The sequence below is a fragment of the Eretmochelys imbricata genome, chromosome 1 (assembly GCF_965152235.1).
Source record: "Eretmochelys imbricata isolate rEreImb1 chromosome 1, rEreImb1.hap1, whole genome shotgun sequence".
Lineage (NCBI taxonomy): Eukaryota > Metazoa > Chordata > Testudines > Cheloniidae > Eretmochelys > Eretmochelys imbricata.
Window position 1 is genome coordinate 220,532,001 of NC_135572.1, and position 135,659 is coordinate 220,667,659.

General features: G+C 47.6%; 1 pseudogene; it reads left to right on the plus strand.

The window, feature by feature from the left end:
• Positions 1 to 33,180: 33,180 nt before the first annotated feature.
• Positions 33,181 to 90,460, plus strand: LOC144268918 (antigen WC1.1-like; annotated as a pseudogene).
• Positions 90,461 to 135,659: the final 45,199 nt, after the last annotated feature.

Here is a 135,659-nt window from a genome sequence, read left to right on the forward strand (position 1 = left end):
GTGCTCTGGAACTACCCTCCGGCCCTCAAGGGAAACTTGATCCAGGACATGCAAGTCCTACCCCACTTCCAAGTACAAATAGTTACATGCCATGGATGGGGCCAATCTGATTGCCTCCCAGTGGGCTCTGATCAATTCCGAGGCTCCTGATAACTTCATAGATGCTCAAGATGCTCAAGTGCTACAAATCCCTCTCTGTTTAAAGCTTACAGCTTTTCTTGTAGAAATGATATAGGGGTCCCTCCTGTCTTCAGGGCCAGTGTTACAGAAACAGTACTGCTAGGGACCATAATTCAGGGCCATTGGGAAGTGCTACAGTTCAATGTGATCTATTCTCCACACTTCTCCCTAATTCTCTGCATCACCTGACTGGAGCAGCATAAGCCTTGCATCTCCTGGTGAGAAAAGAGGATCAGCTTCCTCTCTGAATACTGCCAAAGGGTCTGACTGCATGCACCTAGCCCCAGCCTTCTGGTCTGGGTCTCCTGCAGCCCATTTGAAGTATCTGTGTGGGAACTCCAGTTCATGGTGGCTAGACTGAAGTGGTCACTCCCAAGCCTCAGTCCCCATATCCCTGAAAAGTATTGGGATTATGCAGACATTTTTAAAAGAAGAATACAGACATGCTGCCTCTGCGCTGGGACTATGACTGCCTCATAGTCCTGCAGCCCAAGGCAAATGTCCCTTATGGACAGATCGATGCGATGTCTGAGCCAGAATTAGCAGCCCTTCATGTGTACATCCAGGAGAACCTGGCCAATGGCTTCATCTGGTGCTCCACCTCCCCAGAAGGGGGGTGTCATAAATATAAAGGAAAGGGTAACCACCTTTCTGTATACAGAATGATAAAGTCCCTCCTGGCCAGAGGCAAAACTCTTTCACCTGTAAAGGGTTAAGAAGCTAAGATAACCTCGCTGGCACCTGACCAAAATGACCAATGAGGAGACAAGATACTTTCAAAGCTGGAGGTGTTTGGGGGGAGCAAAGGGTCTGTCTGTCTGTGTGATGCTTTTGCTGGGAACAGATCAGGAATGCTCTTCATAACTTCTCAGAACTTCTGTTAAGTTAGTAAGTAATCTAGCAAGAAATGCATTAGATATCCTTTTGTTAAATGCCTGGTAAAATAGGTTGTGCTGAATGGAATGCATATTCCTGTTTTTGTGTCTTTTTGTAACTTAAGGGTTTGCCTAGAGGGATTCTCTATGTTTTTAATCTGATTACCCTGTAAGGTAGTTACAATCCTGATTTTACAGAGGTGATTATTTCACTTTTTCTTCTATTAAAATTCTTCTTTTAAGAACCTGATTGCTTTTTCATTGTTCTTAAGATCCAAGGGTTTGGGTCTGTGTTCACCTATGCAAACAGGTGAGGATTTTTATCAAGCCTTTCCCAGGAAAGGTGGTGTAGGGCTTGGGGGGGGATATTTTGTGGGGGAAGATGTCTCCAAGTGGGCTCTTTCCCTGTTCTTTGTTTAACACGCTTGGTGGTGGCAGCACAGGCTTCAAGGATAAGGCAAAGTCTGTACCTTGAGGAAGTTTTTAACCTAAACTGGTAAGAATAAGCTTAGGGGGTCTTTCATGCAGGTCCCCACATCTGTACCCAAGAGTTCAGAGTGGGGAAGGAACCTTGACACGGGGCCAGTCCTTTGCTTTAAGAAAAAAGACCGAAAGTGACTTTGCATAGTCTATCAGGCCCTAAACTGGGTGACAGTCTGAAACCTGTATCTCCTGCCCTTAATCTCGGAGTGTGCAGTGTGCAGATAGTATGCAGCGTGCCTGAATTTTCACCAGACTGGACCTCTGTGGCACGTGTAAACTAGTTTGTATCAGGGCAGGAGACGAATGGAAGACTGCCTTTTGATCCCGTTATGGGCACTTTGAATATTTAGTAATGCCATTTGGGCTGACCAACACTCCTACGACCTTTCAATACTTCACGAATGACATATTTAGAGATGTCTTAGAGCAGTAGGTAGTCATCTATCTCAATGACAATGTTACGTTTTCACATAATCCTGAACAGCATTGTTACCATGTTCATTCCATCCTGGAAAGACTACAGAAGTATGGCCTCGGAGAAGGGGTCCAGATGGACCCCCAGAAGGTATTCATAGTAGAAGCCGATGCCTCTAATGTAGCCATTGGGGCCATAGTCTCTCAGAGCCATGGTGCACAGCAAGTATTGCATCCGTTTGTCTACTACTCCTGAAAACTCATCCCTGCTGAGTAGAATTAGGATCTATAAGGAACTACTCACAATTAAATTCGCCTTCAAAGAGTGACAAAATTATCTCAAGGGAGCCCAACACACAGTGCAAGTCTTTTCTGACTGTAAGAACCTTGAATATCTGCATAAGGCTCGAGCCTTGAACTAAAGACAGCTCAGGTGGGCATTATTTTTCTCCTGGTTTGATTTCATCATCATCTATCACCGGGAACCAAGAATGGGAAAGCCAATGCCTTATCCTGAAAGGGGGAGTGCTACCAAGAGGGTGAGGAGCCTAACAAAGAACCACCCTGTCTCTGAAAACCTCACAACTTCCTTAATGCCACAATATACTAAGACCTGCTTGATCTGATCTAATCTGCTTCGTGGGGAAGTCCATTATCGCAGGAGGTGACAGAACAGCCTGAGCAAATGAGAGACAGAACCAAAATGCAATGTTCCACACATGATGGGATCACTTACCTCGATGGGTGCATATTCATTCCACCAGGATGCCCTGGCTAGAAGTGCTCCATCTCTGCTCTGACCTTTCATTGGCAGGCCACTTTGGCTACCTTAAGACTTTCCACACAGCTTTCCATTTCTTCTGGTGGCCCCACATGTGAACTGAAATCTGTGATAACAGTGATTTTTGTGACCTGTGCGTGCACACCAACAGGCCGTGTACTGAACCCCTTAGTGCCCTAGTACCCTTGGAGACTCCACCTAGATCAGAGGTTACCACCCAGTCCATTGCGATCTCTGGATGCTAAAAGTCTGGTGGTGTGGCGGGGCTGCCGCTAAGGCGGGCTCCCTGCTTGCCCTGGCCCCACGCTGCTCCTGGGAGGGGCCAGCACACCCCTGCAGCCCCGGGAGAGAGGGGAGGCAGGGGTCTCCATGTGCTGCTCCTACTTGCAAGCACCACCTCCGCAGCTCCCATTGGCCAGGAACAGGAAACTGTGACCAATGGGAGCTGCAGGGGTGGTGCCTGCAGAGGGGCAGCGCATGGAGCCACGTGCCACCCCAGGGGCCGCAGAGACATATCGGCCCCTTCTGGGAATGGCGTGGGCCCTGGGCAGGCAGGGACCCCGCCTTAGTCCTGCTGTGCCACTGCTTGGAAGCAGCCCGAGGTAAGTGTTGCCCAGCAGGAGCCCACACCCCAACCCCCAGCCATAAGCCCCTTCCTGGACCAGCACCCCATACTCTGTCCTTCACCCTGAACCCCCTTCTACACAGCAAGCCCCAGCCCTGAGCCCCTTCCCAGACCCAGAACCCTATACCCCCTCCTTCACCCCATACCTCATCCTGCACACCAAGCCCCTGCCCCAGCCCTGACCACCCTCCCAGAGCCAACACCCTGTACCCCCTCCTGAACCCCAACACTCTGCCGCAGCCCGGAGCCCCCTCCTGCACGCAAACTCCATCCCAGAGCTTGCATCCCTCAAACCCTCCTGCACCCCAACCCCCTGTCCCAGGATCAGCCCAAAGCCCTCTCCCACACTCCAAACCCCGCGGCCCCAGCCCAGAACCCACACCCCCTCCCGAACCCCAACCCCCTGCCCCAGCCTGGAGAAAGTTAGCATGGGGGAGAGTGAGCGGCAGAGAGAGGGAGGTGGAGTGAGCGGCTTGGGGCTTTTGGGAAGGGGCAGGGCCTAGCAGAAGGGGCAGGGTGGATCCTGGGCTGTACTTAAATTCAAAAAGTGATCTTGTGCATAAAAAGGTTGGAGATCACTGACTAGACCTTGGACCTCCATCACCTTGGACTTTCACGGTGGAACTCCCTGACTCTCATAACCACATGGTGTTCTTGAGTGTGGTGTGCCATTTTGATCAGTTGGTCTACTTCATCCCCTGTAACAGCCTGCCCTCTGCTGACTCCAAATGGTTCATGTGATCCATCTTGATGGACTTCCAGAGTGTATCGCATTGGACTGAGGCCCATAGTTTGCCTCACACTTTTGGCATGAAGCATTCAGGCTAATGGATATTCTCGTTTTTAACTCCTCCATGTACTGTCCCCAGATAGATGGGCAGACAGAGCCGGTGAACTAAGTATTCGAGCAAAACCTATGGTGCTTTGTTAACTACCATCAATATAACCGGTTCTGCCTCCTTCCTTAAGCTTAGTTCTCATACAACAAGCTGAACACACCTCCATGGGCACAGTCAATTCTTTGCAAATTATGGGTTCCACCCTAGCTTCCACCCAGACTTGATAGCAGCCTCCCCGAACCCAGCAACTGCCGACTGGATGCAACAAATTCACCATATCCAGGAGGAGCTTAAGGACCATCTCCAAGATGTGAAAAGGGGTGATGTAAGAATTCATTGACTAGAACCCAGGTCTGCAGAGCCCGGGACAGCTGATGTTCCCACAGTAGCACTGGGAGGCCCTGTGAGCCACTGCCAGGGACCACTGTGGACAGTAGGTGCCGCAGGAAGTATTGCCCAAGGGATCCAGAATGACAGTACCCTGAGGTCCTCTTATTGGCCAAGTGCTTTATTTAACCCTGGAGAGAGCCCCAGGAAGTCCCTGACATGTGGAGCCCAGCCCAGCAGTGACCGCTAGGCCAGACCACCTACACCTCAGCCCCTAACACTGCTGTTGGGCTGGAGGAGCGATGAGGAGGGCGGGATGGGGAGCAGTGAGATGTGGCTACTTCCTGGGTGAAGTTGGGGGGCCCATTCCATCTCGCTTGCCTCTCTGGGGGCTGGTGCATGTGCACCTCTTGGGAGGTGGTTCCCCCCTGCCTGCGCAGGGCGTGTGTGCTTGGGTCACACCGGGTCTGGAGGAGTCTGTGGCCTGTGGGTGGTTTGGACGAGGGAGTTCCATGGGTAACACCACAGAAAGGGGAGCCAATGGGCTGTTTTTTCCTACTCGGGCTGCCCACCTGGGGCATGTCCGAAGCAGGGGGTTCTCGTGGGCTGGGAGCATTAAGGCATCCCGGCTGATGTGGGCTCCAGGGCCCCAGGCATCCATGAAGTTGCTGTTTCTGCTTGGAGGGAGGGAGGCGCCTGGGGGACATGGGTCTCTGAAGCACGGTGGAGAATGACAGAAACATTTTGGGAATCTCTGAGCTAGTGAGTGTCCAGGATCCATTTTCCAAGGACCTGGTTTGGGGATGGAACTGAGGAAGAGCCTGGAGAAGGAGCAGCACAAAGCCAGGGATTGGAGTCACAGCGTGGTAAGGATCAGATCTGCCCATCATATTTATTATTACTTTTGGGGAAAGTGTAGTGTAAGAGGGAGGGATTTCTGTGTTGTGACCAATACAATTGTTGCAATGGAGGATATTGCTGGCAGTAGGATGGGTTTAGCTTCGCCTGAGGGTGGAAGCCACAAAATTTCCCTGGCAACCGTTTCCTCCCCCGCCCCCTCCGCGCTGCTTGTCCTTCTTCTTCTGTACATTTGCGTCATGCTGTATGGGCTGGAGTGGGAGGGGGAAGAAGGGAGAAACTGCTCTGTTACCTCTGCATCCTAATTCAGCATCCTGGTAATGTTGGCCCTAATTTTCCCCCACTCAAGGCAGGTGATGCCTGCAAATATTTCATCCAGGAGAAATTCTGGATGGTCAGTCAAGTTCAGGCACAGCATAAAAACGCAAAAATGGCCCGACAGTGTCAGACCAAAGGTCCCTCTAGCCCAGTATCCTGTCTTCTGACAGTGGCCAGTGCCAGGTGCCCCAGAGGGAATGAACAGAACAGGTACTCATCAAATGATTCATTCCCTGTCCTCATTCCCAGCTTCTGGAAAACAGAGGCTAGGGACACCATCCTTGCCCGTTCTGGCTAATAGACATTGATGGACCTATCCTACATGCATTTATCTAGTTCTTTTTTGAGCCCTGTTATAGACTTGGCCTTCACAACATCCTCTGGCAAAGAGTTCCACAGGTGCATTGTGTGAAGAAATACTTCCTTTTGTTTGTTTTAAACCTGCTGCCTATTAGTTTCATTTGGTGACCCTAGTTCTTGTGTTATGAGAAGGAGTAAATAACACTTCCTTATTCACTTTGCCACACCAGTCATGATTTTATAGACCTTAATCATATCCCCCCTTAGTTGTCTTTTTTCCAAGGTGAAAAGTCCCAGTCAGATTCATCTGTCCTCATACAGAAGCTGTTCCATACTCCTAATCATTTTGTTGCCCTTTTCTGAACCTTTTCCAATTCCAATATATCTTTTTTGAGATGGGGCAACCACATCTGCACACAGTATTGAAGATGTGGGCCTACCATGGATTTATATCGAGGCAATATGATATTTTCTGTCTTATCTATCCCTTTATTAATGATTCCCAACATTCTGTTTGTTTTTTGCCTGCCGCTGCACATTGAGTGGATGTTTTCAGAGAACTATCCACGACTCCAAGATTTCTTTCTTGAGTGATAACAGCTAATTTAGAGCCCATCATTTTATATGTACGGTTGGGATTATGTTTTCCAATGTGCATTATTTTGCATTTATCAACATTGAATTTCATCTCCCATTTTCTTGCCCTGTCACCCAGTTGTGAGAGAGCCTTTTGTAGCTCTTCACAGTCTGCCTGGGACTTAACTATCTTGAGTAGTTTTGTATCACCTGCAAATTTTGCCACCTCACTGTTTACCCCTTTTTTCAGATCATTTATGAACATGTTGAAGAGGACTGGGCCCAGTACAGACCCCTGGGGGACACCACTATTTACCTCTCTCCATTCCGAAAGCTGACCCATTTATTCCTACCCTTTGTTTCCTATCTTTTAACCAATTACCAATCCATGAAAGGACCTTCCCTCTTATCCCATGACAGCTTATTTTGCTTAAGAGCCTTTGGTGAGGGACCTTGTCAAAGGCCTTCTGATAATCTAAGTACACTATATCCACTGGATCCCCCTTGTCCACATGCTTGTTGACCCACCTCAAATAATTCTAGTAGATTGGTGAGGCATGATTTCCCTTTACAAAAACCATGTTGACTCTTCCCCAACAAAGTATGTTCATCTCTGTGTCTGATAATTTTGTTCTTTACTATAGTTTCAACCAGTTTGCCCGGTATTGAAGTCAGGATTACTGGCCTGTAATTGCCGGGATCACCTCTGGAGCCCTTTTTAAAAAAATTGGCATCACATTAGCTATCCTCCAGTCATGTGGTACAGAAGCTGATTTAAATGATAGGTTACAAACTAGAGTTAGTAGTTCTGTATTTTCACATTTGAGTTCCTTCAGAATTTTTGGGTGAATACCATCTGGTCCTGGTGACTTATTACTCTTTAGTTTATCAATTTGTTCCTAAACCTCCTCTAATGACACCTCACTCTGGGACAATTCTTTAGATATGTCTGAGGTTGGGTGGTCCATGAACAACTGTATGAGCTAGAGTGTAGAGATGTACTCCATGCACCCAACCTGCATCGTCTCTACAGCCACGTGCAACTTGGGCAACACATTCTGTTGTGGGCAGGAGAGCAAGGGGCACCCATCTGGCACCAAGTTCCACCACCAGGGTGACTGCCTCAGTTTCAGATAATTGCACTGAGCTACACTACTTGTCTTTCACTGTCAGGCATCAACCAGCAGTTCGTTTCTCTCTGCATATTGGTCAGTAGTTATTTGTGGACAAGCTGTGCTCCATCTGCAATGGCTTTAGTCATATTTCTTTACTTTTCATTAGTTAGTTGTCTTAATAAGTCGGTTTGGTTGGAGAATACGAGGGTGTGGGGTTGTTTGCTAAAGAAGGAAGAGGCAGGAAGTTTTGTCTTAAGCTTTTCATAAAGTATTAAAATCTCATAATCATGATAAACGGTTACCTAAGTGAGAACAGTTGTTGTGATAGGTTTAGTATAACTGTATGAAACCTTACTGCATCACGTTCCCCCAGCACATGCCCCATCACTGCATTACAGGCTCCTATCCCGGGACCACATCTCCTCATCCCTGTCCACCCTGGATGTGGGCACACAAGGCATCCCTCATTTCCTTTGCTGGCCTGGATCCCACCCCCGTGATGATAGAGGCATTGTCTGGTTGCTAGCAGATGGGGCAGGTGAACCAACAGGAAGCTCCAAGCTCAGTCAAAGAGAAGCTGCTGGGAACCCAGAAAGCAAAAGAACTCAGCTAGCGCACAGCCCCTGGAAGGAGAGCTGTGAAACCCTGATCTAAAGGGGTGAAATTACAGGCTGGAGAGGATTTGAACCTTACAGCCCCAGAAGGCAGAATGTAGAAACTCTGACCCGAGGGGCTCAGAGACCCTAAGAGATTAGGACTATTGCTTTGAAGACCTCTTGCTGTGAGTGGATTAATTTTGGGAATCACAAAGGGAAACTGAAGGGCCACCCCAGACCACAAAGGGGTGTCCTGGGACAGCACCTGTCTCTAGTCCGAATTTGAGATGGGATCTACATTTTATATTTTGAAAATTTGCAGGATGGGAAAACTGTTCCCCACCCACCAGCTCTACTATTTAGATTTGCTTGTTTCCTGGGTCCCTGTAACAGGGTTGCTGCTTCTGAGCACCCATCATGGCTCGGGATGGTTCTGCAGGTGCCTCTGCCTCAGTTTCTCCTCATCAGGGTTTTCCGTCTCTCCCAAGAATTCACATTTCTCAGCCCTCTGGCCAGGTCACTCTCAGAGTTCAGCCCCATTCAGGATACTCCAAAGTTCAAAATAAACACCACCTTCGGTAATAGTCTCAAGTTCTTCTCACTCTCATGGGAGCACAGACTCTCTGGGCTTTTCCCCACTGGAAGTCCAAGTACAACACAAACAGAAACAGTCTCCTGCCCCCTCCTGGGCTTCACACTCTACTGAAACAAACATTTTCTTAGTCCTTACCACAGCCTGACTCCCAGGGCTTCTCCTGGAGCCTGGCCTCTTCTCTGCCTTGGCAGGTCACTTCCAGCATGACCTAGCAGGAGTCCTTTTCAGGGTCTCCTGCAGGAACCTTCTTGCTTTCTGCAGTTCCTGCAGCCATTTACCACTGTGATTCCCCCTTCCTGCCCATGCTGCTGGGCTAAATGAGGCCAGATTATGTCATGTGACCCTCTATCATTGTCCCCACCTGGAGAGTGTCACAGGTGGGTTGGGCCCATTTCCCCTTTAAGGGGCTAGTCACTCTGCGACAATCCCATTTTCTTGTCACCTGTGGTTTTCCTGGAGAAGAGGTGGGAAATATGACCTGCAGATTCATCCCTGGAACTTCACTGGTGATAGACATTTGTCTCCTGTCTACAATTCATAGACTCAGAGATTATAAGGCCAGAATGGACCATTGTGATCATCGAGCCTGACCAACCTAACACAGGCCACTGGAATTCCCTGAATGAACTCCTGTCTCAATAGTGCTTAACTTTTAGAAAAACATCCAATCATGGTTTAAAAATTACTTATGATGGAGAATTCACCACTGAACGTTTTAGGTTGTACCAATGGTTAATTGTCCACATTATTAAAAAATAGTGCCTTATTTTTAGCCTGAATTTATCTACCTTCAACTTCCAGCCATTGGATCTTGTTCTACCTTTGTCTGCAAGATTTAAGAGCCCCTTATCATAGAACCATAGAGAGACTTTAGAAGGTCATCTCGTCCAACCCCCTGCTCAAAGAAGAACCAACCCCAACTAAATCATCCCAGCCAGGCTTTATCAAGCCGGGCCTTACAAATCTCTAAGGATGGAGATTTCACCACCTCCTTAGGTAACCCATTCCAGTGCTTCACCACCCTCCTAGTGAACTAGTGTTTCCTAATATCCAACCTAGACCTCCTCCACTGCAACTTGAGACCACTGCTCCTTGTTCTGTCATCTGCCACCACTGAGAACAGCCGAGCTCCATCCTCTTTGGAACCCCCCTTCAGGTAGTTGAAGGCTTCTATCAACCCCCCCCCTCACTCTTCTCTTCTGCAGAGTAAACAAGCCCAGTTCCCTCAGCCTCTCCTCATAAGTCATGTGCCCCAGCCCCCTGATCATTTTCGTTGCCCTCCGCTGGACTCTCTCCAATTTGTCCACATCCTTTCTGTAGTGGGGATCCCAAAACTGGATGCAATACCTGAGATGTGGCCTCACCAGTGCCGAATAGAGGGGAATAATCACTTCCCTCGATCTGTTGGCAATGTAGGTTCTTTGATATTTCTTCTTAAATATTGGGCACCAGAATTAGACACAGTTTATCCAGTAGTGGTAAAATCAATACAAACGTCAGAAGTAATTTAACCTCCCTGCTCCTGCTCATTATTTCCCTCTTTATACATCTGAGCAATAATTCTTTTAGCCCAAGCATCACACTGGGAGGTCATGTTCAGCTGATTATCCACCATGAGCCCCACGTCTTTCTAGGGTTGCCAAATGTCTTATCACACAAACCCAAACACCCCTGCCCCTTCCCCAAGGCCATGCCCCTGCCGCACCCCTTCTCTAAGGCCCCACCCCTGCTCAATCCATTGCCCCTCCCTCTGTCACTCGCTTTCCCTCACCCTCGCTCACTTTCACCGGGCTAGGGAAGGCGGTTGGGGTATGGGAGGGATGCAGGCTTTGGGCTGGGGAGTGGGGCGGAGGAGTTTTGAGTGTGAGAGGGGGCTCTGGGCTGAGCCTGGAGCAGGAGGGAGTGAGGCATGTGGGTGCCAGGAGGGCGCTTGGATGCAGGAAGCGGCTAAGGTCTTGGACTGGGGTTTGGGGTAGAGGAGGAGGTGTGGGTCTGGGAGGGAATTTGGGTGAGGGAAGGAGCTCAGGGCTGGGGCAGGGGTTTGCGGTCCATGAGGGTGCAAAGGGTGCAGGCTCCGGTAGGGAGTTTGGGTGCAGGAGGGGGCTTAGGGCTGGGGCAAGGGGTTGGGGTGCAGGAGGTAGTGAGGGGTGCAGGCTCTAGCTGGGCGGCACTTACATCAGTTGGCTCCCGGAAACGGCTGGCATGTCTGGCTCCTAGGCTCAGGGATGGCCAGGTGGTTCTGCATGCTATCCCTGCCTGTAGGCGCTGCCCGCACAGCTCCCATTGACCACAGTTCCCAGCCAATGGGAGCTGTGGAGTTGGTGTCCCGGGCTGGGGCAGCGTGCAGAACCCCCTGGCCGTGACCCTGTCTACGAGACTGCCTGCTCCGCTGCATTGCCCGGCTTTTAGCCACCTAAAATCTCCTGGATTGGCTTCAGTAGCCTCCAGGAAATTGAGCCTGCTTCTGGGAGACTCCTGGCCAATCCAGAAGGGTTGGAAACCCTAAGTCTTTCTCAGGGTCACTGCTTCACAGGAAAGGTCCCCCATCCTATAAGCATGGTCTACATTCTTTGTTCCTAGATATATAACTTCACATTTAGCCATATTAAAACAATATTATATGCTTTATCAGTTTACCAAGTGATCCAGAGCATTTTGTATCAATTACCTGTCCTTTTCATTGTTTACTACTCCCCCAGTCTTTTGTCATCTTCAAACCTTATCAGAGATGACTTTATTTTTTTCAAGGTCTTTGATAAAAAAGGTTAAGTAACATAAGGCCAAGAACTGATCCTTGTGGGGCCCCACTGGAAACACACCCATTCAATGATAAATCCCAGGATACAGTTACATTTTGAGACCTGTGTTGACCTGTAACACTGACCTAATCTGAGTGTGCAGGATTCGATTATATATCACGTGTTAAGGCATATTCAAATGCTTGAAGATCGTAAAATAGAAGCTATTGGAGCTGTAATGCAAGACTTGCTAGTAGGTTGACATAAGAATCTGTGTAACAACTAAGGAGGGCTTAAAAATAAGCTGAGGCCTAGTGGGTCTCTTAGTAGTCATGACAGCCTATGTAGGAAAGGGGTTAGCATGACAGCGTAACCTAACATTATAAGATTTAACAATAGTTCACAATACGTAGCTTGGGATACACAGGGACACCACAGAAGCTGGAAGTAATGGATTTCTAGGGGATTTATGGGGATTTGTAACATGGAGAAACCACATTTATGTATTGCAACCACTGAAAAAAGAATGACACCAAAAGAGCTAATGCTAGCAACCAGAATCTAACTTATTGGCCCCGGAATGACAAATATGGACAATGGGCGGAGACCTAAATCAAAGATGTGTGGGGGATGTGAGGAAAATGGTATAAAAAGATGTTTGCAGATAAAGATATTATCTCACCGATCTCATCCCTTTTATAAACAGATGGTCAGACCAACCCTTACTTGAGACATCGGGATGACAGTATGGTGGAAACAGATTGTCACAGCCAACTTTGGGTGCTCTCCACTTACTGTTCTCTTCATCTTTATCTCTAATGGTCTCCATAAGATTTCAAGAATGTCAGCTGTGGGGGTGTTGTGTTTATATGTATTTGTTTTCATATAATTATGCTTGGATTTATTTGGATTTTAAATAAATTTAAATAAAATCTTCCTATTTCTATTTGTCTGATTCACCAATCTCACTTGATAATAATCTCAGGTAGCTCCCTGAGTAAGAAACCTGTTATTAGTGACCTGTGCAATGTGCACCTTAAACTTATCAATGGCTTCACTTTTTCAGGTAGCCAGTTTTTAATCCATAACCACGGTGATGCTATTTATCAACGAAACTTGTAATTTCACCAAAAAGAGATATCAAGTTAATTTGACAGGATCCATTTTCCATAAACCCACATTGATTCACATTAATTATATTACACTCATTTAATTGTGTCTTAAATGAGTTCCATATTAGAAGTTCTATTATTTTGCCGGGAATCGATGTAAGTCTCACAGGACTACAATTACTTAGGTCATACTGTTCAGCCTTTTTAAACATGGGCAAAACATTAGCTTTCTTCCAGTCTTGTGAAGCTTCAGAAGTGTTCCAAGAGTTCCTGAAAACCAATGTTTATGATTCAGGCAGCTTCTTGGCCACTTCTTCTAAAACTCTTCATTGAAAGTTATCCAGACCTGCTGATTCTAAAATGTGTAATGGTAGCTGCTGTTTAACATTCTCCTGAGTTGTTTCTTCATCATCATCCTTATCTTCATGTGATATGACAACATCATCTGACTTTGTCCCAAATATGGAATAAAAATATGTAGGGAACACTTCTGCTTTTTTTCTGCATTGCTACTGATAATTCTACCTTTTCCATCTAGTAAATAGACTGATACCATTTTTAATATTCTTTTTGTTGCTAGTATACTTTACAAATTGCTTCCAATTGTCCTTAATTCTGCTGGCTATAGATTTCTCCTTGTATGCCTTTGCTTCCCTTATCAATTTTCTACAGTTCCTGACTGCTCATATATACTCATTCTTATCATGTATATAATTTTAATAACAGCCTTCAATTCCCCTCTAAGGGTATGTATACACTTTGAAATTAGGTAGATTTTATAGAAGTCAGTTTTTAGACAGGTTGGTTTATTTTTAACAAGTGCAGCCTTCTTCTTCTTTCAACCTCCTGGTAATAAAGCAGGAGGTATATTAATTATTATTAATAATCAAATAGTTATTTCATGTATATTATTGTAGCACCCAAACGCCCATTCAGGTCACAGATATAGACAACTCCAAGATCCAGAAAGCTGTCAGACCCATCAGACCCACTGATGTTAAAACACTCAAGAACAGTTGCAGGATTAGATATGGGAGAAATAACAAACAAGCAAATTCACATGGTGATGATTGGTGAGTAGTATAAGGGCCCTACCCCCAATGAACTGTTAGCCCCGCCCCTTGACCCCTTAAATCCCAAACACCTGTCACAGGTAGTCCCGCCCCTGGGGGTATTATTCTGGGGTCAAGCTGGAAGTAAGGTGTGTCATGTGACCCCTCTAAGAACTCCTCCCACTGCCCTCTACCAATCAAGAGGGTTTTCAACAACTGGGGACCACCCCTGAGAGGAGATTTGACCAACCACAGGGAGTTCTAGGGTGGGGTGACCCATCTGGAAGTGGTTCATGTGACCCCTCTAAGAATTCCTCCCACTGCCCTCTATCAGTCAGGATGGGTTTCAGCTGCAGAGGACCCCCTGAGAGCAGATTTTACCAAAATAGGGGCAGGTTCTGGGGCAGGATGAACCACCGAGAAAAGGGTCGTGTGACCCCTCTAAGAACTCCTCCCACTACCCTCTGCCAATCAGAGTGCGTCACCACCACCCCATAAGTCCCAGCGCCTGGCAGAAGAGGCCATCCCTTATCAAGAATGCATGTTTTAGAAATCATGGAAATGGAATTTCTGAGAGGAAACATGGACTCCTTCACCACCCCCATGAGAACTTCAGACTTTGTTTTAGCCCCGAGCACTTTTGGATTTGCGTGGAGAAAGCGCTACATCAGCAACAGTTCTGATGAGGGCCCTTTGACTCAACTGTTGATGGATATGCCGGAACCCAACCCCAAAACCCGACCCCTAAACACAACGGCTCATGAGGAAGACCGACGAGCATGACGGTGTCTCATTGTCCACCCCTATGGTGGAAGGCGACCCTGGCTCAGGGGCGTCACTGGTGGACAAGGTGAATGGAAAAGATGTCACTCAGGTAAATGAACAATTAAGAAGTAATGTTAGAGGATTTGTGTGTACAATGAGGTTAGGAACCAGGGTTACGTAAATCTAAAACAAGCAGTGGGAACTTACACTGTTTCTTTTCTGAAAATCTCTTGACAGCTCGACTATGCCTTTCTAGAGGTCTTTGCGAACTTACACATTGGTAGCCCTGTGGGGGTAAATTTATCCTGTGTCAGCTGTTTTTGCTCCTGCCTGAGACAGGGACCTGGACAATCCCGAAAAAAAAACAAAATGGAGGAATGAACCAGCTCAGACTCCCTAACGGTAGAGGTCATGGCATCCATTTTTGCAGGCAGCTGTGAAAGGTCATGTTAAACCAAGCGATTAATAAAATTTATTTCAATGTGTCAAGGTGAATGTGTCCCCGCTCCACACTCGTGTTAGTAAAAGATGATACAAGTAACAGTCATGTCAACGCATACGGCTCTGTGAAAGAAAATATATTACACCCCCAAAGGAAGTTAGGAGCTTCAGTGGGGTGAACTCTCTTTTTCAAGTGGCCAAAAATCATATTAAAAGTTTAAATATAAGACAGGTAACAGCTTGGCTTTCAGACCAGGATGCTTACACCTACACACACTGGCTCGAATACGTTTTAAAAGAAACAAGACCTTTGTTTCAGATGTGGAAGTGCAGTAGCAGAGAGATTTGGCGGACATGCACCGGTTCTCCAAACACAACAGTGGTTTTAAGTACATCTTAACAGTGATAGACATTCTATCCAAATACGCCTGGGTCTTAGGCCTAAAAGACAAGACGAGTGGTGAGGTATCCAAGGCCTTTAAAGCTATTTTCAGTGAAGGTCGTGTGCCTCAAAAATTACAAACCTATCGGGGGAAAGAATTTTTCAACAAACATTTAAGCAGATTGATAAAACAGCATGGCATTCACCATTGTGTTACTAATAACTAAGTCAAAGCAGGGGTTGTGGAGCGATTTAACAGAACTTAAAAAATGAGGATGTGGAGTTATTTTCTGCCCATAACACCTTTTGCTACATTGACATGTTACCTGACTTTATGAAGAGTTACAACCACAGCTTTGACAGAACTGTGCGTACCAGACCCACTGATGTTAACCCTTCAAATTCTCTGAAGGTATGGAAAACATTTTATGGAGATGGTTTTAAAATCAAACTGGTTGTTTCCCCTTTTAGAAAAGGCGAGCATGTGAGACTGTCTAAAACCAAAGGAGCTTTTGAAAAAGGTTATGAACAGATGTTTACTGATGAGATATTCATAGTGGATGAAGCCTTAACCAGGGGCCAGAGACTTGTATCCTGATTAAAAGATTACAAGGGTGAGACAGTTACTGGATCTTTTACCCTGAAGAATTAGAAAAAGTAAACCCCAAACGAGACAGGATTTAAAGAATTGAAAATTTTCTCGCGGAGAAAGGAAAAGGGAGAAAAAAGCAGCTACTGGTGAAATGGTTGGGATGGCCTGGTAAGTTTAACAGCTGGGTGGAAGCGTCTCAACTCTTTGACATTTAGACACAAACAGAAAAGATTCCTCCTGCAAAGACAGAGAGAGAGAGAAGTGAGCGATGGTGGGTTTTACATCATTTTGCCCTGCAATGCCAGCTCTTCAGCTTTTCCCCAAAACACCAGCTCAAACTTTACAATACAGCTAATTAAGCCCTTTGATCTCCCGGGTGCCTGGGAGGTGTGGTTAGTGGAAATACAATACCCGCACAGCTGGAACACGGTCAATGAAGACACCCCTTTCAAAATCACCTTTGGAGATATGACGTGGAGTTTCATCCTGTGACGAGGTTATTACTCGTTCACACACAAATTACTGGATCATGTGAACAATACCGTTGCTTGTCACCCAGGATCACCTGAGGTAATCATGAACTATGACCCCGTGGGTAGAAAAGTTAGACTTAAATCCATCGATTTTACTGACCTGTTTTCTACTGGCGATAAACCTCATTACATCCCTGTCAGTAAACACCACAATGACACCATCACCATTGAAATAAAGACAGATCAGGAGAAACACGTCTCATTTTGCTTCGACAAGGTGACCATCAAGCTGCACCTGCATCCCCGGAGATTTCTAAAAAGCAAAACATTATTTTGGCAATCCTAAAAATTATGGTGACCCCACCAACTACAGAAACTTTTCCAGAGCTCAGGCTGGATACGCCCTACCTGGATATCATGGGGCCCCCATGATGTACAGGGCTGGCATGGGCTGAATATTCCATAACCTCTTTCGAAAAGCCTTACCGCCTTTGAGGAGGGGGCTAGAGATTATTAAACCCTATGTAAAAACCGCCACTCAAAACATAGCTAGAGACGTGGTTGGCCATGTCTCCCACGCTGTTCTGGAGAAGGTTGGAAATCCAGCTTCACAGGAGGGATCGGGGCTGATGTACATTAAAAGGGGGAAGAGAAAGAGAAATGTGTCATACCCACGACGCATAGATCCCCCAAAACCCTTTAAAAGAAGGGCTTCGATGCGCAGGGCCCGCCATAAGCGAAAGTCCAAGAGGAAGCCTGGTAAAGAGGAGACGCTCTCTGCCTGTTAAAAGAGAGATATTTTAATCAACATGGCTTTTGTTCTCTGCACGTCTGAAGAGTGCACCAAATCTGAACGAGACTTGTTTCAAATACCACTATGCAGACCAGCATTGAGAAAAGCATCTACATCCAGATGCAGCCTCTATAGGCTGTTACGGACAGTGGCGTAGGTAGGGGGGGAGCGGGGCAGTGGCCCCTCCCCCACTGAGCACAAGTGGCGCCTTGTGAATGTCTTGGCGCCTTTTCAATTTTCCCCAGTTGAGGATCCCTCTTACTCACCCGGCGGTGCTCCGGGTCTTCAGCGGCACCTCAGTGCCGCCGAAGACACCCGGAGCGAGTGAGGGCCTGCCTCCAGAGTGCTGCTGGGTGAGTAAAAGCGCTGCAGCGGGTGGCCCCTTTTTTTTGGATCGCTCCCCCTGTTCCCTCCACCTGGCTACACGGCTGGTTACGGAGTCTGCCCCATTGACTTTTTATAGCAGGGAATGGCATCGATTTAAACAACATGCTGCTGTACCTGTGTTGCAAGATTGTAGAAGGAGACAGAACTGGACTTGCCAGGGACGCTGAGGTGGGGCCTGGTGAATTACCCAGTGGCCTCTATTTTAGCCAGTTGGACGTTCCACTAGGAGACCGCCCAGTAAGCCAAAGCGACAACTGTCACCCTGTAACGATGTGGCCTCTGGCGGGACGCAACTGAGAGTATCAGTTCAGGACAAATTGCTTAGAGCAGGGCAGTTACTCTCAAGGTTCTCCCAATCCCAAAGGACCAAGCCCCAGACCCAGGTCAATATACAAGTCGGATCTGACCCACAAATCATGCTGTTGCCAATCCTTTAGAATCTAAAATCTAAAGGTTTATTCATAAAAAGAAAGAAATATAGATGAGAGCTAAAACTGGTTAAAGGAATCAATAACATACAGTAATGGCAAAGTTCTTGGTTCAGGCTTGTAGCAGTGATGGAATTGACTGCAGGCTCAAATCAAATCTCTGGAGAACATCCACAGCTGGGATGGGTCATTCAGTCCTTTGTTCAGAGCTTCAGTGTAGCAAAGTTCCTCCAGAGGTTAGAAGCAGGATTGAAGACAAGATGGAGGAGATGCAGCAGCCTTTTATAGTCTCTTGCCATTTGGCCTCTGCTTCCTTTGTTCCAAAAACAAGCTATCCAGCACATGGCATGGAAAAACCTTAGAGTTCTGTTCATAGGCATGTCCCTGCATGCCTTGCTGAGTCACAAGGTGTATCTGCCTTCTCTCACTGGGTCACTTGAATAGCTGATGGTCCTTAATGGGCCACCAAGCAGGCTAGGCAGTGCTGACTCCAGCTTTTCTGGGGTGTCACCCAGAAGCATAGCACAAATTTGAAATACAGACAGTCTAGAGCCAATACTTATAACTTTAAATACAAAAATGATACATGCATACAGATAGCATAATCATAACCAGCAAACCATAACCTTGTCATAGATACCTCATTTGACCCCCTTTATACAAGATTTGGTGCCACTACAGGACCTTGATTGCAACAACAATCTATACGGTCCCAGTTTGTGTCAATAACGTCACATACCCTTTCAGGGCCTTTATAGAATCGGTGCTCAATTACAGTTACGACACCCTCACCACACAATTTTCTGCCAGCCTGTTTTACAAAGACACTCCTGGACAAACAAAGAAAGGGAGTTGGATGGCGGGAATCTAGGATTTGTGAGGGGTGGAAAGCTGATGGCCAAGAGCAGGATGGTAGAGCTATTGGGTCATTTACACAGCGACCTGTTTTTTCAAGAAAACTTTTGTTGAACAGAGTGTATGTAAAAATTAAACTGACACGCAGCAAAGACTCCTTCTGTTTAATGGGTGATGTGGCCGAAGTCTTTAAACTGCCCATTTTATCAGCGTCCCTTTTTTATGTGAAGAAAGTACGAGTGGCCCCGGGCATCCGTCTGGGGCACACGGTGGCCCTGCTTACCACTAATGCTAAATACCCCATGGACCATGTGGGAATGAAAGTGTTTAGCATCCCCGTGGGCAGCAGGGTCAGTAACCAGGAGAATCTGTTTGGGGACAGTTACCCAAAATGCTTGTTCGAGGGTTTGTGGATAATGATGCCTTTAGCGGAAGTTACACTAAAAATCCCTTTCATTTTAAACGTTACGATATTAATTTGGGGGCTTTGTATGTGGATGGTGAACAGATACCAGCCAAGCCTCTGCAACCAGACTTCGAGGCCAGAGGCTGCATCAGACAATACATGAATCTGGTACAGACGGCTGGTAAACACATGAAAGATTGTTTTCTGTTAATCGACCGTGAGGAGTTTGCACAGGGTGACACCTTGTTTGCCTTTGACCTGTCTCCCGAACAGGAATGCGCCGATCACTATTCCCTGATTAAAAGCGGGAACCTGAGAGAAGAAATACGTTTTGGGATGGCTTTGACGGTCACCGTCAAGATGATCGTCTATGGGGTTTTTGATAATGTCATAAAGATAAATCAGAGGAGAAACGTTCTGTTTGAGTACAGGTGAATATGGACACCATGCAGCTCTCACGTGTCTTATCAATGGACCCTTACTCAAAAAAGAATTTCTTAGATGTGTTCCCTTGTGATTGGCTCCCTTGTGTCAAACTGTCTCAGAGACCCCTAGGTTTGGGGGTCAACACGCATCTGCACAACCAACAGGCTAACACTGGCTCACCTTGTATCTGGTGGAGCGCAACCACGGAGAGCTTTTGACTCATACAGGCATCCCCCAAACAGTGTGTTGTTTCCTAGAAGCAATATGAATTTTTTAAACAAAAATGCCACTGACATTGTGTTTCACAATAGACAATTGCAAGACCCCCGCTCCATCGCCTGTGGCTATCACTGGGTGTTTTTCTTTCATCTTTGTAGCAAGGGTTTATATTTTGACCAGATTTTAAAATTGTATTCTAACGACTTAGTGCAAAACAACCAGATGGTGATGAATTTTGTAAAAAATATAAAATGTAAATTCTCGGGCATGCCTAGCCTCACTCAAAACATGTTTCAACAAACCCAGACGTGTGTATCTTGCAAAGATTTTCATAGCTATGTTACCCAATAAAGCACCCCAGGTGAGGAGTTTAAAGACGATTGATGTTTGGTGGGTTTTTTTTTTATAAAGAATGACCAATTCAGAAAATTACACGTAGATTTTTTTTTTTTTAAAAAAGTATAGAAATGTTTTATTTAAAGCAAAACATTGCCAGTTTTAAATATTTTTTTTAGAACATGAAAAACGTTACACACTGAGCCATTTGGGTCTTTTCGCTAATTTTTGTTTTTTAGATCGCAAAAAATGGGTGACGGTTTCTCGATCCACCCCCGGTGTTGGCAGTCAAGGCCTTTGAGTGTTCCAAAAGATCTCTGTTGGCCATGTTGCCCATGACGGAAGATGACACATTCAGTTCTGCCATGGCATTCATAAACACATCCCATCCTCTAGGTACACGTCTGCTAGGAACAGAGTACATCTGGGTGATGGCCCTGACTAAAAGTCGAGCATGTTAGAACCATTAACCACAGAGCCTTTGTACACAAAAGCCCCTTTATTGTTATACGAAGAGATATTTTTATCCTGGCCCAGTTTATTTAGCAATACTAATGCATTTTTTCTTATTCACATTATCCAGAACCTCCTGAGCCACACAACTCTGAGGTCGTTGGTGTTTCTGGGGGTTTGGCAGTCACACTCTGTTCCTGTTCCGGTAGAAACAGACTTATTTTCCCTTTGTCCACATCACTCTGCTTCACATACGTTAGGTACCTTTGAAGCACGGCACTGTAAAGTTTAGCCTTATTGTATTTTGTATTCGGCTAAGTCAGTTCTTTGAAGAACAGACTTCATTTCAGCATCCAGGAAGTGAGTTCTGATATTTTCCTCCACAGGAAGGGGAGCTCTTAATTGCTCCAACTGGTGGCTGGGCACCAGGTAAATTTTTTCTGCATACTCCATTATCAATTAATCACATGCTCCGTTATCAGAGAGGTAGCAAAACTTAACAGAGGTCCAATAAACCGCCCACACTGCTTCACCAGATGCTTCTTTCTTTTAAGTGAAACCCTTTGCTTACACAGAGTTTTTATAAGCGCACTTGATCTTGTGTCAAAGGTACATTTCCTTTTAATGTACTGAGTGCTTTTTCTGAGATGGCCTCCACTAAATCGTCAGACGCCAAACACATTATAGCCCTCCTTTGCTGCAGGGACGATTTGCTAAGTAATTTTCAAAGGACCAGGTTTCTCTTCACGCAGCTAGACATGTTTTCGGTCAGCAACCCTGGCTGTTAAAAAGGGCCCTGCTTGTAATTCATCTCTTTTTATACCTGGCTGTTGTTCTTTTCAAAGTATAAATCGCAGGCCAGTCTGGAGGGAAAAGATCGGTTCTTAGGCTCTATGCTTCTGGTGTGGAAGCGTTTAAATCCACCACCAGGTAGCAATAAGGTCTTTTGGTAGCATCCTCAAAAGCTTCTAGACAGAACTGAGCTTTACCAGGGTACAATTGCCAAGCTAGCATTGCAATTTGTAATTCATCCCTGGGGTTTTTGAACAGAACCATGTACTTTGTGTTTAGGTTAATCGTACGACTCTTTTTTCCCTGACAAAATACGTTCCGGACTATATACATAATGCTCAGGTTCCTGTGATGCATGTACTTGGTAAAGACGTTCTTGATTTCATTGCTTTCTCACATCTGATGAAGTGAGCTGTAGCTCACGAAAGCTCATGCTCAAATAAATTCGTTAGTCTCTAAGGTGCCACAAGTACTCCTTTTCTTTTCACAAGCACAGTTCATCAGATCATCCATGATAATCATATTTACTTTATTGGTAGGAAACAAACGGTCATCCTCAAAAGCATCAGGTAGCCCCTCCACAAAATTGATAAAGGGATATTTACAGAGCAGTTCTTTATACAGAGGTTGCCAACAACTGTAACATCGCACAATAGTCTGGAGGGAGAAGAGCTACTGTGTTAGGCTTAAAAAACATAAACCTGTACATAGCCATGCAGACAGATGCCAGCATTATGTACTGGAAAAGATCTAGACACAGTTTTATCTCGGTAAATTTACCAGGGCCTCGCTCTACTATATTTCCCATCTCCATCATTTTCATAATCTCTTTTCTGTGAAGGATACAGGCCTGTCTCAAAATTTTGACCTCCTGCTGACAGTAATATGTGGGCTCTTTCTGCAAGTCAAATGTCTCATATCTGTAGTCCTGATAACAGTTGAGAAACTCTGCTTTCTCCCTTGGCATTATGCTTTCCACACCATAGTGCTCAACACTGGGCATAGGCCCCATGTAATTTTGATTTTCTAAAGTGCTAAGAAAATGTGGAAAATACCCTTTGCACCCTTCAAACCCCATCGCCTGCAGGAGCTTGCTAAGCTTCATGGGCAAGAAGTTTAAAGAGTCTATAAAACGAATGCCCAGGGCCTTAACTTCCACACACATTAGTTTACTACCCTGAGTGATCAGTCCTATGCATATCTTTTCCTTCAGTAACTGTCTAACGACGAAGTACTCATCGTAACCTTTGGTACTGTGCGCTAGGAATGTGTAGTCCTGGAACTCTTTGCCAATAAAGGTCTTCACAAAGATAGAAAGACACTCACAGCCCTTAAATTCCCAGTTTTTTTCCAGCTTTGGGACATAGCAAAAATGTAATTGGGCACATGCAACCCTGTCTCCTGTGTGCATTCAAAATCGTAAAAAATATACTTTTGGGCTCTCTAATGCGATCCATAAAACAGAGGTGGCTGTGTACATCACCAGTGATCAAACCCTGACACGGCTTACAGTGCCTCCCTTTACACCTGTGCCGCTTGTCCACCTGAGACTGACACTTATCACACAAAGTTTTAGGCCGGCATTCGACTGTTTTTTTCGATGCACAGTCGACGTGTCTGTCTAAACACTCCTTGGACCGACAATACAGTCGCCAGCTAGGACACATCAGCGGCACGCCCACGCTGTCCGAGCACATTACGCTCAAGCAGAGGCGGCAACGATACCTGCAAGAGTGGTTGTGACTGTACACCGTGTGGCAAAACTCACAATTTTTCTCACCCAACAACTTTTTCACATCCAGGACCCCATAGTAATGCTTATTGTACAACAGGATCAAAAAAGTCTTGGGATACACCGGGCCCCCCAGTTTAAAAAAGCCCCATCTCCCTTTCGCCGCATAAAGCACCACCTGTATGTTGACTCCTAAATGCTGTTCCACATTGCTATGTCACTGAGAAGAACCTTTTTTTGATCTGACTGTCCCAGTTTCTCATGCAACTTTCTCGCCCCCACTAACAATTCCGTGTCCGTAGGTTTACGGTCGGACATGACGGCCAAGAGCCCAACCGCAAAACACAGGTTGGTACCGGTGTAAGTCAGGTCTACTAAACATTGTCTCTTTTTATGGACGATTTGAGTACTGAGGATAGAATTTAAAACTCTACGACCGCCCACACCCCTGTTTTTACAACTGTCAGAACAAGACGCAACATCCCATCGACATGCAACTCTCTATTGCTCTGTAGCAGCTTTGAGGTCTGGTTGAAGAAATCCTCATTACCTCTTTAACTCTTTTAAAATTTTTACAGTGACCCTTGCCTGGAAATTTTTGGCAGCCATCTGCTTATCCCCCAAGCGCTGTCCCCCGTTTTGTTTACACCTTAGCTGAGACTTGAGAGTGCCCTTTTACCCAAGCCCCTTTCCACGAATAGTCAGGCCTGCTCAGAGCCACCCTTGGAAAAATTGAAGTATTTTTTCAAAAAGTCACCCACAAGAGCTTTTGGATTTTTGATGTAGTTTCCAGCCCTCCCTTCTTTTAGAACCCCCGAGGATACAGCGTCCACCAGTTTTCTGAATGAAGCATCAGATTTTTCCCAAATACTAGAAAATGGGGGAGCTGTGATGATCTTATGGTGTTGAGAGAATGGTTTGTCAGTCCTTGGTTTTTTATTCACAACCCCTAGAGCGTGTGCTCCATGTTTGTGAATGTGGGCGCTTTCGCTCACAGTTTTCTGAGGGCTTGGTGTGATGGTGACCACTGAGGAACTGGAGTTGTGTTTGCATGGTTGCAATACCTCAGCATCGCAGCTTTCAGTCCTTGTTTTTTTATTCACAACCCCTAGAGCACGTGCTGAAGGTTTGTGAATGTGGGTGTTTTCACTCTCAGTTTTCTCAGGGCTTGGTGTGGTGGTGACCACTTAGGAACTGGAGTTGTGTTTGCGTGGTTGGTTTTTACCCAAGTCTTTTGTTTTGTCCTTGGGTTTGATGTATATGAGGTTTGGACTGCCCTGATGCTTCATCTGCACTCTTGTGCTGTTTTGTGTTGGTAAAGGTCTCAAAGGAGATTCCTGGCTCTTTGGCGGTTCTGCTGGAGGTGCCCCTCTAGCTCTGACTACAGCATTGTCAGGAGAGCTGCACATGCCTGATTTGGGGGAAAAAACATTTCACAAAACTTAACTTTACCATCTTTCTCACCCACCCCTGTGTATTTACTTAAAATACACAACCTCATAAAACAACCAAACCAATAAGCAAACTACATTTACTGGGCTTCATCCATCCATCAGTCACTGATGCTGGTGAATTTTCCTTTTCAGCTGTCTCTTTGCTTTTTCTTTTGAGCTTGTTTACCCTCTGGTCTAAGGATCTCTCATGTTTTGACCGTACTGTGGAGCAGACAACATGATTATTATAAAACACATGAAACTGTCTTGTAAACTTAAAAAATAAAATACTCATTAGGGTGTTTTTCTATTTAAAAAGTCATAGCTTTAAAACAAAATAATCCATTTCTGGCTGTACAACAAACACAGGTTTTGAGTTTATTTCTACCACTTTAAATTCATCTCATTTTGCAGAATAAAAACCAAACTGCTTTAAAAAACAATTTTTAAAATCCATTTTAAAACACATTTTGCACAGAAACTCCTGTTAGTTTGAAACACACCATACCATCAGCTTGCAGCCATAAAACCCCAGCAGTTTAAATCCAACAGTTTGCAACAATATACTTTTCAATAAACCCACATGCATTTAAAAGCCAATTGCAGAAAATTACCTTCTACCACAGGATGAAGGGTTGCTGGCACATGGTTGTTCTGTTTTCCCCCATGTGTCTTTGGGCCTTTGGGTTAAAGAACAAGCACAAATTTTAGTTTGTATTATTCCCGAAATGCATCAACCCCCTACACAATCTGTGTAATACCTGAAGTTTTTTAATTTAACAGTATTAAGCACAACTTTTGTTAAAAATGGTTTTTGGCTTTTACCACCTTGGCCTGGTGGTGAAATCAGCTTAAAGTTACTAGTTCTGTGCTAAACAGATCACACTGCAATTAAGATAGGTACCATTATTTAGTAAGGACAGCATGACCAAAGAGTGACATAATATATGTAATCCTTCTGCCCATCTGATTTGGCAGCAACAAGGGCCAGGTTCAGTATCTAGGGGTTCTGTTTCAATATCACGATGCAAAACCGTCTCAAGCCCCCACCTAGGGACCTGGGATAATTACATACCACCCACCCGGTGCACCTCTCAGAGGCAATACTTCCCCTCTCACAAGCGCAGAGTCTGAATGTAGCAAAAGCCTTTTAATAAAGGAGGGAAACAATGTGGCATTATGTTGGGGAAACACCACAAACAGTATTCATAACACAAATCATGAGCAAAAGACCCACCCCCAAGTATGTTTGGCAGCGTCCTTTTCCCCTCAGGGTCTTAAGTCCAGCAACCCAAGTCACCCCACCCACAGTTTATGATCTTGATCAGTGCAACCTCTAGAGTTCAGAAGTTCATCTGCAGAGTTTACCTCCTAGCTTGGGTGGAAGTGGAGGGAGGTATGGGGGGCATCATACATACTCCACTGCTCGGGTCGATGGCCGAGTACCACACCTCTCCATAGAGTCCTGATGCAGTCTTCACCGCCAGCTGCACTTCTCTGCTGCTATCCTCTCTGCACGCCTCTCCACAGCCATCCTGCTGTCCACTCCACTCTGTGTGCCTCCACCAGCCATCCTGCTGTCCACTCCTCTCTGTCAGCCATCCTGTTATTTGCACCTCTTCACTAGACACCCTACTATCCACTAGCCACTCTCCAACTTGTCTTTAGGCTCCCCCCAACACAGCTCTCAGCAAGTTTAGTTAATAGTAGAAGAGCCTCAGTGCTGGTGCACCACTAGCCCAAGGTAAGTCTAAAGTTTAGACTTAAATATCACTGGTTTCAGCTCTACAGTATGTAACGAGACTCCTAATGAAGTCAAAAGGATCACAGTAAGACTTAGGACTCTCAAAAGGCACCCACCCTACTAATTACACCTATCAATGCCCAATATCTCTCAAGGCATGGGTTTTGGAACCCATGTCCCTTGCCTAGCAAGTACTGCTTAGTGGAGGGTGAGTCCCTCCATCATAAAATGCCAAGTACAGTTCTACTGTTCTTGATTCACATAACCAGGATAACAACCCTCTATTACTCCTGCCCCAATAACAAAGAGATTGGGGATCCCACAGCAGCCAAAGTGACCATTTGGGCAGGCAGTCCATCATGCTAGGCAGGGTGGGTATGCCCATAGAAACGAGATCAGCCCCTGAAGTCCTTTTCCACAGCTCACCACCAGACGTCAGGGTAGAGCTCATTCTGACCCTGCTTACATATAATATATATTTTCAGAGTAAAAAACAGGGAGCATACCTCCTCTTGCAGTCCAGGAGCAATTCAATTCAAGATAGTTTCTGTTGAAAGAGGACAGTCTAAAAAAACCTGAGGTTTTTATACCATCCTAACTCTTTGTTTCAAACAGACTTCAAAAGTGTGCAGTTAGCAGGTTGATTCAATCACAACTCTGAATTAATAGATACTTAAGGACTTTAGGCTCCCTGTCCCTAACATTCCCTTTTGTGATCTGGGGTAGGGTAATTAAGTTGTCTGTACAACTGGGCTGCTTTTGGCTATTTTTTTTTCTTTTAGTTAAAATACATTTTTCTGTTTCAATGAAAAAAACAGTAAAGCACCATATACAACAATCCTTAATGTTACTGTACCCCATTCCCAAGTGTGGGGTCCCTTACAGATATCAATGAATGTCTTCGGGCTTGTTTGTTTGTTTTTTAAACATGTTTCTTTCATGCTTAAAGTTTGGAGGTTGTTTCTGAAATAAAATGTGTGTACCACAATCATAGTAAGCACCCTACAAATACCCAGAGCTTTTAAATGTTTGATTGTCTTTAGTGCAAATGCTTGTTCTAACAGATGGTGGAGGTTTGTGAATGCTTGAAACATTTCAGTTTTGGGTTAGACCCTGTCAAGGTTCCTCCCCCACGCTCAACTCTAGGGTACAGATGTGGGGACCTGCATGAAAAACCTCCTAAGCTTATCTTTACCAGCTTAGGTCAAAACTTCCCCAAGGTACAAAATATTCCACCCTTTGTCCTTGGATTGGCCACTACCACCACCAAACTAATACTGGTTACTGGGGAAGAGCTGTTTGGACACGTCTTTCCGCCCAAAATACTTCCCAAAACCTTGCACCCCACTTCCTGGACAAGGTTCGGTAAAAAGCCTCACCAATTTGCCTAGGTGACCACAGACCCAAACCCTTGGATCTGAGAACAATGAAAAAGCATTCAGTTTTCTTACAAGAAGACTTTTAATAAAAATAGAAGTAAATAGAAATAAAGAAATCCCCCCTGTAAAATCAGGATGGTAGATACCTTACAGGGTAATTAGATTCAAAACATAGAGAACCCCTCTAGGCAAAACCTTAAGTTACAAAAAAGATACACAGACAGAAATAGTTATTCTATTCAGCACAGTTCTTTTCTCAGCCATTTAAAGAAATCATAATCTAACATGTACCTAGCTAGATTACTTACTAAAAGTTCTAAGACTCCATTCCTGGTCTATCCCCGGCAAAGAACAGAATATAGACAGACACACAGAGCCTTTGTTTCTCTCCCTCCTCCCAGCTTTTGAAAGTATCTTGTCTCCTCATTGGTCATTTTGGTCAGGTGCCAGCGAGGTTACTTTAGCTTCTTAACCCTTTACAGGTGAGAGGAGCTTTCCCCTGGCCAGGAGGGATTTCAAAGGGGTTTACCCTTCCCTTTATATTTATGACAGACCCTTGTTTATTTTTGTGACTGTATTATTTTAATGACTTTGAGTTGCTAGAAAGAGTGACCCATAGCGTTCAACTAACTCCTGGGTTATATTTAAACTGTCCAATAGCATTCAACCAACTCCTGGAGATATATTTAAACTGTCCAATAGCATCTGCAAACTCCTGAGGTTTTATTTCATTTCATATTAATCAGAGCTCCCCATCCTCACCCACCCACCTCCCTTACTGTGGGTGTACACCCATCAAATTTAATTACTGATCACTAATATGATTAACTCTGATGGCAACAAGGGTGGGTAATCTCAGTCACCCTGTCTATTCAGCAGGGGAGTGGTTAAAACCATTCAGTTCAACAGGGTGTGTCAGCTCTCTTGTACTCAAACACATGTCTGAACCATCTCTGTTTTTTTTAATTGTAAATGTTACCTGAAATTGAGCCAGCTGGTAAGCTTAGGGAGGACTAATGATCCACCAGAGTTTGGCAGAAAGCAGCACATTTATTATTCTGATAGCTAAACTCAAAAGAAGGGGGAGGGGGTCACACTCACATCCGCATACTCATGCTCACAGAACAGGCACGGCACTGGAAATGTCAGGATCCTTCAAGGTAAGTGTCCCACAGCACAGCGATGGATGGTGAGATGAAGGTAAGTCTTCCCGAGGCACGATGGAACGCAACACGGCAAACCACTGGCCAGGCGGTCTGGGTGAAGGGCCTTCACGGGAGGTACAAGCTTGTGAGTGCACTCCTGAGCACATGGCCCCTTCCCCTTTGAAGGACCTGCTCCTCATGGCCTGAGACTAGACATGACTTGGTTGCATCTGGTTGGTCACACTCCACCTCAGGCAGTGTCCATGCAGTGTCCCTGCATTGGGTGTGTGAGTGCTGCCTAATTAGAGTCCCAGACACCTTGTCTACCTGGGAGCTCTTCTGATCTTCCAGCTGTTCAACCAGCCCATTCATCCCACAAGCATTCCAGGAGGGACAGGGAGGGGGAAAGCCACTTCACAGGTATTCGAAGAGGGAGAGGAGACACAGTGGGGGAGGGGAATGTAACAGACCTTTTGAGCAAACAGGTTATACATAGCATAGCCATACAGAGCATACAGATCACTGCTGCTCCTACAACAGTAAACACACTTTTAGGGTGTCTCCCCCTCACAAGATTCTACAACGTACATTTCAGCTTTTTGCTGTAAATGGGTCTCTTTTACACAAAGACACAAGAGCTAGGTTCTCACAAACTATTTTTTTTATTTGAAAGACATACAGCTCCTTGAAAACAAACCAAGATGCTCCATTAAAACTATTAGCTCACTCAAGGGCCGCAGAGACCTTCTAACAGAAACACAGATAGTCACAAAGCCCTTTCCAATAGATTTTTTTATTTACAGCTACCAAGTTTTATATGGCATGTTTGTCCCCTCACCATTCTCTAACTTAATCCTTTTAGATTTCTTAAGCAGGGTTCTGTAACTTTTTGTGTGGACCAGATGATCAATATAACGCTATATAGATATATATAACACATCTTCCAGTTTGGTCATTTTCTTTAAAACACTTCAGGGTCTCCACTGAATTGCACAGCATTTATCAAGGTCACCCCTTGCACTAAATATTCTTGAGTTCAGCACAGACATTGCATAGCATCACCTATGGCAATAACAGTGTTTAAGAAGCTTTCCAAACACAGCTCAGCACACAAGCCCCGGAGCTTGCAGTTGATATCCACTGAAGTCCAGGCTACACAGTCATGGTGTCACTGGCCTCGTGCATCTATGACACAGCCCTCACAATCTTCGAAAATCTTTCCCTAAGACAGTGATTAAGGACAGCATAAACTGCAATGCGTACAAGAAAAGTATGACTTTTTTATGCTCACGACGTGGCACTGGCTCAGTTAGTTCCATGCCAAGCCTCCTCTTAAACTCCTCATAGCCGTCATCCTCCGAGTCCTCTTCAACAATTTGTGTCGGTATTGAACAAAAACAAGGCAGGCCCGGTTCGTCTTTGCTGTTTGATGCAATGCTGTCCAGGGCCTCCAGGGACTCGAGAAAGGCATCGTCTAGCTGTTGAGAGATTTTCAGAAAAGAAACAAATGTAAGTTCCCACTGCTTGTTTTTAGATTTACACAAGCCCAGTTCCTAACCCCATTACACACACACACTCCCACGCCCACACACACACACAAATCCTCTAATGTTACTTCTAAATTGTTCATTTACCTGAGCGACATCTTTTCTGTTCACCTTGTCCGCCGGTGACTCCCCCGAGCTGCGTTTGCCTTCCTCCTCCAGAGGGGTGGACGATGAGAGGCCAGCACACTTATCGGGGTGTCTCATGAGCAGCTGGGTTTCGGGGTCAGGTTCTGGCATATCCATCAATGGCTGGGCCAAAGGGCTCCCCTTGGCTGCTCCCTCCTCCTCCTCAGAACTCTCGCTGTTGTAGCACTTTCTCTGCTGATAGTCGAAGGCCCTCAGTGCTAAAACAAAGTCCAAAGTTTTCATGGGGCTGGTGAAGGAGTCCATGTTTCCTCTCAGCATTTCCACGATTTCTACAACATGTGTTCTTAGTAAGATGCCTCTTCTGCCCAGTGCTGGGACTTATGGGGTGGTGGTGCTGCACTCTGATTGGCAGAGGGTGGTGGGAGGAGTTCTTAGAGAGTCCACATGACCCTCTTCTGGGCAGTTCATTTTGCCCCCAAACCTGCCCTATTTTGATCAAATCTGTTCTCAGGGCAGTCTTCTGTGGACAAAACCCATCCCAACTGGTAAAGGGTGGCGGGGGGAGTTCTTAGAGGGGTCACACAAACCACTTCCAGATGGGTCACCCTGCCCCAGAGCTCCCCCGATAGGTCAAATATCCTCTCGAGGCTGGTTCCCAGCAGCTGAAACCCATCCTGATTGGTAGAGGGCGGTGGGAGAAGTTGTTAGAGGGATCATACGGCCCACTTCTGGATGGGTCAACCCTCCCTAGAACTCCCCCCGATTGGTCAAATCACCCCTTGGTGCAGTCCTACTAGGGCAAAACCCATCCTGATTGGTAGAGGGCAGTGGGAGGAGTTCTTAGAGGGGTCACATGAGACACCTGGCTTCTGTTCATGTGTCCAGGTTGATCCCGGATGTAATACCCCATGGGTGGGACTTTCGGTGACAGGTGTGCGGGGTTTAAGGGGTTAAGGGGCTGGACTAACGTTTGATTGACAGTAGGACCCTTGTACTACTTTGGTGCAATTTCCTGTTTTGTCATTACTGTTTGTTTAAATAGTTGGAGGGCAGAGTGAGGAGGAATGGCATGATTGGGGCAGGGAGTTTAGTAAAAATAAGGAGAGGGAAGGATGGGGAAAAGGCACAGCCACACCTCCTCATCTGCCAAGCTAGTCACTCACTGTCAAGTGTTTTTCTGGAATCAAAACAGAGCGGAGTCTCAAGGAGGGATTCGAAGGAGGATCAGGTGTTGCTTGCACAGATTTTCTGAGGGAGTTTTCTCCATACAGAAAGGGCAGCATGTGAGAAAATGCAAAGGTAAAGAGTTAAAGACGTTTCCCTTAATCCAAGTATTTGTAAGAGTTCTCTTGAGGAAGAGCAGGAGGTAGGTGTGGTGCCAGCCAGTCATTATTCTGTGCTATTCCCTTCCCTTGTGTCTGTTCCTTGAATTGTTTGTCCCATGAATCAAGTAAACTTGTTTCCAAGGAGCCCTCCTGCTGCTGATAGCACTGATGGCCATGGTGTGTGCAGGACCTCCTCCTACTGCAAGAGAGGGTCATGGCCTACTCAGGAAGCCCTATGCTCCGCCTCTACCACTAAGAATCATGGTCTGGACAGGAAATCCCAAGGCTGGGGTGAAAGTAACATAAAGCCCTTACTGGTACAGGGGCCTGACTCTGGGCCCCTGGAAAGGGCGGGGCCTTGGGCAGAAGGGGTGGGGCTGAGGGGTCAGCCTCCCCCAGCCAGCCCATCCGCGCTCCCTGGCCTGTGCTGCCTGGGGCTCCGTCGGTGATTTAAATTTTAAATTGCTGGCCCCGGGGCAGCTGCCCCTTTTGTGTCCCCCATTGGCAGCCTGGGTGGGGGGGCAATGATGTTAAAGCGCTGCCGTGGCAGCGCTTTAACATCATCTGCGTACAGGCCAATACCGGCAGCCAATTTTTACTGGTATGTTGTACCGGCCCACTTTCCCCCCTGCCCCAAGGCCTATTAGTGGAAGAACTGACAATATTTCAGATGCTGCTGAGTAATTCTTCTTCTATAAAGCTGATCTGAGCAACACAACCTGGTTCTAGTGAGTTGTCCTTGTCTGAAATTGGGCATGTCCTGTACTGGGAATTGGTCTTGTAATGATCACCTTTGGCACAAGAGATTTCTTTCCTAGTTTATAAAATAACCTGCCTCGAATGACTCCCAATTCATGTTTAATATGATATAGAATCTATCAGGGCGAGAAACAGCATGGCTACAGTTTGTGCAGAACTTTTCCTTCCGGCTCCGGAGATTGGGGGTTACCCGATGATCTGAGGCTGTGGTAAACCTGACATCAGGAGGGGGCTCATCACTCATATATGGTGATGTTTGTTGCTTTCGAGTTTTATAGGATGTTTTAGCTGCATAAAGTCACAGATAAAACCACTGATAATAACTAAAAAGGCAGATGGGTTTGCTATTGGTTCCTTCCCGCAGCTGATGCCAGTCTCTGAATCTATATATTTCCCTTCCACTGCTTTGTTGTCACTTGTCAGACACAGAGGAGCCCTGGCAGGTGCTTAGGTGCAGCCAGTGCAGTGTGAGGAGGGGACAGCAAGTCAGGCTGGCAATGAAGGGACATCTCTCCACTCCAGTGCTGTGGCTTCTTCTCCTCTCATTTCAGGACACAGCAGGTAAGTCTCCTCTGTGCTTCACCAGGGGAGCTGGGTTAACTGGAATGAGGGTGGTAACTTTTACAGTCCGCTTTTTACCATTGGTGCCCATCTAGGAGCTTGTGACTTTTCCTTTCAGGGTTGGATCTTGACACTGTTATCGAGGCTTTTGTTACCTTGAGATTGGACTATTCAAATGACCCTAATGTGGGGCTGCACCTTAAAACCATTCAGAGAACGAAGCTGATGAAAATGGCAGCAACTCACTGAGCAGGGCATCATGCTGGGAGCATGTTACAGCCGTGCTGCAGGATCTGCACTGGCTGCCCAGCTCTGGGTGGAGGTTAAGGTGTTGGTGATGATTTATAAAGTCCTTCATGGCCTGCGACCGGCCTCTCTGAGGGATCACCTCTCTCCATACGGACACAGCTATGGTTAGCAGGGACACCTGAGTTGGTTCCCCCTTTTTATAAAGGAGAGGGGTGGCTGGCAGGGTGTTCTCTGTGAGGCCTCCGGGACTCTGAAACTTGTTATCCTGTTTGGGCCATAATAGACCAAATTGGTTGACATTCTGGGCACACTGCAAAAGACACTCGTTTGGGGGTTGGGGGTGGGAAGGACCCAGGCTGTGCGTCACATAATGAGAAAGGGGTGGGAAGGAGTTTCTGTAGGTATCTGGCTAGCTGAGTTCCTGTTGAAATGGTCACTTCATGCTGCTGGGATTTGAGTGTGTTATCAATGTCGTCCAGGTGCCAACAGTCTCAGTCCAGAATCCAACAGCTCCAAGTGCCAAGTCCTGGCTCCTCACTGCCCCATTCACTCACTGAAGCCAGTAGAAGTTTTGCAATTTTGAAGTGAGCAGGATTTATCCAAATAAACCCAGAGCTGATTCCTCCCAGAGAAGGGGTGTGTGCATGTATTGGGGTGCAGTGTGCAATGCCCTGTTCCCATGGGGGTATCGGAAGCTCTGCCAGCAGGAAGATTTATCCTGCAGGAGCCCTGCCTCCCTCCCCCAGGGTTTCTGCTGGAGCAGAGAAGCTTTGAATCCTAGCTGGAGGTGAGAGAAGCCCGTCCAGCACAAGCTGCGTGGCAGAGGTGCTGTAGCAGGGCCTCTCACGGCCACATTGGTTTCATTCCCTCAAGGCCGCCCCTGCCCAGTTTCAGGGCTGCTCTCATTCCTCCAGCATAGAGGGGGCTGCAGGCTCCTTGCCATCCAGTGTCCCAGCTCCAGGAAGACTTAACTGCAATGGGGGAGGGGGGAGCAGATCATGAGGTACATCAGCATTTGCTGGTGCGTCTTAGGGAGTGAATCTGGCCCAAAGACTCCAAAACTGATCAGCAATAGGATTCAAATTGAATGTGGGACCCAGATATGATTCAAATAATGCAGTGATTGGAACCTGCTGGGCTGGTGTTAGCAGCACGAGAACGATCCATGTGTCTGGCAGGGCAGTGAACTGCTCAGCAGTAGCTGGTTCATGGGAACCCGATGTGCTGCTGCGCCAGCCTGAGAAACTGACCCTGACCTTGATAATCAGCAAGGTCAGTCTCAATTATTGTCTTCAAGAAAAACCTGCCCTGATGTATATTTCACAGACAGCTCAGTAACTGTGCGGTGAGTAGGGGGCTGGAACCCAGAAAATCCTGACAAAACCAACCCTCTAGCAGGTCACTTGAACTTATATTTCAGATTCCCAAGAAGTTCCTATATAATGTGCTGGGATTAGAGCCCATGACACAGCTGTACATGACTGGAAAGCATGGAATTCTGTGGTGACTTCTGCTGATCAGACTGACATTGCAGGGGATGGACAATTATTACCACGTGCGGGATAAATTACTGCATGATTGTGGGATGGTGTCATATAGTGATGCCAAGCACATGTTCAGCTCAATGCATTTTTGTTGGATTGCTGAGGAAATGTCTATCATCCCTTTGATATTTTTTATTTTCTATGGGAAATTTGAGTTTTCTTCACATGAACACAGACACAGTGATGTGTGTGGGGGGTGGAATACAGTATAGGGGATATCACCATGTAGCTTTCCCTTTCCCTCAGTGCCCGAATCCTCCTCCCTGAGCAGAGGCCAGGTCAGTCTTTGCCAGAAGATTGTGTTTCACAATCATTGACCTCTTTACATTGTGTGGGAAAACAAATTTGTAAAACGATGTGGGGTCCAGGCAAACAAATGAGAAAATATCAGGGGTGGGCCAAAGCGGCAGGTTTCACTCCCAGACCCAGATCTGAACTTCCCCAATGTTCAGAGTGCTCAGTGGGGTCATTATTCCAAGTTGGGTCACAGAAGTGGAGCCAGCATATGAGAGGTGCAGTATTTAAATGTGATTGTTATCCAGAAAGGTGCTGATGGCTGCCATTGAGGAGTCTTCGATCCTAAGATAATCACAGACCTCATGAAAGCCAATGGCAGGGCGAGAACTCTCTTTTAGGCTCAACAGACAGAGCAATCAAGATCCTTTACATAGTGAAAACAGATACAGACAGTGGGGGCTACTGCCAAAGGCACTGGGCACATGGGCAGGGCAGAGCTAAGCCAGGAGTTTCCATTGTTGCCAATGCAGGGGCTAGGATACTGGCGTCAGACTGTGTCTGTTGGGGGAGAAGCCAGTAGAAGGAGTTGTGACCGGGATCTTGGAAGCAGAAAGGAAACAAAGCCAGTTGGAGCTCACTGGAGGGGCAGGATGGGGGATTTCTGAGCAAGGAAACTGCCGGCTGTTCTTAGTTTCTACTGGGTGCAGGGAAACAGAACTGTGTGTGCACTTAGCTAGAGCAGTGTTACAGCCTTTCCCCCTTCGCCTGGGGGAAGTGCGGGCTTCTCTAAGTGTGGGCTTCTCAATCGCCACAGTTTGAGGCTTCTTATTCCTGAAAGTCTTAACTCGGTCAACGGTACTTTGCAGCTCAGCTATCCGTTCCGTCAGGACCTGCATTGGTTGGGCAAGTTCCTCTCTGGTGCTCACCATCAGTACACTGGCCGTTTGCAGTGGTGTTGTGCTGGCTGGCTCCGATGTTTGGGCTTCCCAAGACTCACTGGCAGCCTGCCTTTCTTCCTCCTCTCTGACCTCTTTTATCAGCTGGGAGTAACGGGGGATGTTCCCGTCGTTCTCTTAGCTGGAGATGAAGTAGAATCGGGTTCTGATACTGAGTTCCTCTTACAATTTGAGCCAGTCTGGTCTGATCCATCTGCTCAGCAGTCACTGCTCCCCTCAGGACAGCTCTCTGAAGCAGTCTCTCCAGTCTCTGTATGTAGGCTGAAGCCTTCTCGCCCTTTTGTTGTCGGGAATTAAAGAACTTACAGTAGCTGTCTTCAGGGCCCTCTACGCTCCCAAAGTTGTGTTCAAGGGCCTCTAGGCAGTCCTTCACACTGATCCCAGGGTCAATGAGCTTCAGGGTGAGAATCACATCTAATGCTGGGCTGCCAAGGCTCTCTATAAGGCATCTTCGCTTTTCTGCATCTGGTACGGCCCACTCTTGCAGCATTTCAGTGGTATGCTCTAACCAGGGTTCAAACTCCTCCTCCCCAGCAAATAATCTTAACTTATGACAAGAGTCTGACTCAGCATGGGACAGCACAACCTTTTCCAATGTTTGCCCCAGAGCTTTTGTCCAATCATCAGCCGAGGCTGCAGCCTCTGAGATAGAAGCTGCTGAGCCAGGGCCCAACAAACCTGACATAGTAGCCATTATACAAACAGTAATTTCCTCAAAATATAAGCACAAACAAAAAAATATAAATTGTTTCCCCATGTAGTGGATCACTCAACAGGTGCTTGCGAGGGGTACTGACCCAGGCGATCCCGGACGAGCCCCCCAAAATGTAACCCTTCTACCCGTCAGAGTTGGCAGCAACAAGGGCCGGGTTCAATCTCTAGGGGATCCATTCCAATAACACAATGCAAACCGGCTTGAGCCCCCACCCAGTGACCTGGGACAAATACATACCACCCCCGCTGGGCGCCTCCAGGAGGCAATACTTCCCCTCTCACAAGCACATAGTCTGAGTGTAGCAAAAGGCCTTTTAATAACAGAGAGAAACAATGTGGCATTATGTTGGGGAAACACCACCAACAGGATTGATAACACAACCCATGAGCAAAAAAAAAACCCACCCCAAGCAAATTGGGGCATGCCCTTTTCCCTTTGGTTCTTGAGTCCAGCAACCCCAAATGACCCAAAGTCCCAAAAGTCCAATGACCCAAAAGTCTCTGTCCGGGGTCAGGGCAGCCCCAGAGTTCGAAAGTTTATCTGCAGAGCTTTACCGCCCAACCTGGGTGGAGATGGGACAGGGGTAAGAAGCACCTTACATGACCTGAAGCTGACCACCCCATAGCTCCATAGCTTCGCTCCACTCCGCCAGCCGCCCCACGAACTCCTTTGCTCAGCTCCGCTCCACGGCCCATAAGCAGCTCCTGCCATCCACAAACCGCTCCACATCAAACTGCTTCACGAGCCTGTCCACAAGGCACTCCAGCCATCCCGCAAACTGCTCCACAATATACGTTCAGGCTCCCCCACTACTTAACGCAACACTCAGTGATTTCAGCTCTTAGGTGAATTCAGCATGTAGTAGGGGAGCCCCAGTGCTGGTGCACTGTTCACCCAAAGTGAGCTCAGCAGCCTATAACTAGACTTCTAATGAAATCAAAATTAGCTCTGATATTTCACAGTGGAGAGAGGAGAAAGTGCAATTAGCATGTAAGGCCCTCACCAAGGGGCCCATGCCACAAAGTATTAATACTTGACCCCAACCTCTCTCCATTCACAGAGTTTTGGAACCCATGACCCTTGCCTAGCGAGTGCTACTTAGTTGATGGTGAATCCCTCCATCATAACAAAAGGCCACATACAGTTCCAAGCACAGTTCCCATAATCAGGTTAATAACAATTTATTCTTCCTGCCCCAATAACAGAGACACTGGGGATCCCACAGCAGCCAAAGTGACCATTTGGGCAGCTATGGTCTCATTCTAGGCGGGGTGGGAGTGCCTATGCAAATGAGATCAGCCCCTGAAGTTCTTTTCCACAACTTGCCACACCTCACCACCAGATGTCAGGGCGGAGCTCATCCTGACACTGCTTACACACACAACTCTAGAGACAACTGGGGGCAGGAGGTGGAACTCTTTGCTACTGGGAGAAAAGCAGCTTGCAGGGAGTGGGGGCAGAGTCTGCTGCTCATCTGGGGAAGGAGCAGCCTGTACATGCAGGCCAGAGAGGCCACGTAGAAAGGGGAGAAGAGGAGGGGGAAGAGCCCAGGGGAGGAGGGTGGGAAGAGACCAGTGGAAGAGGGAAATGTGTGGGGCAGGTGGGAAGAGGAAGCTCTGGCAGGGAGCACAAGGCTGTAATTCCAAGCTCCACAGAACAAAAGTTGCGAGGTTAAAAAAAACATCCTGTCTCATTTTTCCATCCGTCTTTGGACGTTGGAACCCCCCCTCTAATCCTCTGCCAGTGTGGGGGCGAGAATCGCAGGCTGAAAAGTCACTCTTTAGTGCACCCGAACTGCATGACTCTCCCTGGCTGCTCAGCTGGAGACTGCGCTTACCCTCCCCTCACCCCTGAGACGGGGAACTGCCGTCCATTGCCCAGCACTGCCTTCGCTCTCCCCTCCTGGTTCAGTTCCTCTGACAGACGAAGGTCTGGCTGGGAAATAGCTTGACAGCCACTGAGCTAATTCATGCAGCGTAGTTCACACTCACACACAGAGCTTCTGTTACTTATCAGGGGTGAGTTACAGACAGAGATACCTCACTCTGATCTGACATTAATCCTTCACATAAATTATGTCACAGTATCACGACAGGTTTGGTTTAGCCTTTTGCAAACAGCAACACTTCCCTGACTTCCTCCACCCCACACTGCACCTGCAACTTCTCCACCTGAGACCGGGAAGCATTGCCCTCATTCTAGAGACCCCTACCCTCTCCTGCCCGTGTTTCCTTCGCTCTTGCCCCCTCCCACTCCTGATCCCATCCCCTGCCTACTCCAGACTCCATTCCCCTCCCCAATACTCCCTCCTGTCCCCCTTCCCCACAACCCCTCCCCTACCTCCTGTCCACTGGCTCCAGACTCCCCACTCCTCCATCCTCCCCAATCCTCCCTCATGTACCCCTGCTCCAGGCTCCCTCCCATCCTCTATTCCACACCCCTCCCCTCCTCACTCTCTTGCTGCCCTGCTTCAAACCCCCTCCCTCCTTCCCCCACAAGTTCGCCCTTCCCCACCCCTCCCTCCTCTTCCCCCCTTATAAGACTCCTTCTTCTCCCCAATGCCTCCTTTTGCCCCCTCTCTCCTCTCTCCCCCTTCCCCTCTCTCCCTCCTGCCCCTGATTCCTCATCCCCTCCTCACTTCTCACTCCTGTCCCCCACACAAGACCCCTTCCTCTCGCCATGCAGACTCCCTTCTCTAAACACCCTTCTCCTCCCCTCCCTCCTGCCCCCTGCTCAATAACCCCCTCCAGCCCCTTGCTCCCTGCTCCCCACTCCAGACCACCCTGTGCTCCATCCTGCCCCAATTTCAGATCCCTGTCCCCTCCCCTCCCTTCTGACTCTCTTTCCTGCCTCCCTGTTAACTCCCAATGCAGACACCCATCCCCTCCCCACTTCTCCCTCCTGCCCCTGCTTTCTAACCTCCTTCCTGCCCCCACTTCAGTCCCACCTCCTCGCTCCTGCCCCTTCCTACGCCCCTTTCCAGACCTTCCTACCCTTTCCTCCCCTTCCTCCAGAACACCCTCCCCACCACTCCCTCCGGCTATCTCATCGTCTTTACCCCATTCCCTTGCAACCCTTGAATCTGCCTCCTGTCCCCCCAGTGCCCTGCTCCCCTCACTCTCCCCATCCTCCTTTCACAGGGTCTCTGCTGCCCACCAGGGTCCCTGGGTCTTCTCCAGCCCCCTCAGCCACACAGAGACAGCCGTGTTCCCAGTGGGCTTTAAGTGAGAAGTGGCAGCCAGATTTACTCAGGGCGGCCTCACTCCCACACCCTGACAGACTGTAGGGAGATGGTGTCTGTGATGGTGCCCCCCATAAGTCTTTATGGAAATATACTTATGAATGTATATATGACATAATTAGAATGTGTTTTATGCTACATATGCCATGTAACATATCTCTGTAAAGGTTATGATCTACTGAATCTATTCATCCTATTTGTATGCATGTATCATTTTTGTATTCGAAGTTATGACTATTGGCTGCATACTTGTTTGATTCTGAGCAGGTTTTAGTGAAGCAGTTGGTCTATTCTCAGTAAGTGCCCAGTAAAGAAGCCCTTAAGCTAACAATGAACTTGGAAATGCCAATCCACATCTGGGCTTTCCCAGGAATGTGTCTTGGCTGGTAAGGAACTCAGTCATGCAGGGACATGTGACTTGCCCAGGTGACTCCAAAACTCCATTTTGTCTTCAGCTGGCTAAAGAGAGAGCCTCTCCACCCCCAAAGATACCTGAAAGAACCTGGAACAAAGGACAGTAACTACAGGGGGTGTAAATGATTGTTGGACCCAGACTAGAAGGAGAATAGTCTGTAAAAGAGAGTGTATGGAACTGGTGAGGTTTTCATCTGTATTCAGTTTTACTATGGTATTAGGCTTAGATTTGCATGTTTTATTTTATTTTGCTTGTTAATTCACTTTGTTTTGTCTGTTACTTCTTAGAACCACTTAAATGCTACTTTCTATATTTCATAAAATCACTTTTTACGTATTAATTAACCCAGAGTATGTATTAATACTTGGGGGGGGGGGGCAAACAGCTGTACATATCTCTCTTTCAGTGTTATAGAGGGCAAACAATTTATGAGTTTACCCTGTATTAGCTTTATACAGGGTAAAATGGATTTATTTAGGGTTTGGATCCCATTGGGAGTTGGGCATCTGAGTGTCAAGGACAGGCACGCTTCTGTAAGCTGCTCTTAGTTAAGCTTGCAGTTTGGGGCATGTGGTTCAGACCCTGGATCTGTGGTGGAGCAGACTGGAGTGTCTGGCTCAGCAAGACAGGGTGCTGGAGTCCCAAACTGGCAGGGAAAGCAGGGGCAGAAGTAGTCTGGGCACATCAGGTGGCAGCTCCCAGGGGGGGTTCTGTGATCCAACCCGTCACAGCAGCATCTTGCTGGCTTCAGCCCCAGTGACAGTGACAGGAGATGGCGCCATTTGGAATAAGGGAAACTCAGTGAGTTGGCACCTTTCAAAGTGTTATCATGGGATAGGTAAGAACACCCCAAATTGCCAGAGTGGGGATAAAATGGTGAGAGCTGCAGCAGTGACAGCCCCGAGTGGGAGGCCCTGAGACGTGGGAAGGTGGCGCCATGAGGCAGCTCTGGATGTGTCCCATTATCCTGGCTCTTGGCGTGGATTCCCTGCTGCCGGGCATGGACTCTGCTGTTATAATGCTGCGGAGGGGGCTCCCTGCTCTCTCTGACCCTTCTCTGTGTCTCTCTATTTGAAGGTGCTGATGAGCTGAGGCTGGAGGATGGAGGCAGCCCCTGTGCCGGGAGAGTGGAAGTTAAACACCAGGATCAATGGGGGACAGTGTGTGATGATGGCTGGGACATGAAAGATGCTGGGGTTGTGTGTAAGCAGCTGGGATGTGGAGCTGCTGTCAGTGCCCCTGGAAATGCACGTTTTGGACAAGGATCTGGAATAATTTGGTTGGGTAACGTTCCCTGTGATGGTACCGAGTCTGCTCTCTGGCACTGCAGGATCTGGAGATGGGATGTGACTTACTGCGATCATGGAGAGGATGCTGGAGTGACCTGTTCAGGTAAGAATAATCCTGCTTAGTCCTGAAAGGCAAATCCCCTGAGAAAAAAGGGCTTGAACTCAGAGAGCGTCATGTGCCTGTGACCCTAACGAGAAATGAACAAAAACCAGAGCAAGTCTTGTCATTGTTGTTATTACTGAACTGTAATTATTACTGTTCATGTCCCTGGTAACTGAGGATCCCCCTGTGTGACTGAAGCATTTTTGTTATGTCATTTCCAGTTGTTTTAATGCCACATCTTTCCTTTCCCTTTGAATGGCTCCCATTTTGCAGTTTGTTTTCTGAATATGAGTCAGTGACAGGGAGGGACCTGTGGCCAGTGGGTCAGGGCTCATTTGGGAGAGGTCTGTGACCCAGCCAGGAGCTTCCGGCTCTGCAGGGCTGAAGGTTTCTTTAGGATGCAGTTGTTCATGACGGCACTAGCCGTGCTGGGGCTGTCTGTCCCACAGGGGCCTGTGGCTGCCGTTGGCAGCTGCCATTTTGGAGGGAAAATATCTGGGAAACGTAGCCATCGTCAGGGAAAATTTTAAAGAAAATCATTGAATTAGCAAACTTGCCTGTTTCCCAATAATGTGTCTGTTTATCTATAGCCATTAACGTCTGTTTAAAGCTTTTATGTGATTTTCCATTGGGATTCCAAAGAGTCCAACAAGAGTTTGGTGCCCAACTGGCTTTTACTTTGAATAAGACAATTGATTCTAAGTGCCTACAGGCCAGATTTTTAAAGATATTTAGGTGTCTAAAGCTGCAGCTAGGTGCCCAGTGGGATTTTCAAATGTGCCTGGTGCCAAACTCCCAGGAGTTTTGGAAAATCCCACTAGGCACCTTTGTGCATTTCCAGGCAGCTGAATGCCCTTTGAAATCTGATCTTGAGTCATTTTTGAAAATGGCACATAAACCCCTAAGTCACTGAGGCACTTTTGAAAATGTTACCCTTAGACTCAAATCCAGACCCAGACGCCCAGCCAAAGGAGATGGGGAGATGCACAGAGGGTGGGGCATTTATGAAGATTCTGACCTCCGCTCCCCCAGAGGGTGATCAGGGAATGGGAGGATACTCCTGGCTTGACCGGAATTAGAGTTAGCTCAGAGCAGTCTCCAAACCCCCAGCCTGTTTTGTTACTTTTCATGTTTTGGACCAACCAGTACTAGAAAATTACAAAATCTCTGATACTCTCCAGGCCAGATCTACAGGGTATCATATTATGGAGACATTTGTTGTGACTTAATAGTTAACGTTACAACTACGGGCCCCTTAGAAGTTTTATTTTAAACTCTTTTTCTTAACATTTGTTTGGAATAATATCTTCCTCTGAATATAGCACATGGAAGAGAGGATATTTTCCTATAGTTCCAAAAGTTTTAGCAGCTCCCATGGTGATGGTAGCTAAGGGTTGTGTTTAATCTTGGCCCTTTCTTGGATTTTGAGTGTTTCAATGACAAACCTTGAAAATCTCTAAACATGGGGGGAGGGGCAGTAGCGGGGGTGAGAGGATTTTATGCACTTTCCTAGTCTTTAAAAATAAATAAAAAAGATCGGAGAAAAGAACTTAGCAAAAAGGCACTTCATTGCCAGGACTTTGAAACTCTGCAGACGTAAAAAACAGTGGTCTCTTGCAGATGTAAACCCCCTAACCTGGTCCTAACAACGGCTCAATGCCTGGTGCTGCCCACCCAGCAAGTGCCCAGCAGGGCGTCCCTTTCCTCTGTACCTCAGCAAGAGGAGGGAGCTGCACACGAACCAAGGGGTATCAGAGCAGACGTCCCGTCTGTGCACCTTTCTGTAAAACGGCCGCTGCATCTCCGCTGGAGCTGCACCTTTGCAGTGGGGATAAAGTGAGGGTTGTTCCCCATCCCCGAGCTGAAGGCTGGAGAGGAGGAGGAGTCTTTCCATGCCCCGCATAGTTATGTCCATTCCTGTCACTAAGCCCCATCTTCCCTGGGTAGAGGTGCAGGGCAAGGATATAGGGCCAAACCCAGGGTTCTTTACTCAGGCAATCAGCCAGTGACTGTAATGTGAGTTTGCTTTGTACAGATTTAGTAGAAACAGAATAAAGGACTCAGGACTGGGACCATTCAGAATTATTCCAGAAATAATAAGTCATCTGTCTAGAAACTAGCCCTGTGCACTGGATATCACTGAGAAAAAACCCATACGGGAGCTGTGACATTTCTGCACCAAGCGATTTTTGAGAGGTGCTGTCCTGGCAGAATACTAGAAAACTTTCCAGAAAGGGTCAAGTATCAGAGGGGTAGCCGCGTTAGTTTGTATCCACAAAAGCAATGAGGAGGCCGGTGGCACCTTAAATCTGTTAGTCTTTAAGGTGCTACCGGACTCCTTGTTGTTTTTCCAAAAAGTGACAGTGATCCTCGTATATGCAGTGTTGTTGTACCTGGGTTAGTCCCAGGATATTAGAGAGACAAAGTGGGTGAGGCAATATCTTTTATTGGACCCACTTCTGTTGGAGAGAGAGAAATGTTTGATCTGACAGAGAAAAGCTGTGTGTAAGCTGAGAAGCTTGTCTCTTTCACCAACAGGAGCGGGTCCAATAAAAGTTATTGCCTCAGCCACCTTGTCTCCCTCAACCCCTTCTCATCCAGCTTTCACTTCTCATTTCCAGTTGGATTAATACCAAAGTTTGACAAAACGTTCTCCTCTGGCAAGGTCCCTGCCTCAGTCAGTGCACAGGCTGGATGGTGCCCTGGGAATGAATCAAGGCGGAGTAGTGAAGGAGGCTGTTGTCTGGAGGCCCACAGCCTCACTGGTTGCAGCAGTGGGAAGGTGCATAGCCAATAAGGCAGGGGATTGCAGGAAGACGGAGACTTTCCATGAAGATTTGCTCCTGGCTGCTGTGGGCGAGAGTGACACCAGGCACCAGAACTGAGACAAGGGAATGTACCAGGATGTGCCCTTGCTCCTGTCTTCTTACCCTGCAGAAACGGCACAGACTCCACTAGTTGTGCATTGACCGTGCCATTGATTTTGAGTTAGCTCGACCAATAACGCTGTAGTCCACACGCAACGGTCTGTTTACAATATCCTCTGTGTTTGGCCCCCTCGTCAGGACCTGAGGAGAAGAGAGATCTCCCTTCCCTGAGGCCTTTCAGTGACTGGGCTCAGCTCGCCCTGTTCTCCCTCTCTCTCTTCTCTCTGGGGCATCCTTCCTGTGCCACTTTATTAGATCAAGGCTCATGGGCTACTTGGCTCTTTATCCCACCCAGCCCACCAGCCTTCTTCTCTACTTACTTTCTTTGGGGGACTAATTGGCATCTAAGTGGTCAGAGTGCAGGCTTATCTATTCACTCCCGGCCCCCTGTCCCAGGGAGACTGTCTTCCGCTATTGGGCCCAGGCTGTGCAGAGGGGAAGCCTCCTGAATTGAATGCAGAAGGGGCAAGAACCAGACTGGGGTTAGAGGGGGAGAGTAGATTGGCACAAGGAGCCTGTGGGGTGGCAGGGTCTGGGGGGATTCCAAGACTAGATACTGGTGTGGGGAGAGAAACTGGGACAGGGAGAGATGGGGACTGGCTGGGCAAGGAGACTAGGACAGGGAGGAGGGAAGGGGGAAGAGACTATTAGTGGCTAGGCAGGGTAAATAGAACAGGGAGTCGGGGATAGAAACTGTGACTTGATGAGCAAGGAGATTGGGAGCTGGGGGAGACTGGGACTGACTGGGTGAGGAGTCTGGGACTGGGAACCAGTGGGGAGGAACTGGGGGTGGGTGAGGAGAGACAGACCAGATGAGGACCCAGGGTGTTGGGGGAGTCTAAGACTAACTGGGCAACAAGACTGAATAAGCAGGCAGGGTGGGGTGGGGGACACTGAGAGCAGATCTACATGAACATTTAGTTTGTGGCAAGCTGGGGGGGTAAGTCTGTTGCATAATAAGTGTCCATGTGGTCCATGCTCGCAGGGAACTAACAGTTCCCTCATGTGCTTTGATCTACTCCCATTTTAAAGCTCAAAAGTCAGAGGTTGTGTTCCAACCCTCCTGATGACTCACGTGGGTGTCAACATGATTCCACATCTTGGAAGTCTGTTTTTTTCAGTTTGTTTTTTTTTTAAATCCAGGGAATTATGCACAAAACATTACATGTAAGCAACATTAAATTTGCAAATTTGAACCATAAAAAAATAAGGAAATGGCAGAATTAAAGTTGTCTTTGCCACTTTATTTTGGCCCATCTGTACATATGCATTAAGATACAGTCTTTCATTACACGAAAACTTGCTATTTGCTCCACAGGACCCCTGCCTCATGCAGTGAACAGAATAGACACTGCTCTGAATCAGGACTGTGGAGTGAAGGTTGCTGTTGTCTATAGGACCCCTGCCTCATTTGTTGCAGAAACTGTGTGCTGTGTGTGAGGCCGGGGATTGCAGAAAGAGAAAGCAGGATCTCTTGTTAAGGTGGGTGAATGCTGCCCTGGGGAACTGGATTCTACCCCTGCCTTTGCCACAGAGTTCCTAAGTGATACTTGGCAAGTTGCTGAAACCAAATATTTCACAGGTGGTCATTAATTGTGTGTTCCTCATTTTATGGGTGGCCCACTTGTAACCAGGGGGGTCTGGTTTGCAGAAGTGCTGAGCACTCACTGCTGTAAACTGAAGTCAGTGGGAGCCGTGCTGCACAAGCCTAAGTATTCTGAAAAATCAGGACCTAGGGGTCTCAACCCAAAATCAGTGGATGCTTTTGATAATTTTGTCCATAGTGTCTCTGGGCTTCAGCTCCCTATATGTAAAATGGAGAAAACAACACTTCCCTGCCTTCCAGTGATGTTGTTAAGAGACATTCTTTAATGTTTGTGAAGCACTCAGGTGGTATAGAAATAAGTACCATAGAAAAGCCCATGAGGAAATTAACAATTCTGTTGTGGGATTTCAGTTTAGATGGTGTGCAGTACATAAGGGCTGGGGACACTCATTGAAGCCATTCAGTGAGCACCATTTCTTCTGTGCACTGAACGAGGTGGGGGTCCTGTGGAAAAAATAGCATACAATCATGTAATTAAAGACAGTATCACAATGCAGAGTCACAAAATGGACTAAAAATGGTAAGTACAAGTCTGGCATTCTGAATGTTTGAATGCTTCTCTTTGCAAACTTTAACTTTCATTTTGATTCATAGCTGTATAGATTTTAGGACCAGAAGGGAGCTTTAGTGTGACCTCCTGGGTAACAAAGGCTATGGAATTTAACCCAGTCACTCCTGTGCTTAATCTAATAACTTGTGTTTGGCTAAAGCACATCTTCCAGAAAGGCATACAGTTTTTTTCTGAATACTTCAGGAGGTGGAGAATCTTCTGTTTCCCTTGGTAGTTTGTTCCAATGTTTCATCACTATCACTGTGAAAAATGTATGCCTTACCTCTAATAGGAATTTATCTGACTTTAACTTCCATCCATTGGTTCTTCTTATGCCTTTCTCCACTTCATTAAGAAGGCTTTTAGTATGCAGTGTTTTGTCCATGCAGAGGTATTTATACACTGCAATCAAGTCACTTCTAGGTCATCTTTTTGATAAGGTCAACAGATGGAGCTCCATAAATCTCTCACTGCAAGGCTCATTTTCAAGCCCCAGAATCATTATTGTGGCTTTGACCCAAATATGCCCAGAGCTGATTCCTCCCTCTGAGGGGATGTGGGTGAGGGGATATGGGTTAGGGTGCAGTGTGCAATGCCCTGTGCCCATGAGGGTACTGTAAGCTCTGCCAGCAGGAAGATTTATCCTGCAGGAGCCCTGCCTCCCTCCCTCTCCCAAGGTTTCTGCTGGAGCAGAGAAGCTTTGAAACCTAGCTGGAGTCTAGAGAAGCCCGACCAGCACAAGCTGCATGGCAGAGGTGCTGCATCAGGGCCTCTCACGGCCACATTGGTTTCATTCCCTCAGGGCTGCCCCTGCCCAGTTCCACGGCTGCTCTCATTCCTCCAGCACAGAGGGGGCTGCAGGCTCTTTCCCATGCTGCGTCCCAGCTCCAGGCAGACATAACACTAGTGTGAGGGGAAAGGGGGCATGGGGGGCTGATCATGGGTTACAGCAGCAAGTGCTGGTGCAACCCATGGAGTGAATCTGGACCAAAGTCTCCAAAACAGATTAAAAATCATGTTTAAAATTGAATGTGGGACCCAAATACGATTTAAATAATGCAGTGATTGGAACCTGTTGGGCTGGTGTTAGCAGCACGAGAACGATCCATGTGTCTGGCAGGGCAGTGAACTGCTCAGCAGTAGCTGGTTCATGGGAACCCGATGTGCTGCTGCGCCAGCCTGAGAAACTGACCCTGAGCTTGATAATCAGCAAGGTCAATCTAAATTATTGTCTTCGAGAAAAACCTGCCCTGATGGAATATGCTGAGGTGGTTTGTAAGCAGCTGGGATGTGGATTTGCTGTCAGTGCCCCTAGTAATGCTCATTCTGGAGAAGGATCTGGACAAACTTGGCTCATTCTGGTTGTTTGTGGTGGTGACCAGTCAGCTCTCTGGGACTGCAGAATATACTGGGGTATATTCCAGTGCTCTCATTCTCGTGATACTGAAGTGATCTGCTTAGGTAAGAACTTGGCCAACCTGCCCCCGTTGGAAACTCCCCATGAGGGAGAGGGGACTGAACCCATGTGAGACATTCCTGTTGACTCAGAGCTGTATTGTGCCCTGCACTGGGCAGAAGGGATGAGCAGGCTGTGCCATCCTCTGGGCCCCTAGCCGGGGGCAGCTGGGGCAGTTGTTGTGGGGTGGCCCCATTAGCAGGTGTGCGCTGATACGTGCCTGGGTACAGCAGCCCAGTGTCTCCCCGGGACAGCGGCAGCTGATGTGACCCTGCCTGTGGCTGCTGGAGCTGGGGCCGGGGGGCAGGGGGACGAGTGCTGTGGAGCTTTCCCCAGAGTTCCCTGAAGCAGCGGGGGAGGAGCCCTGAGCCTGCCTGTGGCAAGGGGGAGGGGCCAAAACAGCTGGGGTAGGTGCAGGGGGCAAAAACTGGCTACACTGCACCACACGGCTCCCTCCTTCCCCAAATCTCCCCGCAGGGTCAGGCAGGGAACTCCCACATGGTGCGTAGCTCTTTGCTCCACAGTCTGCCTGGCAGCCTTTCCACGCAGGGTGGACTAGATTTACCCCCCAGCACAGTGTCATGGAGACTGCACCTGGATCCCTCTGCACTCTGCATCTGGAAAATAAACGTGCATACGTAATCTGGCTGCATCAAAACTAGTGCAAGAAATATGCCTGTGTTTGCACAGAGTGACTAATGCACTGAGAGAAACAGCCCCTGACGCAGGTAAGACTTAGTGTAGGAACATGGATCACTACAGCTGGCTGAACAGGAATAAAGCCTCTTTGTTCTGATTAGCTCAGTCTGCACCTCTCGGCTAGTCCCTGATGACCACCATTAGTGAGTTCACACCTGAGTGCTGGGGTCAGTGGTTTACGTCTCCCCCTCCCACCTTACTATCACTTACTACTCACTCACTCACTTACTATCCTCATTGACAGGATCTCCAGAAACGGTGGGGAATGTTCACCCCTGCCCTGTGCCCTCTCGGCCCCGGCTGTGTCAGCACAAAGGGGCCACATTCACCAGAAGCCCCCTCCCTTTCCCTCAGAAATATCCGTGGTACAGTGGGAACCTCCTCAACAGGCCCTTAAGTGGAGTAACCCCCAGCACACGGAAGTACACTGGCTCCCCTCTCAGTCCTGTGCCAGGTTCAGCACTTCTGCAAGGATCTACTGGGGCCAAGGTTCCCTCTCTGGGCTTGATTCTGAGAGTCCCATGTAAGGGGAGCCCTGTAGTCAAATGTCTTGGCTGATTCTGTTGTAACTGACTGAGCTGCACTGTCCTTATTTTCCAAACTTTTTGTCCCTGAAATACACAAGTGCAGAGAGGAGCTCGTTTGCATAATGGGAGGAGCCAAAAGCAGTAACCTGGCAGCCACACCCCCATTCCCTGCTGGGCCTGTTCTTGTCTCTGCTGCAGCAACTCTGGGCTTGTAAACCCTGAATTTGTGGGCCTATTGCTGCTGCTCGGGAGATTTGGAGAGTATCCAGAGGGTACAAAGGAACTTGACTGGCTATTTGGGAATTAGGCACAAGCAATTTCCAAGGCAAATGCTGAATAAACACAAAGTGGAAACCTATCTGTCTGAGAAACTTTCACTCCATCCATCCCACTCCAGTGCACCTCCTTTCAGGGATGTAACTCATCATGATCCCAAAACAAATGATGAGCCACATAAATTGTGTCCCCTCATGTTAAGTATTGAATATTATTTACCTCAGAAATAAAGAATTGTTGCCCTGAGGTTACAAAGACATTTACAGGTTTCAGAGTAGGAGCCGTGTTAGTCTGTATTCGCAAAAAGAAAAGGAGTACTTGTGGCACCTTAGAGACTAACAAATTTATTTGAGCATAAGCTTTCGTTTTTTGTTAGTCTCTAAGGTGCCACAAGTACTCCTTTTCCTTTTGAAAGACATTTATGACATTTCCTCAGCACTTTGTTTCATGTGTGAATGATCAGTTTGTGTCCTTTGTTTTCAGTCTTTTTCACACATTGGCACTTTGATGGGTTCGGTCACAGAGACCCCCTATGACTATCACCTGATGTGCTGAATTTACCTCTGAGCCCGTTTTCCCTGCCAGTTGGGGACTCCAGAACCCTGCCTTGTTGAGCCAGACACGCTAGCCTGCTGCAACACAGACCCAGGTCTGCTCCATGCCCCCAAAGCTCCAGACCTTAGGTGACCTGCTGGGCAGTTGTTGGTTATCTCCAGCACCCAGACACCCAGCTCCCAATGGAATCCAAACCCCAAATAAATCCATTTTACTCTGTATAAAGCTTATTCAGGGTAAACCCATAAATTGTTTACCCTCTATCAACTGATACAGAGATATGCACAGCTGTTTGTTCCCCTTGGTATTAATCACTTACTCTGGGTTTATCAATAAACAAAAGTGATTTTATTTAGTATAAACAGTAGGATTTAAGTGGTTCCAAGTAATAACAGACAGAACAAAGTAAGTTACCAAGCGAAATAAAACAAACCATGCAAGTCTAAGCCTAATACATTAAGAAACTGATGAGAGGTAAATCTCACCCCCAGAGATGTTCCAATAGGTTTCTTTCACAGACTAGACTCCTTCGTAGTCTGGGCCCAATCCTTTCCCCGGTACAATCCTTATTAGTTCCAGAAAGCATCTTCAGTGAAAAGCAGGGGCTTTCTCATGACTGGGACCGCCCTTGTCCTGCTCCACCCCCTTTTATAGCTTTGGCACAAGGTGGGAATCCTTTGTCTCTCTGGGTCCCCACCCCTCCTTCTAAATGGAAAAGCACCAGGTTTGAGATGGATTCCAGTATCAGGTGACATGGTCACATCTCACTGTAAGACCTCATTTTTCATTACCCATGGGCTGGCCTACATGTACACAGGCAAGCTTGCAGGCAAACAGAGCCATTTACAGTCAATTGTCCAAGTCAATGGGAGTAATCAAGATTTTACACCACCATTAATGGCCCACACTTTACATAATTACAGTAGGACCTCAGAGTTATACTTCATATTTCTAGTTTCAGATACAAGAATGAAACATTCATAGAAATAGGATGAATATATTCAGTAGATTATAAGCTTTGTAATGATACCTTACAAGAGACCTTTTGAATCAAACATATTCCAGTTACATCCTATTCACATTCATAAAGCGTGTAGAGTGCAACGTCACAGGCATCACATCTGGGCCTTGACAGGTGTCACAGATCTACAGGATCTGTGCTATGCCCCAGCTTTTAAACAATCCCAGGGAAGAACCCCTTCAGTTTGCCAGATCCCGCAAGGGTCCCACGCTTCCTTAAGGGTAGGTCACGTAGCCTCAACGCCTCCGAGACAGAGCCTCTGGGCTCCAACACTCCTGTTTCACCCCATATGCTCTGCCCAGTGGGTTCAACTGATATAGACCCTAGCTTAGAGACTTTTATACTCATCAGGGACCAATGCACCTCAACAAGTATCTGCAGTGACACCCGGCAGCCTTTTCAAACCACAGCGGGATTTACTGGTCAGCTGGAACACACCTTCGGGAAGTTCTTCAGTTAGCACAGAGAAGAAGCAAAATTACGATGTGGTCCATACTGGCCAAGTCAGGGCTCCCATGAGCCATGCTGCTTGGACCCGTCTTGGTTTCCACTTTTTCTCTGTCTCTTTATCTCTCAGTCCCAGGTGAGCTCTCGTGTCTCTCCAAAGGCCAGCTCTTGTCCTAGACTCCTGTCACAGCTCCGTCCATTGTCCTTCTCCTGCTGACCCCTGCGGAGTTCACATGTTCTGCCTGCTGAAGTTTCCCAGGGTTAGTTGTCAGTTGTTCAGTCCCTGAGGTTCCCATTGTCTTTCAGGATCCTCCATTAATATAGGTGAGCTCCAGCCAGTCCTGTAATAACTCATTCATCCCACCCTAGACAGTTAAGTGACACATGTCTTCAGCTCTCCCCCAGTAGAGCTTTGTAATCTTATTGTACTGATTGGGTAGCAATCCTTAGCCAGGTAACTCACTGCCCTGCCAAGCATTCATAAAAATATTACACAGAATCCCCACTTCATCAGCGCAGTTGAGAGTTCTGCTGCCCAGACACAGCCGCTGTAAAGTTGCCCAGTGTCTGTCTTAGGGCAAAGCTCACATGTACGAGCCTGCACAATGACCCTTCCCCATCTGGACAAGCACTGGTTGGATGTTGAAAGGCCCCACTTTATCAGTCAGTAATCTTCTCAGCTGCTTTGCCATTTTCCCTCTCTCTCTCATTTCTCCTGTCTGCCCCACGGCTTTCACATTCTGCACCCACATAGAACCTGCCTGGCCAATTATCCATATCGCACCAAGGCAAATACAACTCAGTTCCCATAGTTAGGATCCTACCAAATTCACGGCCATGAAATCTGGTCTCCCCCCGTGAAATCTGGTCTTTTGTGTGCTTTTACCCTGTACTATACAGATTTCACAGAGGACCGACATTTCTCAAACTGGGGGTCCTGACCCAAAAGGGAGTTGCGGGTTGGGGGGGTCACAAGGTTATTTTAGGGGGACTGTGGTATTGCCACCCTTACTTGTGCACTGCCTTCAGAGCTGGGCGGTCGGAGAGCAGCAGCTGTTTCCCGGGCACCCAGCTCTGAAGGCAGCGCCCCGCCAGCAGCAGTGCAGCAATAAAGGTGGCAACACCACACCAGGCCACCCTTACTTCTGCGCTGCTGCTGGCGGCGGCTCTGCCTTCAGAGCTGGGATCCTGGCCACCAGCCGCCGCTCTCCAGCTGCCCAGCCCCGAAAGCAGTGCCACCAGCAGCAGCAGCAGCACAGAAATAAGGGTAGCAGCATCGCAACCGCCCCCTACAATGTCCTTGGGACCCTCCCGACAATTCCTTTCTGGGCCAGGACCCCGACAATTACAACACCCTGAAATTTCAGATTTAAATAGCCAAAATCATGAAATGTATGATTTCTAAAATCCTCTGACAGTGAAATTGACCAAAATGGACGGTGATTTTGGTCGGGCCCTCCCCATAGTCTACACGCCAGGCAGCAATCCTATATACACATGCAGTACACGGGGCGGGGGGGGGAGCATAAAAACAGACTTGTCTCCCCAGGGGAGAACAGCGGCGAGGTCAGCACAGAGCATGGCCTTGTTAAAAATGGTTATCGAGTAGGACCCCGGTATACCAGCTTTGCACGTACTCCAGCCACTTGCATCAAATTTACCCAGGCTTGCACTGGAGACTAAGCACAGTGTAGAGTTGTGCTAACCACTCCCTCCTTTGTTCAGCCTCATTCTCTTTTGGAGCGTGACTCTTGTCTCATTACCTGCAGCTAGACTGGTTGAGTTAAACCTTTTCACACAGGCAACAACCACTTCAGAGGTGGTGGGTCGGAGTAACTCACTAGTAGTGACATGTAAGGACCACTTTACTCCACCTTTACATGAGTGCAGCTGCCTACAGATAGCGCTATGGAGACCTGAGCCCTCTGTGTGCACATAGCCCTGCAGTCACTGCTAGAGTTAAACATTTCTCACACTGGTGACCAATTTATCATCACTGGAGCTCTACGAGTCGCGCCCGAGACAGGAGGTCTTTGTTCATTCATTGCAATGAAGGCCAGACTCTCCTTACTGCCTGTGGACAGACAGCTGTGCATGTCAGAGACTGTGGAGTTAAGTTAAAATTCACTGACAAAGACTTCTTTTACACAGAGTTCAGGTTGCCCAAGGTATCCCATTCCCTTGGATTGGGCAAAACTCAAACCCCTGAAAACCAGGTAATCCAGAGTTAAGGTGAATGCCAAGGCAGCCTTAACTCTGCCCCCTGGAGCTGGATTAGCCATTGCCATTGGGAATTGTTTTCAAGTGCTCCAGCTGCAGTCCCTGTGTTAGGTGTAGCTGTACTGAATGGTGGAGGCGATGAGTTGGAGCCATTTGGAAGAGCTGTGATTGTGATATGAGATCTGGTTCTGAGACACCCATGTGATCAAAGGGAAGAGATGCCAATGTACCCGGAGGGATCCAGTATGCATCATTTCAGCGCTGTGTTCTGCAGGGTGTGTCAGTGGCAGAGCATAGGCATCTTCTTGCCATGGGGATTGCAGCAGTGAGGTGGGAGATGGAAGCAGTCCATGTGTTTAATGATGGGACAGTGAAAGGACAGTGTAAGATGAAACACTAAGTAATGGGGAGGGGGTTGTGAGAAGGGGCAAAGGGGTTGTAAAATGTAACAAGTGTGGGGTTGTTTCTGACTGGGGAGGAGGGTCAGTGTTTGCAGGGCACTGGCCACTGCGGACCCTCCTCTGTGACTGTTAAATGTTTTCATTTTCTTGTTTGCAGATGCTCCTGTCCCAGGCCTTTCCTTTCCCTTGCAATGGCTCCCATTTTCCAGTTCATTTGCTGAATGTGGGTCGGTGTCATGGAGGGTCTCAGCCCAGCTTTGGGACCTGTGGCCGGGGTGGAGGCTTAGGTGGGAGGAATCTCTGATCCGGCCAGGAGTTTGCCTGCTCTGCGGGGTGGAAGGTTTCATGTTGATGCCGTCGTTCAACAGGGCAGTAGTGATGCTGGTGCTGTCTGCCCCATGGGGTGCTGGGACTGGGGCTGCCAGTTGCCACTATTGGGGGAAAATATTTGGGAAACTTAGTCATGGTCATAGAAACATTTAATGAAAATCATTGAATTAGTGAATTTGCCTGTTGGCAAATAATGTGTCTGGTTCTTTATAACCATTAACTTCTGCTCAAAAATTGTTTATGAATTTACACTGGGCTGATGGGCGTTCAGTGCCCAATTTGCTTTGACTTTCAGTGAGACTATGGATCCTAAGTGCCCAAGGGCCAGGTTTTAAAAGATATTTAGGTATCTACAAATGCAGATAGGTGCTCAGTGGGATTTTCAAATGTGCCTGGTGCCAAACTCCCAGGAGATTTGGAAAGTCCCAGTAGATGCCTGTCTGCACTCCTAGGTGCCTGAGTGTCCTTTAAAATCTGGCCCTGAGTCACTTTTGAAAATGACATGTAGGCTCCTAGGTTACTGAGGCACTTCTGAAATTTTTACCCTTAGACTAAAATCCAGACCCCCGTACCCAGCCAGAGTAGCTTGGGATATGCGCAGGGCGCAGGGTGTTTATGGAGCCCTTTCCCACCCTCATAGGTTGACCAGGCAATGGGTTGATCGTCCCCACTCTCTGATACCCTGTAGATCTGGTGTAGCATAGAGGGCTCAGCCAAAAGCATGTCTCAGCCTTACACAGCACAAGAATATTGTATTATGGAGGAATTTCCTGTGACTCCATAGTTAACGTTACAATTATGGGTCCATTATAAGTTTTATTTTTAACTTTTCTCTTTTTAACAGTTAGTAGGAGTAATAAATTCCTATTCAAAAGGCACAAGGAAGAGTAGAATATTTTCCTTTAGAATTTCAAAAGTTTTAGCAGCTCCCCCTGGCAATGGGAGCTAAAGGTAAGTGTTTAATATTAACCCTCTGTGGATTGTGAGTGCATTGGGGAATTGGCGAAGGGGTGGAATAGGGGCGGGACTGAGGGTGGAGCGGGAGTTGAGCACCCCCTGGGACAATTGGAAGCCAGCACCTATGCCTGGATTACAATAACAGTCTTACCATGGAGTCACAGACAGTGCCCTTAGACCAGTGGTGTTCAACCTGCGGCCTGCAGGCTGCACATGGCCCATCAGAGTAATCTGTTTTTGGGCCGCAAGACAGTTGTTTACATTTGCACAGCCACCCGCAGCTCCCAGTGGCTGTGGTCTATAATTCAAAATTGTAGCAGAGATGTAGTCATCTGCCAGTTTCCCAAAACTCTCTCAGAGCTACCCAGAATAACTCGGGGGATCTCCATCTTTTTGTTTACTTATTCCACCCTGTTAGAATCCAGACAGTCCAGAGATGAAGGATCCCTGAATCCAGCCTTATAGCTTCATCTCACAGAAAACAAGCTGGCAGGGTCACTACGCACATGAACTCTTCCTTTGATGACAGAGAGTGAGGAATGCATTTAGAGTGTTTGCCTCCGATCATCACACACAATGACCACTTGCTTTGAAATTAGCACTTTTCTGTGAAAGTTCTTCATTTGCATTCCACAAGGCTTCTTTCTCGTTTGATTAGTAATTTCGTTACCGGGCTATACACAATGGAAATGTTTGCTATTGCATTATAACGTGATACAGATAAGTGAGAACCATGCAAATAACCTGGTTAGTTTTCTTGAAGATTAAACACTCTTATACATTTACACATTTACTAATCACTTTGATCAATACTAATGCACACGTGAATGGGCCAGGCTGTGCATTTGTAAGCTTTCAGTGAGACCTGGGGCTTTGGCATGAGCTGGCACCTGGTCTGCCAGCATCACAATCAGAGTGCAGGCTCATCTGTTCGCTCCCGGCACTCTGTCCCAGGGAGACTGTCTTCCTCTATCAGGCCCAGGCAGTGCAGAAAGGAAACCACCTGAACTGAATGTAGAAGGGACAAGAATCAGACCAGGATGAGAGGAGGAGGGTAGATTGGGACAAGGAGCCTGTGGGGTGGCCGGGGGGGACAGACGGACATTCTGAGACTGGATACTGGTGAGAAGGGAGAAACTGGGGCTGGGAGAGAAAGGGGGAGATGGGAACTGGCTGGGCAAGGGGACTGGGACTGGGAGGAGGGAGGGGGAGGAGACTATTACTGGCTAGGCAGGGTAAATAGAACAAGAGTCGGGGGACAGAGACTGTGACATGCTGAGCAAGGAGGCTGGGAGCTGGGGGAGACTGGGACTGACTGGAGAAGGAGGCTGGGACTGGGAACCAGTGGGGAGGAACTGGGGGTAGGTGAGGAGAGACAGACCAGAAAAGGAGCAAGAGCGTGGGGAGAGTCTAAGACTAACTGGGCGATGAGACTGGAATAAGCAGCCAGGGTGGGGTGGAGAAGACCGAGAGCAGATTGACATGAACATTTAGTGTGTGGCAAGCTGGGGAGTAAATCTCCCCTGCTCTGGCCTGCCAGGCACCGAGTGTCCATGGGGCCCGTGCTGCCACGCTCTAACAGTTCCCTCGTGTGCTTCGATCTGCTCCCGGTTCCCAGCACTGGGGAACTGTTCGTGCGCAGCAGCAGGGTCCACACGGACACTCAGGGTGCAGCAGGCTAGTGCAGGGTAAATTTACACCCCAGTGATTTACACCCCGCTCTATCTGCTGGATCTCTGGGCAGAGGGGGTGTGTTCATGTAACTCTCTCCCCCTCCCAGCAGCTGTCAGGGAAGAACTCAATCAGACCCTGCTTACACCTGCCATTTCCTTGTATTTTTAAACAATAAAAAACTGGGTTGGGCAGGAACTTTATAAAAATGAGCTTTATTGTCAGGACTTTGAAACTCTGCAGAAAACAGATCTACCTTCACCAATGTAAACCCCCTAATCTGGTACTAACAACTGCTCAATGCCTTGTGCTGCCCACCGAGTAAGTGCCCAGCAGGGTGTCCCTCTCCTCTGAACCTCACCAGAAGGAGGGAGCTGCACACAAACAAAGGGGTATCAGAGCAAAAGTCCCATCTGTGCACCTTTCTGTAAAACTGCCGCTGCATCTCAGCTGGAGCTGCACGATTGCAGTGGGAATCAAGTTCAAGTTTGTTATAGGGCGTTTGAAGGGCCAGACTGGCTAGTGGTTGGTGCCCCTGAACTCCAGCCCCTGGTTTTCAAGGTCAATTTCCTCAGTCTTTTAGGCAGTGAGGTAGGAAAACCCAGGCCCTCCCTCTCTATCAGGTCCCAGCCCAGGGTCCTGTATGCATCAACCCCTAAATAGGGGAGGCCTCCCAGCAAAGAGTCTAAATCCACTGCCCTGGGCTACTTTCTACCACTGTTCCTTTCATTTGGGGCATGGCCCCCTAGTCCCGTTTGCTGGGTGGCTTGCATACCATAGTGCCCTCTCGTGGATCTTGAGTGGCCCCATGCTGTGGTCCCAGGCTCCTTCAGGTGGGGCAGCCACAAGTTTTGTGAGACTGAACCCCACAATATCTCTGGGCTTCAGGGACCAAGTTACTTCAGTTGACAGAGGCTCCTTGGTCTCCTCCTCAGTCCCCCTTGGCCAGGGAGCCAGTGCTTACTCCCTGGTGACTGCCCCAGCTGGCAGGCTGGTGACCTTCCCCTCAAGTAGGGAGGCAGATAGCTCCTGCCGCTTCACCAGTCAGCCCTCAACTGAGCCAGGCTCTCTCCTTTTCTACACCCCCCAAGGCCTGCCATTGGCTGCAGGTACAGCGGGGTGGGGCTAGTTGGGCCCAAAGGCTCCCTTTAACCCTTGCCGTGCTGGCAGGGTAGTTCCACATGCCTGTGCTGAAGGTTGGACAGGAGGATGAGTTTTTCCATGTCCCTTATAGTTATGTCCATTCTTGTCACTAATCCCTGTCTTCTCTGGATAGAGGTACAGGGCCAGCTCATAGGGCCAAACCCAGGGTTCCTTACTCAGGCTGTCAGCTATTGACTGTGATGTGAGTTTGCTTTGTCCAGACTGAGTAGAAACAGAATAAAGGACTCAGGATTGGGCCGATTAAGGATTATTCCAGAAATAACCAGTCAGCCCTCTACAAACTGCCCTGTGCACTAGATATCACTGAGAACAAACACATACGAGAGCTGTGATGTTTCTGCACCAAGCAATTTTTCAAAGCTGCTCTCCTGACTGAATACTCAAAAACTTTCCAAAAGGTGGCAGTCGTCTTCTTATATGCAGTGTTGTTGTAGCCGTGTTAGTCCCAGGATATTAGAGAGACAAGGTGGGTGAGGCAATATCTTTTATTGGACCCATTTCTGCTGGAAAGAGACAAACTTTTGATCTGACAGAGTAGAGCTGTGTGTAAGCTCAAAAGTTTGTCTCTTTCACCAACAGGAGTGGGTCCAATAAAAGATATTACCTCAGCTACTTTGACTCTCTCAACCCCTTCTCGTCCAGCTTTCACTTCTCATTTCTGGTTGGATTCATACCAAACTTTGCCAAAATCATTCTCCTTTGCCAAGGTCCCCTGCCTCAGATGGTGCCCAAGGAGTGAATCAGGGATTCAGAGTCAAAGAGGCTGTTGTCTGTAGGCCCAAGCCTCATCAGTTGCAGCAGCAGCATTGTCATCATCAGTGATCCCTCCATTCAAGGATGATCTCTACCACAGATTTACGTATGGGTCCTGAGATCACTGAGGAATCCGATCCTGGAACCATAGATCTGCCCGCAGTAGGTATAGACATTTCCTGACAGGTCAGCTGCCTGCTGGGAGAAATTTCTTTTTCTTTCCTTTCTTCTTTCTCTTTTCAACTTTGAGGGCAAGGCACTTCTCCTCGAAGCGGGCCACTGCCTGATGGAGGATGAAGTGGCATTGAGATTTGTTGGTTGCTTGGTCCTCCCACCTTCTGATATCCACATGAGTTTTCTTGAGATACGCTTTCAGTGTGTCTTTGTAGGGTTTCCTCTGATTACCACAGGATCTCCGACCATGGGTGAGCTCAGAGTAGAGGCCTTGCTTTGGGAGGCGAGAGTCTGGCATCCGCACACAATGTCCAGCCCAGCGGAGTTGATGAGTGAGGATCATTGCTTCAATGCTGGTGACATTAGGTTCAATGAGATTGCTGGTGTTAGTCCAGCGATCTTCCCTCTTGATGCAAAGCATCTTCCAGAGGCATCTTTTGTGATACATCTCCAGACTCTTGAGGTGCTGTTGATAGAGGTTTCACATCTATAAAGGAGTGTAGAAATAACAATTGTCTCCTAGACCTGGATTTTGGTGTCCTTCCGTAAGTCACGGTCTGTGAAAACGCTCCAGAGCAGTTTCCCAAAGGAAGCAGTTGTGCAATAGATCCTGTGCTGGATCTCACTGTCAATTTTTGCATTTTGAGAAAGTTGGCAACCGAGGTAACAGAAGTCCTCAACTCTCTCCAAAGTCTGTCCCTTGATGGTGATTTGTGGTAGGTCATGTATAAGGTCTTAAGCAGGCTGATGGAGCACTTTAGTCTTCTTGATACTGAGTGAGAGTCATAGGCTTCAGTAAGCTTGTGCAAAAAAATCCAGTGTGGACTGCAGGTCATTCCGAGTGTGCGTGACGACGACACAGTCATCAGCATACTAAAGGTCAGTAATGGATGCCTTGAGCAGTTTAGACTTGGAACGGAAATGTCAAATATTAATAAGCCGCCCATCCATTCTGTATTGAATGTCAACTCCAGTGGGAAGGTGGTCTTTAAAAAGGATCAAAATGACTGCTAAATACATGGAGAACAGGGTTGTAGAAATAACACATCCTTGCTTAGCCCCAGTTTTGATGACGAAAGGATCCATCTCCAGGCCATTACAGAGAATAGTGGCAGTCCTCTCATCATGAAGAAGCCTTAAGCCCTTAATACATTTTGGAGGGCAGCCAAATCTGGCCAGCACCTTCCACAGGGCTTTGTGATTGACAGAGTTGAAGGCCTTTGTCAAATCAATGAAGGCCATGTGCAGGTCCTAATTTTGCTCCCAAGACTTTTCCTGGGTTTGGTGGGCAACGAAGATTATGTCAGTTGTTCTGCGGGATGGCTTGAAACTGCACTGAGATTCCGGCAATATTTCCTCAACAAGGGGAAGTAATCGGTTTAAGAGGATACGTGTGAGAATTTTCCCTGCTGTAGATAGCAAGGCAATGCCATGATAATTTCCACATTCCAACTTATTCCTTTTTTAAAGCTGGTAACAATGTTGGCATTTTTCAAGGCTTCCAAAAGCTTCTCATTATACCACATTTGAAGAAACATGAAGCTCCCAACAGCATAGCTCTGAGGATTTTTGGAGCACACAAGCCCCTTCACCACAACAAGGTGACGGTCCCCGAAGAGGTGTTGCAGCCATGGCAAGATGTGTAACCAATAAAATTATGCTGAAATTATACTCTTGGCCGCTGTGCACCAGAGTGGCACCAGGCACTAGACCTGAGATGAGGGAGACTCTTTCCACCTATTGGGCCCAGGCAGTATGGGGAGGAAGCTACCTGAACTGAATGCAGGCCAGGGCGAGAGGGAAAGTAGATAAGGATAAGGATGCAGGGGGAATATTCTGAGCCTGGAGGCTGGTGGATGGAGAGAAAGTGGGACTGGAAAAGAAAGCAGGAGATGGGGACTGGCTGGGCAAGGAGACTGGGACTGGGGGGAGGGGGCAAGAGACTAGCAATGGCTAGGAAGGGCGATTAGGACAGGGAGTGGGTGGGGAGAGACTGTGACTTGCTGAGCAAGGAGATTGGGAGCTGGTGAGACTGGGACTGACTGGGTGTGACATTCCCCTCTGGTGTTATCCAGACCAGTGATCTGCTAGGTCACCCAATCCTTGACTCTGGGAGCCAGCCTTACCCTGCTCCGCTGTGAGAACCCCCACTCCTGGGTTGCTCACTCACTGCCTCTGGCATGTAAGCTGCTCCTTGGATTGTACAACCGAATCATACTAGCCACTATCCCCAGACACAACCTGAGGAACCTCCATCTTGCAGTGCCCAGTTATGCCCGCTGGACACTGCAAGCTTATCTGAGTTCATCAATTTAACAAAGAAATTGATATGGACCAGGCTTGTTATCCCAAGGGGAGTCCCTGACACACTTCAAACCAAACACACTGCTTCAGGTAGAATAAACAAACAAATTTATTAACTATAAAGACAGATTTTAAGTGATTATAAGACAAAACATAATGTAATGATGTTGCCTCTGGCGGGACACAGCTGAGAGTATCAATTCAGGACAAAACCAACAAGGAGTTTGGTGGCACCTTAAAGATTAACAGATTTATTTGGGCATAACCTTTTGTGGGTAAAACACCACTTCTTCAGATGCATAGAGTGAAAATTACAGATGCAGGCATTATATAATGACACATGAAGGGAAGGGAGTTACCTCACAAGTGGAGAACCAGTGCTGACATGCCCAACTTGATCAGGGTGGATGCAGTCCACTCCCAATAATAGATGAGGATGTGTCAATTCCAGGAGCAGCAAAGCAGTTTTTGTAATGAGCCAGCCACTCCCAGTCCCTATTCAAGCCCAAATTAATGGTGTTAAATTTGCAAATGAATTGTAATTCTGGTGTTTCTCTTTGATGTCTGTTTCTGAAGTTTTTTTGTTCAAGTATAGCTACTTTTACATCTGTTATAGAATGTCCAGGAAGATTGAAGTGTTCTCCTACTGGCTTTTAACACCATTAATTTGGGCTTGAATAGGGACTGGGACTGGCTGGCTCATTACAAAAGCAGCTGTTGCTAATCCTTTAGAAGCTAAAATCTAAAGATGTATTCATAAAAAGAAAGAAATGTAGATGAGCGCTAAAACTGGTTAAATGGAATCAATTACATACAGTAATGGCAAAGTTATTTTTTCAGGCTTGTAGCAGTGATGGAATAAAGTGCAGGTTTAAATCAAGTCTCTGGAGTACATCCACAGCTTGGATGGGTCATTCAGTCCTTTGTTCAGAGCTTCAGTTTGTAGCAAAGTTCCTCCAGAAGTAAAAAAGCAGTATTGAAGACAAAATGGAGGGGTTTCGAGGGCCTTTTATATTCTTTCCCTTTGTTCTCCTGTGCAAAATCACAGCAACAAGATGGAGTTTGTAGCCACCTGGGTAAGTCACATGTCCATGCATGACTCAGTTTGCAGGCAGCAGCCATTCCTCACATGCCACCTTGAACATCTCAGGAAGACTTCTCATATGTGGATTGGAGTCTCCCAAGGTCCATTGTTAGTTAAGTGTTTCTCGACTGAGCACTCAATCTGCAAATTCCTTTCTCAAGAAGCTGACCAAATGCTTCACTAATGCTACTTAATGACAAGTTTCAGAGTAGCAGCCGTGTTAGTCTGTATTCTCAAAAAGAAAAGGAGTACTTGTGGCACCTTAGAGACTAACAATGCATCCGATGAAGTGAGCTGTAGCTCACGAAACCTTATGCTCAAATAAATTTGTTAGTCTCTAAGGTGCCACAAGTACTCCTTTTCTTAATGCTACTTAGAATCAAACACATTGAGAAACAAGTACATAGCCAATATTCATAATTTCAACTACAAAATTGATACATGCATACAGATAGCATAATCATAACCAGCAGATCAGAACCTTTCCATAGACACCTCACATGACAACCTTTGTACAATATTTGTTGCAAATGTAACACAGTGGTTGCAACAATGATTTATACAGTCACAGTTTATGTCAATACATAACAGATAACAAGTCAGATTTGGTCAAAAGAAATAAAAGCAAAACCCATTCTAAGCTGATCTTAACACTTTCAGTGCCCTTACAAACTTAGATGTTTCTCATCACAGGCTTCCTGGTTACTCTTCAGCCTGGCTCTCCCCTTTGATCAGCGCTTCAGTGGCTTGGTGTGGTGGTGTCTGTAGATGTAGGTGGAAAAGAGAGGAAGACCATGGCAAATGTCTCTTCTTTTTACCATGTCCTTTCTGCCCCCATGGTTTTGCCCCTGCCTCCCCCCTCCTTTTCAGAGTGAGGTGAGCATTACTGAATCTCTCCAAGGAAGATTGAGCAATTCCCCTGGTTTGGCCTCATGCAGGTGAGTCATTCATTGTAACTCCCTTCCTGGACAATGGCTGTTCATTGGTTGTTTGATATCCTGCCCAGGCATTGGTTACTTTCCTTGCTGTTGCCTCTGGGGAGCTCATATCTGGCTGATTCCCCAATTTACAGCATGTTTTAGTGACAACCATACCACACAATTCTCATAACTTCATATGCATTAATGATCTACACATATGAATAGAGAAATGACTTTCAGCAGATCATAACCTTTCCCCTGATACCTTAGAAGGCATGCTTTATATGTAAGATCACAATTATATTAAAATGAGGATTATGGGGGTTACAGCACACCCCCCACCCCAAAGTATAGAATGCCACACTGGGTGAGGAGTCTGGGACTGGGAACCAGTGGGAAGGAACGGTGGTGGGTGAAGAAAAACAGATCAGATCAGGAACCAGGGTGTGGGGGGAGTCTAAGACTAACTGGGCAAGGAGACTGGAATAAGCAGTCAGGGCGGGGTGGGGAGACTGAGAGCAGATCGACATGAACATTTAGTTTGTGGCAAGCTGGAGTGTAAATCTACCCTGCACTGTCCTGCCAGGCACCAGGTGCCCATGTGGATGGTGTGGCTGTGCACTAAGGCCTTGTCTACACTGCTGCTTAAGTTGATGTAAGTTACGTCACTCAGGGGTGTGAACCCCTGCCCCCCGCCTCCCCCAGAGCAACGTAACTGACATCGACTTAAAGCGTTGTCCACATCTCACTATGTCAGTGGAAGACGCTCTCCCACCAGCAGAACTTCTGCCTCTTGATGAGGTGGGCTCATTGTACGGACAGGAGGGCACCAGAGGCGTAGCCCGGTGGAGAGAACAGGGGGAGCGGACAGATAAAAAAGTCCCACCTGCTTGTACTCACCCGGCGGCGCTCCGGGTCTTTGGCGGCACTTCGGTGGCGGGTCCTTCACCCGCTCCGGTCTTCGGTGGCACTGAAGGACCCCCCGCCACCGAAATGCCGCCGAAGAGCAGAGCAAGTGAAGGACCCACCGCCGAACCCACCACTGAAGCCCTGGAGCGCTGCCGGGTGCGTAAAAATTGAAAAGGCTCCAAAAAATTAAAAAGGCTCCACTTCTGCTCGGTGGGAGAGTGGCCGCTGCCCCGCCCCCCCCAGCTACGTGACTGGAGGGCGCTCTCCCCTCGACGTCACCTGTCTTCACCAGACGTGCCCAATCGGCGGCGCTGCATCGACACAGTGGCACTGATCTTCCGTTTTTTCAGTTTGCTTTTTTAAAACCTTAAAACGTTCCATTACTTTTAAGGAACATTCAGTTTGCAAAGTTCAGGGATAAAGAATAAGGAAATAGCAGAATTAAAGTTGTCTTTGCAGCTCTATTTTGGCCCATCTTTACGTAGGCGTTAAGATTCAGTCTTTCATGACAGGATAACTTGCTATTTTCTCCACAGGACCCCTGCTTCATTCAGCACACAGAACTGACGGTGCTCTGACTCAGGGTTGTGGAGTGAAGGAGGCTGTTGTCTACAGGACCCCTGCCTCATTTGTTGCAGATGCTGTGAAGTGTGCTGTGTGTGAGGCAGGGGATTGCAGAAGGAGAAAGGAGGGTCTCTTGTTAAGGCAGCTGAATGGTGCCCTGGAGAATTAGAGTCTATCCCTGCCTCTGCCACAGAGTTCCTATGTGATGCTTGGCAAGTCACTTAAACCAAATGTTTCACAGGTGGTCATTAATTGTCTGTACCTCATTTTATGGGTGGCCCCCTTGAGACCATGCACATCTGAGCTGAAGAAGTGCTGAGCACCCACAGCTCTAAACTGAAGGCAGTGGAAGCTGTGCTGCACAAGCCTAAGTCCTCTCAAAAGCCAGGACATGAGTATCTCAGGTTGGGCACCCAAAATCACTGGACACTTTTGATAATTTTGGCCATAGAGTGTCTCTGGGCTTTGGTTCTCCATGTGTAAAATGGAGATAATAACACTTCCCTACCTCCCCAGTGTTGTCAGCTGTTGGCTGTGTGTGTTTTCAGCTCTGCGCAGACAGCTGACGCAGCAGGCCTTGACCAAACTGCCTAAGAAGACCACAGACTCGGTTCAGTGGCAAAGGCCCTCGTTCAGGTTTATTGCTGACGAAGGACGGTACTAGCTCCCCGGATCAACGTCTACAGTTACACTGGCACATGTAGGCCCCTTACCATGGGCTTGGCTCAGTGAGTGGCGAGACTTTCCACTCCCCACTCACCCCCTGCACCCAGGCCAGAAAAAGACACCCGCCCCCGTGACCTGTCTTTTGTACTGTGATAAAATCAAGTTACACATTCCCCCTCTGATGTGGCTAGTAACCACCCTTGACCTTGTCCATGTTGGTTTGACCAAAACATCTCTATCCATCACCCTGTCACCCTGACCTTATCTTTCGGAGGGAGTAATTTTTCCCTTTCACCATCTTTGGGGAGTGTGTTTACACCATAACCCTGTCTCAGGGGTTCTGGTCCCACCCTTCTGGAAGGTGTTTATGCACGTGCCAGTGCCGAGCACTTCTCATGAGTGTTTGTGGTTTTGCAACACCAACCATGCCTTTGCCAGGTTCATGTTCTGGACAATGGACCCGCACGCACAGTCACAAAAGGGGCTAATGAAGGTTTCACAGGCAAGTGCAAGTCTGGCATTCTGAATGTTTGAGTGCTTCGCTCTGTAAACGTTAACTTTCTTTCTGATTCATAGCTGTATAGATTTTAAGGACAGAAGGGAGCATTAGATCTAGTCTGACCTCCTGGGAAACAAAAACAATAGAATTTAAACGAATTACTCCTGTACTTCATCTGAACTTGTTTTTGGCTGAAGCATATCTTCCAGAAAGGCACCCAATTTTGTTCTGAATACTTCAGGAGGTGGAGAATGTTCTGCTTCTTTTGGCAGTTTGTTCCAATGTTTCATCAGTAGTACTGGAAACATGCATGCCTTGCCTCTAATAGGAATGTGTCTGTCTTTAACTTCCATCCATTGGTTCTTGTTATGCCTTTCCCCACTAGATTGAGAAGACCTTTACTATGCAGTGTTTTGTCCATGTGAAAATATCTAAACATTGAAATCAAGACACGTCTCGGTCATCTTTTTGATAAGCTAAACAGATTGACCTCCTTAAATCTCTCACTGCAGGGCACATTTTGAAGCCCTGGAATCATTATTGTGGATCTTCTCTGCACCCATTCCAATTTTTTAACATCCTTCTTACAATGTGGACACTAAAAGCAGATGCAGTATCTGTCTCCATGGTGCTGTACACAGAGGAAAAATCACCTCCCTACTGGAGCTCGTTGGAAATTATCTGGCAAACTAGAGTTTCATTGGAAAATGCCAGTTTGTTGAACTCAACATTTATCATGAAAGTGAACTGGGGTTCAATGAACTTTCTCGAAACCACAAGCACGATCTGGTGGAAATATCCATGGTTCCCTGCCAGGTTCCCTGGGGGCTTCTGTTTGTCCTGTCATGCAGATTGTCCCGGGGCTGGGTACTCCAGTCTTCTATGATCTGCAGCTCTGGGGCAGCCCCACCATACAGATTGCCCCAAAATTGGAGACCCTAGTCTTTCTAGGGTGTGGGCTCCAGGGAAGCCCTGCCAATGCTTTCAGGCTCTCTGCCATGGGATAGGAACCTGCAAGCCCTGGGAGCCCCAGCTCTAACCAAGGCTCGGCTCCAGGGTCTGCATCAGGGATCCTGGAAGTCCCGGGATGGATTCTGGTGTCCTAGGGTCTGTGGCTCGGGGCAGCCCTGCCTTGCAGAATGTCCCGGACTGGGCTATTTGCCTATTTTGGCTGCCAGCTGGCCAAGGAGTCTGGAAGCTCAGGGGTTCCCAGTCCAGGGCAGGCCACATGATGAGGCTGCCCCAGAGCCAGCAGTGGCTCTGAGAAATTGACATGCTTGTCCTGATGTTAACAGTGGTGAAACTGACAAGAATGTCAGTGTCACTCCGCATCTGTTGGGGTTCCTGGGAGCAAATTTCAAAGTTGGATACACCGTGGGTTGGAGTTTCTAAAACAAAATTTTAGTCGGATTTCCAATTTGCAGGAAATTTTAAAATAGTGACATTTCCTGTACACTGGAAATCCTGCATTTCAGCCAGCTGTCCTCATTGCTCCCCTCTTTCTACATCCAAGGATCACCTTCGCCATTTTTGCAGCAGCATCACACTGGGAGCTCACGTTCAGTTCTTTGTCTACTATGACCCCTGCAAACAACATGGGCTATATCTGTATTTCTGTGACTATTACGTGCACCTCAGTTCCTTTTACTGCTATTTTCACATTTCCTTCAGGGGTTCAAAGGGTAACCCCCGTCTGAGCTCCCCACATGTCCCAGGACGGCAGACAATGGTTTCATAGAACCCAGTTACTGGTATTTAACTAACAATACAGGTGTCAGGGCTTTGGAACTTTTGCATCTGGCCAAGCTGTGCACAAGTCCCCTTCCTTGGGATGGGCCCCTGAGATGAGAAATCTTAAACAGAGAGCTTGGGAATTGTTAACAGGGGAGCCCTGAGGAACAGAGGGGGTGAAGCAGGTTCTGTAGGGAGGGAGACTATAACACAGTCTCCGGGAGCAGGGGTTCCTTGGATAAGCTGAGTCAGCCTGGGTTTTGAGGGAAAAGCTGAGCTTTAGGTAAGACATAGGCCTGTAGGTCTTCAGTTGCTTTATTCTTTTCTCTGTGATTTCTGTGTTCCTGTGGATAAATAAAAAATAACACTGTCCTGGGTTCAGTACTCGTCAATATTTTCATAAGTGACTTGGTTGATGGAGTAGAGAATACTAGGACACAATTTGTGGGTGACACGAAGCTGAGAGGGGTCGCAAGCTCTTGGGAAGGAAGGGTTGAAAATCAAAATGATCTTGATAAACTGGAGAATTGCTCCAAAATCAGCAAATTGAAATTCAGTAAAGACAAGTGCAAGGTATGAGACTTAGGAAGGAAAAATCAAATAAAAAAAAATGGGGAATAACTCTCTAGGTAGCAGTTCTGCAGAAAATGATCTCGGAGTTATAGTGGATCACAATCTGAAAAGTTGTGATCCTCTTGTGAAAAAGAGAAATGTCATTCTGAATTATATTAACAAGAATGTTATATGTAATACACAGGAGGTAATTGTCCCTCTCTACTTAGCAATGGTGTGGTCTCAGCTGGAGTACTGTGTCCATTTTTGCTCATCATTGTTTAAAAAAGATAAGGACAAATTGGAGAACGTCCAGAGGAGAGCAACAAACAGAGTAAGAGGTTTAGAAAACATGATCTATGAGGAAATGTTGAAAGAATTGGACATTTTTAGTTTAGAGAAGAGCAGACTGAGAGGTGAACTGATAACAGTCTTCAAATAACTGAAAGATTGTTTGTTAACTGTTGTCCACATCCACCAAGGGTAGGACTCAACAATCATTTTAGATTGCAGCAAATGAGATTCAGATTAGATATTAGAAAAAAGTTTTGAACTATAGGGATAATTAAGGACTGGAACAGGGTATGTAGGGAGGTTGTGTAATCCCCATCATTGGTGACTTTGCACAAAAAGTTAGACAAACATCTGTCGGGGTGGCCTAGGTATATTTAAACCTCCCTTGGTGTGAGGAGATGGACTAGATCACCTCTTGAGGTTCTTTCCAACCCTACACTTCTCTTATTCTGTGGTTTTATCAGCTATTGAGGCCTGCTGATATAAAAATAGTAAAGGCTGTTTAACTTCCTCCTGAGTTACCAATGGACTGAAGAGTAGTTTATCCTTTTCACATAATATGATACATCCTGTTTCTATTCAAAATCAGAAATATTTATTGAATACTTCTGCCTTTTCTTCATCGTTGTTAACAATTTTACCATCTTGATTTGCAGTGGAACTCCACCACTGTTAGGATTTTTTGTTTGTTCCTAGTATAAAAATGCCTTGTGAATCTCCTTAGTGCAGCAACCCATGATTTTTTCCCTGATATCATTAGCTTCCCTTATCAATTTTCAACACATTATAACATCTAATGTATATTAATTGTTATGTAATACCACTGTTTTCCATTTGTTATATTTTGCTTTTTTATTTCTAATTGTGGCCTGCATTTTGCCACTCAGCCACGATTGGGGTTCAGGCAAAATGTTATGGCTGTCGAGCATCTAACTCCCTGAGGCCCCTTTGTAAATTCCTGCCTTCATTAAATTTCTATGACACATTAAGCCCCGACTGGTTGGAGGGCATAGTGCCTGTTCCGGACGTGTGGAAATAAGAGATGGAGAAACATGGAGCACAGTCTGTGATGCTCACTTTGATCTCAAAGCCGCCAGCGTTATCTGTAATGAACTACAATGTGGAACAGCTCTGTCTATCCCAGGAGGAGCTCACTTTGGAGAAGGACATGGACCAATGTGGATTGAAGCATTCCGGTGTGCGGGGAATGAGTCCCACCATGCGTACTGTCCCCAGATATCGCACATCAGTCAGACCTGCTCACATGCAAATGATGCTGGAGCCATATGCTCACGTAAAAATTCAATGCAAGGTTTTTAAAATCCCAGTGATGTGAATTCTAGATTAGGGTGAAGCAATATACAGATCTCACTGTGTAGAGAGCTAGGGTAATAGGATGGCACCAGCTTCTCGTAAAACACAAATGATCCAAGATAAATAGAATCAGATCAAATCCCCCCTGACTTTCCTTTCTTTAACTGTTTGGTATAAAATAGCTCCAAGGCTCCCTCTCTAAACCCCTTCTCCCTTCTCCCCTGGGCACACAGGGTTCCGGCTGGTGAACGGCAGCACAGCGTGCTCAGGGAGGGTGGAGATCCAGGTTCTTGGTGCCTGGGGAACCCTCTGTGACTCTCGCTGGGATTTACCGGATGCCAACGTTCTCTGTCGTCAGCTCGACTGTGGCTTCGCTGTATCAACCCCAGGAGGAGGGTATTTTGGGAAGGGAACTGGCTCTGTCTGGACAGACACATTTCACTGTAAAGGGACTGAACTCCATTTGGGCCATTGCCCTGTTACTGCCCTGGGAGCCTCTCAGTGCTCCCACAACAATGATGCCGGTGTGGTTTGCTCAGGTAAGTGTAATGCTGGATTAATGGCACTGGCCCCTCAGTGTGTGACACTGACCCTAGAGCGGGGAAACCTCAGGGCACAGCAAGGGGAGAGGGAGCTAGATTCTAAACCACGTATAATAATGGTAAATGTATTAAAAATAAAATTAAAGAAAACGTGACCACAAAAAGAACAGTGATGACCCAGGAATGCCCTGGATTCTCCAGTAAAAACATCAGCAACTCTGTCCTTCCGCCGGGCAGTGGAGCAGGGGCAGCACTTTGTCCTTCGGGTTTCATAAATGTCACCGATTCACTGTTCTCATCCTTCTCCAAATCACTGCTGTAGTAATTAGAGGGGGAGCTACTAGCAATTCCCAAGATGGAGGTTACATCACACTTTCTCTGATCAAATACTCATACCACCAGCTCTTGAGGAGATTGTATGCCTTCATTGTCTGCAGCAGGCCTTTGCAATTTGGCAAGGGATCAGTGCTGGGGCCAGGGAAGTGCCCTGCCCTCGTGCAGGGAAATCCCTTCCAGGTTTGGCTGAATTAGAAACTGCGGAAAATAAACTTTTCTCTTCTCTCACTTGAGTTCCTGAGGGTATTTTTGGGAGCTTGCCACAGAGAAAGTAGCACTTTATCTCACTTTGGTTTTTTCTAACTTGTTCACACCTTTGCAGTTGAAAAAACCTCAGAAAGATTCCCCCCCCCCCAGCCAGCTTTCTTACACTTTTCTTGATTTTTGCCAATTTTTTACAGTGGCAGAAAAGATGAAAAAGCAGAAAGGGGGAGAAAGGGGGAAAACCTGTAAACCCAAATATGAAAAGGAAAATTGATTTTTGCATTTTCGAAAAGTTAAAATGAATCAACGTTTTCGTTAGAATCTAAACAAAAATGCTCCTTCCATTTCCGCATGCCAGTCTCTCGGGTGTGTTTGGAAGCTGAAATCCTGCATGACCACACAGTACTTAGCAGGGAGAATGTTGGGTTGTCAACCAGCTCTAATATTTACCTCACATAAAAACGTTAACAAATTAAACAGTGTTATTAGTCAAAGCCAAAGGCACAAGAATTAGGAAATATCAGAATTAAGATTACCCGTGCAATGTTCATTCAGCCCCCCCTGTTCATCTACATTATGACACAGTCTAATTGCATGCACACGTCCTGTTATTCCTCTCCATCCCACCAGCTCCTGCCTCCTTCAGTGCCGTGGGAGGATGGTGCTCAGGGGATGGAGGAGCTGGAGAATCTTTGTTTTTATCCTCATCATTCAACCTGTGACCCAGGGCCTTATTCGCTCTACAGACCGTACAAACACTGCACTGAGTACAGAATTCTTCATTTCTTCATGGGCTTTTCCGTGGTCTCCTCACCGTAGTATCAGAGTGCACTACAAGCATTAGTGAATTTGTCTTCACAACACCACTGGGAGAGAGCAGACTGTTATAATGCCATTTCAAAAGTGACTTAGGCACTTAGAAGCCCAAGAATAACATTTTCAAAAGTGCCTAAGTGACTTAGGGACTTAAATCCCATTTTCTCCAGTAACGTAGGAGCCCAAGAATCCTGGAGACTTCACCTTCTTGTAGCCTAAATCACTGCTGAAAATGGCACTTCGGCTCCGACATCATTTAGCTGCTTTTGAAAATGTTACATACAATGATTAAAGCCAAACTTCCAAACTCGCTACTTATTTGGGATGATTGGGCACCAACCTGAAAGCCTCAGGGCCTGATTCTTCAGAGTGCTCACCATTTCTGTAGAGCTTTATGTGTTCAAAGTACTGTCCAGACATTGATAAACCCTCACCAAACTCCAAAGCTCTATTTTACAGCTGGTGAAACCGAGAGAGAAAAGCAAAGTGACATGCCCAAGGCCACCCAATGAGTCAGCCGCGGAGCCAGGATAAAGCTGAATATTTTGACTCGCAGCCCTGTGCTCGTTCCAGCCGATCATGTTGCCTGACTGTAGAAGAGCGGAGCAGCCACACCTTGTCTTGACCCGAGCAGCAGTTGTGAATACTCAGTACTTCTGCAAATCAGACCCCATAAAAATTGGTTTCAGAGACCTGCTCAGCGTCACCTGTGAAGTCTGCGGCAGAAACAGGAACAGAACTGAGCTCGACTGAATGACGGTCACTGCTCTTAACAAGAGCATCCTAGTTCTTCCTGCGCTCCCCTGCTTGTTCTCTTCAGGCCTTCCAGTTTCTAAAGTGAATGAGGCAGGGGCCATACAAGCAACAGCCTGATGCTGCACAACCCCAATTTATCCATCCTGGGCACTGAAAGTGGCCAGGGTCCTGCGGGAAAATAATTCACTAGAAAATTAATTTTAGTGGCCAGCCAATCTGGTTCCCTTGTGGCTAAATGGAGCCTGTGTTATGGGTCTATAGATCCGTAGAGTTTTAAGACCCAAAAAGGCCATTGTGATCATCTGCTTCTCCCCTCACCACAGGGACCCCTCCTGCTTAATGAAGTTTCAGCTCCCCTCTCTGTCCCATCTTCAGATCCATGTACAGAGTCTCCATAGGGCTCCTTGCCTGACTGGAACTGGGATCTTTAAAGAGAAACCTACTGCAGAAGCCCTGGATTTCAACCTTCTTCCTAATAATGGGCACGTAGCTTCCAGGACTGTCCCCCACAGAGCCCAGAGTCACTGGTGCTGTTACACACCATGACTAAGCCTATGTGGCCCTGCCCAGACCTCTCAACAGACGTCTACTCTCCTCTTTACAACTAATACCTTTGTACCCTTGAGGAAAAAAACCTCGCAGTTCTCATGCTTCTTACAGAGGCTGCTACTGACATTCCTAACTGAATTCCCTGCAGCCCTGCCCTGCCTCTCCTAACTAGCTACCCAGCCCAGACCCTGGTTCTTGGCGGGAACTCCTCAGCACATGAAGATGCTGATTTCTCCCTACAATTGCTGGAAGGAGAATCCCTTCTAAGGAAAAGCACCTGGTCCCTTCCATACGAGCTCCATCCACCATGATACCATGTGGCCTTCCTGAGGGGCTGTGGTATCCAGTTATACCCATGAGCCTCCTCGGAAAACCCCAAATCTACTCTCTACCCTCATACTACACTGGCTGCATGCAGGCATTCTCCTGCCCAATCTTAGGGTGAACTCCTGGTTCCATTGAAATCAATGGAGGTTTTTGCATTGCCTTCAGTGGGACCAGGATTTCACTCTTAGCCTTGAAATGTTATTTGGGTTCCAAGATCCTTGAGCTGTTTGGATCCAGTGCACACACACTGCACCCGTCAGGTTGCCATACTAGTACATACTGTGCTCAACACAGCCAGTGGGTGTGCCCTGCACTGACTCTGCTGTTGTCTTTTCACATTGTCCTGGCTCCACCTGTGCCTGACTCAGTAATTCCTAACTTACCACCTTGCTGTAGGACTCTCTGATTCTGAGACACACGCAAACATTGAGATTCACATCCGAAGGGAGTCACAATATCTACCAACAAAGAATGTCCTCTTCCCCTCACCCCCCCCCCCCCACAACCTGCTTAGTGTGGTGTGAATTGATCAGCTGGAATCTTACCTTGGACTCAGAGATGACACCACACTTCAGGGGACAGCTCCAGTCAGAACCACCAGTGCCGGGAACCATCTAACACTAGGAGCTCCTGCACTGGACTCAGGGGAACCAAGAAAGTTGCCACCTTCTGCGTAAGGATCAGACGGAACGAAGTAAATTCACCAACAATAACCTGTTCCTGACCATCATGAGCTCTGCTCTTCCATTGGCCAAACTCCCCCAAGGCAAACTTGCCTAAATCATTCACGACCCACCTGCTAAGTGCTTGTGCAGACACCGTTCACTTGCTTCCAGGCATTTAAGCCTGGATAAAGTGACTACAAACCTCAGCAGCCGTTCCACCACCACACACAGAGACTATTTTCCCAATCAGTAATCTGCAGGAATTCCCTTGCTCACTCATTTAGAGCAGCTGCTAGCAAGCCCCGCTGTCGAGCTCAGAGTGTTACAATCCTTACAGCACCTTCTACTTATAGAGTCAAAAGAATAAGTGTCTTCTGACAGAGGTGGTTCCCTTTAACTCTGTGACACACTCTGATCACTGGGTGATAACTTCTTATTGAGAAACAGTCCATAATTTCATGCACACTCTGTATTATTTCTAGTGTATAACAGAGAGTGTTATTCAATGTATTTCCCATCTCTCGTGAGCCCAGGTCTCTCTGAATCACTCAGACTGCTGAATGGAGAGAGCCGGTGCGATGGTAGAGTGGAGATTTCCCTCCGTGGTGTGTGAGGCAGAGTGCTGGATGACCAGTGGGACATGAATGATGCCAGCGTGGTGTGCAGGCAGCTCCAGTGCGGAGTTGCTGAGAAAGCTTATTACCCCCCTAAATCTGAGCGAGGAACAGGCCCCGTGGGGCTGAAAAGTGTCCGATGTGGAGGAAATGAGACTCATCTGACTCTCTGTGACAACTCCACGTCTGAGACAGCCCAGGCAGGAATTGCTGAGGACGTCGGTGTCATTTGCTCAGGTGATTCATTTCCCAATCTAACAAACATTTTCTGTTCAGTAGGAAAATATATATTAACAGCTGGGATCCATCTCTGCAGGGAGCTGGCGGATCAGACTGGTGAATGGGGCAGGTCGCTGTGCCGGGAGAGTGGAGATTTATTACAATGGCAGCTGGGGGACAGTTTGTGATGATTTCTGGGACCTACCGGACTCCAATGTTGTTTGCAAACAACTGGGATGCGGACGCGCCATCAATGCAACTGTCTCTGCTTATTACGGGGAAGGATCCGGGCAGATCTGGCTGGACGATGTGAACTGCTCTGGGAAGGAATCCGATCTCTGGGCGTGTCCTTCCGGGGGCTGGGACCAGCACAACTGCAGACACAAAGAGGACGCGGGAGTTCTCTGCTCAGGTGTGGTTTGTGAATGCTCTTCTGAGCCTGGTTACCAGGCAATTTAATGGAGGGGGCAGATGTTTAAGGAGCTCGCTGAGAGTGATACTCTCCCCGACTGTCTCTGCCTCCTTTTCCCCAGTGTAATTACCTGCCAGGGTCACCATTAGAAAGTCCTCATCTCCCTCCCAGAGGTATCGGAGATATTGCAAGATTTCCCTAATGTTAGAAGGCTGCGTCTCAGGTGTCTGAAGGAGACTGTATCATGGAAAGCAGTGACTGAAAAGGATGTAGGGTCCTAGTGGAGAAATACCTGAACATGAGCTCCCAGTGCCATGTGTGGCAAAACAGGCTAATGCGAACCTTAGATGTTTGAACAGGGGAGTAGGAGTGGGGATTAAATTTTACTGTTGTATATGGCACTGGTGAGACAGATACTGGAATACTGTGTCCAGTTCTGATGCCCACAAAAATTGGAGAGGGAGCAGAGAAAAGCCACAAAAGTGATCTCATGGTTTGAATAAAAACCTTATGGTGAGAGATTTAAGATGCTGAATCTGTTCAGCTTAACAGAAAGATCAAGAGGTAACTTGATTACAGGGCATAAGTTCCTTCACAAGGAGAACATACCACTTACTGAAGGATTCTTTAATCTAATGGAGAAAGACAGAACAAGAGTCGACAGCTGGAAGCTGTAACCAGACAAATTCACATCAGAAATAAGGCCCACCTTTTTCACGGTTAGGGTGATTAACCATCAGACCAAACTATCAGGGAAATGGTGCATTCTGCATCTCTTGTAGTCTTCCTGTCTAGACTGGATGCGTTTCTGGAAGCTAGGCTTATGTCAGACTCCATTTATTGGGATCTATGCAGGTGCTTTACAGAAGGTCAGACGGTTTGATCTCATCATCCCTGTCATGCTGTCTGGAGCGGCTCACAGCTCTGAGTGCCCACCTCCGGGCAGACTGTGAAAAACAAGCAACTCCCCGAACTGGTGCTTTGTTCTATAATTAGATTTCACCAAACCAGTAACAGATGTGAACTTCTGGGTCACTACATCAAGCCTACCATGGGGTCACAGACAGTCCTCTTAGACCAGTGGTCACCAACCGGTCGATTGTGACTGATGGTCGATCCTAGAGCATCTCCCACTCAATCGCGATCTCCAGTGGCACAGCGCGGCTGCCGCTAAGACAGGCCCCCTGCCTGTCCCGGCCCCACACCACTCCTGGCAGTGGCCGGCTTGCCCCTGGAGGCAGGGGGACAGGGGTCTCCCTCCGTGCGCTGCTCCTGCCTGCAAGCACCGCCCCCCAGAGCTACCATTGGGCGAGAATGGGGAGCTGTGGCCAATGGGAGATGCAGGGGTGGTGCTTGCAAAGAGAGGCAGCGTGAGGAGCCACATGCTGCCTTCCGGCCCCCAACCAGGGGCTGCAGGGACGCGTTGGCCCCTTCTGGGAGCGATGTGGGGCTGGGGTAGGCAGGGAACCTGCCTTAATGGGTAGGCGGGGAACCTGCTACGCTGTGCCACCGACCGGGAGCCACCACAGGTAAGTGCTGCCTGCTGGGAGGCGGCACCCCGACCCCCAGCCCTGATTCCCCTCCCAGAGCCAGCACCCCAAACCAGCCCTGAGCCTCCTCTCAGAACCAGCTCCCCATACCCCCTCCTGCAGACCGATCCCCCTCTTACACCCAAGCCCCAGCCCTGACCCCCTTCCCAGAGCCATGACCCTGAACCCCTCCTGCACCCCAACCCCCTGCCCCAGCCTTGTGAAAGTGAGTGAGGGTGGGGGAGAGCAAGTAACTCGGTGGGGTCAAAGCGATGGGAGGAGGCCTTCTGCATGTATTGCTCCATGGGTGTGATAAGGCGATTAACCAATTGTGATAATCCTTGATGGCCCATCTGATTTTGATAGTCATTGGGGATGGATAGGGGCGATGATTCCCATGCCTGAGTTCACAAATTCAGAGCAAACATTTTCAGTTATAAAGCAACATTTACATATTTTCTTGGAGCACGGACCACAGACATTACAAGTGAGATTAATGCCTGCAGCAACTAACAACCATTTCATAGACTCTAAACACAAAATACATTCTTACAAGATTAACACATGTTTTGAGCAAAACTAACATACATGTGACCTGGTCAGTTCTTAGCTAATGCCTGCAGCCTGGGCAAGAGCTGGCATCTGGCCTGCCAGGGTCAGAATCTTTTCGGGCGTCAATCTATTACAACCTGTATGTAGCTGCTGGTAAATGGTGGCCTTCCAGAGATGTCCACTGTATTTCTAATGGGCCTGTGGTGCCTAAAGGTGTCTCTGATTCTTGGAGTGATTCTCTCTGACACTTGCTCCTGCAGAATGATGCACAGAATTGTTAGCAATCAATGGGATTTCACTCTTCAGACCCCAGTTCATTTCAGAATCAGATGATTTAAAATCCCCTTTTGTGCATTTCCTTCTAGAGTTCACAGATCTGAGGCTGGTGAGCGACAGTGACTGTGCTGGGCGGCTGGAGGTTTTCTACAACGGGACGTGGGGCAGTGTTTGCTCCAATGCGATGTCTGTAGTCACCCCAGCAATTGTCTGCAAACAGCTGAACTGTGGGGACGGAGGGCAGATTGCAAGAGACTTTGAATATGGAGCAGGTTCTGGTCCCACGTGGCTGGACCACGTTGCATGCAGTGAGCAGCACAGCTCCCTCTGGCAGTGCCCGTCAGAGCCCTGGGATCCAAAGTCATGTGATAACCGAGCAGAAGAGACCCATATTTCTTGCACTGGTAATTCTGAAACTACCTGCACGCGCGTGTGCACACACACGATCGCAATGTGTTTAATTAATTGAAGGGTTAGGATAGAACGTGTTGTTGTTGTTCACATCTCAGCGCAGTGTTTAAATTCTCAGCACAAGATACAAGCATATTTTCATGGTCTTTTATAGGAACAAGCATTTGTCTGATTAACAACAAACATGGAAGTTAATCAATTCATTATAATAGAGACCGGTGTTACACAGTGAGATAAGGTAGTCTGAGAGCCAAGAAAAGCCTCTCCCTAGAGACCGTCATGAAGCAGCTCTGTGGTTATTAATCCTTTTGGGATTAACGATCAGAGATGGGCCCAGGCTGTGCAGTTTGGGTTAAGACTGGAATCCCCCACAAGTCTGGGTGCATGTCGGCCTGTGTGTCTGAGTAACAGCTGAATAGCAAATTAATTAGGTATTAAATAACCCAAAGTTCACATTTCAGTTCATACAGTGCTGAAATTAGGGGGTTAAAATACAGATAAATTCTACTCCCACATCACACGCACAGCCCAGTGCATTGACCTCTGCACTTTCTCTCCATAGGAAGAAAAGCAAAACCACCTCAGACCCTGTTTGTCGAATGCCCGAACTCTACAAGCTGCACAGGTATCTCTGCTTCTCACTGTTTCCCTCTTGGTCCCGAAGGACTTTCCCAGCTGTCCCAGTAACACATACGTTTTCTGCATTTCCAGACCAGGAGAAGTTACGCATCGTGGGAGGAGAGGACAGATGCTCGGGGAGAGTGGAGGTTTGGTACCGTGGCTCCTGGGGAATGGTTTGTGATGACTCCTGGGACATGGTGGATGCTAACATTGTGTGTAAACAACTGGGCTGTGGATTTTCTCTATCTGCCCTGGGCGAGGCTGCATTCGGTGAGGGGACTGGTCCCATCTGGGTGGAGACGTTGAATTGCAGAGGGACAGAGTCATCTCTCTGGGACTGTCCTGCCAAGCCCTGGGGTGAGAGTAACTGTGGTCATAAGGAAGATGCTGCCGTGAATTGCTCAGGTGAGTGACAGGAGATGTTTCTGCTACATGCTGTAATTTTCAGGTAGGAGGATGGATCAACCCCCCCCCCCCACCCCTCTTTGGTCCCAGACCAGGCCCTCCCATCTCCTTTGTGCTGGAGCATCCTGGATCTTGTGCGATGGATCCTTTCTCGGGTCAGATTGGCTCAGACATCAGTCCACAAGCACCCTGCATCCATCACAGGCCCCACTGTGCTGGTTTGTTACTAGAGTCCTCATTGCTGCACAGAGCACAAGGGACTTGAGCCCTAAATCACTAACAAACAGGCCCTTTGCTGCTGTGAAGGACTTTGTGGTGGTGACAGCTGCACAGTGCCCCCAGGGACTCTCAGAGGTGAGGTTCCCCCAGGGAACAAACACGTCACCTCCCCCTTGCTCCAGACTCCAACTCTCCTCCCTTTCCCTTTGCAGGTCTGACAGAGAGGACAGATTCTCTGAGTACCCCAGGTAAAGCATCCCCCTCCTCCCATCAAGGGTTAAATTTCCCTGGGGCTGGGTCAAGGCAGAGGAGCTGCAAGCTGCAGCCTGAGGAAAGGAGCTCCTTTCCATGGCCTGTGACATCTGAGGACAAATGATACCCGGGTGGGAGCAGCAGGCCCTGCTGAGCAGGAGGATTCCTGTCTTTTGGCTCCAGCTGACAGGGCAGGGCCAATGATTTAAAGAGCAGCCTGTGAGCTGCCCCCATGGTGCACAGACTCTGTCCCAGCCCATTACCCTGCTGTCCTGGGCTGTGCAATGGGTGACTGGGGAGCTCCCTGGGGGCCCCTGACTCTCACAGGATAATCTCTCCCTGTCGCATGTTCATTTCCATCCAGCTCCCCCGCGCCGCCCTCCGACTGACAGTGGGAGAGTCACGGTGCCCGTGGTCGTCTGCATTATCCTGGGGGCCCTGCTCTGCCTGGTCTTAATCATCCTGGGGGCGCAGGTGCAAAGTGCCAGGGCACAGCTCAGAGGTGAGTCCTGATTGGTGTCACTGTGTGAAATGTTTCTGCAATAGCAGGGGGGCTGCAGGGTGTCAGGGTGAGGGGCGATACCAAGCTGGGTGGGGTGGCCGAGGGTGCCTAACTCCTCTCTCATTTAATATTTCATTAACTGTCTGGCAGTGGAACTCCCCAGCCATCAAATCTGGAGATGAGACTGGCTAGGGACGGTCACAGTTTCAGAAAAGCTGCACCTGTATCCCCCCACCTTCCGGTGATCCATTCCAGGAGTGCCCAGTCAGGCCTCGGGCCTCCAGACATCACCTGTCTCTGGGTAGAACCCCCCATCCCACCTCCTACTGACCGGGGGCTTTAAGGCTGCACAGCCCCCTGCCTTCCACTGTGATACCCCCAGCAAACCAGTCTGCCTACAGGCCAGCCCCATGCTGTGCGTTGTCCACAAGGGCTATGAGCAGTGTATTGCCAGCTGTCACAAGTCACCACCCAGCTCTCTCTCAGCAGACTGCACCTTGTTAGTAGGATAAAAGCCTCGCAGAGAAAACATAAAAAGAAAAGGAGGACTTGTGGCACCTTAGAGACTAACAAATTTATTTAAGCATAAGCTTTCGCGGGCTACAGCTCACTTCATCAGATGCATGCAGTGGAAAATAAAGTGGGGACCTCCAAAGCACGGGGTCCGGAGAGGTCGCCCCGATTCGCTGTACCCAAGGGATGGCTCTGTTAGTCCCTTGTGTTTTCGACCTGTGGCACACAAGAGTTTATTCTCCTGAGGACTAAAATGCTTTAGTCTAAGTGCATCTTTGGGCTCAAACCTAGGGGTATGTGGGTGAATTGCAGTGGCCTGTGTTATACAAGAGGTCAGACTAGATGTTCTAATGGTCCTGTCTGGCCTTAAAGTCGATGAAAAAAAAAAGGTTATCACCATTTTGCAGATGAGTGTAAACACCAGCATGGGTGAAGAATTATTTAAGCTGCTCCAAAGGGGAATAACCAGGAATAATGGGATGAGATTGAAAAGGGAACAGTTAAGATGAATTTGAGGAAGCTTTCTGACAGTGGTCTACCCCTGGGAACCATCATCAAAGGGATGCTGTGGAGAGGGATGCTGTCCCTGTCACCTTGCTCATTTAAATCTAGCCTGGACACAGCAGTGGGAATGTGCTGTAGGGCTCAGGCTGACACTGGGCCCATGGGGGAGGGGCTGAATGAGCTAACAGTGTTTCCCAGCTCTGGTTTCTCTGACCCTGTGCAAACCCTGCCCTTTGTTTTAAGGCTCCAGAAAACCCTTGGATCCCTTCTCTGAGGCTGTGTACGAGGAGATTGATTATAACCTGTTGAGAGAGAAGCAGGAGATGTTCAGTCGCTCAGGTCTGTGGGTCTCACTCCTAACAGGGAGTAGCTATCTAATGCCCTTAGATGGCCTAATGTCCATCGGAGGCCCTGACCCAGAGTTAAATCACTGCAGCTTCAGCCCTGTGAGCTTGTCATTGGAGCTGGGCACAAGTCTCCATTATGAAATGTTTTGGTGAAAAATGCAGATTCAGAGACACCGAAACATTTCACAAATTCCTGTCGATTTCACCCAATTGTTCCAAATGCACACAGAACGATTCATTTCATTTCAACACTTTCTAAAGAAAACATTTTGGGTTTTTTTCAATTTGATATTACTTTTCCATCAGAAATTTCCTTTAATTTTATCTATCTATCTATCTATCTATCTAATCCATTTAAAAAACCCACATATCCAAAAGAACATCAAATGGTTTCATTCAACATGAAACCATTTTTTTTTTACTTTTGCATTCGCCAAAATTTCCAAAAAAGTCATTTTTGGCTCAACCCAAAACATTTTTTTATTGTATTATTATTATTGTTATTTTTACAGTTGCCAAAGAACCAAAACATCTGTTTTTTGCCAAGCTCTAGCATCTGAGGTGAGACCAGCAGTTACTCATGTAGACTAGTGATGCCAGGAGTCCAGTTTTCAACCAGAACCCCCAGTCGAAGAGGGACCCTGGCGGCTCCAGTCAGCATCGCTGACCGGGCCGTTAAAAGTCCAGTCAGTGGCACAGTGGGGCTAAGGCAGGCTCCCTATCTACCCTGGCTCCGTGCAGCTCCCAGAAGTGTCTGGCATGTCCCTGCAGCCCCTAGGCGCAGAGGTGCCCATGGAAGCTCCGCACGCTGCCCCTGCCTCAAGCGCCAGCTCCACTGCTCCCATTGGCTGAGAACCACGGCCAATGGGAGCTGCAGGGGCAGTGCCTGCAGGCACGGGCAGTGCGCACCGCGCAGAGTCGCCTGGCTATGCCTCTGCCTAGGGTTAAGACCTTCAGGGAACAGCGCAGAACCAGGGTAGGCAGGGAGCCTGCTTTAGCCCCCACTGTGTCACCGACCAGGAGCCTACTGAACTAAGTGCCGCCCAGCCGGATCCCACACCCCGAATCCCCTGTTCCAGTTCAGAACCCCCCTCCCACATCCTCACTCCCTCCCAGACCCTATACCCTCCACCCACATCCCAACCTGCTGCCTAGGCTCTGAGCCCCCTCCTGCACCCAAACTCCCTCCTGGAGCCTGCACCCTGCACCCCCTCCTGAATCTCAACCCTGCCCCAGCCCTGATCATCCTCCTGCGCTCGAAAACCACCAGCCCGGAGCCCCCTCCTGCATCCCAAACCCCTCATCCCTGGCCCCACTCCAGAGCCCACACCCCCAGCCAGAGCGTGCACCCCCTCCCACAACCCACGGCCCTGCTCCAGCACTGACCCCAATCCTGCACTCCAAACCCCTTGGCCCCACCCCAAACCCGCACTCCCAGCTGGAGGCCTCACTACCTCCCATACCCCAACCCCCTCCCCCAGGTCAGAACCCCCTCCCACATCCAAACTCCCTCCCAGAGCCCGCATCCTGATCCCCCTCCTGCACCCCAACCCCCTTTCCCAGCCCTGAGCCCCCTCACACACCCAAACTCCTTCCCAGAGCCCGCACACCAAACCCCCTCCCACACCCGAGCCCCTGCCCCATCCCTGAACCCTCTCCCAGAGCCCGCATCCTGCACCCCCCTGCACCCCAACCCCCTACCCCAGCCCAGAGTCCCCTCCTGTACCTCAAACCTCTCATCCCCCACCCTACCCCAGAGCCCCTCCCACATCCTGAAACCCTCATTTCTGACCCCACCCCAAAGCCCACACCCCCAGCTGGAGCCCTCACTCCCTCCCGCACCCCGACCCCTTGCCCCAGCCCAGTGAAAGTGAGTTGAGGGTGGGGAAGAGTGAACAAGAGAAGGAGGGGGGCTTGAGTGAGTGGGGGTCAGGGCCTCAGAAAAGGGGAAGATAGGGACAGGGCCTCTGGAAAGCGGTGGGGCAAACATGTTTTGTTTTGGCTCCCTTTCCACCATGCTCTACGAGCCTCAATTGTAAGTACAGTTAATGTCACCATGCCCGTCCTGCAGCCTTGGAGTGTAACCAGTGAAGGGTCAGGAAAGTGACTGTCTGGGGTCAGGCTAAACTATCATTTGAAAATTGCTCTGGAGCTTTGGGGCAGGGGATGTTCTGTATCCCCCTCCCACCACAGCCACTGGTCTGCTGGGTGGGATCCTTCCTGACCACAGAGCAGAGAGATCAGCCCAGGAGAGCCTCATGGCTTTGAGTCCCGGCCCTTTTATCCTTTGTGCCCTTTTGTCTCCATGTCTGATGGGAACATCCTGCCCCAGGGCTGTGCTGTGGTGGGGCTCTGGGAACATGCTCAGTGCATCTCCCAGCACCACTTCCAAGATCACAGACTCTGCTCTGAGAGTGAATCACAGACTCTGCTCTGGGCCTGTCTTGGCCTAATCTGGAAACACCATGGAGAGCTGATGAACTGATTCATGGGGGAGGTGGATATTTACCCTTAAGCAGGAGGATTCCCCTCTGTGGCTGAGGTGGCCAGGACCATTGTGGAACTTCCCTGGACCAGCAGCCAGACATGTGCCCTTCGCTCACCCCAGGATATTTCAGGTCAGATTGTAGAATCCCTTCAGTCACATTTACCCCAGTAACATGGAGATTTCTCTTGGGAACGCTGTGTCAGCCAGTCACTGCTCAGAATCGCTGTGATTCAGCATCTTCTCTGGAAGGAGGAATAGACTGAGACTGGAAATCCCACTCCAGGCCCCGGATGTGTTCCCAGTCCCACAGTTCTGCTGTTCTCACTGTGATGAATTTCTGGTTCTTGTCTATCCAGTCTCCTATTCAGATGACTCAGTGACGAAGCTGCAGTATTACACCGGGGACAGTGAGGGGGAAAACGATCCTGGATCAGAACAAGGTAATGGGGAGGAGTAGACTTAGGCTGAGAGACCCAAATCTGGGCAGAGAACAGAATTTCTATGATGCTTGCCAGCCATTCCCCTTCCCCTCCTCCCCCCGCCCTCCGGTTCCCATTTTACACAGTCGGGTCTACTCCCATTGAACAGGATTTCTGTCAGAATCTCAGGATGGAAACATGTGACCATCTCCTGAGCACAAATCCCTCTGAGTGGCTCCCAGTGGCCTCCCCAGGTGAGGAGCTGGAGGAGACGGGGTCGTTTCCTTGGGTGTCAGGCATCAGTGCCCAGCAGGGCTCATCTTACACCCATAAAAGAGAGGGGAAGTTTGTCCTGTGTTGTTATTACAGATGGGCTCAGACCAACTCACTGATCTGAACCCACCAGAACTTTGTGGGAGGGGGGATTTGCAGATCTGACCCCAGCTTCGTATCTCAGTTTTGCAGCTGGCACCTGTCACTATATCAAGCTGAAGTAAAACCCTGGTTGTGAACTTCCTGGCCTAGGCCCATCTCTAATTATAAATGGGGCGGCATTTCTAACCCAGCTGCTCTCAAGGGGGTCTATGAATTTGGGCCCTGTGGGAGTTTAGCCTGTGGCTGGGGGAGGAGACACTGAGCAAATGAGCCAGTTCTCCTGAGAAGCTGGAGCGCCGCTAAGCTGAGCCCTGGGCTGCCTGAGAGGCTAGTGGAGAGCAAGAGCTCACAAAGGATCAGGCCAGTCACCTCCCAGCGGGAGATTTAATTCCCACGCATAAATGCTGACTTTTGGGTTTCCCGGTGGGTGCTTTCAAAGAGGCGTGTGTTGGGGGGGGGCGGTGGTGGGAGGGAGCACTCTGCCAGTCTTTGCGGGAGGCTCTTTTCAGCATGTTTAGACACTTCTTTCATATTCTAGTTATTGAATGTTTCTAGCATTAATATCTTTACTATTTTAATAATGATTCAGTTGTCATGAACTACACAATTTCTTTCGCATGAATTACAGTCTATTAAAATCATTGCAATCACCTACAAGCTGTCTTCACTAACATCCCAATCTTATTTACATCTAGTTCCCTGGTATTGTCTTGATGCATGTTAAGGACAGCTACATTCTTCAGTTGCATCTGTCCCATTGATGACTGAAAATAATTTTTAAGTCTTCTGAAGCTGGAGAATGAGTTCAGGATGATATAGGCACCGTGAGAAGGATTCTTATAAATTTGCAGTGCTCTGGAAACATAGTGCTTCCAGAGTACTGCAAATGACTCCACAATCTCTTTCTTGAGGGGTAACAGCTAATTCAAGCACCCTCATTTTGTATGTATAGTTGGGATTATATTTTGCCATGTGCATGACTTTGCATTTAACATTGAATTTCATCTGCCATTTTGTTGCCAAGTCACCCAGTTTTGTAAAATCCCTTTGTAACTCTTTGCAGTCAGCTTGGATTTAACTATCTTGAGTAATTTTGTATCATCTGCAAAGTTTGCCACCTCACTGTTTACCCCTTTTTGCAGATTATTAATGAATATGTTGAACAGCACCGGTCCCAGTACAGACCCCTGGGGGACATCACTGTTTACTTCTCTCCATTTTGAAAATGGACCATTTATTCCTCCCCTTTGTTTCCTATCTTTTAACTGGAGTGCCTGGGAACGCTTTCAGGATCACTATCAAGCGGAGTGCCCCAGGGGTCGGTCCTGGGGCCGGTTTTGTTCAACATCTTTATTAATGATCTGGATGATGGGATGGATTGCACCCTCAGAAAGTTCGCAAATGAGACTAAACTGGGGAGAGAGGTAGATACACTGGAGGGTAGGGGTAGGATCCAGAGTGACATAGACAAATTGGAGGATTGGGCCAAAAGAAATCTGATGAGATTCAACAAGGACAAGTGCAGAGTCCTGCACTTAGGAAGGAAGAATCCCATGCACCGCTACAGGCCAGGGACCGACTAGGTAAGCAGCAGTTCTGCAGAAAAGGACCTGGGGATTACAGTGAATGAGAAGCTGGATATGAGTCAGCAGTGTGCCCTTGTTGCCAAGAAGGCCAATGGCATATTGGGCTGCATTAGTAGGAATACTGCCAGCAGATCGAAGGAAATGATTATTCCGCTCTATTCGGCACTGGTGAGGCCACACCTGGAATATTGCATCCAGTTTTGGTCCCCCCCTCTACAGAAGGGATGTGGACAAATTGGAGAGAGTCCAGTGGAGGGCAACGAAAATTATTAGGGGGCTGGGGCACATGACTTACGAGGAGAGGCTGAGGAAACTGGGCTTATTTAGTCTGCAGAAGAGAAGAGTGAGGGGGGATTTGATAGCAGCCTTCAAATACCTGAAGGGGGGTTCCAAAGAGGATGGAGCTGTGCTGTTCTCAATGGTGGCAGATGACAGAACAAGGAGCAATGGTCTCAAGTTGCAGTGGGGGAGGTCTAGGTTGGATATTAGGAAACACTATTTCACAAGGAGGGTGGTGAAGCACTGGAATGGGTTACCTAGGGAGGTGGTGGAATCTCCATCCTTAGAGGTTTTTAAGGCCCGGCTTGACAAAGCCCTGGCTGGGATGATTTAGTTGGTGTTAGTCCTGCTCTGAGCAGGGGATTGGATTAGATGACCCCCTGAGGTCTCTTCCAATCCTAATCTTCTATGACTCTATGATCTAATTATCTTTAATTAATTTAATTTAATTTAATGAGAAGCCTTTTGTTGTCTTCATCACCCTGCCTCTGTTTATAATCAAACTCCTTGCCCCAAGGGCAGAAGTTGTTCCCAGCACAGAACTCATCACTTTCCACACTCAGGCTCGGGCTCCTGGGTGCTGAGCAGCCACTATTTTTTTCCCATGGGTGCTTGAGCCCCGGAGCACCCACGGAGTCAGCGCCTATGTGCAGAGGGGAGGTTCCCCCTCCTCAGTGTAACAGGAAAATTCAAACCTGTCTGCAGAGATCAGCTGGATTCACACAGGCCGGCTCTGGCCTGGCAGTGCCCGTGTTCCAACCTGTTATCTCAGCACAGGCCCAGATCCTGCTCCCATGGAAACACATGAAAGTGCTGCTGTTGGATTCTGCAGGGACAGGATTGGCCCCGAGTTATTTCTGGGACTCCTGTTTTACTGTAGTTCTCTGACTTGTGCCCTTCTCACCCTGGGCCCCTGCGACTTCCCCTCTCCAGTGCCATGATACACAGCTCTAGTTAGAAGGGCTACTTGCACTGAAGAGACGCTGCTGGTGCCATGAGCTGAGTGTGGTGTTTGCTGTTCCAGAGGGAGCTTCCCCGGGCGGGTCTCAGTTGAATTATGATAACGTGGAGGAGCCTGCCTTGAACGACGTCCCCCAGACTCCAGACCGCCGAGGTGAGCAGTGAATCCACCTCCTGGAAGCAACGTCACCGTGACGAAAAACTAACTGTATTTTCCAGTAGGGACAATAGTGGTTTGTTAAGAAAACCAGGAAGTTCACCCACCAGTATTGTGTATTGCCGTAATGCTGGGGGCACTGACCAGGTGCATTACAAGAGCTGTGAGGAGGCCCAGGGGTAGGGAAGTGTGATGTCCTAGGTCATGACAGAGGCCCATTGCAGGGATGGAAGGGGCATTTGTGACCCTCACTGCCATGAGCGCTAAGGTTACTCACTATTTGTAAAGACAACTCACCGAAGCAGAGATCTCTACAGTGCAGCAATGTTCCTTGCCAGCCTTTCCTGACATGTGTCTATTGCAGCTTATATACACCTGTGTGAGAAACGTTGTGACAGGGGGTGGGTGGGATATGGAGATTTTAAACCCAAGGGCCCACATCCCACCCTTATTAGCTGGCTCAGCACCCACTGGTGTCAGTAGGTTGGAGACTGATGGCAGTTTATGGGGTGAACTTTATCAGGAGAACACACTGAAAAGACATTATCTTAAAATGTCAAGTTTAAGAAGCCGAGAACAAATTCTGGGCAATTCCAAGTCATTTAAATTTATAATTATGATAATAACATGCCTTGTGGAGTAATTCCTCTGGACTAGATCCCAGTCACCTCTTTCTATAACTCCCCCTCTGCCTCGTCATCTGGAAGCTCTAGGATCCACTCAATCAGCAATTGAAATGTATCAAATCAGTGTGATATGTGAAATCCCCCAGTCGAAGGGTTCCAGGGGACTTCTCCTCTTCCCGTCCTGAGGGTGGAAGTGCTGAGAGATCCCCAGGGACCAGTGAGGCTGGTGCATCTGCAGCTTGTAGATTATTTCTATCTTCACTGTGAATATTCTCTTAATTACTTCACATCTTCACATTAGATGCCCCTGCCCTGCCTGGAGATGTCCCAGGGGATGGTTATGATGATGCCAGAGAAGTGTCTGACCCTGAAGGTGACACTGGCTTGGGGCAGAATAATGAGGAAGGCACTGAGGCGAGTGACAGGAACGGGGATTCACAAACAGGTGAGTTTGCACTTCACACTGTCTCTGCAGAGTGGGAGGGCTGGAAATGTGAGGTGCGCAGCAAGGGAACAAACCCGGCCAACCCAGTGCCTGTGAGAAAAACTCTCCTTCTCTCTTCTTTTCATTCCCTCAAAGCAGAGGCTTCAGTGCCTGCAATGGTGACAGGAAAAGTGGGGTCCTTGCTGTATGATATTTCATGGTCAAACCAGCAAGATCTCTCAATCTCTAGGTTCAAATCCTTGTGTGCCTGCCACACCCTGGATTACTGGATTGCTACCAATTTACTGCGCTTGTATCTTTTGGGCAGAATCTTATAAACCAAAGTCCTGTTAATGCTGCTCAAATGTTAAAGAGCTTGTGACGCTTCCTGTAAAAATTGGGCATTTGCCCATTATCCTTGGCCAATATCTCCCCTCCCCTCCCCATTGTGTCATCAGCAGAGACACCACCAGCTACCCCAGAGGAGGTGCAGTGATGATGAAATGTGCATTACTTCGTACTTGATAAGAATTATGTGTTCATGTTTGTTGTCAGGGCAGAGTGAATTATACAATGTCCTTAACTAAGAGCTCCTTGCTCGTAAGTGATTGGGTTTTGTACATGAAGTGACAGGTAAATACAGTTGTCACTTGGCACCTTTAAATGGTCTGGAAACCAAGGGTTTTACTTCCAGAATACGTACAGAGGTGATGGATTAAAACTTGTCATGGACCCAGTCAGAAGAACGAAGAGGGAACATTTTCTAACCCATTTTGCAGAGTGCGCTCCACCCTTGCTATGCAGCCAGACCTCGCTATAAAATGGATCCACTGACTGGATGTGTCTCCCTTGGTATTTTCAGGTTGGAATCTGCACTCACTAAGGAATGAAGGTGTATCTGGGATGGAGAAGGAAACCCCGTTCCTGCCTCCTGGAGACACAACTTACGATGATGTGGGACATGGTGACTCTGGGGGTTCAATATCGTAACAATTTGATTGGACAAAATAACCTTGTGATGATGGAAAAGCTTTGCCTTTTTCCTCTGAGAAGTGTTTCCTTTGGCATGATGCCCAGAGACAGACCCTGCCTGGTAGATAGACAAAGCAGGTGTTTTTATAGAATTTGTGAGAAGTTGCAGGAAATTCAATGGCGAGTCGGAAAAAGTTCACAAATTTCCTCTGTATAACTTCCCACTGATTGGCCAGGATGGACTTTTCCTGCTTTTTTATCCCTGTAATTTCTTCAGCTTCATTTTGTGCCTTTTTCTTATTAAATCCTTTCTGAAAGTCTTCCCCATAGTGGAAGTTTTTCTTGCCAGATGAATTGTGCAGTTTCCAGTGTTCATGATGGGGAGAGGCTGAGATTGAACAAACCAAAAGATAAGGATGGGCCACCTCTGGGTATGGCTGGCTGTTTGATGGGAGGTGAGTTTACACTGAATGTTCTATCAGGCATGTGGTAAAAGTGAGAAACCAGCAAGAGAACATTCTGAGATGAGCAACAAGGTTGTTCCTAAACTGAATTCAGATTTGAAACTTTCATTGAATCCAAGGAGATAAATGGGAAATGTTCCTTGGATAATTCACACCTGAAATTAAACAAATGGTGAAAAGAATTCCCCATTAGCGATAAATACAGAGGATGAATATTTCTGCTCAGATGATAAATGAATTTTATAGACAATAGTGACAAGGGGAAGGTTAATCAGAGTCTGGATTTCCACTGAACCAAGAAGGCTACAACAAGTAACAAGTCACTGAATTCTCACTAGAAACCCTGTTAAAACTAATCGTCTTCGCACAGTGGCATGTTCATTTCCATGACAATCTACAAATATAGTTTACAATCAATGCTGAGCTGAGTACTGACCAGTGCAGAAGCCAAAAGTGTTTGAATTAATCCTCAGTGAAGTAAATACCAGAATGCTTGCAGAGCACATCGCTATTTCACAGAGGTGTCTGTCTTTCCTTCACCACAAATCCTGCATCCAGCTTGGTCACTTCATCTGTACATGGCTACAATGGAAATAGAAAAGGTCCAGTCGAGAGTCAGGGCTGTTCAGGCCGAGTGTCTGGGGTGCCTCTCCAGTCCAATCTCTAGTCAAGCAGGAGGAAGACTTGTCTGTGCCTGCCATGGCTCAGATCTCACGTCCACTGGCCCTGGGCAACACAAGTCCTCCCCTCTGTGCCTCACAGGCCCTGCTGTTACCACACAGCTTAGAGGTAGGTGTACACCAAGGCTCGTGCCCTCCAAGCGTCTCCCTGCAGTGTCCAACTCAGTGCGAGATTTAGAGTTAGTGGGGCCCTGTGCTTAGCTTCAATTTTGGGGCCCTCCTTGGGACCCGGCCAAGAAAAAGGACATTCTCTCTTAGCTCCCTCCCGTCCCCATTTTTCTTGATCCTCCTCCTATAAGTAATAGGAAGTAAATGAAAATAAAGTGAGGTACCTTGATTGTTTTTGTAGTCTAACTTATTTTTCCACAGGCCACTTGAAAATTGCAGAGGGTCTCAACGGACCACTTAATGATCTTTCTAAATATTGTTTGTTCCGTTAACTAACTATTGGAAAGTGCTTTGGATGAGAGCTCTATATAAAAAATAATGTAAAAAAACATTGGGGTGCGGGGTCTGGCCAGGACTTAGGGTGCGGGAGGGGGCTCAGGGCTGGGGGTTCAGGGTCTGGGAGGAAGTTAGGGTGCAGGAGCAGGCCAGGGGTTGGGGTGCAGGGTCTGGCCAGGAGTTAGGGTGTGGGAGGAGGCTCAGGGCTGGGGCAGGGGGTTGGGCTGTGGAGCGCTTACCTGGGGCAGCTCTTGTTCGGTGCAAGGGGTGGAGGTGGGGATGTGGGGAGGGTGCAGGAGTCAGGGTGGGCAGGGGCCTTGGGGTGTGGGGGGCAGGTGTGTGGCGGGGGGTTGCAGGAGTCAGGGAGGGCAGGGGGCTGGGGGTGTGGGGGCAGGTGTGTGGGGGGGTTGCAGGAGTCAGAGAGGGCAGGGGGCTGGGGGTGTGTGACGGGGTGCAGGAGTCATGGCTGGGAGTGTGTGAGGGGGTGCAGTAGTTAGGCCTGGGGGTGCAGGGTCTGGGAGGGACTTAAGATGCAGGAGGGGGTTCAGAGTTGGGGTAGGAGGTTGCGGTATGGAGCGCTTACCTGGGGCAGCTCCCATTCGGTGCGAGGGGTGCAGGTGGGTATGTCGGGGGGGTGCAGGAGTCAGGGCATGAGGTGTGGGGGGGCTGGGTATGTTGGGGCGTTATAGGTGTCAGGGAGGGAAGGGGGCTGGGAGTGTGTGAGGGGGATGCAGGAGTCAGGGCAAAGGGCTGTGGTTGTGGGGGTGGGGTCGTGGCGGTGCTCCCAGCTCCCTGCCCCATCCCACTCCAGCTCCCTGCCCCATCCCACTCCAGCCCCCTGCCCTGAGCAGCCCATGGCACGGGACTGGGGGGGTATGTGAAGGGGGAGTACAGGGGCCCTGCCTTTGCTCCTCCCTGCCCTGATTCCAGCCCCTGCCCTAAGGCCCCGCCCCCACGTCTTCTCCGCCTCCTCCCACGAGGGTGCTGTGGCCCCTCTCCTCCCGCTCCCTCCCGGAGCGGCCTGAGTGCCGGCAAACAGCTGCTTGGCGGCGGGGGAAGCGCTGGGAGGGAGAGGGAGGGGCGGGACCACAGCACGCTGAGGGGAGGAGGTGGGAAAGAGGTGGGGGAGTGGGGAGCCTGGCTGCCGGTGCCTGCAGAGTCTGCAGCAGGAGCCCCAGGAGTCGGCAGGACCAAGCTTCTGCCCCCACAGCTGCCTGGCCCTGGGGCCCCCTGTAATTGGGGGGGCCCCATGCCAGGGCACCCTGTGTTTTACTGTAAATCCTCCTCCGGTCCAGCTCCTCATCCCAAGACACTCACAGTATTCATGGATTCATTGCTTTAAAAGAAGCTGTGGAACCCAGCTTAGCAGTTACACCTCCGATCACTGCTCCACTTATCATACAGCACTTAGATATGCTTCTAGTTAAATCAAGTGTAAGTTTATTTAACAAAGACAGAGATTCAAGCAGTAGCAAGCAGAAGTATTGCAAAGAAATTATGTATAAAACAAAATTGTAACATGCCTTCTGCAGCCCAGATTTAATTAACAAGACACTCTCATGTCTTGTAGAATAATCCTTACCCAAAACGCTTGCAGCGTTTTACAGCCTCACTGGCTGTGACCCTCCTTTCATGAGTCAAGTATACTGGCAGCTTGCCTCCAAAGTGAAGGATCCTGTGTGTTCCTTTGCCCCCCTAAAAATATACCAGTCCCATCCTTTGTCTTGATTCATAAAAAGGACACCCCCCGCTCTTTTGTTTCTTCTTGTAGAAGTTCTCTCTTGTAGATTTTGCAGAGTTTCCACTTCCTCTGGCTCAGAAGACAAATAGGCTTCCATTGTGAGGAGTGCAATACACAATACAAACAACCGGACAGGGAGATAGGTGTCTGTTACCCCCTGCTTGAGAGGACCATTTCAGAGGTATGTCACCTCCTGGTAACCTGCCTTAACTCCTTAATTATCATCTGTACACACATTCTACAATTGTTATGACAACTGCTGGGCTACTGGCTCTTGGTAGATGCCTCATATGCCACCCATTAGTGAACTATGCTGCCTATATCTGACCCAGGGAATCCTTGTGAAATACTGTGCACCATCGGGTTCCTGGCTCACACCAGTTCCTTCCTCCGGCATTGTGACCTGGTGCATGGGGTCGCAGAGCCACTTGGTTTTGGTCCTGCTGCCCCTCCATCATCTGTCATTATGAATGGGTGTCCAGTCCAAACCTGAGAGGTGCTGCAACACCGTGAGTCAGGCTGCGATGCCACTTACTCAAATGTGGCCCAGCCACCCCCTTGACTTGATGGAGGAGTGGCCAGGCCACACCTGGGAGGCCCTGCATCCCCATGTGCCAGGTCACAGTGCCCGGAGCAGGGAGCTGGGCCCAGCCCTGCAGGACGGGAACCACCACTGCAGGCTCTCCAACCCCAGAACCCGCCCCACCCGCCCCACCCCTCCTGTACAGGCCAGGATTTGGATTGTGGTGCCAGCGTGGAGGGTGCATATAGGTCGTGGTGGGTTGCAAGAAAAGCAAAGTGCAGTTAGTGGGTTGTCTTAGCAACAAGTTGGGAGACCGCGGCTCTAATCTACCAGCTCAGGTACCGGAGCAGTGACACTGGGGCTGCACAAGTTTCAATGCAGGCTAGTCCCACGGTAATTACCCAGGGTTCTGGGTGGGCTGGTAGAGACATGATGAAGCACATGATGCCTGATACCTGAGCTAGCTACATTAAAGCTGATGCAGGTACGTCCGCTCAAGCTGTGATCACACTTTGTGACTACAGTGTAGACGTACCCTCCACAGTGAAAGGAAAGCAAAAGGCAGTGAATAGCGTAGCTGAAGTCGATGTACTTAGATCTACTGACCACAGTGTCTTCACTGCGGTGAGTCGACAGCAGACGCTCCCCCGTCAACTCCGCCTGCGCCTCTCACTCCGGTGGAGTACCAGAGTCGACGGGAGAGCGCTCAGCGGTCAACTTATTGTGTCTAGACTACATCGACCCCTGCAGGGTCGATTGCTGCCCATCGATCCAGCGGGTAATGTAGACAAGCCCTCAGAAAAGTCTGCAAAGAAGGCTGGACATAAGAGCAACATCAGACATCTCTATGAAGCTGAACTGGGTGATTTCAGATGATCTTAGCCTCGATCCCAGTCTGTTGTTGAAGGGGTCCAGACTAGTCATCCCCACATGGGGATGAAAAAGGACATTCTGCATAAACTGCACGGGGGCCACCAAGCCAGACCAAAATGTGCAGAAACAGCTCAACAGTGGCCCTCACTGAGCAACAAGTACCCGAGAGAGAGGTGAGAACTCTGAGACCTGCATTCACATGAGAACCAACCAACCAGAACCATCGTTTCCTTCCCTCTCCCAGACACACCATGGTGGAAAGATCTTCTCCAGCTGGCTAATGGAACCTCCCTTCCATTCACTGGCTGCTTGTCAAGATTTATTGAAATAGCCAAGGTGCTGACGACTACATCACAGACAGTGGGGTCAGGAGGAAATCCGTGTTTGACTGCAATGGAATCCCACTGTAAGTCTGCTCTGATAATGATCCTCAGTTACTATCAGACACTGTTAAATTTACAAATCCCTGCAGTTTCACTCATTACATCAGTTGCCAGTTTTCATAAAACCATGGGGAAGCACAACTCTCCGTGAAAACAGTGGAACAAATTCTTACAATATCTGGCCTTGTTCCCCTGCTTGCCAGCATCTCTGGCAAATGGATTCAGGCCCAATGAGTAGCTGAGTTGAGTTCCATCATCCCAACCATCCCTTCACTATTAGATCTTAGTTGGACTGAATTTCTAATGCTACGAAGAAAAGAAGAACAATCTAAAAGCCGTCAGAAGAGAAACTTTGTCAGGAGTCACAGACTCAGTCCCATGAGGGAGCTGAACACAGGAGATCGAGTGTGGTTGAAAGGCTCTGCAGAAGAAGGAATAGGACAGGCACAGCTGAACACCCCTCGATCTTACCCTGTTGGGGTTCTGGAGTATCATTTCACACCAGGTTTTTTCAGCAGGTAAATCTCACGGACCATTCAGATCCGTACTTCCGGGCTGAACCTGTGAGTAATGATCCCCCTGCTCAAATAAACCATCCACCATCTCCTCCAAATCTGACTGAAAGGAGATAGCCAGCTAGATCTAAGAGCCTCCCTCCTTCCTGAAAGATTAGGTCAGACCTTGGATAACTGAGGAACTCAAGGATTTAGTAGCCAAGTGCTTTACTTGGGCAGAACAATCCCCTGGCACGAGACTGAAGGGTCAGGCAGTCTTCCCAGCCTTCACTGGGATCTTTTTAATAGTCTGTGTTGATGTTTAGTGCATGGCTGGATCGATGAATGTTGTATTTTCATTCCCTCCTCACAGAGGAGGATTTTGTCTAGGGACACTTTTTAGACAGGCCACTAGGGGGCCTTACAGAAGAAGTACACAGCTGCAGGCAAGGAGGAAATTAAGGTTGTTCTGTTATTCACCCTCCCCTTAGTGTCCTCTGTGAATTCAGCCAGCTGGGCTGGAAGGCTGCACAGCAGCAATGAGAATGATTCAGGTCACTGGGATCAGGCATGTGTTGAGATGCTAATGGCTCACTCTGCTGAAACTCATGCAGGAGGCTCTAGCTGTCTGCCACATCATCCATCTCTCCTGCAGGGAGCTGAGACCCTGCATTCACTATGGCACTAACCAGCTGTTGGCATCAGCACATCTGTGACACTGGACTAACACTGTGAACTTCCTGAGCCCAGCCTGGATCTGTGCTGTCGGTCACATGCACAGGGTGGGAGGGATTCTCCAAATGCAGCCGGAGAGAAAAAATCATAATAAAAAAGGCTCACAAATGCTGAACCTCTTGTGGGAATCAGGCAGGCAGTGATGTAGTGGTAACAAAAGGAGGTGGGAACTCCCAAACTAAACTCCGTATTCCCCAAAGGACACCTGGATAAACACTGTTTACCCTCGTTTACTTCCAACTACACGACTGCAGGCCGGTGCCAAAGGATCAACTTGGATGCCTAATTCAGGCTGCTGGTTTTGAAAACCAGGCATTGAGCGTGTTCCTCACAGAGTTTGCAGGCCAGGGACTCTCTTTTATTATGTATTTGTTCAGCCCGCAATGTACAATGGGGCCCGAATCCTGATTGGGGCTGTTGCCCCTTTTCCACCCGAGCAGCTCATCAGTGTTTGGGGCTCTGGGGCTGTTCCAGCTGGAAGCAGAAATTGTTGGTGTCTGGTATTTTCTTTGGTGCAATCTTGGTTGTTTCCAAGGAATGTACAAAGTCTGAACACAGGAGGGACGAAGAACAGAAGGAGCTGTTTTTCGTTTACTAGCCCTCAACTTCCTTAGCCAGCATACCCAAATGCTCTCTTTAGCACAGGGGTCTGCTCTGTGAAGGGCCTGTCCAGCCAGGGAGCAGGAGGATCTGGCCTAAGGAAAAGCTCAGCAGCCAAGTGTAGGGAACCAGCTGATCCAGCTAAGCAGCAGCTAATGAATGGCTCCAGTTCCCAGCTGGAAGATGTAGGAGAGGACCCAGACCTGGAGGGAACAAAAGACAAACACTTCCCTGAGCAGTCAGAGGAGGAGGAGGCTGCAATAGTGCAGGGCCCTGTAGCCCCCTGAGGCAAAGGGAGGGCTGTGACCCTTGAGCTATTGGGGCTAGAGGACCCTGAAGTATCAGCCCAGGTCAGGACTATCACTTGTGTTACTTTGCCATATGCCTTGTCTTTGTGTGGCAGAGGAATAACAGAGGTGACTAAAGCAGAGTTGGATGGGGCTGGTTGTTTTGCCCCCAGGCTGGTGGACAGGCCCAGCGGAAGGGTGGAGAATGCAGGCTGTGTCTGCCACTGCCCAGGAAACCTTGGATCTTGAATCCTCTTTACAATGGAGGGGGGAGCAACTGTAGCTACAGCATCAGCAGCTGCAGCAGATTGTGACCCAGCAGCAGCAGTTACACCAGAAGCTTCAGCTACAACAACAACAGTGCCAGCAAAAGCAGCAGGGAGCAGCAGTGGTTTATGCCTCATCTGGAGAACTGGAGCCCACAGGTGAGTGCGGGCTGTGGTTTCCTGTGTGGGAGGGAGAAGCCCTCACCAAAATGGGGAGAGAAGATGTTCTTGAGGCCTTCCTAGGGACCTTTGAGCAGCTGGCCAGGGCATACTATTGGCCCTGGGAGGAGTGGGCCACTAAGATTGCTCCCTACTCAGCAGGAGAGGCCTAAGCAGTGTGTCATGACCTGGGGGTTGAGATGGCAAAGGACAATGGGACACTGGAGCAACCCTACTAGCCTGTCTAGGACTTAGTGGAGAGGGCTATCATCGTCCATTCAAACATGAACCCATTGGCTCTAGATTCCCACCGAGGGCTGCAGTCCAACACTTCCAGGATTTGTGTTCTCTCTGGCTAAAATCAGAGACTTATTTGCCAGTGGAAATGGTGATGTTAGAACAGTTTTACCAAACTATCCTGGGATGGCCCAAGTTGTGGGTTGGCTGCCACTGGGTGACTTGCCTGGAGGAGGCAGTCTGCCTCGTAGAGAACTTTCTGGAGACTGAATTGGAGTGTGAGCCTCTAGGAAAACCTTGGCAATCAAATGCCCACAGATCTCTAAAGGGGCCGAATTGGTCTATGTAGAGTGTATTCACTGGGATGTTTGGTCCTACCCTGTGGCTAAAGTCAGGTTAATGGTGTGCAGCAGCAGGTTGAAATGTCAGTGGCGGTGGCCTGACACCTAGCTTAACCGATGGTATTGGGCTGGGACTGGGGACCTGTAACCAGTCTTGTGAGGGTAGCTGAGAAGGCGGGGTTGGCACTTAACCTCCTCTTGGCATCCCAGGTTAAGCTTAAAAAACTTTTCCCCTTTTCTGACCCTGAGCTGTTCGGTTCCAAACCAAAGTGCTGTTGGGAGCAGTGTCAGGCCTGAAGGGTCAGGGTGCAGTGTAGTTTGGAGCTCCCTGAAGAGCAGCCACAGGCACAGCCTCCTCCGAGGGACAACCCACTGGCCTGACAGGAGGGGCACAAATTCATCCAGAGTCAGAGGGAGGAGCCAGTCTTGAGTATTCCATATGGCCGGGTGACTTGGGCAAATGGATTGTTGGTTGCTCCTGACCAGGATGCCCAGAACCCCCATTTTGAACTAAAAGGGGATCTCTTGATGTGTGTGATCCGGGACAAAAAAAACAGGGCCTGCCAAACCCAACTCCCGGTCCTTAAGTTGTATTGGAACTGAGTGTTAAAACTGGCCCAAGATGTACCGTGGTCCTGTCACTTGGGAGGGGAAAAGACCCAAGGGAGGATTCTGGCCCAGTTCTTTTGGGCCTTGGATTATTGCAACCTGAAAAATTATTGTTCATCCTGTCCAGAATGCCAACTGGTGGCCCAAGAGCCAGCACACAGGGCCCCTCAGTCCTCTTCTATTGCTGAGCAGCCCTTTTGCCACCATTGGAGTCGACCTCTTGTGGTCCCTGGAACCAAGTTCAATCTGGTGTCAGTTTATGTTGGTGACTGTTCATTATGCCACTTGGTAACCCGAGCCATAGCCATGTGCTCGGCAGTGTCCCAGACGCAATCGCGACCCAATTAATGGATGTGTTTGCAAGAGGCGGGTTTCTAAGAGTTTTCCTGACAGACCAGGGCACAGCGTTCATGTCCCAGTTAATACATCAGTTTTGTGGTCTCCTGAAAATGTACTCAGTTAAAACCTCTGTTGCCCGCAAACAGACGCCCTGGTCGAGCAGCTTAACCCTACATTAAAAAATATGTTTCAAAAATTTGTAACTAAGGTGTAACACTCTGCACCCTATAGTCACCATAGTAATATCATTATGAATATGGTTATGAGACGATTGTGATATGTTTTGTACAAAGTATGACTTGAGAGATATTTAAAAAGTCTTAATCTGTTACAATTTAACAGGATATTAATGTTTCTGTGCTATCATTATATCTAGAATTATGAAGTTTTGCTCAGCATCTGTCACTGAAATATGTTGTGAAGTTAAAAACACCCAAAACCAGCCTTTCAAGTACAACAATGAAAAGGCCAAACAGCGTTAAAGGCCTATTGAGGGAAATACACTCACAAGAATTACCCCAGGAACCAGGTACAATAGAAACCTCTCAGAGATAGCACTACGCAATGAGGACTGTTTCAGTCAAGTCACAGCAAAAAATCTTTCCAGGAAGATGGAAGAAGCTGTAAAAGGGGAAGTGATATCACTATGGGGCCTCACTCTCCCCCTACAGCACAACACCTGGAAACACCTGAGGAAGAAAGACTGCACTGGGGAAGGGGGGTCCCAGGCAGGAAAGAAGGAAGCCTGCCTGTGTATGGAAGCTTGGTGGACTACTTGTACTATCCAACAGGGTGAGACGCAGCTTGATTCAAATCCTTTCCAGTTTAGAGAACTTAGATTGTGCTTTTTGTTTTATTTCCTATGGTGAGCTACTTTGATCTGTATGCTATTACTTATAATCACTTAAAATCTATCTTTCTGTAGTTCATACATCAATTTTATACTTTACCTAAAAGCTGTGTGGTTTGAATGAAGTGCTTGGGGGAAAATCTCAGCTCAGTTAACAAAGGCATGTGCATTCTCCTTTCCACATTGAGGGAGCGGTGGATTGGGTAATACACTCATATACTGATCAGGCTTTTGACCAGAGCAGGACAGTGTAGTTCAGGGGTCCTCAAACTGGGGGTTTGACCCCTCAGGGGTCATGAGGTTATTACGGAGGGGGGGGGTCACGAGCTGTCAGCCTCCACCCCAAAACCCCCTTCTCCTCCAGCATTTATAATAGTGTTAAATATTAAAAAAATGTTTTTAATTTATAAAGGGGGTCACATTCCGAGGCTTGGTATGTGAAAGGAGTCACTAGTACAAAAGTTTGATAACCACTGGTGTAGTTTATGGGGGCAAGGCTAGGGAGCTGGGCGTATTTTGGCTGGAGTTTCTCTCTATTGTTAATTCATGAGTGTCTCTGGGAGCATTTATGCAATCTAGCTGGGTATGGGGCTCCACATGCTATTGTGCCGAGTGATAGTAGCACCTGGAGGGGTCTACTGCTTGTCACTAGCAAGGCATTATGAGAGACAGCCCAGACTGGAAAGTTAAGGGAGCACAGCTGCACCGTGGGAATGCCCATCACATAAGGAATCCCAGAATTGGGACAAAATGTCGCTGAATATGTAGTTTGCAATTCAGGAGGTCCCACAATCCTCCACCAGCTTTTCACCCTTTCAATTGCTGTAAAGCAGACAACCCCAGGGGGTAGTGGATCTTTCACAGGAGTCTTGTCAGGAACAAGGCACATCTAGCCAGAGAGTAATCCAGCGTGTCCTCAAGTTGAGAGAGAGATTGGATCTGGTAGGGGACTTTGCCAGGGAGAAGCTGAGAGTGTCGCAGCACTCCCAGGAACAAGAGTGCAATAGAAACACCAGCCTCTGGGTCTTCCAGCCGGGGGATGGAGTTCTACTGCTGCTGCCTCTGCAGAATGCAAACTGCTGGGAAAGGGGCAAGGGCCTTTTGCAATCATGTGGGGTGAGCTACAAGTTTCAATTGGTGGGCAAGCACCGCGGGTCCCTGATATATCATGCCAAGCCGCTGAAATCCTGGAGGGCCCAGAATGAATGTCTTGCCCACATCCCAACACCAGAGGCAAAATTGGGTCCCCAGGGGTCAGAGACCGGGTCTTGCACAGAGATGCCTCTCAGAGAAAACCTGTCCCTGGCCCACCAGGAGGAGGCCAGAGAATTGGTCAAGCGTTTCACAAATGTCCTTACTACTAAACCAGGGTGGACCCACCTAGTCGAACCCCTATACATCTGAAATCTGATAGCTATGTCCACAAGGGTTGTTCCAGGTACAGGAGTGGTCAAAGGACACAGGCAAGAAGGAATTACAAATTGTGTTGCAATTGGGTGTATCTGAGGAATCAAATAGTGAGTGGTGCAGCCCAGTTGTGCTGGTCCCGAAGCCAGACCACAGCATTCACCTTCACATTGATTTTCACAAATTGGGGAATGTCAAAGTTTGATGCCATCCTATAGCCCGGATCAGCAAGATGCCTGAAGGCCCGGGGAAGGCTCATTACATCACTGCTCTCAGCCTTACAAAGGGCTAGTGGGAAATCCCCTTGTCACCTGACTCCAAGGAGTTAACTGCATTCACCACGCCCTATGGGCTGTACCACTTCCAGACCTTTTCATTCAGGCTCTATGGAGCTCTTGTGACACTTCACAGACTCATGGATAAAGTACTTCTGCCCGACAAAGCATATGGCACTGCATACTTAGGCCGTGTCTGCACTAACAAGCTTACAGCAGCACAGTTGTACAGATACAGTGGTGCTGTAAAAGCGTCCGTGTAGCCTTGTTATGCTGATCGGAGAGAGCTCTCCTATCGACTTAATAAAACCAGCTCAAGAAGCTGTGGTAGCTGTGTTGGAGGGAGACACGAGTGACATGAGCGCTTACGCCGGCAAAACTTTTGTCACTCGGAGGGATGGGGGGAGGCGGTGTTTTCACATCCCTGAGCAACAAAAGTTTTGCCAACAAAACATGTAGACATGGCCTTAGATGATGCAATGATCTATTCCACCACCTGGGCAGTGCACCCACATTGTGTTGGTGCAATACAGTAACTCCCCACTTAATGTGCTCCCACTTAACTTTATTTCGATCTTACATCCCTGCTCCATTACAGAACATGCTCCATTTTAAAGTTGTGCAACGCTTTGCTATATTGTCGTTTGGCTGTCAGCTTTGTCCACAGCTGGCAGCCCCCCATCACCTCCCATATGCCCCCCCACAGCACCTCCCACCAGCTGGCAAACCCTGCGGATCAGCACCTTCCCCCGCCTCCTGCCCGTGGCAATCAGCTGGCTTGCAGTGTTCAGGAGGAACGGGAGGGAGGGAGAGCCTAAGCGCCATGTCCTCGCTCTTCCCCACTCCCTCCTGCATGCCACAAGCCAGCTGATTGCCACGGGCAGGAGGAAGGGAAGGGAGGGAGGAGGAACAAGGACGTGGAGTGAGGAATGAAGAGGCGGATTAATGGTGGGGACTTGGGGGTAGGGGTGGAGTGGGCAGGCCAAGGGTTGAGCTGCCCGCCACTGGTGCTTGCAGAATAGGGGAAGCTGCTGCTGTTCAACATGCTTCTCCTAGCCTACAGCACCTTCAGCCTCCTTGCCTGCCTCATCTCCAGTGCCGGTGGGCTGTGCCTGTGTGGGGTAAGGCGGGGGACCTCCCAACTATAGTACTGTATTGTATGGCAAAAAAAAATTCCCTGGAACTTAACCTCCCAATTTACATTCATTTTTATGGGGAAACTGGATTCGCTTAACATCGTTTCACTTCAAGTCGCATTTTTCAGGAATGTAACTAAAAGGTTAAGTGAGGAGTTCCTGTACTCCCGTCCCTTTGAGCTGTGAGTCTCACAGCCAACCCGGCCAAGTGCCAGCCTGGCTGCACGGAGATGAAGTACCTCAACTATACACTGGGGAATGGGAGGATCTAACCCTTAATAGAGAAGGTAAAGGCCCTCATAGAATGTCCTGTCCCCACCACAAAGTGGCAAATAAAATCTTTCCAGGGGTTGGCTAGGAGCCACCAGTTCTTCATACCCCACATTGCTATGATTATAGCCCCACTGGCGTAGCTATTGTGCAGCCAGGCACCCCAAAAGATGCTGGGAACCTCTGCGTATGTGGCTGCATATGGTGAAATAAAGCAAATTCTCTGCAGTGCCCTGGTACTTCACAGCCCAGAGTTTAATAAAGAGTTCATCTCACAAATGGGTGCATTGGAATGGGGCCTGGGGGCTGCACTCTCACGGGAATTGGAGGACAGAGACCACCCATTTTGCACTTGAGAAAGAAGTTGCTGCCCCAAGAACAAAAATACACAGTGATAGAGAAATAATGCCTTGCGGTAAAGTGGGTCACCAAGGACCTTAGATACTATTTATTTGACTGTCATCATAGACCATTCACCTTGAAAATGGCTGCATGCCAGGAGAGACACAAACCCCAGGTTGCCCCGTGGTACTTGGCTCCGCATCCTGATGTGTTTACACTTTGCCATCGAGCCGGTGCCACGCATATGAATGAGGACTTTTTTCACGAGATGGGGGAGGGACTGGTAAGATCAAGAGAAGTCTCCAAGTCCATTCCGGGGGAGGCCTGTAGCAGGGCAGTCGGCCCTTTAAGGGGCTGAGGAGCCAGGGAGCAGCAAACCCTGGCCTAAGCAGAAGCCGAGCAGCAGATGTTGGGAACCAGCTGATCTAGTAGTGAAGCAGTAGTGAATGAGTGTCCCCCATGTCCAGCTGGAAGATAGAAGTGAGGAGCCAGGTCTATAAGATGGGGGCACCAGGACAGACAAACACTTTCCTAAACAACAGCAGGGCAGGCTGGCAGGCCAGCTCTGTGGTCCCCCTGAGGGTAAGGGAGGGCTGTGAGCTGTGAGCTACTGGAGAGTAGAGGACCCTGCAGTATCAGTCCAGGTCAGGACTATCACTCTTGTTACTTTTCCATATACCTTGTGTTTGCGGGGCAGGAGAATAACAGAGCCTGTGCAGAATGCTAAAACAAAGTTGGGTGTGGGTGTCTGTTTTGCCCTCCACCTGATAGTCACACCAGACTACACACTCTCTTTGGATTTTGTCAGGGTCACATTCTTCTCATTCACAGACTACTGCTTGGTGCTCTTGCCTTTTCTTTCTGCCTATCCCACTCTTCTTGTCTGTTCTCAGTTTCTAAGTGAACTCTCTTCCCCCACTGCCCTTTATAAAACACTACTCAGCCAAAAACTCCTGGGTGGTGTGATGATGCACTCCATAAGCTTTATGAAAATATTCTTATGAATGTGAATATGATGTAACTGGAATATGCTTCATGCAAAAGGTCTCTTGTAAGGTATCATTACAAAGCTTCTAATCTACTGAGTGTGGTCATCCTATGTGTATGCATGTATCATTCTTGTATCTGAAGCTAGAAATATGAAGTATAACTCTGAGGTCTTACTGTAATTATGCAAAGTGTGGACCATTAATGGTGGTTTAGAATCTTGATGGCTTCCATTCACTAGGACAATTGGTTCTAAATGGCTCTGTTTACTTGCAGACCTTCCTGGGGATGTGCAGGCCAGCCCAGGAAGAATCTAGGCTGGGGTCTCACAGCACATATGATCATGTCACCTGATACTGGAATCCATCTTAAATCTGGTACTTTTCCATTTAGAAGGAGCGGTGGGGACCGAGAGAGACAAAAGATTCCCGCCTTGTGCCAAAGCTATAAAAAGGGGTGGAGCAGGACAGAGGGGGTTGCCAGTCATGAGAAAGCCCCTGCTTTCCATCTAAGATGTCTGTTGGAACTAACAAGGACTGTAGCAGGGGAAAGGATTGGGCCCAGACTAGAAAGGAGTCTAGTCTGTGATAGAAGCTTATTGGGACATCCCTGAGGGTGAGACCGAACCCATGACAGGTGGATTCACAGACACCTTTTGTCTGAGATGGGGGCTTATGCTGACTGTTATGTTAACTGAAACGTGAGTTCATACTTATCAGTGTCCAGGGGGATTTAACTCAACCCATGATAAGGTTTCACGCAGTTCATATCAAGGGCCTTCTGAACACTACACTAGTACAAATAATGATAAATAGAATGCCTCATTTTAAAGAGCTATGGATATTCTACACCTCAGACTGTCTGGCCTATCTCAGTGCAATGGGTTTTGCACATTTTCATAATTTATACATTAAATACAATATAGTGCCCCCCTCCCAACACTGCAATATCTTGGGTTGCAACATCTGTCACATCCATTCTGTAAATTCTCAGAACTAGGCGAAATCCAGACATTTTCTCTGTGCTGTCTAAGAGCACATCTGCAACCAACATCTGCTAAACATCTAGTGTCTGCACTATATCCCAGAAGTACTGTTGGTGGTGAGGATAAGGTGGTGGGGGTTGTTTTTTGTTTGTTTTGGGTTGTTTAATAATGGTATAAATACATCATTTCTTTTTGTGCTCACAAATGGCTGACTCATTTTCACTAAAAACATATGTAAAACACCTTAAGTAGAGACCAGTCGTGGAAGAATTCAGCCTGAAACATAAGAAGCTATAAGGAGCTGAAAAAGGACCCTTTCAAATGGAAATGCTCAGGCAACATTGACCATAGCCTGCAGCGGGGCGGGGGTTGCTCGGCGCTCCATCTACAATACATACAAGATGACCACCATCCCGCCATACAGTTGGATGTGGCTATCAATGGTCAGCTCTTGGAGTGAATTCACTCAGTTTCGGCAATTCCTGGGATAAATTTGATTCACTAGATCTGGTGACCTCAGTGACCTTAATTTCTCCCAAGTGGAGGCTGCATAGTGGAACTGTTTGAATAAGGAAAAAGATTTACATATCATCTCAGACAAACAGCTCCAACTCCATTTGCTGTTGTTCATGAGGTCAGGCCACTATTCAGGTGACTGCTTGGGACTCTCCCAATTACTTTCCAATCTCATGAATATCATGAATTTGTCCTGGAAATACATTATTGGCAGGGCCATTCTTAGGATTTATGGGGCCCTATGCAGTATTATTAAACTGGTGCCCCTATGTCTGAGGGGAACCCACGCTCAAAACCCCAGAGGGGGGTGGGAGGGACAAGGCAGCAAAGGATACCTAGCCGCCCAGCCCGCCTTACGGGGGCGGAGAGTCACATTTCCCCACAGAGACGCCCGTACCCTCTCCCTCATGCAGAATGTAGAGCACCGACGCATACCGCTCTTTGAATACGGTCCCTGCCTAAGGAGACTGCAGTGAGCACTGGGTGTGCGGGAGCCGACCTGCTCTTACCTGCTGTCATGGGTGATGGGTGAAGCTGCCACTTGGGGAGGCTAGCTCCCCAGCCCACCTCCTCTGCCTGTGGCCCCGCCCATACTCCACCCCTGCTCTGCCCAAGGTCCCACCCACTCTCTGCCCAGGCCCCGCTCTCTCCCCACTGTCTCCCGCCTCTCTTCCCTCCCCGTCCCTGTTCACCCCCTTACAGCCAATTCCCTGAAAAACCCAAATAAAGCAAATGACTTTTGAAAAAAACCACCCTTGTGCAATTTCTTTTTAAAGAAAATGGAGCATGTTTGCCACTGCGTGCCAGAAGGTGAAGCCTGCATGCAGAAGGTACCTAATTAAAAGCACTAAATTTGGGAGTAAAAAATGTCAGTCCTTGGCGTTTTGATATACCCTGAAGCTTGTCAGAGATTTATCTGCAAAAACTGCGTAGTAAGGGCAAGTCATCTGCCCTCCTGAATACAACATTAGATATTATGGAATACGTGACACAGCTCTTCTCTGTTTTACATTTTCTTCATCAGTATTTCTAAAATGATTTTATATTTTAAATGTACTCCTAAGCCTTCATAAATTAATCATTCCAGATTGCTACATATTTAACTCACTGAAACAAAGACATTGTTTTAAATTAATCAGTCAGAGAGGTTTAGTGTGTTCATAACAAGGTTCATTGCTTTTAGAAAAAGGGAACACTAATTTACTTTGTGTGATCTTCATAACGATAGACATGTTTATGAAATGTCACCAACTTTAAAAAATGTGTTTCCAAAGATTTTATGCATAACGAAGGATTTTATATCTTACTAAGGTACTGATTTTGCTGGAGGGTTCTCTTAAAACTAGTTCAACAAATAGTCCAAACTAAAGAAAGGGAGACTCGTTTGTACAGCTATCAGGCAGGAAAGGGGTCTTGTCCCTTTAAGGGCTCTCTTCAACAGGAGGGTGAAGGGAGAAAAGGATGGACAGAAAGGACAGTGCTACAGGGCGGCCCAAGTTTCCTTCTCCTTGTCCCTGCACCCTGTGCTTGGGCTGGCCAAAGAAAGGGTCTCAGACGTCTCTTGCGGGTGCTTCACCCTTGTCCTTTTGTTTACAGTGGCGGTACAGTCCCACTTACCCCAACACCTGTCCCCACTCCGACCCCTCACTGGGTCATCTGGCCTTTGAGGCTTGTGTCAGGCAGAAGAGTCAGAGCCTCAACCCTCCTATCTTCCTTCCTGTCTATCCCCCTCCCTGAGCTTTTCCCTGGGTTTATACGCATGCCCACTCATCAACCCAGATGGTTCCACTTGGCTCAGCAGATCACCCTGAGCCTGCCCTCATTAGGGCCTGCAGCTGGGCTCCCTGCTAAGGGTCTTGGCCCACACACCCGGCCACCCTACAGGAAACAGGAAGAAGCCGGGTCTTTAGCAGGGCACCCAAAGGTTTTATACCTCTGCCCTGTGACAAACAGAATTACTTCTCTTGTCTTGCTTACAATACTCCTGCTAATACAGCCCAGAATAATGTTTGCTTTTTATGCAATAGCATTACACTGTTGACTCCTATTTAGCTTGTGATCCACTATAACCTCCGGATCCCTTTCCGCAGTACTCCTTCCTCGGCAGTCATTTCCCATTTTGTATGTATGCAACTGATTGTTCCTTCCTAAGCGGAGTGCTTTGCATTTGTCCTGATTGAATTTCATCCTATTTACTATGTTACCAGATTTGCCTGTTACTTTGGGGTATGCTCATTTATTAGGGTTACTCTTCTTGGGGGGGGGGAGGTGTTTCTATAATACTATTAATGTCCTGTTTGTGTCACTTGTATTTTTATATGGAGCTCTACCTTTCCCTTCTGCATGTCCCCTCCCAATGGAGCCATCCCGCAGGACCTAGGTTCCCTAGGGCTGGGTTCCTCCAGCCCCAGAACCAGATGAACACACACACACACGTATTAACAGAGTAAGTCTGAGCGGACTGGGTCAATCAGCACTTTCAAGCTGCCACCCTTATATGCCCCTGGACTCAATGGGACCACCAGGTCACTGTGCTCTGGAACGACCCTCTGGCCCTCAAGAGAAACTTGATCCAGGACATGCAAGTCCTTCCCCCACTTCCAAGTACAAATAGTTACATGCCACGGATGGGGCCAAGCTGATTGCCTCCCAGTGGGCTCTGATCAATTCCGAGGCTCCTGATAACTTCATAGATGCTCAAGATGCTCAAGTGCTACAAATCCCTCTCTGTTTAAAGCTTACAGCATTTCTCGTAGAAACGATATATGGGTCCCTCCTGTCTTCAGGGCCAGTGATACAGAAACAGTACTGCTAGAGACCATAATTCAGAGCCATTGGGAAGTGCTACAGTTCAATGTGATCTATTCTCCACACTTCTCCCTAATTCTCTGCGTCACCTGACTGGAGCAGCATAAGCCTTGCATCTCCTGGTGAGAAAAGAGGATCAGCTTCCTTTCTGAATACTGCCAAAGGGTCTGACTGCATGCACCTAGCCCCAGCCTTCTGGTCTGGGTCTCCTGCAGCCCATTTGAAGTATCTGTGTGGGAACTCCAGTTCATGGTGGCTAGACTGAAGTGGTCACTCCCAAGCCTCAGTCCCCATATCCCTGAAAAGTATTGGGATTATGCAGACATTTTTAAAAGAAGAATACAGACATGCTACCTCAGCGCTGGGACTATGACTGCCTCATAGACCTGCAGCCCACGGCAAATGTCCCTTATGGACAGATCTATGCGATGTCTGAGCCAGAATTAGCAGCCCTTCATGTGTACATCCAGGAGAACCTGGCCAAGGGCTTCATCTGGTGCTCCACCTCCCAAGAAGGGGGGTGTCATAAATATAAAGGAAAAGGTAACCACCTTTCTGTATACAGAATGATAAAATCCCACCTGGCCAGAGGCAAAACCCTTTCACCTGTAAAGGATTAAGCTAAGATAACCTCTCTGGCACCTGACCAAAATGACCAATGAGGAGACAAGATACTTTCAAAGCTGGAGGTGTTTGGGGGGAACAAAGGGTCTGTCTGTCTGTGTGATGCTTTTGCTGAGAACAGATCAGGAATGCTCTTCATAACTTCTCAGAACTTCTGTTAAGTTAGTAAGTAATCTAGCTAGAAATGCGTTAGATATCCTTTTGTTAAATGGCTGGTAAAATAGGTTGTGCTGAATGGAAAGTATATTCCTGGTTTTGTGTCTTTTTGTAACTTAAGGTTTTGCCTAGAGGGATTCTCTAGGCTTTGAATCTGATTACCCTGTAAGGTAGTTACAATCCTGATTTTACAGAGGTGATTCTTTCACTTTTTCTTCTATTAAAATTCTTCTTTTAAGAACCTGATTGCTTTTTCATTGTTCTTAAGATCCAAGGGTTTGGGTCTGTGTCCACCTATGCAAACTGGTGAGGATTTTTATCAAGCCTTTCCCAGGAAAGGTGGTGTAGGGCTTGGGGGGATATTTTTTGGGGGAAGACGTCTCCAAGTGGGCTCTTTCCCTGTTCTTTGTTTAACACGCTTGGTGGTGGCAGCATAGGGTTCAAGGACAAGGCAAAGTTTGTACCTTGAGGAAGTTTTTAACCTAAACTGGTAAGAATAAGCTTAGGGGGTCTTTCATGCAGGTCCCCACATCTGTACCCAAGAGTTCAGAGTGGGGAAGGAACCTTGAAAAGGGGCCAGTCCTTTGTGTTAAGAAAAAGGACCGAAAGTGACATCTTTGCATAGTCTATCAGGCCCTAAACTGGGTGACAGTCTGAAACCTGTATCTCCTGCCCTTAATCTCAGAGTGTGCAGTGTGCAGATAGTATGCAGCGTGCCTGAATTTTCAGCAGACTGGACCTCTGTGGCACGTGTAAACTTGTTTGCATCAGGTCAGAAGATGAATGGAAGACTGCCTTTTGATCCCGTTATGGGTGCTTTGAATATTTAGTAATGCCATTTGGGCTGACCAACACTCCTGCGACCTTTCAATACTTCATGAATGGCATATTTAGAGATGTCTTAGAGCAGTAGGTAGTCATCTATCTCAATGACAACGTTATATTTTCACATAATCCTGAACAGCATTGTTACCATGTTCATTCCATCCTGGAAAGACTACAGAAGTATGGCCTCTGAGAAGGGGTCCAGATGGACCCCCAGAAGGTATTCACAGTAAAAGTCGATGCCTCTATGTAGCCGTTGGGGCTAAAGTCTCTTAGAGCCATGGTGCACAGCAAGTATTGTATCCGTTTGTCTACTACTCCTGAAAACTCATCCCTGCTGAGTAGAATTATGATATATAAGGAACTACTCACAATTAAATTGGCCGTCAAAGAGTAACAAAATTATCTCAAGGGAGCCCAACACACAGTGCAAGTCTTTTCTGACTGTAAGAACCTTGAATATCTGCATAAGGCTCGAGCCTTGAACTAAAGACAGCTCAGGTGGGCATTATTCTTCTCTTAGTTTGATTTCATCATCCCCTATCACCAGGAACCAAGAATGGGAAAGCCGATGCCTTATCCTGAAAGGGGGAGTGCTACCAAGAGGATGAGGCGCCTAACAAAGAGCCACCCTGTCTCTGAAAACCTCACAACTTCCTTAATGCCACAATATACTAAGACCTACTTGATCTGATCTGATCTGCTTTGTGGGGAAGTCCATTATCGCAGGAGGTGACAGAACAGCCTGAGCAAATGAGAGACAGAACCAAAATGCAATGTTCCACACATGATGGGATCACTTACCTCGATGGGTGCATATTCATTCCACCAGGATGCCCTGGCTAGAAGTGCTCCATCTCTGCTCTGACATTTCATTGGCAGTCCACTTTGGCTACCTTAAGACTTTCCACACAGCTTTCCACTTCTTCTGGTGGCCCCACATGTGAACTGAAATCTGTGATAACATTGATTTTTGTGACCTGTGCGTGCACACCAACAGGCCGTGTACTGAACCCCTTAGTGCCCTAGTACCCTTGGAGACTCCACCTAGACCAGAGGTTACCACCCAGTCCATTGCGATCTCTGGAAGCTAAAAGTCTGGCGGTGTGGCGGGGCTGCCGCTAAGGCAGGCTCCCTGCTTGCCCTGGCCCCACGCTGCTCCTGGGAGGGGCCAGCACACCCCTGCAGCCCCGGGAGAGAGGGGAGGCAGGGGTCTCCATGTGTTGCTCCTGCTGGCAAGCACCACCTCCGCAGCTCCCATTGGCCAGGAACAGGAAACTGTGACCAATGGGAGCTGCAGGGGTGGTGCCTGCAGAGGGGCAGTGCATGGAGCCACGTGCCACCTCAGGGGCCGCAGGGACACATTGGCCCCTTCCGGGAATGGTGTGGGCCCTGGGCAGGCAGGGACCCCGCCTTAGTCCTGCTGTGCCACCGCTTGGAAGCAGCCCGAGGTAAGTGTCGCCCAGCGGGAGCCCACACCCCAACCCCCAGCCCTAAGCCCCTTCCTGGAGCCAGCACCCCATACCCTGTCCTTCACCCTAAACCCCCTTCTACACAGCAAGCCCCAGCCCTGAGCCCCTTCCCACACCCAGAACCCTATACCCCCTCCTTCACCCCATACCTCATCCTGCACACCAAGCCCCTGCCCCAGCCCTGACAACCCTCTCAGAGCCAACACCCTGTACCCCCTCCTGAACCCCAACACTCTGCCGCAGCCTGGAGCCCCCTCCTGCACCCAAACTCCATCCCAGAGCTTGCATCCCTCAACCCTCCTGCACCCCAACCCCCTGTCCCAGGATCAGCCAAAGCCCTCTCCCACACTCCAAACCCCTTGGCCCCAGCCCAGAACCCACACCCCCTCCCGATCCCCAACCCCCTGCCCCAGCCTGGAGAAAGTGAGTTAGCATGGGGGAGAGTGAGCGGCGGAGAGAGGGGGTGGAGTGAGCGGCTTGGGGCTTTTGGGAAGAGGCAGGGTGGATCCTGGATCCTAAATTTAATCCTCTTTAAATTCATAAAGTGATCTTGTGCATAAAAAGGTTGGAGATCACTGACTAGACCCTGGACCTCCATCACCTTGGACTTTCATGGTGGAACTCCCTGACTCTCATAACCACACAGTGGTCTTGAGTGTGGTGTGCCATTTTGATCAGTTGGTCTACTTCATCCCCTGTAACAGCCTGCCCTCTGCTGACTCCAAATGGTTCATGTGATCCATCTTGATGGACTTCCAGAGTGCATCACATTGGACTGAGGCCCACAGTTTGTCTCACACTTTTGTCATGAAGCATTCAGGCTAATGGATATCTCGTTTTTAACTCCTCCATGTACTGTCCCCAGATAGATGGGCAGACAGAGCCGGTGAACCAAGTATTAGAGCAAAACCTATGGTGCTTTGTTAACTACCATCAAGATAACCGGTTCTGCCTCCTTCCTTAAGCTTAGTTCTCCTACAACAAGCTGAACACACCTCCATGGGCACAGTCAATTCTTTGCAAATTACGGGTTCCACCCTAGTTTCCACCTGGACTTGACAGCAGCCTCCCTGAACCCAGCAACTGCCGACTGGATCCAACAAATTCACCATATCCAGGAGGAGCTTAAGGACCGTTTCCAAGATGTGAAAAGGGACTACAAGCCATACGCAGATCGTTGACACCAGGAAGGCCCAGCTCTCAGGGTGGGTCAAAAGGTCTGGCTTTCAGCAAAACACCTCCATATGAACCAGCCATACTGCAAGCTAGACCTCCAGTTCCTTGGACCCTTCCAGATTTGTCAACAAATTAACCCCATCACCTTCAAATTGCAGCTCCCTCGATCACTTAACTTACATCCCGTTTTCCATGTATCCCTCCTGAAGACTTACACAGAGGACCGTCGCAACAGCCGCCCCTGCAGGTCCAGGTCAAAGGGTATGAGGAATACATAGTCCATGCTATCCTCCGCTCTAAACTGCAGAGGGGGAGACTGTAGTATCTAATCAATTGGGAGGCTACGGTGCTGAAAAATGCTCCTAGGAACCCACTGCCCCTGTCCATGCCCCATACCTAGTAAAAAGGTTTCATCAAGACCACCCAGATATATCAGGCCCAGCTCCCATCCAGAGGAAGGGTGCCCTGAAGAGGGGGTGATGTAAGAATTCATTGACTAGAACCCAGGTCTGCAGAGCCCGGGACAGCTGATGTACCCACAGTACCACTGGGAGGTCCTTTGAGCCACTGCCAGGGACCACTGTGGACAGTAGGTGCCACAGGAAGTATCACCCAAGGGATCCAGAATGACAGTACCCTGAGGTCCTCTTATTGGCCAGGTGCGTTATTTAACCCTGGAGGGAGCCCCAGGAAGTCCCTGACCTGTGGATCCCATCCCAGGAGTGACCGCTAGGCCAGACCACCTACACCTCAGCCCCTAACAATGCTGCTGGGCTGGAGGAGCGATGAGGAGGGAGGGATGGGGAGCAATGGGATGTGGCTACTTCCTGTGTGAAGTTGGGGGGCCCATTCCAGCTCGCTTGCCTCTCTGGAGGCTGGTGCATGTGCACCCCTTGGGAGGTGGTTCTCCCCTGCCTGCGCAGGCTGTTGGGCGTGTGTGCTGGGGTCACACCGGGTCTGGAGGAGTCTGTGGCCTGTGGGTGGTTTGGATGAGGGAGTTCCATGGGTAACACCACAGAAAGGGGAGCCGATGGGCTGTTTTTGTCCTACTCGGGCTGCTCACCTGGGGCATGTCCCAAGCAGGGGGTTCTCGTGGGCTGGGAGCATTAAGGCATCCCGGCTGATGTGGGCTCCAGGGCCCCAGGCATCCATGATGTTTCTGCTTGGAGGGAGGGAGGCGCCTGGGGGGCATGGGTCTCTGAAGCAGGGTGGACCATGATAGAAAAAGTTTGGGAATCTCTGGGCTAGTGAGTGTCCAGGATCCATTTCCAAGGACCTAGTTTGAGGATGGAACTGAGGAAGAGTCTGGAGAAGGAGCAGCACAGAGTCAGGAATTGGATTCACAGCGTGGTAAGGATCAGATCTGCTCACCATCTTTATTATTACTTTTGGGGAAAGTGTAGTGTAAGAGGGAGGGATTTCTGTGTTGTGACCAATACAGTTGTTGCAATGGAGGATATTGCTGGCAGTAGGATGGGTTTAGCTTCGCCTGAGGGTGGAAGCCCCAAAATTTCCCTGGCAACCATTTCCTCCCCGGCCCTGCTTGTCCTTCTTCTTCTGTACATTTGCGTCATGCTGTATGGGCTGGAGTGGGAGGGGGAAGGAGGGAGAAACTGCTCTGTTACCTCTACATCCTAATTCAGCATCCTGGTAATGTTGGCCCTAATTTTCCCCCACTCAAGGCAGGTGATGCCTGCAAATATTTCATCCAGGAGAAATTCTGGATGGTCAGTCAAGTTCAGGCACAGCATAAAAACGCAAGAATGGCCATACTGCATCAGACCAAAGGTCCCTCTAGCCCAGTATCCTGTCTTCTGACAGTGCCCAATGCCAGGTGCCCCAGAGGGAATGAACAGAACAGGTAATCATCAAATGAACCATTCCCTGTCCCCATTCCCAGCTTCTGGGAAACAGAGGCTTGGGACACCATCCTTGCCCATCCTGGCTAATAGCCATTGATGGACGTATCCTCCATGAATTTATCTCATTCTTTTTTGAGCCCTGTTATAGACTTGGCTTTCACAACATCCTCTGGCAAAGAGTTCCACAGGTGCATTTTGTGAAGAAATACTTCCTTTTGTTTGTTTTAAACCTGCTGCCTATTAGTTTCATTTGGTGACCCTAGTTCTTGTGTTATGAAAAGGAGTAAATAATACTTCCTTATTCACTTTCTCCATACCAGTCATGTTTTTTATAGATCTCAATCATATCCCCCCCTTAGTTGTCTCTTTTCCAAGCTGAAAAGTCCCAGTCAGATTCATCTGTCCTCATACAGAAGCTATTCCATACTCCTAATCATTTTGTTGCCCTTTTCTGAACCATTTCCAATTCCAATATATCTTTTTTGAGATGAGGCAACCACATCTGCACACAGTATTCAAGATGTGGGCCTACCATGGATTTATATAGAGGCAACGTGATATTTTCTCTCTTATTATCTATCCCTTTCTTAATGATTCCCAACATTCTATTTGTTTTTGTTTTTTTGGCTGCCGCTGCACATTGAGTGGATGTTTTCAGAGAACTATCCACGACTCCGAGATTTCTTTCTTGAGTGGTAACAGCTAATTTAGAGCCCATCATTTTGTATGTACTGTTGGGATTATGTTTTCTAGTGTGCATTATTTTGCATTTATCAACATTGAATTTCATCTCTCATTTTCTTGCCCAGTCACCCAGTTGTGAGAGAGCCTTTTGTAGCTCTTCGCAGTGTGCCTGGGACTTAACTATCTTGAGTAGTTTTGTATCATCTGCAAATTTTGCCGCCTCACTGTTTACCCTTTTTTTCAGATCATTTATGAACATGTTGAAGAGGACTGGGCCCAGTACAGACCCCTGGGGGACACCACTATTTACCTCTCTCCATTCCGAAAACTGACCCATTTATTCCTACCCTTTGTTTCCTATCTTTTAACCAATGACCAATCCATGAAAGGACCTTCCCACTTATGACATGAGAGCTTATTTTGCTTAAGAGCCTTTGGTGAGGGACCTTGTCAAAGGCCTTCTGATAATCTAAGTACACTATGTCCACTGGATCCCCCTTGTCCACATGCTTGTTGACCCCCCCAAATAATTCTAGTAGATTGGTGAGGCATGATTTTCCTTTACAAAAACCATGTTGACTCTTCCCCAACAAAATATATTCATCTATGTGTCTGATAATTTTGTTCTTTACTATAATTTCAGCCAGTTTGCCCGGTATTGAAGTCAGATTTACTGGCCTGTAATTGCCAGGATCACCTCTGGAGCCCTTTTTAAAAAATTGGCATCACATTAGCTATCCTCCAGTCATGTGGTACAGAAGCTGATTTAAATGATAGGTTACAAACTAGAGTTAGTAGTTCTGTATTTTCACATTTGAGTTTCTTCAGAATTTTTGGGTGAATACCATCTGGTCCTGGTGACTTATTACTGTTCAGTTTATCAATTTGTTCCTAAACCTCCTCTAATGACACCTCACTCTGGGACAATTCTTTAGATTTGTCTGAGGTTGGGTGGTCCATGAACAACTGTATGAGCTAGAGTGTAGAGATGTACTCCGTGCACCCAACCTGCATACAACCTGCATCGTCTCTACAGCCACGTGCAACTTGGGCAACACATTCTGTTGTGGGCAGGAGAGCAAGGAGCACCCATCTAGCACCAAGTTCCACCACCAGGGCGACTGACTGTGATGCCTCAGTTTCAGATAATTGCACTGAGCTAGACTACTTGTTTTTCACGGTCAGGCATCAACCAGCAGTTCATTTCACTCTGCACATTGGTCAGTAGTTGTCTGTGGACAAGCTGTGCTCCATCTGCAATGGCTTTAGTCATATTTCTTTTCTTTTCATTAGTTAGTTGTCTTAATAAGTCGGTTTGGTTGGAGAATACGAGGGTGTGGGGTGTTTGCTAAAGAAGGAAGAGGCAGGAAGTTTTGTCTTCAGCTTTTCATAAAGTATTCAAATCTCATAATCATGATAAACCGTTACCTAAGTGACAACAGTTGTTGTGATAGGTTTAGTACAACAGTATGAAACCTTACTGCATCACGTTCCCCCAGCACATGCCCCATCACTGCATTACAGGCTCCTATCCCAGGACCACATCTCCTCATCCCTTTCCACCCTGGATGTGGGCACACAAGACAGCCCTCATTTCCTTTGCTGGCCTGGATCCCGCCCCAGTGATGACAGAGGCATTGTCTGGTTGCTAGCAGATGGGGCAGGTGAACCAACAGGACGCTCCAAGCTCAGTCAAAGAGGAGCTGCTTGGAGCCCAGAAAGCAAAAGAACTCAGCTAGCGCACAGCCCCGAGAAGGAGGGCCATGAAACCCTGATCTAAAGGGGTGAAATTACAGGCTGAAGAGGATTTGAACCACACAGCCCCAGAAGGCAGACTGTGGAAACTCTGACTCGAGGGGCTCAGAGACCCTAAGAGATTAGGACTATTTCTTTGAAGACTTCTTGCTGTGAGTGGATTATTTTGGGGAATCACAAAGGAAAACTGAAGGGCCACTCGAGACCACAAAAGGGTGCCCTGGGACAGCACCTGTCTGTAATCCAAATTTGAGATGGGATATATATTCTATATTTTGAAAATTTGCAGGGTGGGAAAGCTGTTCCCCACCCACCAGCTCTACTATTTAGATTCGCTTGTTTCCTGTGTCCCTGTAACAGGGTCGCTGCTTCTGAGCACCCACCATGGCTTGCGATGGTTCTGCAGGAGCCTCTGCCTCAGTTTCTCTTCATCAGGTTTTTCCATCTCTCCCAGGAATTCACGTTGCTCAGCCCTCTGGCCAGGTCACTCTCAAAGTTCAGCCCCATTCAGGATACTCCAAAGTTCAAAATAAACACCACCTTCGGCAATAGTCTCAAGTTTTTCTCACTTTCATGGGAGCACTGACTCTCTGGGCTTTTCTCCACTGGGAGTCCAAGTACAACACAAACAGAAACAGTCTCCTGAGCTCTCCTGGGTTTCACACTCTACTTAAACAAACAATTTCTTACTCCTTACCACAGCCTGACTCCCAGGGCTTCTCCTGGATCCTAGCCTTTTCTCTGCCTTGGCAGGTCACTCCCAGCATGACCTAGCAGGAGTCCTTTTCAGGGTCTCCTGCAGGAAGCTTTTTGCTTTCTGCAGTTCCTGCAGCCGTTTACCACTGCCATTCCCCCTTCCTGCCCATGCTGCTGGGCTAAATGAGGCCAGATTGTGTCATGTGACCCTCTGTCATTGTCCCCACCTGGAGAGTGTCACAGGTGGGGCTGGGCCCATTTCCCCTTTAAGGGGCTTGTCATTCTGCGACAATCCCATTTTCTTGTCACCTGTTGTTTTCATGGAAAAGAGGTGGGAAATATGACCTGCAGATTCATCCCTGGAACTTCACTGATTATAGACATTTGTCTCCTGCCCACAATTCATAGACTTATAGATTATACGGCCAGAATGGACCATTGTGATCATCGAGCCTGACCAACCTAACACAGGCCACTGGAATTCCCTGAATGAATTCCTGTCTGAAATAGAGCTTAACTTTTAGAAAAACATCCAATCATGGTTTAAAAATTACTTATGATGGAGAATTCACCACTGAACTTTGTAGGTCGTTCCAATGGTTAATTCTCCTCATTATTGAAAAATAGTGCCTTACTTCTGGCCTGAATTTATCTCCCTTCAACTTCCAGCCATTGGATCTTGTTAAACCTTTGTCTGCAAGATTTAAGAGCCCCTTATCATAGAACCATAGAGAGATTTTAGGAGGTCATCTCGTCCAACCCCCTGCTCAAAGAAGGACCAACCCCAACTAAATCATCCCAGCCAGGGCTTTGTTAAGCCAGGCCTTACAAATCTCTAAGGATGGAGATTCCACCACCTCCCTAGGTAACCGATTCCAGTGCTTCACCACCCTCCTAGTGAAATAGTGTTTCTTAATATCCAACCTGGACCTCCCCCACTGCAACTTGAGACCACTGCTCCTTGTTCTGTCATCTGCCACCACTGAGAACAGCCGAGCTCCATCCTCTTTGGAACCCCACTTAAGGTAGTTGAAGGCTGCTATCAAATCCCCCCTCACTCTTCTCTTCTGCCGACTAAACAAGCCCAGTTCCCTCAGCCTCTCCTCGTAAGTCATGTGCCCCAGCCCCCTGATCATTTTCGTTGCCCTCCACTGGACTCTCTCCAATTTGTCCACATCCTTTCTGTAGTGGGGGTCCGAAAACTGGATGCAATACCTGAGATGTGGCCTCACCAGTGCCGAATAGAGGGGAATAATCACTTCCCTCGATCTGTTGGCAATGAAGGTTCTTTGATATTTCTTCTTAAATATTGGGCACCAGAATGAGACAGTTTCTCCAGTAGTGGTAGAATCAGTGCAAACGACAGAAGTAATTTAACCTCCCTGCTCCTGCTCATTGTTTCCCTCTTTATACATCTGAGCAATAATTCTTTTAGCCCCAGCATCACACTGGGAGGTCATGTTCAGCTGATTATCCACCATGAGCCCCACGTCTTTCTAGGGTTGCCAAATGTCTTATCACACAAACCCAAACACCCCTGCCCCTTCCCCGAGGCCATACCCCTGCCTCACCCCTTCTCTAAGGCCCCACCCCTGCTCAATCCATTTCCCCTCCCTCTGTCACTCGCTTTCCCTCACCATCGCTCACTTTCACCGGGCTAGGGAAGGCGGTTGGGGTATGGGAGTGGATGCAGGCTATGGGCTGGGGAGTGGGGCCGAGGAGTTTTGAGTGTGGGAGGGGCTCTGGGCTGAGTCTGGAGCAGGAGGGAGTGAGGCATGTGGGCGCCAGGTGGGAGCTTGGATGCAGGAGGGGGCTCAGGGCTGGTACTGGGGGTTGGGGTACAGGAGGGGGTGTGGGTCTGGGAGGGAATTTGGGTGAGGGAAGGAGCTCGGGGCTGGGGCAGGGGTTTGCAGTGCATGAGGGGGCGAGGGGTGTAGGCTCCGGAAGGGAGTTTGGGTGCAGGAGGGGGCTTAGGGCTGGGGCAAGGGGTTGGGGTGCAGGAGGCAGTGAGGGGTGCAGGCTCTAGCTGGGCAGCGCTTACATCAGGTGGCTCCCGGAAGTGGCTGGCATGTCTGGCTCCTAGGCTCAGGGACGGCCAGGTGGTTCTGCGCACTATCCCTGCCTGTTAGGCGCTGCCCCCAACACTCCCATTGGCCGCAGTTCCCGGCCAATGGGAGCTGTGGAGTTGGTGCCCCGGGCTGGGGCAGCGTGCAGAACCCCTTGGCCGTGCCACTGTCTACGAGACTGCCTGCCCCGCTGCATTGATGGACTTTTAGCCACCTAAAATCTCCTGGATTGGCTTCAGTAGCCTCCAGGAAATTGAGCCCGCTTCTGGGAGACTCCTGGCCAGTCCAGAAGGGTTGGCAACCCTAAGTCTTTCTCAGGGTCACTGCTTCCCAGCAAAGGTCCCCCATCCTATAAGCGTGGTCTACATTCTTTGTTCCTAGAAAAATAACTTCACATTTAGCCATATTAAAATAATATTATATGCTTTACTGGTTTACCAAGTGATCCAGATCATTCTGTATCAATTACCTGTCCTTTTCATTGTTTACTATTCCCCCAGTCTTTTGTCATCTTCAAACCTTATCAGAGATTACTTTATTTTTTCCCAGCCCTTTAATAAAAAAGGTTAAATAACAAAAGGCCAAGAACTGATCCCTTGGGACCGCACTGGAAACACACCCACTCAATGATAAATCCCAGGATACAGTTACATTTTGAGACCTGTGTTGACCTGTAACACTGACCTAATCTGAGTGTGCAAGATTCAATTATATATCACATGTTAAAGCATATTCTAATGCTTGAAGATCGTAAAATAGAAGCTATTAGAGCTGTAATGCAAGACTTGCTAGTAGGTTTACAGAAGAATCTGTGTAACAACTAAGGAGGGCTTAACAATAAGCTGAGGCCTAGTGGGTCTCTTAGTAGTCATGACAGCCTATGTAGGAAAGGAGTTAGCATTACAGCGTAGCCTAATGTTATAAGATTTAACAATAGTTCACAATATGTAGCTTGGGATACACAAGGACACCACAGAAGCTGGAAGTAATGGATTTCTAGGGGATTTATGGGGATTTGTAACATGGAGAAACCACATTTATGTATTGCAACCACTGAAAAAAGAATGACACCAAAAGAGCTAATGCTAGCAACCAGAATCTAAATTGTGGGCCCCGGAACGACAAATATGGACAGTGGGCGGAGACCTAAATCAAAGATGTGTGGGGGATGTGAGGAAAATGGTATAAAAAGATGTTTGCAGATAAAGATATTATCTCACCTATCTCACCCCTTTTATAAACAGATGGTCAGACCAACCCTTGAGACATCGGGATGACAGTATGGTGGAAACAGACTGTCACTGCCAACTTTGGGAGCTCTCCACTTACTGTTCTCTTCATATTTATCTCTAATGGTCTCCATAAGATTTCAAGAATGTGAGCTGTGGGGGTGTTGTGTTATATGTATTTGTTTTCATATAATTATACTTGGATTTATTTGAATTTTAACTAAATGTAAATAAAATCTTCCTAGTTCTATTTGTCTGATTCACCAATATCACTTGATAATAATCTTAGATAGGTCCCTGAGTAAGGAATCTATTATTAGTGACCTGTGCAATTTGCACCTTAAACTTATCAATGGCTCCACTTGTCAGGTAGCAGTTTTTAATCCATAACCACGATGATGCTATTTATCAACAAAACTTATAGTGTCACCAAAAAGAGATATCAAGTTAATTTGACAGGATCCATTTTCTATAAACCGAAGTTGATTCACATTAATTATATTACACTCATTTAATTGTGTCTTAAATGAGTTCCATATTAGAAGTTCTATTATTTTGCCTGCAGTCAATGTAAGTCTCATAGGCCTACAATTACCTAGGTCATGCTGTTCAGCCTTTTTAAATATTAGCAAAACATTAGCTTTATTCTAGTCTTGTGAAGCTTCCCCAATGTTCCAGGAGTTCCTGAAAACCAATATTTATGATTCAGACAGCTTCTTGGCCACTTCTTCTAAAACTCTTGGTTAAAAGTTATCCAGACCTGCTGATTCTAAAATGTCTAATGGTAGCTGCTGTTTAACATTCTCCTGAGTTGTTTCTTCATCATCATCCTTATCTTCATGTGATATGACTACATTATCTGACTTTGTCCCAAATATGGAATAAAAATATATAGTGAAGACTTCTGGTTTTTTTCTGCATTGCTACTGATAAGTCTACCATTTCTGTCTAGTAAATAGACTGATACCATTTTTAATATTCTTTTTGTTGCTAGTATACTTTACAAATTGCTTCCAATTGTCCTTAATTCTGCTGGCTATAGACTTCTCCTTGTATGCCTTTGCTTCCCTTATCAATTTTCTACAGTTCCTGACTGCTCATATATACTCATTCTTATCATATACATAATTTTAATAAAAGCCTTCAATTCCCCTCTAAGGGTATGTATACACTTCAAAATTAGGTAGATTTTATAGAAGTTGGTTTTTAGACAGGTTGGTTTATTTTTAACTAGTGCAGCCTTCTTCTTCTTTCAACCTCCTGGTAATAAAGCAGGAGGTATATTACTTATTATTAATAATCAAATAGTTATTTCATATATATTATTGTAGCACCCAAAGGCCCATTCAGGTCACAGATATAGACACACTCCAAGATCCAGAAAGCTGACATTTTAAAACACTCAAGAAGAGATGTAGGATTAGATATGGGAGAAATAACAAACAATCAAATTCACGTGGTGATGATTGGTGAGTAGTATAAGGGTCCTACCCCCAATGAAATGTTAGCCCCGCCCCTTGACCCCTTAACTCCCTCCCACCTGTCACAGGAAGTCCTGCCCCTAGGGGTATTACTTCTGGGGTCAAGCTGGAAGCAAGGTGTGTCATGTGACCCCTCTAAGAACTCCTCCCACTGCCCTCTACCAATCAAGAGGGTTTTCAACCACTGGGGACCACCCCTGAGAGGAGATTTGACCAATCGCGGGGAGTTCCAGGGTGGGGTGACCCATCTGGAAGTGGTTCATGTGACCCCTCGAAGAATTCCTCCCATTGCCCTCTACCAGTGAGGATGGGTTTCAGCTGCAGAGGACCCCCTGAGAGCAGATTTTACCAAAACAGGGCAGGTTCTGGGGCAGGATGAACCACCCAGAAAAGGGTCGTGTGACCCCTCTAAGAACTCTTCCCACCACCCTCTGCCAATCAGAGGGCGTCAACACCACCCCATAAGTCCCAGAGCCTGGCAGAAGAGACCATCCCTTATCAAGAATGCGTGTTTTAGAAATTATGGAAATGGGATTTCTGAGAGGAAACATGGACTCCTTCACCACCCCATGAGAACTTCAGACTTTGTTTTAGCCCCGAGCACTTTTGGACTTGCGTGGAGAAAGCACTACATCAGCGACAGTTCCGATGAGGGCCCTTTGACTCAACTGTTGATGGATATGCCAGAACCCAACCCCAAAACCCGACCCCTAAACCCAACAGCTCGTGAGGAAGACCGACGAGCATGACGGCGTCTCATTGTCCACCCCTATGGAGGAAGGCGACCCCGGCTCGGGGGCGTCACTGGTGGACAAGGTGAATGGAAAAGATGTCACTCAGGTAAATGAACAATTAAGAAGTAATGTTAGAGGATTTGTGAGTGTAATGGGGTTAGGAACCACGGTTACATAAATCTAAAACAAACAGTGGGAACTTACACTGTTTCTTTTCTGAAAATCTCTTGACAGCTCGACTATGCCTTTCTAGAGGCCTTTGCGAACTTACACATCGGTAGCTCTGTGGGGGTAAATTTATCCTGTGTCAGCTGTTTTTGCTCCTGCCTGAGACAGGGATCTGGACAATCCCAAAAAGAACGAAATGGAGGAATGAACCAGATCAGACTCCCTAATGGTAGAGGTCATGGCATCCATTTTTGCAGGTGGCTGTGAAAGGTCGTGTTAAACGAAGCGATTAACAAAATTTATTTCAATGTGTCAAGGTGAATGTGTCTCCGCTCCACACTCGTGTTAGTAAAAGGTGACACAAGTAACAGTCATACCTACGCATACGGCTCTGTGAAAGAAAATATGTTACACCCCCAAAAGAAGTTGGGAGCTTCAGTGGGGTGAACCCTCTTTTTCAAGTGGCCAAAAAGCATATTAAAAGTTTAAATAGAAGACAGGTAACAGCTTGGCTTTCAGACCAGGATGCTTACACTCTACACAAACCAGCTTGAACACGTTTTAAAAGAAACAAGACCATTGTTTCAGATGTGCAAGTGGAATAGCAGGCAGATTTGGCGGACATGCACCGGTTCTCCAAACACAGCAGCGGTTTTAAGTACATCTTAATAGTGATAGACATTTTATCCAAATATGACTGGGCCTTAGGCCTTAAAGACAAAACGAGTGGTGAGGTATCCAAGGCCTTTAAAACTATTTTCAGTGAAAGTCGTGTGCCTCAAAAATTACAAACCGATCGGGGGAAAGAATTTTTCAACAAATATTTAAGCAGATTGATAAAACAGCATGGCATTCACCATTTTGTTACTAATAACGAAGTCAAAGTAGGGGTTGTAGAGCGATTTAACAGAACTTTAAAAATGAGGATGTGGAGTTATTTTACAGCCCATCACACCTTTTACTACATTGACATGTTACCTGACTTTATAAAGAGTTACAACCACAGCTTTGACAGAACTGTACGTACCAGACCCACTGATGTTAACCCTTCAAATTCTCTGAAGGTATGGAAAATGGTTTATGGAATCGGTTTTAAAATCAGACTGGTTGTTGCCCCTTTTAGAAAAGGCGACAACGTGAGAAAGGTTATGAACAGATGTTTACTGATGAGATATTCATAGTGGATGAAGCCTTAACCAGGGGTCAGAGACTTGTTTACCGATTAAAAGATTACAAGGGTGAGACAGTTACTGGATCTTTTACCCTGAAGAATTACAAAAAGTAAACCCCAAATGAGACAGGATTTACAGGATTGAAAAGTTTCTCGCAGAGAAAGGAAAAGGGAGAAAAAAGCAGCTCCTGGTGAAATGGTTGGGATGGCCTGGTAAGTTTAACATCTGGGTGGAAGCGTCTCAACACTGTGACATTTAGACACGAATAAAAAAGATTCCTCCTGCAAAGACAGAGAGGGAGAGAAGTGAGCGATGGTGGGTTTTACATCACTTTGCCCAGCAATGCCAGCTCTGAAACTTTTCCCCAAAACACCAGCTCAAACTTTACAATACAGCTAATTAAGCCCTTTGATCTCCCGGGTGCCTGGGAGGTGTGGTTAGTGGAAATACAATATCCGCACAGCTGGAACACGATCAATGAAGACACCCCTTTCGAAATCACCTTTGGAGATATGACGTGGAGTTTCATCCTGTGACAAGGTTATTACTCGTCCATACCCAAATTACTGGATCATGTGAACAATACCGTGGCTTGTCACCCAGGATCGCCTGAGGTAATCATGAACTATGACCCTGTGGGTAGAAAAGTTCGACTTAAATCCATCGATTTTACTGATATGTTTTGTACCAGCGATAATCCTCATTACGTCCCTGTCAGTAAACACCACAATGACACCATCACCATTGAAATAAAGACAGATCAGGAGAAACACATCTCATTTCCCTTCGGCAAGGTGATCATCAAGCTGCACCTGCATACCCGGATTTTTCTAAAAAGCAAAACACTATTTTGGCAATCCTAAAAATTATGGTGACCCCACCAACTACAGAAACTATTCCAGAGTTCAGGCTGGATATGCTCTACCTGGATATCATGGGGCCCCTGTGATGTACAGGGCTTGCATGGGCGGAATATTCCATAATGTCTTTTGAAAAGCCTTACCGCTTTTGAGGAGGGGGCTAGAGATTATTAAACCCTATGTAAAAACCACCACTCAAAACATAGCTAGAGACGGAGTAGGCCATGTCTCCCGTGCTGTTCTGGAGAAGGTGGGAAATCCAGCTTCACAGGAGGGATCGGGGCTGATGTACATTAAAAGGGGGAAGAGAAAGAGAAATGTGTCATACCCACGACGCATAGGTCCCCCAAAACCCTTTAAAAGAAGGGCTTTGACGCGCAGGGCCCGCCATAAGCGAAAGTCCAAGAGGAAGCCTGGTAAAGAGGAGACGCTCTCCGCCTGGTAAAAGAGAGATATTTTAATCAACATGGCTTTTGTTCACTGCAGGTCTGAAGAGTGCACCAAATCTGAACTAGACTTGTTTCAAATAGCCCCTACGCAGACCAGCATTGAGAAAAGCATCTACATCGAGATGCCGCCTCTATCGGCCGTTATGGACAGTGGAGTAGCTGGGGGGGAGCGGGACAGCAGCCGCTCCCCCGCTGAGCACAAGTGGCGCCTTGTGAATGTCTTGGCGCCTTTTCAGTTTTCCCCTGTTGAGGGAACAGGGGGAGCGATCCATCTTACTCACCAGTCGGCGCTCTGGGTCTTCGGCGGCGGGACATTCACTCACTCCGGGTCTTCAGCGGCACCTGTGTGCCGCCGAAGACACCCAGAGCGAGTGAGGGCCTGCCCCCGGAGCGCCGCTGGGTGAGTAAACGCGCCGTAGCGGGTGGCCCCTTTTTTTGGATCGCTCCCCCTGTTCCCTCCACCTGGCTACGCGGCTGGTTACGGAGTCTGCCCCCATTGACTTTTTATAGCAGGGAATGGCATCGATTTAAACAACATGCTGCTGTACCTGTGTTGCAAGATTTAGAAGGAGACGGAACTGGACTTGCCAGGGACGCCGAGGTGGGGCCTGGTGAATTACCCAGTGGCCTCTATTTTTAGCCGGTTGGACGTTTCACTGGGAGACCCCCTAGTAAGCCAAAGCAACAACTGTCACCCTGTAACGATGCGGCCTCTGGCAGGACGCAACTGAGAGTATCAGTTCAGGACAAATTGCTTGGAGTAGGGCAGTTACAGCCCAAGGCTGGGTTTCCTTTATTATCAAGGCACACCAAACCAGCCAAACAGAGAGGACTTCGCTCTCACCCCACTGGCTAACCATAAGTCATACAAGCAATTCCCTTCGACACTCCAGTTTCCCAGTATCGCCAAATCTACTCTTTATGGGGACGAATGGTTGTGAAAACCAATACCCCAGTAAAAGAAAAAAGGTTCTCCCGATCCCAAAGGACCAAGCCCCAGACCCAGGTCAATATACAAGTCGGATCTGACCCACAAATCATGCTGTTGCCAATCCTTTAGAATCTAAAATCTAAAGGTTTATTCATAAAAAGAAAGAAATTTAAATGAGAGCTAAAACTGGTTAAAGGAATCAATTACATACAGTCATGGCAAAGTTCTTGGTTCAGGCTTGTAGCAGTGATGGAATTAACTGCAGGCTCAAATCAAGTCTCTGGAGAACATCCACAGCTGGGATGGGTCATTCAGTCCTTTGTTCAGAGCTTCAGTGTAGCAAAGTTCCTCCAGAGGTTAGAAGCAGGACTGAAGACGAGATGGAGGAGATGCAGCAGCCTTTTATAGTCTCTTGCCATTTGGCCTCTGCTTCCTTTGTTCCAAAAACAAGCTATCCAGCTCATGGCACGGAAAAACCTTTGAGTTCTGTCCATAGGCATGTCCCTGCATGCCTTGCTGAGTCACAAGGTGTATCTGCCTTCTCTCAGTGGGTCACTTGTATAGCTGATGGTCCTTAATAGGCCATCAAGCAGGCTAGCCAGTGCTGACGCCAACTTGTCTGGGCTGTCACCCAGAAGCATAGCACAAGTTTGAAATACAGACAGTTTAGAGCCAATACTTATAACTTTAAATACAAAAATGATACATGCATACAGATAGCATAATCATAACCAGGAAACCATAACCTTGTCTTAGATACCTTATTTGACCCCCTTTATACAAGATTTGGTGCCACTACAGGACCTTGATTGCAACAGTGATTTATACGGTCCCAGTTTGTGTCAATAACGTCACATACCCTTACAGGCCTTTACGGAATCGGTGCTTAATTACAGTTACGACACCCTCACCACGCAATTTTCTGCCAGCCTGTTTTACAAAGACACTCCTGGACAAAGAAAGAAACGGAGTTGGATGGCGGGACTCTAAGGTTTGTGAGGCGTGGAAAGCTGATGGCCCAGAGCAGGATGGTGGAGCTATTGGGTCATTTACACAGTGACCTGTTTTTTCAAGAAAAACTTTTGTTGAACAGAGTGTATGTAAAAATTAAACTGACGCACAGCAAAGACGCCTTCTGTTTAACGGTTGATGTGGCCGAAGGCTTTAAACTGCCCATTTTATCAGCGTCCCCTTTTTTTGTGAAGAAATGGCCCCGGGCATCCGTCTGGGGCACACAGAGGCCCTTCTTACCGCTAATGCTAAATATCCCATGGACCATGTGGGAATGAAAGTGTTTAGCATCCCCGCGGGCAGCAGGGTCAGTAACCAGGAGAATCTGTTCTTGGGACAGTTACCCAAAATGCTTGTTCTAGGGTTTGTGGATAATGATGCCTTTAGCGGAAGTTACACTAAAAACCCCTTTCATTTTAAACGTTACGATATTAATTTTGTGGCCTTGTATGTGGATGGTGAACAGATACCAGCCAAGCCTCTGCAACCAGACTTCGAGGCCAGAGGCTGTGTGAGAGAATACATGAATCTGGTACAGACGGCTGGTAAACACATGAAAGATCATTTTCTGTTAATCAACCATGAGGAGTTTGCACAGGGTGACACCTTGTTTGCCTTTGACCTGTCTCCAGACCAGGAATGCGCCAATCACTATTCCCTGATTAAAAGCGGGAACCTGAGAGCAGAAATACGTTTTGGGACAGCTTTGACGGTCACTGTCAAGATGATCGTATATGGGGTTTTTGATAACGTCATAGAGATAAATCAGAGGAGAAACGTTCTATTTGACTACAGGTGAATATGGACACCATGCAGCTCTCACGTGTCTTATCAGTGGACTCTTACACAAAAAAGAATTTCTTAGATGTGTTCCCTTGTGATTGACTCCCTTGTGGCAAACTGTCTCAGAGACCCCTAGGTTTGGTGGTCAACACGCATCTGCACAACCAACCGGCTAAACCCTGGCTCACCTTGTATCTTGCGGAGCGCAACCATGGAGAGCTTTTGACTCATACAGGCATCCCCTAAACTGTGTGTTGTTTCCTAGAAGCATTATGTATTTTTTAAAGAAAATTGCCACTGACATGTTTCACAATAGACAATTACAAGACCCCAGCTCCGTCGCCTGTGGCTATCACTGGGTGTTTTTCTTTCATCATTGTAGCAAGCGTTAATCTTTTGACCCGATTTTAAAATTGTATTCTAACGACTTAGTGCAAAACAAACAGATGGTGGTGAATTTTGTAAAAAATATAAAATGTAAATTCTCGGGCATGCCTAGCCTTGCTCAAAACATGTTTCAACAAATCCAGATGTGTGTATCTTGCAAGGATTTTCATAGCCATGTTACCCAATAAAGCACCCCAGGTGAGGGGTTTAAAGACAATTGATGTTTGGTGGGGTTTTGTTCTTTTTTTTTTTTTTTTTTTAAAGAATATCCAATTCAGAAAATTACATGTATATTTTTTTTTTTAAAAAAAGTATAGAAATGTTTTATTTAAAGCAAAACATTACCAGTTTTAAATATATTTTTTTAGAACATGAAAAACATTACACACTGAGCCATTTGGGTCTTTTCGCCAATTTTTGTTGTTTAGATAGCAAAAAAGGGGTCGGTCACGGTTTCTCGATCCACCCCCGGTCTTGGCAGTCAAGGCCTCTGAGCATTCCAAAAGATCTCTGTTGGCCAGGTTGCCCATGACGGAAGATGATACATTCAGTTCTGCCATGGCATTCATAAACACATCGCATCCTTTAGGTACATGTCTGCTCGGAACAGAGTGCATCTGGGTAATGGCCCGAAGTCGAGCATGTTAGAACCATTAACCACAGAGCCTTTGTACACAAAAGCCCCTTTATTGTTATACGAAGAGATATTTTTATCCTGGCCCAGTTTATTTAGCAATACTGATGCATTTTTTCTTATTCACATTATCCAGCACCTCCCGAGCAACAGAGTCTGAGGACTTTGGTGTTTCTGGGGGTTTGGCAGTCACACTCTGTTCCTCGTCTGGGAGAAACAGACTTATATTCCCTTTATTCACATCACTCTGCTTCACATACGTTAGGTACCTTTGAAGGATGGCGCTGTAAAGTTTAGCCTCTTTGTATTCAGCTAAGTCAGTTCTTTGAAGAACAAACTTCATTTCAGCATCCAGGAAGTGAGTTGCGGTCGTTCTGATATTTTCCTCCACAGGAAGGGGAGCCCTTAACTTCTCCAACTGGTGGCTGGGCACCAGATACATTTTTTCTGCATACTCCATTATCGATTAGTCAAATGCCCCGTTCTCAGAGAGGTAGCAAAACTTAACAGAGGTCCAATAAACCCCCCTCACTGCTTCACCAGATGCTTCTTTCTTTCAAGTGAAACCCTTTGACTACACAGAGTTTTTATAAGCACACTTGATCTTGTGTCAAAGGTACGTTTCCTTTTAAGGTACTGAGTGCTCTTTCTGAGATGGCTGCCACTAAATCGTCAGAGGCCAAACACAGTATAGCCCTCCTTTGCTGCGGGGACGATTTGCTAAGTAATTTTCAAAGGACCATGTTTCTCTTCACGCAGCTAGACATGTTTTCGGTCAGCAACCCTGGCTGTTAAAAAGGGGGCTGCTTATAATTCATCTCTTTTTATACCTGGCTGTTGTTCTTTTCAAAGTATAAACCGCCAGCCAGTCTGGAGGGAAAAGACCGGTTCTTAGTCTCTACTCTTCTGGTGTGGAAGTGTTTAAATCCACCACCAGGTAGCCATAAGGTGTTTTGATAGCATCCTCAAAAGCTTCCAGAAAGAACTGAGCTTTACCGGGGTCCAATTGCCGACCTAGCAAAGCAATTTGTAATTCATTCCTGGGGTTTTTGAACAGAACCATGCACTTTGTGTTCAGGTTAATCGTACAACTCTTTTTTCCCTGACAAAATACGTTCTGGACTATATACATAATGCTCAGTTTCCTGTGTTGCATGTACTTGGTAAAGACTTTCTTGATTTCATTGCTTTCACAAGCAGAGTTCATCAGATCATCCATGATAATCATATTTACTTTATTGGTAGGAAACAAGCGGTCATCCTCAAAAGCATCAGGTAGCCCCTCCACAAAATTGATAAAGGGATATTTACAGAGCAGTTCTTTATACAGAGGTTGCCAACAACTGTAACATCACACAATAGTCTGGAAGGAGAAGAGCTACTGTGTTAGGCTTCAAAAATATAAACCTGTACATAGCCATGCAGACAGATGCCAGCATTATGTACCGGAAAGGATCTAGACACAGTTTTATCTCAGTGAATTTACCAGGGCCTCTCTCAACTATATTTCCTATCTCCATCATTTTCATAATCTCTTTTCTGTATAGGATACAGGCCTATCTCAAAATTTTGACATCCTGGTGACAGTAATATGTGGGCTGTTTCTGCAAGGCAAATGTCTCATATCTGTGGTCCTGATACCAGTAGAAAAACTCTGCTTTCTCCCTTGGCATTATGCTGAGCTGAATTTATTCGCTCAAGATTGACAGAACGAAATTCCTCACAATACACTGACCCCCCTTATCTAGGTCATTCACGTTGCCAGCTTCTCACTCTCTCCCTATATACCTCTGCATTTTCAGGGTTACTTGGGGGTTCCTGTACGGGACCGTCAGTGGCATCTTATACATCACATGCTATTTGAGAGTCAGATTCCCAGGGGCCTCCATGAGGGTCATCAGGAGTAGACGGGGACCAATCTAGAGAGCCTTCTGGGGAATTTTCTAAATCAGACTCTGTGTGAGAGTCACCACCACCCCGCAGGTCAGATTCCGTCTCCCCATTTTCAGACAAGCCAGTCTTAGAGCCTCCAGTAGGGGGCATCTCTTTGTTTTGTATTTTTCCTCATTAGCCTTTTTTAAAATTTTTATAGTTACCCTGGCCTGGAACTTTTTGGCAGCCATCTGTTTATCCCCCAAGCGCTGTCCCCCTTTTGTTTACACCTTAGCTGATGTGTACCCTTCAGGGTGCCCCTTATACCCAAGCCCCTTTCCGCGAATAGTCAAGCCTGCTCAGAGCCACCCTTTGGAAAAATTGAAGTATTTTTCAAAAAGTCACCCACAAGAGCTTTTGGATTTTTGATGTAGTTTCCAGCCCTCCCTTCTTTTAGAACCCCCGAGGATACAGCGTCCACCAGTTTTCTGAATGAAGCATCAGACTTTTCCCAAATACTAGAAAATGGAGGAGCTGGGATGATCTTATGGTGTTGGGAGAACGGTTTGTCAGTCCTTGGTTTTTTTATTCACAACCCCTAGAGCGTGTGCTCCATGTTTGTGAACGTGGGCACTTTCCTTCACAGTTTTCTCAGGGCTTGGTGTGGTGGTGGCCACTGAGGAACTGGAGTTGTGTTTGCGTGGTTGGTTTTTACCCAAGTCTTTTGTTTTGTCCTTGGGTTTGACGTATATGAGGTTTGGACTGCCCTGATGCTTCATCTGCACTCTTGTGCTGTTTTGTGTGGGTGTTGTTAAAGGTCTCTAAGCAGATGCCTGGCTCTTTGGCGGTTCTGCTGGAGGTGTCCCTCTAGCTCTGACTACATCATTGTCAGGAGATCTGCACATTCCTGATTAGGGGGAAAAAACATTTTGCAAAACTTAACGTTACCATCTTTCTCACCCACCCCTGTGTATTTACTTAAAATACACAACCTCATAAAACAACCAAACCAATAAGCAAACTATATTTACTGGGCTTCATCCATCCATCAGTCACTGATGCTGGTGAATTTTCCTTTTCAGCTGTCTCTTTGCTTTTTCTTTTGAGCTTGTTTACCCTCCGGTCTAAGGATCTCTCATGTTTTGACCGTACTGTGGAGCAGACAACATGAGTATTATAAAACACATGAAACTGTCTTGAAACTTAAAAAATAAAATACTCATTAGGGTGTTTTTCTATTTAAAAAGTCATAGCTTGAAAACAAAATAATCCATTTCTGGCTGTACAACAAACACAGGTTTTGAGTTTGTTTCTACCACTTTAAAATACAGCTCATTTTGCAGAATAAAAACCAAACTGCTTTAAAAACCAATTTTTAAAATCCATTTTAAAACACATTTTGCACAGAAACTCCTGTTAGTTTGAAACACACCATACCATCAGCTTGCAGCCATAAAACCCCAGCAGTTTAAAACCAACAGTTTGCAACAATATACTTTTCAATAAACCCATATGCATTTAAAAGCCAATTGCAGAAAATTACCTTCTACCACAGGATGAAGGGTTGATACCACATGGTTGTTCTGTTTTCCCCCATGTGTGTTTGGGCTTTCGGGTTAAAGAACAAGCACACATTTTAGTTCGTATTATTCCCGAAATGCATCAAACCCCTGTACAATCTACATAATACCTGAAGTTTTTTAATTTAACAGTATTAAGCACAACTTTAGTTAAAAATGGTTTTTGGCTTTTACCACCTTGGCCTGGTGGTGAAATCAGCTTAAAGTTTCTAGTTCTATGCTAAACAGATCACACTGCTATTAAGATAGGTACCATTATTTAGTAAGGACAGCATGACCAAAGAGTGACATTATCTATGTAATCCTTCTGCCCATCTGATTTGGCAGCAACAAGGACCAGGTTCAGTATCTAGGGGTTCTGTTTCAATAACACAATGCAAAACCAGCTCGAGCCCCCGCCCAGGGACCTGGGACAATTACATACCACCCACCCAGTGCACCTCTCAGAGGCAATACTTCCCCTCTCGCAAGCACTGAGCCTGAATGTAGCAAAAGCCTTTTAATAAAGGAGGGAAACAATGCGGCATTATGTTGGGGAAACACCACAAACAGGATTCATACCACAAACCATGAGCAAAAGACCCACCCCAAGTACACTTGGCAGCATCCTACTTTGAAACTTTTCCCCTCAGAGTCTTAAGTCCAGCAACCCAAGTCACCCCACCCACAGTTTCTGACCTTCGTCAGTGCGGCCTGCAGAGTTCAGAAGTTCATCTGCAGAGTTACCTCCCAGCCTGGGTGGAAGTGGAGGGAGGTATGGGGAGCATCTTACATGTTCCGCTGCTCGGGTCGATGGCCGAGTACCACACCTCTCCATGGAGTCCTGATGCAGTCTTCACCACTAGCTGCACTGCTCTGCTGCTATCCGCTCTGCACACCTCTCCGCCAGCCATCCTTCTGTCCCCTCCACTCTGTGTGCCTCTCCACCAGCCATCCTGCTGTCCACTCCTCTCTGCCAGCCACCCTGCTATCTGCTCCAGACACCTCTCTACCAGCCATCCTGCTGTCCATGCTACATGCCTCTCCACCAGCTATCCTGCTGTCCGCAGCTCTTCTCCAGCTGCCCTACTATCCGTACTCTAACTTGTCTTCAGGCCCCCCCCCAACACAGCTCTCAGCAAGTTTAGCTAGTAGTAGGAGAACCTCAGTGCTGGTACACCACTAGCCCAAAGTAAGTCTAAAGCTTAAACCTAGGTATCAGTGGTTTCAGCTCTACAGCATGTAACAATACTCCTAATAGAGTAAAAATTAACTCTATTATTACAAGGAAAAGAATCACAGTAAGGCTTAAGACTCTCAAAAGGAACCCATACTACTACCTATCTATCCCCAATCTCTCTCAAGTCATTGGATTTTGGAACCCATGTCCCTTGCCTAGCGAGTCCTACTTAGTGGAGGGCGAGTCCCTCCATCATAAAATGCCAAGTACAGTTCTACTGTCCCTGATTCACATAACCAGGATAACAACCCTCTATTACTCCTGCCCCAATAACAAAGAGACTTGGGATCCCACAGCAGCCAAAGTGACCATTTGGGCAGGCAGTCCATCGTGCTAGGCAGGGTGGGTGTGCCCATGCAAACGAGATCAGCCCCTGAAGTCCTTTTTCACAGCTCACCACCAGATGTCAGGGTACAGCTCATTCTGACTCTGCTTACATATAATATATATTTTCAGAGTTAAAAACAGGGAGCATACCTCCTCTTGCAGTCCAGCAGCAGTTCAATTCAAGATAGTTTCTGTTGAAAGAGGACAGTCTCAAAAAAACTGAGGTTTTTATACCATCCTAACTCTTTGTTTCAAACAGACTTTGAAAGGCTCTAGTTAGCAGGTTGATTTGATCACCACAACTCTGAATTAATAGATACTTAAGAAGGTTAGC